The sequence below is a fragment of the Triticum dicoccoides genome, chromosome 3B (assembly GCF_002162155.2).
Source record: "Triticum dicoccoides isolate Atlit2015 ecotype Zavitan chromosome 3B, WEW_v2.0, whole genome shotgun sequence".
NCBI lineage: Eukaryota > Viridiplantae > Streptophyta > Magnoliopsida > Poales > Poaceae > Triticum > Triticum dicoccoides.
The window spans coordinates 457,372,433-457,516,611 of NC_041385.1; positions in this window are offsets into that span (position 1 = coordinate 457,372,433).

The following is a 144,179-nucleotide window of genomic DNA, read 5'->3' on the forward strand; positions in this document are numbered from 1 at the left end:
TGGCATTCATCACATGATGAGACAAACTTACGGGCATCCTTGAAGAGAGTAGGCCAATAAAAAATAGATTGCAATACCTTATGAGCGGTTCTATCTCCCGCGTGATGTCCTCCATAAGCTTCGGAGTGACATTTCCATAGGATTTGTTCCTGTTCATGCTCAGGTACACAATGTCTAATAATACCATCTACCCCTTCTTTATAAAGATGTGGGTCATCCCAAAAGTAATGTCTTAAATGATAGAAGATTTTTTTTCTTTTTTGGTATGTGAAGCTAGGTGGTATGTATTTAATTAGCATAGTTAGCATACCAAGGTGTACTATGAGAAACATTTATTGCAGCTAGTTGTTCATCAGGGAAGCTATCGTTAATTGGTTGTGGGTCATCAAGAATATTTTCAAGTCTAGACAAGTTATCAGCCACGGGGTTCTCAGCTCCTTTCCTATCAGTAATATGCAAATCAAATTCTTGTAGCAGAAGAACCCACCTAATGAGTCTAGGTTTAGCATATTTCTTTTCCATAAGATATTTTATAGCAGCATGATCGGTGTGAACAATTTGTTTTACTTTAGAATCAACAATGTAAGATCTGAATTTATCACAAGCAAACACCACTGCTACGAATTCTTTTTCAGTAGTAGCATAGTTTTGTTGAGCACTATCTAGAGTTTTACTCGCATAATAAATAACATTTAGTTTCTTATAAACTCTTTGTCCTAGAACAACACCAACAACATAATCACTAGCATCACACATAATCTCAAAAGGCAAGTTCCAATCAGGTGGTTGAACAACAGGTGCAGTGATTAAGGCTTTCTTTAGTGTTTCAAAGGCTTTCGTACAATCATCATCAAACACAAATGGAATATCCTTTTGCAAAAGATTAGTAAGAGGCCTAGAAATTTTAGAGAAGTCTTTGATAAACCTCCTATAGAAACCAACATGACCAAGGAAACTATGAATATCTTTGATATCTTTAGGACATGACATTTTCTCAATTGCATCAACCTTGGCTTGGTCCACCTCAATGCCTCTTTCAAACATTTTATGGCCCAAGACAATACCTTCATTAACCATAAAGTAGCACTTCTCCCAATTCAAGACAGGATTTGTTTGTTCACATCTCTGCAAAACTCGATCAAGATTGCTTACACAATCATCAAAAGACTTCCAATAAATAGAAAAGTCATCCATGAAAACCTCAACAATCTTTTCACAAAAATCAGAGAATATAGCAGTCATACACCTTTGAGAGGTAGCAGGTGCATTAGATAAACCGAAAGGCATACATCTATAAGCAAATGTTCCAAAAGGACAAGTAAAAGTGGTCTTTTCTTGACCAGATTGTAAAACATGTATTTGTGAAAAGCCAGAGTATCCATCAAGGAAGCAAAAATGTGTGTGTGTGGATAGTCTTTCTAACATTTGATCAATAAAAGGCAGAGGTTGATCTTTTCTAGTAGCTTTATTTAATTTTCTATAATCAATTACCATTCTATAGCCCGTGACAATTCTTTGTGGAATACGATCATTCTTATCATTAGGAACAACAGTAATACCTCCATTCTTAGGGACACAATGAACAGGACTTACCCATCTACTATCAGCTATAGGGTAAATTATACCTTCTTCCAGAAGTTTCAATATTTCCGTTCTTACCACTTCTTTCATTTTCGGATTTAACTGACGTTGGTGATCAACAACGAGTTTAGCATCAGGTTCCATAATAATCTTGTGCTGACATAAAGTGGGACTAATGCCCTAAAGATCATCAAGAGTATATCCAATAGCAGCCCTGCGCTTCCTTAGAACTTTCAGTAATCTTTCTGTCATGGGGATGAACCCTGGGCAGGCAACGGAACCCGAATCCTTTTCAAAAACAACGGGGCCAGCATTACCCCTCAAGCCGGCTCACGCTTGGCTGGGTTGCTCAACCCGGCCAAGCCCCTCAACCCGGCCAAATTCTCCAACATGGCCAAGCTCATCGAGTCGGCCCCAACAACCAGCTCAAGGCGGTCGAACCCAGCACACCAAGACTTCCCCAACAAGCCAGCTCCACCCTTGGCGTGTTCCTCAACCCAGCCACGGGTTAGCTCTCGTCCCATCCAGGTCGTACGATAGGACGAGTCTCCATCTACCGATGACCAAGGCAATAGTGCTCCGCCCATGCCGCTGGTCAGCCGGAGCATGGCAACAGTGCCTCTCACCTACCCGCTGACCAGGGCCACCGTGGCAACAGTGCCCCCGTCGTCAATGCTAACGCCAGCAAGGGGCGACCTGATGGAGCGTCAGTATACCCGACTCTACCCAGCCAGTCCCTGACGATCGACAAGATGGCGAACAGTGCCCCTAGGCATGCGGGGCCCATGCCTAGGAGAACCCGGCGGGTCCCAGCTCCGGGTTCCCAGACGCTGACAGCCTGGCCCTACGGTCTTGTATCATTACCATTGTACCCCTGGGGGTTGTCCTATAAAACCCCCTAGGAGCCCTCATGCATACGGGCAAGCAAGCAGAGGAGTAGCAATCCGATCAGTAGAACACACAAACATACACAGGGAGAAGGAGCAGTCTAAGCCCTGGCCAGCCTTCCTTCTTCCTCCGAACAACTCTAGGAGCAACTCTGTACTGTTGCATATCAACCACACTCGGCAGGACTAGGGGTGTTCTCTCTCCGGAGAGCCTCGAACCTGGGTATGTCTTGCGTCCCGTGCTCGCTCTTGCCGACCTCGCCTCTAGATCCCACTAGTGCCCTCGAGCCTCCTCCTCTCTTTAGCCATCCCTTGGCATCTCCCGTGTGCCCACCACGACACTTTCTTCTTCATGTTCTGAAAGGTTAGCACTAATAATAACAAGATATATCTTCTTTTCATCAAGATAAGCATGTTTCAAAGTGTCTGGCAATTGTTTTAGTTCAAACACAGGATCACCTTTAGGTGGAGGAGGACCTCCTAGAGTTTCAATAGGAAAATTGTGTTTAAGCAAAGGTTGTTGTTCAAAAAAGATTCTATCTATTTCATTTCTTCCACGCATATGCAAATCATTTTCATGGTCTAGCAAATATTTCTCCAGAGGATCGGTAGGAGGCACGGCAATAGAAGCAAGACCAATAATTTCATCCTTACTAGGCAAATATTTCTTATGAGGTTGTTTACTAAACTTAGAAAAATTAAACTCATGAGATTCATCACCAAAGCTAACACCGACTTTTTTTCTCACAATCTATTTTAGCATTGACACTGTTCAAGAAAGGTCTACCAAATATAATGGGACAAAAGTCATCTTGTGGGGTGCTAAGACCAAGAAAATCAGTAGGGTATTTTGTCTTCCCACACAAGACTTCAACATCTCTAAGAATCCCAATTGGTGATATAGTATCTCTCTTAGCAAGTTTAATAGTAACATCTATGTCTTCTATCTCAGCAGGTGCTATTTCATCTTTAATTTCTTGATATAGTGAGAAAAGAATAGCACTCACACTAGCACCTAGGTCACATAACCCATGATAACAGTGATCTCCTATCTTAACTGAGACAACATGCATGCCAACAACTGGTCTATGTTTATCTTTTCCTTCAGGTTTGGCAATTCTAGAAGCTTCACCATAGAAGTAAATAACATGCCCATCAATATTATCCACTAAGATATCTTTAACCATAGCAACACTAGGTTCAACTTTGATTTGTTCAGATGGTTTGAGTGTTCTAACATAAATTTTGTTAACCATAGTTGAAGCTTTAGCATGTTCCTTCATCCTAACAGGAAAATGTGGTTTTTCAATATAAGCAGTGGGGCAACTGGATCAACATTGTAAATGATAGTTTATTCTTTAGCTTTTACCGGTTCTTTAACTTCTACTTTAATTGGTGGGTAATATTTAAACCACTTCTCCTTAGAGGGATCAACATGAGTAGCAAAATATTCCAAAAGGAAGCTACTATCTCAGAGTCAATTCCATATTTAGTGCTAAACTTTTGAAAAGCATCGGTATTCATAAAAGATTTAACACAATCAAACTTAGGTTCAATACCTGACTCTTTACCTTCATCGAGTTCCAAATCTTCAGAGTTGTGTTTAATTCTTTCTAAAAGATCCCACCGGAATTCAATAGTCTTCTTCATAAAAGAACCAGTACAAGAAGTATCGAGCATGGATTGATCGTTACGAGAAAGCCGAGCATAAAAATTTTGAATAATAATTTCTTGCGAGAGCTCATGATTGGGGCATGAATATAACATTGACTTAAGCCTCCCCCAAGCTAGAGCGATACTTTCTCCTTCACGAGGCCAAAAATTATGTATATAATTCCGATCACAATGAACTAAATGCATAGGATAAAATTTCTGATGAAATTCCAATTTCAAACGGTTCCAGTTCCAAGATCCAATATCATCGCATAGCATATACCATGTCAATGCTTTTCCATTCAAAGATAAAGAGAAAACATTATTCTTAGCTTCATCTCCGGGCAAACCTGCAAGCTTAAATAATCCACATATATCAAGTACATATCAGGATGTTCGGTTCCATCTCCTGCATAAGGATTAGCTAGCAGTTGTTCTAACATACCTTAAGGAATTTCATATTCAATATTTTCAGTAGGTGCAGTAGGTTGAGGGGTGACTAATTATGGTTCCGGTTGAGGTGAAGATACCCCAAACAAACCCCACAAAGGATTGTTCTCCATAGTACCAAGTGACAATAAATTTCAGCATGTAGTAATAATGTTTCCTTACCAATTTCCACTTACCAAGAGCACTTGACTCCCCGGAAACGGCGCCATAAAATTTCCTTGATGACCCACAAGTGTATCGGGTCAATTGTAGTCCTTTTCGATAAGTAAGAATGTCGAACCCAATGAGGAGTAGAAGGAAATGACAAGTGATTTTCAACAAGGTAATGTCTGCAAGTGCTAAAATTGTAAGTAGCGGAGTAGTTTGGTAGCAAGATAATTTGTAACGAGCAAGTAACAATTGTAGTAACAAAATTGCAGCAAGGTAGCCAATTCTTTTGAGGCAAAGGACAGGCCAAAACAGTTTCTTATGATAAGCAAAGTGTTCTTGAGGGTACACGGGAATTCATCTAGTCACTTTCTTCATGTTGGCTTAATTCGTGTTTGGTACTTTGATAATTTGATATGTGGGTGGACTGGTGCTTAGGTGTTGCTCTTACTTGAACAAACCTTCTACTTATGATTAAACCTCTCGCAAGCATCTACAACTACGAGAAAAGTATTAAGAGTAAATTCTAACCATAGCATTAAACTTTTGGATCCAATCGATCCCTTACGGAATAGCGTATAAACTGGGGTGTAAGCTTCTATCACTCTCGCAACCCACCATCTAATAACTACTCCACAATGCATTCCCTTAGGCCCAAATATGCTGAAGTTTCATGTAGTCGATGTTCACATGACACCACTAAGAGAATGGCAACATACATACCATTAAAAATATCAAACACATATCAAGTTCACATGATTACTTGCAACATGATTTCTGCCATGACCTCAAGAACGAAAGTAACTACTCACAAATGATAAACATGCTCAAGATCAGAGGGGTATTGAATAGCATAATGGATCTGTACATATAATCTTCCACAAAATAAACCATATAGTAATCAACTACAAGATGTAATCAACACTAATAGTCACCCATGGGCACCAATCTATAGTTTTGATACAAAGACTGAATGCAAGAGATGAACTAGGGTTTGAGAGGAGTTGGTGATGTGAAGATGCTGATGAAGATAGCCCTCCCCAAGATGGGAGAGTTTTTGGTGATGATGATGATGATGATGATTTCCCCCTCCGGGATGGAATTTCCCTCGGCGGAATCGCTCCGCCGAAGGGCAAAAGTGCTCCTGCCCAAGTTCCGCCTCGAGGCGACGGCGCTTCGTCCTGAATGTCCTCTCCTATTTTTTCTAGGTCAAAATGACTTATATACCAGAAGATGGGCACCGGAGGTGGGCCCAGGAGGGCAGCACCCACCAGGGCGCGCCCATGTGGGTTGTGCCCACCTTGTGGCCCTCCTCTGGTACTTATTTGCTCCAATATTTATATTCCATAAAAAACCCTCGGGGAGTTTCAGCTCATTTGAAGTTGTGCAGAATAGGTAGCTTGACGTAGCCTTTTCAGGTCCAGATTTCCAGCTGCCAGAATTCTCCCCCTTGGTGCATACCTTGCATATTATGAGAGAAAAGGCATTAGAATTACTCCAAAAAGCATTATTATACAATAAAACAACATAATAACAGTAGGAAAACATGATGCAAAATGGATGTATCAACGACGCACGGGCATCCACTGTGCTCTAGTGAACATGACGTAGGGGCGACTTAGTTAGCGGTCTAGGCCGACCACGGCATGCCTAAGTGCACAGTGCACTTAGGACTTTTTTACTTTTCTTTCTTTTTCTTTTTTTCATTTCCTTTTCTATTTTATTTTTAGTTTCAAATTATTTTATTTTTATAAAATATAAAACTAGCACCTAATTTAGAGTTATAAATTAGGCCACTGCCACAAAAGGTTTGGCACACAATTAAAATAGTTTGCAAATTTTTCTAATTAAATTTTTTTATTGTTTTGGCCCTGTTTTTAATTAGTTTAGAGGATCTAAACACTTTTAAAAATGTTGGTTTCTCCACTATAATTATCTATGGATTATTTTCCACATTATGAACATTTTAGTTTTCATGTTTGAGAACTTCTTTAATTCACCTATAATTTGAGCTTGAATTCAAATAGAATTTGAAATAAGATAGAATCAAAGATGATTAGGAATTGTTTAGCAAAATGACTTAGATTAACAGAGAGTTTACTGTATTTCACAATGGTGTTACACCCCATGCCACAAGTAGATGTCCATGGTAGTATTCCAAATCCAAAAAAACTGGCCCGACAATCTCGTGCTCTTCGGCTCCATCCACTAGCCACCAACAGGATCCCTCCCGCATAACACCCTCCCCCATTGACCCTCACATTGCCTTATTAGGTCATCACATGACTGCCAATAATGGGGGTGGCGGGGAGGTTCACTGGGAGCAGGGGCCATGGTCATGGAGGGGAGATTGAAGAGTCATCATACGACCACAACTTGTGTGTGTGACCCCCCAGTGATTAGAGTGCGATGGTTCTACGTGGAGAGATGGACTACCTCGACTCGTCGGCTGGCCCCAAATGATGCTTTGGCATTGATTGCAACATCGACTTTCTGCGTAATCAAGCTGGAACATAGGGTTGTGCTCATCGGGGAGGGGGGCTCTATGCTCCCATAGGTGGCATCTCTCCCTTGCGACTGTGGCTTGGTGATGTCTGCTAGAACCATGTCGGTATTTCCCCAAAGAGGAAGGGATGATGCAGTATAACAATGTTAGGTATTTCCCTCAGTGATGAGACCAAGGTTATCGAACCAGTAGGAGAACCTCCTCCCACCACGTAAGTAACACCTGCACACAAATAACAAATACTCGCAACCCGACGTGTTAAAGGGGTTGTCAATCCCTTTCGGATACGGCGCCTCAAGATAGGCAAATAACGTGAGGTAAAAGTGGTAGATAGGATAAATAGATCGCAAAACAAATAAATTGCAGCAAGGTGTTTTTGTATTTTTGGTTTAATAGATCTAAAAATAAATGCAAAGGAAAATAGATCACAAAGGCAAATATGATGAAAAGGGACCCGGGGCCGTAGGTTTCACCAGTGGCTTCTCTCGAGAAAAATAGCAAACGGTGGGAAAACAATTACTGTTGGGCAATTGATAGAACTTCAAATAATCATGACGATATCCAGGCAATGATCATTATATAGGCATCACGTCCAAGATTAGTAGACCGACTCCTGCCTGCATCTACCACTATTACTCCACACATCGACCGCTATCCAGCATCCATCTAGTGTATTAAGTTCATGAAAAAATGGAGTAATGCAATAAGAACGATGACATGATGTAGACGGGATACATTTATCTATTTGATTAGATATAGACCCCATCTTGTTATCCTTAGTAGCAACGATACATACATGTCGGTTCCCCTTCTGTCACTGGGATCAAGCACCGTAAGATCGAAGCCACTACAAAGCACCTCTTCCCATTGCAAGATAAATAGATCAAGTTGGCCAAACAAAACCCAAATACCGAAGAAGAAATACGAGGCTATAAGAATTCATGCATATAAGAGATCAAAGAAGACTCAAGTAACTTTCATGGATAAAAAGGTAGATCTGATCATAAACTCAAAGTTCATCGGATCCCAACAAACACACCACAAAAAGGCTTACATCATATGGATCTCTAAGAGACCATTGTATTGATAATCAAGAGAGAGAGGAAGCCATCTAGCTACTAACTACAGACCTGTAGGTCTACAAAGAACTACTCACGCATAATCCGAAAGGCACCAATGGGAGAGGTGTACCTCTCCGAGATGGTGTCTAGATTGTATCTGGTGGTTCTGGACTCTGCGGCGGCTGGAATTGATTTACATCAACTCCCCTTGGGTTTATGGAATATTGGGGTATTTATAGAGCAAAGAGGCGGTTCAGGGGGCACCCGAGGTGGGCACAACCCACCAGGGCGTGCCTGGGCCTCCTGGCGCGCCCTTGTGGGTGCTGCTCCCCTCGAGCGACACCCAGGTGCTTTCTTGGCCCACTAGATGTCTTCTGGCCCAAAAACATCCTCCAGGCGTTTCGCTGCGTTTGGACTCCGTTTGATATTGATTTCTTATGATGTAGAAAACATGCAGAAAACAACAACTGGCACTGGGCACTATGTCAATAGGTTAGTACCAAAAAATGATATAAAATGACTATAAAATGGTTGTAAAACATCCAAGAATGATAATATAACAACACGGAACAATCAAAAATTATAGATACGTTGGAGACGTATCAGCATCCCCAAGCTTAATTCCTGCTCGTCCTCGAGTAGGTAAATGATAAAAATGGAACTTTTGATGTGGAATGCTGCCTAACATGTTCATCACATTTCTTTTCTTTATAGCGGACATACGGACTTTTATATGATTTAAAGGAATAGTCTAGTTTTTACATGAAGACTTTAATAATCAAGCATACCAACAATCAACCATGTCTTTCAAAATATCAACACTAAAGCAAGTTATCCCTAGCCCATTATGCTCAATCATTGATCCATTCATGAAATACCCGAATATTAGCTACACCCAATGCTCAAATACGATCATACTGCCCCTTTAGTTGGGGCTTTATAAGAGAAGATGGAGACTCAAATTCAAAATAAAAATTGCATACGTAAAAGAAAGACCCTTCATGGAGGGAAGTAGGGATTTGTAGAGGTGCCAGAGCTCAAAGCTTAAATTGAGAGATAAACAATATTTTTGAGAGGCGTACTTTTCCCACCAACGAAAACGACTTAGATCATCCCAACACTTTCCATGCTAGATACATCATAGGCAGTTCCCAAACAGAAAATAAAGTTTGTTCCTTTTTCCACCATTACTTTCACTTTCCATGGCTAGTCGAATCCACGGTTGCCCTCCATACCAACACTTTCCAAGGAACTTATTATTTGACAACATAAAGTAAATTCATTTTTCATTTCGGGATTGGGCATCCCTAATACCTTTGTCGTACTCTCGTGCAATGACAAGTGAATTCGTGAGAATAACGCATCTAGCATGGAAAATATTGGCCATCCTTCACCCCCTCGCGAGCGGAAGAGCACAGAAAAGAGAAATTTATTTTCAAAATTAGAGATGGCACATGCAAATTTGCTTAGAACGACATGGAAATACCGCATATAGGTAGGTATAGTGGACTCATATGGCAAAACTGGTTTAAAGGGTTTTGGATGCACAAGTAGTGATCATACTTAGTGCAAAATGAAGGCTAGCAGAAAGATTGAGAAGCGACGAACCAAAAAGCAAAAAATCTCGTACCCAAGCATTAAGCATAAGTAACACCGAATAATGCACCATAAGTAGGATATAAATTTCATTGCATAAATATTGACTTTTGTGCTTGCATAGGGAATCACAAACCTTAACATCAATATTCTTACTAAAGCACAATTACTCATCAACATGACTCACATATCATATCGTCATATCTCAAAACCATTACTATGAATCAAGTTTATTTTGTCCAATGATTTTCATGAAAGTTTTTATTATATCCTCCTTGGTTATCTATCACTTTGTGACTATTTTCATATGTTGCTTTTGATAAGCTCAAACAAATATAAGTGAAGCAAGAGAGAATTTCTTAAAAAATTTACTAACTCCCAAATAAATCTAAGTGAAGCATGAGAGAATTTCTTCAAAAATAAAAAAGCACACCGTGCTAAAAAAGATATGAGTGAAGCACTAGAGCAAATCCATGGCTCTAAAAATTTAAGTGAAGCATAGGAGCATGCATAGCATAACTTTTGGCTCTCTCAATGTCGGTGTCAAAACTGGTGGATCTTGGGTAGGGGGTCCCGATCTGTGCGTCTTAGGCTGATGGTAACAGGAAGCAAGGGACACAATGTTTTACTCAGGTTCAGGCCCTCTCGATGGAGGTAAAACCCTACTTCCTGCTTGATTAATATTGACGATATGAGTAGTACAAGAGTAGATCTACCACAAGATCATAGAGGCTAAACCCTAGAAGCTAGCCTATGATGATTATGATTGTAGTTGTGATCGGCCTTCTAAGGACCAACCTCTTCGGTTTATATAGACACCAGAGAGGGCTAGGGTTTACACGGAGTCGGTTACAAGGAAGGAAATACAATATCCGGATCGCCAAGCTTGTCTTCCACGCAAAGGAGAGTCCCATCCGGACACGAGACGGAGTCTTGAGTCTTGTATCTTCACGCTCCAATAGTCCGGACGATGTATATAGTCCGGCTGCCCGGATACCCCCTAATCCAGGACTCCCTCAGTAGCCCCTAAACCAGGCTTCAATGATGACGAGTCCGGCGCACAGTCTTGTCTTCGGCATTGCAAGGCGGGTTCCATCTCTGAATACTCCAAAGTACTTGTTACTACGAATAGTGTCCGGCTTCCCATCAATGTTGTACTCCTCGGCTTTAGTGCCGCAATAATGACCATCCCCACATGTCGAGCGAATGCAAGGAGCCGAGGCATTTTTGCATTTGCCACCCCCGATCCTTTGGGCTGACCGTCTATTTGAAGAGACGGGGATTCTCAGATCCAAACCTCACTCTCCCCCCTCGAGCAAGCATCCAACAGAGCGCCCTGGAAAAACCATTCCAATATGGCCGGTCGTCGCAGCTCTTCTGCTCGCTCTCCTCGCTCCAAGCCGGGGAAATGGGAAGAGTGTTCAGTTCCTCATAGCCGTTTAATAGAGTTACAAACCAAAGGGTTTCTCCCACCGGCGTTCATGGTCCCCGTCCGAGCCGGAATAGCCACCTATAACGGTGGGGAATAGGCGGAGCGATCTCCTAATCCATCTCCAGAGGAGCGAATATGCCCCATCCCGCATCTGCTAAGGGGCGTCGGGTTTCCCATCCACCCGTTTCTTCGCGGGCTCCTGGAGTTCTACGGCCTCCAGTTGCACAACTTTACCCCTGCCTCCGTACTACATATAGCAGGGTACGTTGCCCTTTGTGAGCTATTTCTAGGCTGCGAGGCTCACTTCGGGTTATGGAAGAAGCTGTTCTACCTTGTCCCCCACAACCAGGGAGAATCCCTATGTCAAGTGGGCGGGGCCGAAGTATGGTGCATTGCCGAGACCGGATACCTATCCGGCACTCCCAAGAAGGCACGAGAGAACTGGCCTTCAGAGTGGTTTTACATTGATGACGTTCCCCTTTCGGATCCAGTCCGGACAGGTCTCCCCAAGTTCAGTGTCACCCCGCCGAGGGCACGTCTAAGCTGGCGTCCTCGGGGCCCCCAAGAGGAGGATACCAGGGAAATACATTTCCTGATGAGCAGGATAAAGTTACTGGCCAAATCCGGACTGACGATAGTCCAGGTTATGGCAATATGCATAATGCGGGGAGTGCAACCGCTTCAATATCGGGGGAAGCCCATGTGGCACTTCAACGGGGAAGACGATGTCACCCGCTGTGGCCATAAGGGTCCGGACTCCGCCACTGCTCCGGCAAGGATATTGTCCGATTTATACAAAGGGGAAGAGGAAGAATTCCTTCACATTAAACCGCGGGATGGATTCTCCATGTACAACCCCACAAACTGGGCAAGTCGTCATTCCTTTCCCCGCTTCACTTACTGTGGCGTTCTTCGCTAAGATTATCTGCCTCGATATTTCCGAGCAGGAACCGAGGAGGGCCGTAGAAGGAATCTCCAACCCCTCCCCGCAGCCAGAGGACCCTAGAAGGGCCCTAGATCCAGGACTCGAAGAAGATCCAGATATTACCGTGGAGCTTGTCAATGGGATATTTTATCAAGCGAGCTGCGATGGCGCCTCAATGGCCATTATTGCCGACTATCCCGGACTACTTCCTACATCAAGTGTAAGCCAAGCCGAAAACCCTATCCTCCGAAGAGGACTCCTTTCAGATGTCATGCCTTACCCTTGAATGTCGTGCTTTTGCAGAGACGACGGTCGGAGCGCGGGGCCGAGCCCCTAGGGACTCGTCGGCCATGGGCGTCCGGATCGGGCAGGTTCAAGAGGAAGGCGGTTAGGGTCGACACCCCGCTACAGAGGTAAGGCAAAAACCTGTCCTGTGATTATGGTATTTGAAGTATAACAACGCCCTTTGTGTCCCGGCAGGAAGAGGAGTAGCCGGACTATATCCAGGGATCCCGCCAATCACGCCTCCAACAGCCGGATTCCAGAACCGGCTTCGAGAGCGGAGGCGGGAGTGGGGCCGATGCCGAATAGTTCTCCGACAAAGGACGCGGATATGCTCTCGGCCACGAACTCCGAAGTAGAGAGCGCCATGAATCACCGGCGCCGACGGGCCGTACTTCGGAACAACATCTTTTCCGAAGAGGCATTTAACGCCTTCAATTCGGGAGACACATACATCTGAGCTGCTTAAGGCGGGCTTGCCCGAGCGACGGACCTGTATACCAAAGATATACGGGTAAGAAAATTTGATAGGCATGTATAGCAGTAGCCCCTAAGACTTGAAATGGTTGGAACAACTGTTATAAGGATCAATTTATGCACATGTCCTTGTAGATAAGAATGAGCAATTGTCTCGGGAGCTGGAGGAGTGCAAGGCCCAGCTGAGGGCCACAGTTGCCAAGTTAGAGGAATCCCAGAAGCCCTCATCTGGTAACATTTGTCTCAATTGTACGAAGATGCACCAGTTAGTAAATGACTGATATGACAAGTCTAACAGAAAATTCTGCAGACAATCCCGGGGTGAATTCGGAGGGCGTAAGAGATGACGAGTCACATCTCAAAAGGCAGCTAAAGGCTGGTGAGCCCATTCTTACGCAAGTTAGGCAGGAGAAGAACAATCTTCAAGATGCCAAAGTCCAGTTGGACGTGGAATTAAAAGACGTCCACGCTCAGCTGGCGGACTCTGTGAAGGAGAACAAAAGGCTTTGACGCGGCATTTATGGTAAGTGCCTAGACAAACTGTAGTATAGTTCGGCGAGGAAGTATATTAAAAGAATTTTGCTTGTAGGAATGTTAACGGGTCGCCCTAAGGAGGAGATGCCATCATCTACAGGCGATTTACTGCAAGACCTCTCAGAACTGCACGAGCGAGCTCGACAGGTGATGCAGGGCGTTGCTCAGGCCTTGTGGCCATCAAGCTTCCTGTCAAATGGCATGGGGAAGCTTGTGGATATGCTTCAAGGAGCACGGTGGCGCTTCCGATTGTGGAAGATGTCAGCCTGCCGGCAAGGTGCAAGAGAAGCCTGGGCTATGGTGAAGACGCGCTACACCAAGCTGGACCCGAACCATATGGCCGAAGTCGGACCGGCGGGGCCAGATGGGCAAGAAATTCCCGTGAGTCTGGTATATGACCAGGTAGCGTTATCCGCAAAGTATTCTCAACAGGATTGTAAGCTAGATAGCCTATTGGATGGTATAGAGGAGGAATATAGTCAGTCCAAGTGACTGTGTAATTCAATGGACATAAGTAGTCCCTAGCCGGATTAAAATCATTTGTCATGGCGGACCTTTTTGCTTCAGCCCCCGGATCCTACAGTCTGGGGTGTGTTCGAATACCCGATCAGTTATATAGAACCGAGGTATGCGTGGAAACCAGGCGTAGGGGTCATAAGTTCTTGAATAGACAAGTACCCAACTAGTTATGTTATATTACATGGATAGTAAGAAACATCCTCCAAGGAGAATAGTTCCGTTAGGGGTTCGTTTCCCTGGGTAGGCATGCGACGATGCGCATGTCCGGACTGCAAACAAGGGCCCAAGATACAAAACTTCTGGGGATTTACGTTGTAATAAACGAATACATCTTTTGTTCACCGACCGAATATTCTCTTAAGGACGCTAGCTTTCGGCTTCACCCGGTCTGAGGTACACATCGGGCTGAACCGGCAGTAACAATCGCAGAGGTGCTCCCCTTATGCCCTAGCCGAATTAATGGGAACATAGGGCATAAACACAAGAGCCATGCAACCCAGCTTGGCCACATCTTAAGTCATATCGATGCATATAATGGTGAAGAAAAGGCACATATGGAAAAAGAAACGCATATGTGATGGGCAAAAAGCCATTAGAGTAATTATTTTTAGCTTCCGTGTAGGAAGCCCGCAGGCATTACTTACACACATAGTGTGGCCAGAATGATCTGGGAGTCCGTACTGTATTAAATACTTTGTGTGGAGAGCAAAAAAGGTTGAGAAAGGAAAAGGGAGGGGGCATAATTAAAAAGGAGGGGGTAAGGAGACGAACATTGAGTTCGACACTAGGCGTAGAATCTCCGGAGTCTGGCCGCGTTCCATGGGTTCGGCTCGAGTCTGTTATCGGATGCATTACGTAAGCGGTACGCTCCTCCGGTGAGAACTTTGTCAATGACGAAGGGACCTTCCCACTTGGGTTTGAGCTTGTCCTTCTTCTTCTCTGATAGGTGTAGAACGAGCTCACCAATATTATAAGTTTTGGCCCGCACTTCTCTGCTTTGGTATCATCGAGCCTGCTGCTGATAGAATGCGGAGCGGGCTTTTGCGACGTCGCGCTCCTCTTCCAGGGCATCCAAGTTGTCCTGCCGATTTAACTCGGCTTCCTTCTGTTCGTACATGCGTACGCATGGCGAATCATGTATTATGTCGCAGGGTAGTACTGCTTCCGCACCGTACACCATAAAAAATGGTGTATATCTGGTGGTGCGATTCGGCGTGGTCCACAGCCCCCAGAGTACGGAGTCGAGCTCTTCGACCCAGTGCGTATCTGACTCTGTCAAGGACTGCACTAGTCTGGGTTTGATGCCGCTCAGGATGAGACCGTTTGCCCGTTTGACCTGGCCGTTTGTTTGGGGATGGTAGACGGAAGCATAATCAAGCTTAATGCCCATTTTGCCGCACCAAGTTTTCACTTCATCGGCTGTGAAATTTGAGCCATTATTAGTGATGATGCTGTGGGGGACACCATATCGGTGTACGACCCCGGATATGAAGTCTATTACTGGTCCAAATTCGGCCGTTTTGACTGGTTTGGCTTCTATCCATTTGGTGAACTTGTCCACCATGACCAATAAGTATTTTTTCTTATGGCTTCCCCCTTTAAGAGGTCCGACCATATCCAGCCCCCAGACCGCGAAGGGCCAAGTTATGGAGATTGTTTGGAGAGCGGTAGGGGCCATATGACTCTGATTGGCAAAGAGCTGGAAACCGATCTAGTGTTGGACAAGGTCCTGTGCGTCTGCTCGGGCCGTCGGCCAATAGAAGCCTGTACGGAAGGCCTTGCTGACTAGTGCTCGAGCCGCGGCGTGGTGCCCGCCCAGTCCGGCATGGATTTCAACCAAGAGCTACCGCCCTTCCTCTTCAGAAATGCACCTTTGGAGCACTCCGGTCACACTTTTCTTATAGAGTTCCCCTTCATGGACTTTGTAAGCTTTAGAGCGCCGGACGATGCAGCGTGCTTCATTTTGGTCTTTGGGGAGCTCCTGCGTATTTAGGTAGGCCAAGAAAGGCTCAGTCCACGGGGCGATTACAGCCATGATTTCATGGGCTGAAGATGTTATTTTGGTGGTAGAGCCTCCGATTATGTCTGATAGTTCAGAATCTGGGGGTGTATTCGGATCAGTGCTAGTATTGCCGGGCTCCCCTTCCCATACCACGGATGGCTTGAACAGTCTTTCCAGGAATATGTTAGGTGGGACAGGGTCGCGTTTAGCGCCGATGCGGGCGAGGATATCTGCCGCTTGATTGTTTTCTCAAGCCACATGGTGGAATTCGAGCCCCTCAAACCGAGCTGACATTTTGAGGACGACATTACGATAAGCCGCCATTTTCAGATCCTTGGCATCGAAGTCTCCGTTTATTTGTGATATTGCAAGGTTTGAATCCCCGCGCACTTCTAGGCCTTGAATGCCCATAGAGACTGCCATCCAAAGACCGTGCAACAGAGCCTCGTATTCGGCTGCATTGTTGGAGTTTGTGTATAATATTTGGAGGACGTATTGGACCGTGTCTCTGGTGGGAGACGTCAGGACTACACCTGCTCCTAATCCGACCAGCATTTTAGAGCCGTCGAAGTGCATGATCCAGTTAGAGTACGCGCCGTACTCTTTAGGGAGTTCGGCTTCTGTCCATTCGGCGACAAAGTCAGCTAGTACTTGCGACTTGATGGCCCGCCGTGGCTTGTATGTTATGTTGAATGGAAGGAGCTCGATGGCCCATTTAGCGATCCGGCCTGTAGCATCGCGGTTATTAATCATGTCGTTGAGTCGTACTTCAGAGGCCACCGTAATCGAACACTCTTGAAAATAGTGTCGTAGCTTCCAGGATGCCATGAAGACCGCGTATGCTATTTTTTGATAGTGTGAGTATCGGGATTTACATGGGGTGAGGACCGTGGATACATAATAAACCGGCTTTTGGAGCGGGAATTTGTATCCGTCAACCTCTCGTTCGATGATGAGTACTGCGCTTACAACTTGATGTGTTGCAGCTATGTACAGCAGCATAGGTTCGCCGATATTTGGCGCTGTTAGGACTGGATTACTGGCCGATAAGGTCTTTATTTCATCGAGTCCGGCCGCGGTTGCATCCGTCCACACGAAGTGTTTGGTGTGCCGAAGAAGGCGGTAAAGAGGTAATTCCTTTTCTCCTAACCTGGAGATAAAGCGGCTCAAAGCAGCTACGCATCCAGCTAGTTTCTGGATGTGCTTGAGGTGTGTTGGTATAGCCAACTGCGACAGAGCTCGGATTTTTGCTGGATTCGCTTCAATTCCTCTATTGTAAACAATGAAGCCCAGCAGTTTCCCCGAGGGGATGCCGAAAACGCATTTTTTCGGGTTCATCTTGATGCCGTATGTCCGGAGGTTATCGAATGTAAGCCTCAAGTCATCTATTAGGGTTTCGACGTGTCTTGTTTTTATGACCATGTTATCCACATATGCCTCCACTATTTTTCCAATTTGCTTTTCCAGGCATGTTTGAATCATGCGTTGATAGGTTGCGCCGGCATTTTTAAGCCCGAAAGGCATAGTGTTGAAGCAAAAAGGGCCATATAGCGTTAGGAAAGCTGTTGCAGCTTGGTCGGACTCTGCCATTTTTATTTGATGGTATCCAGAGTATGCGTCGAGGAAACACAGCGAGTCGTGTCCTGCTGTGGTGTCGATGATTTGATCGATGCAAGGGAGGGGAAAGGGATCCTTGGGGCAAGCCTTGGTGAGGTCTTTGAAGTCGACGCATAAGCGCCAGGATTTGTCCTTCTTTGGTACCATTACCAGATTTGCCAGCCAATCTGGATGCTTGATATCTCTGATGAATCCGGCCTCAAGTAGCTTGGCTAGCTCTTCCCCCATGGCTTGCCGTTTGGGCTTTGAAAACCGCCTTAGAGTCTGCTTGACAGGTTTGTATCCTTTTAATATATTAAGGCTATGTTCGGCCAATCTGCGTGGGATGCCCGGCATGTCCGATGGGTGCCAGGCGAAAATGTCCCAATTCTCGCATAAGAAGTCTCGCAGTGCGGCGTCCATTGCGGGCTCAACTGTGTCCCGATGGAAGCTGTCTTCGTGGGGTCCGTTGGATGGACTTGGAATTTGACTATCTCATCTGCGGGTTTAAATGAGGTGGACTTGGGTCGCTTGTCGAGTATCACGTCATCCCTGTCCCCGGTGGCCCGCAGTGTTGTTAATTCTTCGGCTGCCAGGGCTTCGGATAATGCTTCTAGGGCTAGTGCTGCGGTTTTGTTTTCGGTGCGAAGTGCGACATCCGGATCACTGGCTAGAGTGATGATTCCATTGGGTCCGGGCATTTTAAGCTTCATGTACCCGTAATGGGGTATAGCTTGAAAGCTTGTAAATGCGTCCCGCCCTAGAAGGGCGTGGTATCCGCTGCTGAAAGGAGCCACTTGGAATGTGATTTCTTTGGACCTATAATTCTCCGGGGTGCCGAATACCACATCGAGTGTGATTTTTCCCGCACACCGCGCTTCCCGACTAGGGATAATCCCCCTGAAGGTTGTGCCGCTTTGTTAAATGCGGCTTTTATTAATTTCCATCTTGTTAGGTGTTTCTTCGTAGATCAAGTTTAATCCGCTTCCGCCATCCATGAGTACTTGAGTGAGCCAAAAGCCGTCCACGATTGTGCTGAGGACCAGAGTGGCTGGTGCCCGGATGGTCTGGAATCGAGGTTCGTCATTGGCATTGAAGGTTATAGCAGTGTTGCTCCACGGATTTATTTTTGCCACATGGCAGATTTTAGCGGAGCTTCGATTAGCTCGCTTGCGCCTATTGTTTGAGGCGAAAGTCTCGAAGACTGTTAGTACCATGGGGCTCTTGTCTGATGTGGGAGAGACGGTCTAAGTATGGGTGGGTGTTCATGGCGGGATCCGAATCCTGATCCGATCTAGCGCCTAGGGGCAGGGGAGCCTCCGAGTTTGACAGCTCGGGATCCGGAGCGCTGCCCAATTTTTCCAGTTGAATACCTGATCCTAAGTCCGGGATCTGGGTCAGGTCTTCCTTTGAGCTGGAGTCCGGCTCAGGGAGCTCGGTGATCCGGACATAATTCTTCCTCAAAGTAGAGGGGTAATCCGTATGTGGTTCCTCCACTACCGCTATCTCATGGGTGGCCGGCAGGGATTTAATGTCCCTTTGGTCGGGTTTAAGCCTGATCCGGTCATAGTCCATAGCGACTCCCAAAGTGGCGATGTGATCCAAGAGCTCATTAAGGGAGGAGAGCTCTATTGGATCCAACTATTCGGCGAGTTCCGAATTGATGCGAAGGTTATGCGTGACGATCCGACAGGCCATCGTCGGTGCGACAGCCGACGGGGCGGCCATGACGAAGCCGCCAAGTCGGAGAATTTGGCCTACAGCCAGAGCTCCCCCAGAGATAATGTTGTCCTTGACAACGAGACGAGCCATCGAGCCTTGTAGCAACGACACAGAGGAACTCTCAATGAAAGCACCAATGTCGGTGTCAAAACCGGCGGATCTCGGGTAGGGGGTCCCGATCTGTGGGTCTCAGGCTGATGGTAACAAGAAGCAAGGGACACAATGTTTTACCCAAGTTTGGGCCCTCTCGATGGAGGTAAAACCCTACTTCCTGCTTGATTAATATTGACGATATGAGTAGTACAAGAGTAGATCTACCACGAGATCGTAGAGGCTAAACCCTAGAAGCTAGCCTATGATGATTATGATTGTAGTTGTGATCGGCCTTCTAAGGACCAACCTCTTCGGTTTATATAGACATCGGAGAGGGATAGGGTTTACACGGAGTCGGTTACAAGGAAGGAAATACAATATCCGGATCGCCAAGCTTGTCTTCCACGCAAAGGAGAGTCCCATCCGGACACGAGACGGAGTCTGGAGTCTTATATCTTCACGCTCCAATAGTCCGGACGATGTATATAGTCCGGCTGCCCGGATACCCCCTAATCTAGGACTCCCTCACTCAAAAAGGTGTGTCCAGCAAGGATTCAACACATAAAACACAAAGCAAAACAAGCAAAGACTCTTATCATACAAGATGCTCCAAGCAAAACTCATATTATGTGACCAATAAAAATATAGTTTCAAGTAAAATACCGATAGTTGTTAGAAGAAAGCGGGGATGCCACTCGGGGGCATACCAAAGCTTACTTGCTTGCTACTTATTTGAATATTATCTTTGGGTGCCTCGGGCATCCCCAAGCTTCCCAAAACTTGAAAACTTCAATCACGCAAAACTCAAACAAAACTTTCGTGAGATCCGTTAGTATAAGAAAGCAAACCACTACTATAAGTACAGTAGTAAACCTATTCTTATTTTGTTTTTTCATTATATCTACTGTATTCCAACTTTTCTATGGCAAAAACTCATCAAAGAAAACCATAGAATCATCAAAACAAGAACACAACGCAAAGAAAACAGAATCTATCAAAAACAGAACAGTCTGTAGAAATATGAATATTTCGAATACTTACATAACACCAAAAATTCTGAAATAAATTGGTGGCCGTGAGTAATTTGTCTATTAATCTTCTGCAAAAAGAATGAACTCAAAATCGCTCTTCTATTAAAAATTACAAATAATCTCGTGAGCGCAAAAGTTTCTGTTTTTCATCAAGATCAAAGCAACTTTCACCCAAATCTTCCCAAAGGCCTTGCTTGGCACAAACACTTATTAAAACACAAAATACACAATCATAACAGTAGCATAATTGTTCTAACACACAAGAACAGAAAGCAAAAAGCAAAAATAAAATTTATTCATTGGGTTGCCTCCCAACAAGCGCTATCGTTTTACGCCCCTAGCTAGGCATAACACGTAGGATCTAAGTTTTGTCATCTTTGGTTCTAAATCCATAAGATGCCCTCATGATTGATCCGGCCTAATTCTTGTTCTAGGGAAGTGTTCCATTCCCTTCCTTAGTGGAAATTGAAATTTAACATTGCCTTCTTGCATATCAATCACGACACCAATAGTACGCAAAAACGGTCTACCAAGAATAATTGGACAAGACGGATTGCAATCAATATCAAGAACAATAAAGTCTATGTGCACATAATTCCTATTTGCAAGAATAATAACATCATTAATTCTTCCCAAAGGTTTTTTAATAGTAGAATCCCAAGTGCAAATTTAAAGAACATTCTTCAATATTGGTGAGACCAAGCACATCACATAAAGATTTCGGAATTGTAGAAACACTAGCACCCAAGTCACACAAAGCAAAACACTCATAATTTTTAATCTTGACTTTAATAGTAGGTTCCTACTAATCATGCAATTTTCTAGGAATTTAAACTTCCAATTCCAACTTTTCGTCAAAAGCTTTCATCATGGCATCATCAATATGTTTAGTAAAAGCTTTATTTTGTTCATAAGCATGGGGTGAATTTATCATGTGTTGCAACAAAGAAATACAATAAATCAAAGAGCAACTATCATAATTAAAGTCTTTGTAATCCAAAATAGTGGGCACATCACTAGCTAAAGTCTTGACCTCTTCAAACCCACTTTTATCAATTTTCTCAACTAGATTTTCACCCTCCAAATCATAGGGATGCCTTCTAAATAAAGTTGACTCTTCTCCAGTCCCTTTTTTATCAATCTTAAATTTACTAAACAAGGAATCAATAGAAGAAACACCAATCATTTTAAGATCTTCATCACTTTTATGATAGTAATCACTAGAAAACACTCCTTCTAAAGATTCTCTTTTAGCTCTAAGCATAACGGTCATTTTCTTACTTTCATCCATAGAAACGTAAAGAGCTTTAATTGATTCTTCAACTTTAGGCACACATTTTTTCATCTTGAGAGTTTCTACATCATGAGAAATTCTATCAACACTTATAGACAAATCATCAATTTTATTCAACTTTTCTTCTATCAAAGTGTTGAAAGCCTTTTGTGTATTGACAAAATTGTTTAATATTGCTCTCAAGATCAGAGGTGTTTCTATTATTATTATAGGTGAGATTACCATAGGAATTACCATAATTATTAGAGGAATTACTAGGAAAAGGCCTAGGATTAAAATTACCTCTATAAGCATTGTTATTGAAATTCTTTCGCGAGACAAAATTCACATCTATGGCATCACTATTTTGCTCAATCAAAGTAGACAAAGGCACATCATTAAAATCAATAGGAGCACTTTTATTAGCAACCAACTTCATAAGAGCATCAACTTTTTCACTCAAAGAATTTAGTTCTTCTACCGAATTGACTTTTTTACTAGTAGGAGCTCTTTCGGTATGCCATTGCGAGTAATTTGCCATAATATTGTCTAGAAATTTAGTAGCTTCACCCAAAGTAATTTCCATAAAAGTAACCCCCGCAGCGAAATCTAAAAGATTACGAGAAACAAAATTCAATCCCGCATAAAAAAATTGTATGATCATCCAAAGATTTAACCCATGAGTTGGGCAATTCCTTAGCATCAATTTCATCCTTTCCCAAGACTGTGCAACATGCTCATGTTCAAGTTGCTTGAAATTCATGATCTGGGTTCTAAGGCAAATAATTTTTGCAGGCAGAAAATACTTAGTGATAAAAGCATCCTTGCACTTGTTCCAAGAAATGATACTATTGTGAAGCAAAGAAGAAAACCAAATTTTTGCACGACCTCGCAAAGAAAACGGAAATAATTTCAACTTCACAAGATCATTGTCCAAATCTTTTTTCTTTACATATCGCATAATTCCACGAATGTGTTAAGATGGGACACGACATCCTCATTAGGAGTACTAGCAAATTGATCTTTCATGACAAGATTCAGCAAAGCAGTATTAATATCACAAGACTCCGCACTAGTGGCGGGAGGAGCAATCGGAGTGCTAATAAAATCATTGTTGTTGGTATTTTAGAAATCACACAACTTGGTGTTCTCTTGAGTCGTGATGACTACGCAACAAAATTGCACTCAAAAACAGATCTGACGAGAAAAAGGCGAACGAGAAAAGAGGGCGAATAAAATGACACATTTTTGTGAAGTGGGGGAGAGGAAAACGAGAGGCAAATGGCAAATAATGTAAATTGCAAGGAGATGAGATTTGTGATTAGGAACCCGGTTGATGTTGAAGATCCTCCCCGACAACGGCGCCAGAAATTCCTTTTGATGTCTGCTAGAACTACCGTCGGTATTTCCCCAAAGAGGAAGGGATGATGCAGTATAGGGATGGTAGGTATTTCCCTCAGTGATGAGACCAAGGTTATCGAACCAGTAGGAGAACCTCCTCACACCACGTAAACATCACCTGCACACAAATAACAAATACTCGCAACCCGGTGTGTTAAAGGGGTTATCAATCCCTTTCGGGTACGGCGCCTCAAGATAGGCAAATAACGTGAGGTAAAAGTGTTAGATAGGATAAATAGATTGCGGAACAAATAAATTGCAGCAAGGTATTTTTTGTATTTTTGGTTTAATAGATCCGAGAATAAATGCATAGGAAAATAGATTGCAAAGGCAAATATGATGAAAAAAGACCCGGGGGCCGTAGGTTTCACTAGTGGCTTCTCTTGAGAAAAATAGCAAACGGTGGGAAAACAATTATTGTTGGGAAATTGATAGAACTTCAAATAATCATGACGATATCCAGGCAATGATCATTATATATGCATCACGTCCAAGATTAGTAGACTGACTCCTGCCTGCATCTACTACTATTACTCCACACATCGACCGCTATCTAGCATGCATATAGTGTATTAAGTTCATCAAAAAATAGAGTAATGCAATAAGAACGATGACATGATGTAGATGGGATCCATCTATATATTTGCTTAGATATAGACCCCGTCTTGTTATCCTTAGTAGCAATGATACATACGTGTTGGTTCCCCTTCTGTCACTGGGATCAAACACCATAAGATCGAACCCACTACAAAGCACCTCTTCCCATTGCAAGATAAATAGATCAAGTCGGCCAAACAAAATCCAAATATCAGAGAAGAAATACGAGGCTATAAGCAATCATGCATATAAGAGATCAAAGAATACTCAAGTAACTTTCATGGATAAAAACATAGATCTGATCATAAACTCAAAGTCATCGGATCCCAACAAACACACCGCAAAAAATCTTACATCATATGGATCTCCAAGAGAGCATTGTATTGATAATCAAGAGAGAGAGAGAGAGAGGAAGCCATCTAGCTACTAACTACGGACCCGTAGGTCTACAAAGAACTACTCACGCATCATCAGAGAGGCACCAATGGAAGTGGTGAACCCCTCCGAGATGGTGTCTAGATTGGATCTGGAGGTTCTGGACTCTGCGGTGGCTAGAATTGATTTTTGTCGATGCCCCTAGGGTTTCTTGAATATTGGGGTATTTATAGAGCAAAGAGGCGGTTTAGGGGGCACCCGAGGTGAGCACAACACACCAAGGCGCGCCTGGGCCTCCTGGCGCGCCCTGGTGAGTGCTGCTCCCCTCGAGCCACCCCCAGGTGCTTTCTTGGCCCACTGGATGTCTTCTATCCCAAAAAAATCCTCTAGGAGTTTCGCTGCGTTTGGACTCCGTTTGATATTCATTTCCTGCGATGCAAAAACATGCAAAAAAACAACAACTGACACTGGGCACTATGTCAATAGGTTAGTACCAAAAAATGATATAAAATGATTGTAAAACATCCAAGAATGATAATATAACAGCATGGAACAATCAAAAATTATAGATACATTGGAGACATATCACTTGGATCCTACTTCGTTCCTGCTATAGATCGGCACATGTAGTGGTTTCAGGTCATTGTGGCTTCGGGCTCGAGCCAAGGTAGGCATAGATGTGGCCAAGGGGGCCTGAATTCTTGGTGAGGAGGGTCCGAGCGGCTTCTATGATGGCTGCTGATGGATTTATTTTATGTGTGTTTTAGAGCCCATTTGTTGCATATTATCTTCATATATCTTGCCCCATTGAGCCATCTACATGTCCATTATGCATATTTTCCCGTACTTACTCTTTTCACTGCGAGCATTGGACAGTCTTTAGTCTTTGTTAGTTTTTATTAGTTTGTTTGTTTTTGTGTATTTTGTAGGTGATGTGAAACTCCATGGACTTAGCACAATGAAAGGGATCAAAATGAAGGACTTTCAGGCACCATACTAAGGCATTTTGGAGTGTCAAAAATGAAAATAATATATTCAAAGTGCTCAAAATGAAGATCTAATACCACAGGTGCAACGACACCGTTCATACGAATCCCACGAGACAAAAAACATGAAAATTTGAGTTGCAAAAAGAAATGGCGGCCATTCTACTAAATGGGTCCACAACATTGACAGCGCATGGTACAACTGCACTAGGTCATACCACACCCAGAAAAGCCCGAAATCGCCCAGATCAAACTCAATTCTTTGTGGATTTCATGCCCGTCTGTTCGTACTATTTCTTTTGTCCACCAAGGAATGTTTTGGGAAAGGTTCTATCTCATCTAGTGCCCTTGGGGTCAAGGAACAGAACATACATCCATGAAGGAGACCCATGGAGGCATGCTATATGGCAATAATCATCCACTATCCATCGCTCCCACGTCCAGCCACCGTCCAAATCAAGAGGCACTTGGGGGTTGTGCCAAACCCTCATCTCCATCATTGCAACCTTGGAGGAAGGCCAGAAGTAAGCCGCTGCTAGAGGAGCCGCCACTGCGGGGCCCGTCCATCATCGCCGCCACCGCATCGTCTTCTTCACCAATGTGCCTTCTCCTATTCCCCATCACGGGAGACCTTGATTGGTTGTAACTACTTTTGAACCCCTTTTTGAATGTGATGCTACTTGAGTAATTATTGGCTATGAGTGTGCTTGCTTAGTAAACAATTTCTTGATATGCGTCGTCTATTTATGTATATCCCCTTTGTGTTAATACTTAACTCTGTGGTAATTGAGTGATTGGAACCATCCAATCCATCAGTGTAGTTGGAGACATTCAACTCCCTAGGCCACACATGGAGTTAATATGTTGTTATGCAAACCGATAGACCTCCGAGTGACATGCGAAGTATCTTGAGAGGAACACAATTTATCTACGGTTAACAGTTTGTCCATATAACTTGCCTTTGGTCCAGTCCTTGTGAACTTAATGTCTTCCCTTTGTTGTTGCATGCATGTGACAAGAAGTAGGACGATTGAGTTATCTCAATATGGCGCTGCTTAAGAGACAATGTTATGTGAGGGACCGCCCACCATCGGTAGATTGCATGTATCCTATAATGTGTGTCACTAACCCAACTAGTGTTGGTAGTCAACAGATCAATGCCAATCAACGCCTTTGTGGAACAAGACCATGCCTAGACACCAACGTTACTCATTTAAGTCAACACATTAATTATCCCTACATTATTACTGCACTTTAGTTTAATATTTACTTACGTATTTTTAGTACTTAGTTTAATTCCACCCTTTTATTGTTTCCCCTAGCAACTGACTAGAATAAGCTATTTCCAAACTTTAGTTTGGATATGAGCGCAGTTGCGTCCGTGACAACACAGCTATGGGGTTGGTAGTGTTGGGAAACATTGCATGGAAAACAAAAAGATTCTACGCACACGCAAGATCTATCAAGGATATGCATAAAGACGAGAGGGGGAGAGTGTGTCTACGCACCCTCGTAGACCGTAAGCGGAAATGTTTTACAACATAGTTGATGTAGTCGAACTTTCTTCGCGCTCCAACCGATCTATTACCGAACGCACGACACCTCCGCATTCTGCACATGTTCATCTTGGTGCCATCCTCGGGCTTCTTGATCCAGCAAGACAGCGAGGTAGTAGATGAGTTCCGGCAGCACGATGGCGTGATGATGGTGATGGTGATGTGATCTCCGCAGGGCTTCGCCTAAGCACTACGAAAATATGACGGGGGTGTAAACTGTGGACGGGGGCACCACACACGGCTGAGACAATGTTGTGTCCTTGTGTGGCGCCCCCTCCCCACATATATATAAGTGGGAGGGGAGGATGGCAGCTAGGCGCGACCTAGGCTGGTCGCCAGCCCCCTAGGAGCGTTGCCTTACCCTGCGCCACCCTGACATGTTTTCCCAAGGGGGAAGGAAAGAGGGGGGGAGAGGGAAGGAAGGGGGAGTCCTACTCCACACTTTCCTTCTCCTCCTAGGCTGGCCTACTATGGGGGTGCACCAGCCCCTTGTGGCTGGTGCATTCCCTCTCTTGGCCCATAAGGCCCATATCTTTCCCCGGGGTGCCCGAAACTCCTTTCTAGTGTCCTGATAAGTATTTGGTACCCTCCAAAACACTTTCGGTGTCAAAATACCATCGTCCTATATATCAATATTTACCTCTCGACCATTTCGAGACTCCTCGCCACGTCTGTGATCTCATCCGGGACTCCGAACAACATTCGGTCACCAAATCACATAACTCATATAATACTATATTGTCAACGAACGTTAAGCGTGCGGACCCTATGGGCTCGAGAACTATGTAGACATGACCGAGACACCTCTCCAGTAAATAACCAATAGCGGAACCTAGATGCCCATATTGTCTCCTACATATTCTACAAAGATCTTTATCATCAAACCATTATGACAACATACGTAATTCCCTTTGTCCATTGCTGTGTTACTTGCCCGAGATTCGATCATCGGTATCTCTATGCCTATTTAAATCTCGTTACCGACAAGTCTCTTTACTCGTTTTGTAATACATCATCTTGCAACTAACTCATTAATCACTTTTCTTGCAAGGCTTCTTATGATGTGTATTACTGAGAGGGCCCAGATATACCTCTCCAATACTAAGAGTGACAAATCGTAATTGATCTATGCCAACTCAAAAACACCTTCGAAGACACCTGTAGAGCATCTTTATAATCCCCCAGTTACATTGTGACATTTCATAGCACACAAGGTATTCCTCCAGTATCCGGGAGTTGCATAATATCATAGTCGGAGGAACATGTATTTGACACGAAGAAAGTAATAGCAATAAACCGAACGATCATTATGCTAAGCTAACAGATGGGTCTTGTCCGTCACATCATTCTCCTAATGATGTGAACCCATTACAAATGACAACACATGTCCATGGTTAGGAAACCTTAACCATCTTTGATCAACGAGCTAGTCTAGTAGAGGCTCACTAGGGACACAATATTTGTTTATGTATTCACACGAGTATTTAAGTTTCCAATCAATACAATTCTAGCATGAATAATAAACCTTTATCATGAATAAGTAAATATAAAATAACAACTTTATTATTTCCTCTAGGGCATATTTCCTTCAGCCTCCCACTTGCACTAGAGTCAATAATCTAGTTCACATCATCATGTGATTAACACCCATAGTTCACGTCACCATGTGACCAATACCCAAAGAGTTTACTAGAGTCAATAATCTAGTTCACATCGCTATGTGATTAACACCCAAAGAGTACTAACGTGTGATCATTTTTTTCTTGTGAGAGAGGTTTAGTCAACGAGTCTGCCACATTCAGATCCATATGTATTTCGCAAATTTCTATGTCTACAATGCTCTGCATGGAGCTACTCTAGCTAATTGCTCCCACTTTCAATACGTATCCAGATTGAGACTCGGAGTCATCTGGACCGGTGTAAAAGCTTGCATTAACGTAACTCTTTACGACAAACTCTTTATCACCTCCATAACCGAGAAATATTTCCTTAGTCCTCTAAGGATAATTTTGACCGTCATCTAGTGATCCACTCCTAGATCACTATTGTACCCCCTTGCCAAACTCATGGTAAGGTACACAACAGGTCTTGTACACAACATGGCATATTTATAGAACCTATGGTTGAGGCATATGGAATGACTTTCATTCTCATTCTAGCTTCTGTCGTGGTCGGGCTTTGAGTCTTACTCAATTTCACACCTTGCAACACAGACAAGAACCCTTTCTTTGACTGGCCCATTTTCGAACCTTTTCAATACTTTGTTAAGGTACATGCTTTGTGAAAATCTTATTAAGCGTTTCGATCTATCCTTATAGATCTTGATGCTCAATATATAAGTAGCTTCACCGAGGTCTTCCATTGAAAAAACTATTTTCAAGTATCCTTTTATGCTATCCAGAAATTCTATATCATTTCCAATTAACAATATGTCATCCACATATAACATCAGAAATGCTAAAGAGCTCCCACTCACTTTCTTAAATACATGCTTCACCGTAAGTTTGTATAAAACCATATGCTTTGATCACCTTATCAAAGCGTATATTCCAACTTTGGGATGCTTGCACCAATCCATAGATGGATCACTGGAGCTTGCACACTTTGTTAGCACCTTTAGGATCGACAAAACCTTCTGGTTGTATCATATACAACTCTTCTTTGAGATATAAATTAAGGAATGCAGTTTTGACATCCATTTGCTAGATTTCATAATCATAAAATGTGGCAATTGCTAACATGATTCGAACGGACTTAAGCATCGCTACGGTTGAGAAAGTCTCATCATAGTCAACTCCTTGAACTTGTCAAAAACCTTTTGCGACAAGTCATGCTTTATAGACAGTAACATTACCATCAGCGTCAGTCTTCTTCTTGAAGATCCATTTATTCTCTATGGGTCGTCGATCATCGGGAAAAGCCACCAAAGTCCACACTTTGTTCTCATACATGGATCCTATCTCAGATTTCATGGCCTCACGCCATTTATCGGAATCTAGGCTCATCATAGCTTCTCCATAGTTCATAGGTTCACGATGGTCTAGTAACATGACTTTCAGAACAGGATCACCGTACCACTGTAGTGTCGATCGTGTTCTAGTTCACGTATGAGGTTCAGTAGTAACTTGATCTAAAGTTTCATGATCATCATCATTAGCTTCCTCTCTAATTGGCGTACACATCACGAGAATGGATTTCTCGGATGAGCTACTTTCCAAATTGAGAGAAGGTACAATTACCTCATCAAGTTCTACTTTCCTCCCCACTCACTTCTTTCGAGAGAAACTCCTTCTCTAGAAATGTTCCATTCTTGGCAACAAAGATCTTGCCTTCGGATCTGTGGTAGAAAGTGTACCCAATTGTTTCCTTAGGTTATCCTATGAAGACACATTTCTCCTATTTGGTTTCTAGCTTATCAGGCTGAAGACTTTTGACATAAGTGTCGCAACCCCAAAGTTTAAGAAACGACAACTTAGGTTTATTGCCAAACCAGAGTTCATACGGTGTCGTCTCAACGGATTTAGACGGTGCTCTATTTAACGTGAATGCAGCTGTCTCTAATGCATAACCCCAAAACAATAGTGGTAAATCGGTAAGAGACATCATAGATCGCACCATATCTAATAAAGTACTATTATGACGTTCGGACACACCATTACGCTGTGGTGTTCCAGGTGGCGTGAGTTATGAAACTATTCCACACTGTTTTAAATGAAAGACAAAATCGTAACTCAAATATTCGCCTCCGTGATCAGATCGTAGAAACTTTATTTTCTTGTTATGATTATTCTCCACTTTACTCTAAAATTCTTTGAACTTTCAAATGTTTCAGACTTGTGTTTCATTAAGTAGATATACCCATATCTGCTCAAATCATCTGTGAAGGTCAGAAAATAGCGATACCCACCGCAAGTCTCAACACTCATCGGACCGCATATATCGGTATGTATTATTTCCAGTAACTCATTGGATCGCTCCATTGTTCCGGAGAAGGGAGTCTTAGTCATCCTGCCCATGAGACATGGTTCGCAAGTATCAAATGATTCATAATCAAGTGATTCCAAAGGTCCATCTGCATGGAGTTTCTTCATGTGTTTTAAACCAATATGACCTAAACGGCGGTGCCACAAATATGTTGCACTAGCATTATCAACTCTGCATCTTTTGGCATCAATATTATGAATATGTATACAATCGAGATTCAAAATAAATAGACCACTCTTCAAGGGTGCATGACCATAAAAGATATTACTCATATAAATAGAGCAATCATTATTTTTTGATTTAAATGAATAACCGTCTCGCACTAAACAAGATCCAAATATAATGTTCATGCTCAATGCTGGCACCAAATAACAATTATTCAAGTCTAAAACTAATCCTGAAGGTAGATGTAGAGGTAGCGTGCCGACAGCGATCAAATCAACCTTGGAACCATTCCCGGCGCGCATCGTCACCTCGTCCTTAGCCAATCTTCGTTTAATCCATAGTCCCTGTTTCGAGCTACAAATATGAGCAACCAAACCGGTATCAAGTACCCAGGCACTACTACGAGCATTAGTAAGGTACACATCAATAACATGTATATTAAATATACCTTTGTTCACTTTGCCATCCTTCTTATCTGCTGATACGTCCATTTTGCATCATGCTTTTATATCGATATTTATTGCATTATGGGCTGTTATTACATGTTATGTTACAATACTTATAGCTATTCTCTCTTATTTTACAAGGTTTACATGCAGAGGGAGAATGCCGGCGGCTGGGATTCTGGGCTGGAAAAGGAGCAAATATTGGAGACCTATTCTGCACAGCTCCAAAAGTCCTGAAACTCCACGAAAGTCATTTTGGGAATTGAAAAAATATCCAGCAGAAGAAATATCTGAGGGGGGCCACCCACCACCCAAGAGGGTGGGGGGCGCGCCCTACCCCCCTAGGCGCCCCCCCCTGCCTCGTGGGCCACCTGGCAGCCCTCCGGTGCCCATCTTCTGCTATATGAAGTTTTTTACCCTGGAAAAAATCATAAGCAAGCTTACGGGACGAAACTCCGCCGCCACGAGGCGGAACCTTGGCGGAACCAATCTAGGGCTCCGGTGGAGCTGTTCTGCTGGGAAAACTTCCCTCTGGGAGGGGGAAATCATCACTATCGTCATCACCAACGATCCTCTCATCGGGAGGGGGTCAATCTCCATCAACATCTTCACCAGCACCATCACCTCTCAAACCCTAGTTCATATCTTGTATCCAATCTTTGTACCAAATCCTCAGATTGGTACCTGTGGGTTGCTAGTAGTGTTGATTACTCCTTGTAGTTGATGCTAGTTGGTTTATTTGGTGGAAGATCATATGTTCAGATCTTTAATGCATATTAATACCCTATGATCATGAACATGAGTATTCTTTGTGAGTAGTTACATCTGTTCCTGAGGACATGGAAGAAGTCTTGCTATTAGTAGTCATGTGAATTTGGTATTCATTCGATATTTGGATGAGATGTATGTTGTCTCTCCTCTAGTGGTGTTATGTGAACGTCGACTACATGACACTTCACCATTATTTGGGCCTAGAGGAAGGCATTGGGAAGTAATAAGTAGATGATGGGTAACTAGAGTGACAGAAGCTTAAACCCTAGTTTATGTGTTGCTTCGTAAGGGGCTGATTTGGGTCCACTAGTTTCATGCTATGGTTAGGTTTACCTTAATACTTCTTTTGTAGTTGCAGATGCTTGCAATAGGGGTTAATCATAAGTGGGATGTTTGTCCAAGAAAGGGCAGTACCCAAGCACCAGCCCACCCACATATCAAATTATCAAAGTAACGAACGCGAATCATATGAGCGTGTTGAAAACTAGCTTGACGATAATTCCCATGTCTCCTCGGGAGCTCTTTTCTCATTATAAGAACTTGTCCAGGCTTGTCCTTTGCTACAAAAAGGATTGGTCCACCTTGATGCACCTTATTTACTTTTATTTTCTTGTTACTGTTACAAATTATCTTATCACAAAACTATCTGTTACCTACAGTTTCAGTGCTTGCAGAGAATACCTTACTGAAAACCGCTTGTCATTTCCTTCTGCTCCTCGTTGGGTTCGACACTCTTACTTATCGAAAGGACTAAGATAGATCCCCTACACTTGTGGGTCATCAAGACTCTTTTTTGGCGCCGTTGCCAGGGAGTGAAGTGCCTTTGGTGAGTGGAACTTGGTAAGGAAACATTTATATAGTGTGCTGAAATTTACTGTCACTTGTTACTATGGAAACTAATCCTTTGAGGGGCTTGTTTGTGGTATCTTCACCCTGACCAGTAGAGCAAAGAGTTGCTCCTCAACCTACTGAACCTACTGAAAATGTTTACTTTGAAATTCCTTCGGGTATGGTAGAGAAACTGTTAGCTAATCCCTTTGCAGGAGATGGAACATTGCATCCCGATCTACACCTTATCTATGTGGATGAAGTTTGTGGATTATATAAGCTTGCAGGTATGCACGATGATGTTATTAAGAAGAAGGTTTTCCCTTTATCTTTTAAGGGAGACGCATTGACATGGTATATGATATGTGATAATATGGGATCCTGGGACTATAAACGATTGAAATTGGAATTTCACCAGAAGTTTTATCCTATGCATCTTGTTCATAATTTTTGGCCTCGCGAAGGAGAAAGCATCGCTCAAGCTTGGGGGAGGCTTAAGTCAATGTTATATTTTTGCCCCAATTATGAGCTCTCAAGAGAAATGATTATTCAAAAAATTTATGGTCGACTTTCTCTCAACAATCGCTCCATGCTCGATACTTCTTGTGCTGGTTCTTATATGATGAAGACTATTGAATTCAAGTGGGATTTATTGGAAAGAATTAAACACAACTCTAAAGATTGGGATTCCAGCGATGGTAAGGAGTCAGGTATGACACCTAAGTTTGATTGTGTTAAATCTTTTATGGATACCGATGCTTTTCGTGGATTTAGCACTAAATATGGACTTGACTCTGAGATAGTAGCTTCCTTCTGTGAATCATTTGCTACTCATCTTGATCTCCCTAAGGAGAAGTGGTTTAAATATAATCCTCCCACTGAAGTAAAAGTAGTTGCACGTGTTACAGTTGAAGAAAAGATTATCACTTATAATGATCCTATTGTTCCTACTACTTATATTGAGAAACCACCTTTCCCTGTTAGGGTAATGGATCATGCTAAAGCTTCAACTGTGGTTCTTAAGAGTAATACTGGAACATATACACCTCCTGAGCAAATTAAATTTGAACCAAGTATTTCCATGGTTAAAGATCTCTTGGCTGATAATATTGATGGGCATGTTATTTATTTCTGTGATGAAGCTGCTAGAATTGCTAGACCCGATGCTAAGAAACATAGACCTGTTGTAGGCATGCCTATTATTTCTGTTAAAATAGGAGATCATTGTTATCATGGCTTATGTGATATGGGTGCTAGTGCCAGTGCAATACCTTTTTCCTTATATGAAGAAATTATGCATGATATTGCACCTGCTGAGGTAGAAGAAATTGATGTTACAATTAAGCTTGCCAATAGAGACACTATTTCACCAATTGGGATTGTTAGAGATGTTGAAGTCTTGTGTGGGAAAGTTAAATATCCTGCTGATTTTCTTGTTCTCGGTTCCCCACAAGATGACTTTTGTCCCATTATATTTGGTAGACCCTTCTTGAATACTGTTAATGCTAAGATTGATTGCGAAAAGGATGTTGTTACAATTGGCTTAGGGGATATGTCTCATGAGTTTAATTTTGCTAAGTTTCGTAGACAACCCCATGATAAAGAATTTCCTAGTAAGGATGAAATTATTGGTCTTGCTTCTATTGTCATGCCTCCTACTGATCCTTTAGAACAATATTTGCTAGACCATGAAAATGATATGTTTATGAATGAAAGAAGGGAAATAGACGAAGTATTCTTTAAACAGGGTCCTATTTTGAAACACAACTTGCCTGTTGAAATCCTAGGGGATCCTCCTCCACCCAAGGGTGATCCCGTGTTTGAGCTTAAACCATTACCTGGTACTCTTAAATATGCTTATCTTGATGAAATGAAGATATATCCTGTTATATTAGTGCTAACCTTTCTGAGCAGGAAGAGGAAAGATTATTGAAAACTCTGAAGAAGCACTGTGCTGCTATTGGATATACTCTTGATGATCTTAAGGGCATTAGTCCCACTTTATGCCAACACAAAATAAAATTGGGGGAAGACGCTAAGCCAGTTATTGGTCATCAATGACGGTTAAATCCTAAGATGAAAGAAGTGGTAAGAAAGGAAATACTAAAGCTCCTTGAGGCAGGTATAATTTATCCCGTTGCCGATAGTCAGTGGGTAAGTCATGCCCATTGTGTCCCTAAGAAGGGAGGTATTACTGTCGTTCCTAATGATAAAGATGAATTGATCCCATAAAGAATTATTATAGGTTATAGGATGGTAATTGATTTCCGTAAATTAAATAAAGCTACTAAAAAGGATCATTACCCTTTACCTTTTATTGATCAAATGCTAGAAAGACTATCCAAACATACATATTTTTTCTTTATAGATGGTTACTCTGGTTTCTCTCAAATACCTGTGTCAACGGAGGATCTAGCAAAGACTACTTTTACTTGCCCTTTCGGTACTTTTGCTTATAGACGTATGCCTTTTGGTTTATGTAATGCACCTGCTACCTTTAAAAGATGCATGATGGCTATATTCTCTGACTTTTGTGAAAAGATTTGTGAGGTATTCATGGATGATTTCTCCGTTTATGGATCCTCTTTTGATGATTGCTTGAGCAACCTTGAACGAGTTTTGCAGAGGTGCGAAGATACTAGTCTTGTTTTGAATTGGGAGAAATGCCACTTTATGGTTAATGAAGACATTGTCTTGGGGCATAACATTTCTGAAAGAGGCATTGAAGTTGATAAAGCTAAGGTTGACGCTATTGAAAAGATGCCGTGTCCCAAGGACATCAAAGGTATAAGAAGTTTCCTTAGTCATGCCGGTTTTTATAGGAGGTTCATTAAGGACTTCTCTAAAATCTCTAGGCCTCTAACTAATTTATTGCAAAAAGATACCCCTTTTGTCTTCGATGATGATTGTGTAGAAGCATTTGAAATACTTAAGAAAGCTTTGATTTCTGCACCTATTGTTCAGCCACCTGATTGGAATTTACCCTTTGAAATTGTATGTGATGCTAGCGATTATGCTGTAGGTGTTGTTCTAGGACAAAGAGTTGATAAGAAACTAAATGTTATTCAATATGCTAGTAAAACTCTAGACACTGCCCAGAGAAATTATGCTACTACTGAAAAAGTATTCTTAGCAGTTGTATTTGCTTGTGATAAGTTCAGACCTTATATTATTGATTCTAAAGTAACTATTCACACTGATCATGATGCTATTAAATATCTCATGGAAAAGAAAGATGCTAAACCTGGACTTATTAGATGGGTTCTCTTGCTACAAGAATTTGATTTGCATATTATTGATAGAAGGGGAGCTGAGAACCCTGTTGCAGACAACTTGTCTAGGTTAGAGAATGTTCTTGATGACCCACTACCTATTGATGATAGCTTTCCTGATGAAAAATTAGCTATCATAAATGCTTATCGTACTGCTCCATGGTATGCTGATTATGCTAATTACATTGTTGCTAAATTTATACCACCTAGTTTCACATACCAGCAAAAGAAAAAGTTTTTCTATGATTTAAGACATTACTTCTGGTATGACCCACACCTTTATAAAGAAGGAGTAGATGGTGTTATTAGACGTTGTGTACTTGAGCATGAACATGAATAGATCCTACACAAGTGTCACTCCAAGGCATATGGAGGACACCACGCTGGAGATAGAACTGCACATAAGGTATTGCAATCCGATTTTCATTGGCCTACTCTCTTCAAAGATGCCCGTAAGTTTGTCTTGTCTTGTGATGAATGTCAAAGAATTGGTAATATTAGTAGACATCAAGAAATGCCTATGAATTATTCTCTTGTTATTGAACCGTTTGATGTTTGGGGCTTTGATTATATGGGACCATTTCCTGCCTTTAATGGGTATACACATATTTTAGTTGTTGTTGATTACGTTACTAAGTGGGTAGAAGCTATTCCAACTAGTAGTGCTGATCATAACACCACTATTAAGGTTCTTAAAGAAGTTATTTTTTCGAGGTTTGGAGTCCCTAGATATTTAATTACTGATGGTGGTTCACATTTTATTCATGGTGCTTTTCGTAAAATGCTTACTAAGTATGATGTTAATCATAGAATTGCATCACCATATAACCCACAGTCTAGTGGTCAAGTAGAATTGAGCAATAGAGAGATCAAATTAATTTTGCAAAAGACTATTAATAGATCTAGAAAGAATTGGTCCAAGAAACTTGATGATGCATTATGGGCCTATAGAACTGCACATAAAAATCCTATGGGTACGTCTCCGTATAAAATGGTTTATGGAAAAGCATGTCACTTACCTCTCGAACTTGAACATAAGGCATATTGGGCTATTAAAGAGCTTAATTATGATTTCAAACTTGCCGGTGAGAAGAGGTTATTTGACATTAGCTCACTTGATGAATGGAGAACCCAAGCCTATGAGAATACCAAGATGTTTAAAGAAAAAGTCAAAAGATGGCATGACAAAAGGATACAAAAGCATGAGTTTAATGTAGGTGATTATGTGTTACTATTCAACTCTCGTTTAAGATTTTTTGTAGGAAAACTTCTCTCTAAATGGGAAGGCCCTTACGTTATCGAGGAGGTCTATCGTTTCAGTGCCATAAAAATCAACAACTTTGAAGGCACAAACCCGACGGTGGTGAACGATCAAAGAATCAAACATTATATCTCAGGTAATCCTATCAATGTTGAAACTAATGTTATTGAAACCGTAACCCTGGAGGAATACATAAGGGACACTTTCCAAAATGTTTCAGACTCCAAAAAGGAATAGGTATGAGGTACGGTAAGTAAACCGACTCCAAAACAATTCTAATGGCAATTTTTCTCCGTTTTGGAATATTTAATAAAATAGGAAAATAAGAAGTAGTTCAGGAAGGACATGAGGCATCCACGAGGGTGGAGGGTGCTCCCTACCCCCCTAGGCGCTCCCCCTGCCTCGTGGGCACCTCGTGTGCTCTCCGGACTCTGTTTTCTTGCACGATACTTCTTTTGGTCGGTAAAAATTCATTATATAATCTCCCGAAGGTTTTGACCACCGTATCACCTTCTGTCTTCGTTTCGAGCTGTTTTTCTAACAGATGTAGAGCACCATGACGTCTTCAAGCGCTCCAAAGGACAAGTTTTTCAAGAAGGTCATCAACCCCTACCTCGTGGAGGTGTGCTACGTCTTGAGCTTGCGTTGATTTTCCTTGAAGAGGAAAGGGTGATGTAGCAATAGTAGCGTAAGTATTTCCCTCAGTTTTTGAGAACCAAGGTACCAATCCTGTAGGAGGCTCCTCAAAAGTCCCACGCACCTACACAAACAAACAAAGAACTCGCAACCAACGCAATAAAGGGGTTGTCAATCCCTTCACAGCCACTTGCGTAAGTGAGATCTGATAGAGATAGTATGATAAGATAAATATATTTTTGGTATTTTATAATATAGATGCAGAAAGTAAAGATGCAAATAAAAGTAGATTGAAAGCTTATATGATAAAAGATAGACCCGGGGCCATAGGTTTCACTAGTGGCTTCTCTCAAGATACCATAAGTATTACGGTGGGTGAACAAATTACTGTCGAGCAATTGATAGAAAAGCGAATAATTATGAGATTATCTAGGCATGATCATGTATATAGGCATCACGTCCGCAACAAATAGACTGACTCCTGCCTGCATCTACTACTATTACTCCAGACATCGACCGACTCCTGCCTGCATCTAGAGTATTAAGTTCATAAACAACAGAGTAACGCATTAAGAAAGATGACATGATGTAGAGGGATAAACTCAAGCAATATGATATAAACCCCATCATTTTATCCTCGATGGCAACAATACAATACGTGCCTTGCAACCCTTTCTGTCACTGGGTAAGGACACCGCAAGATTGAACCCAAAGCTAAGCACTTCTCCCATGGCAAGAAAGATCAATCTAGTAGGCCAAACCAAACTGATAATTCGAAGAGACTTGCAAAGATAACTCAATCATACATAAAGAATTCAGAGGAGATTCAAATATTTCTCATAGATAAACTTGATCATTAAACCCACAATTCATCGGATCTCGACAAACACACCGCAAAAAGAGTTTACATCGAATAGATCTCCACAAGAGAGGGGGAGAACATTGTATTGAGATCCAAAAAGAGAGAAGAATCCATCTAGCTAATAACTAAAAACCCGAAGGTCTATGGTAAACTACTCACAACTCATCAGAGGGCTATGGTTTTGATGTAGAAGCCCTCCGTGGTCGATTCCCCCTCCGGTGGAGCACCGGCGAAGGCTCCAAGATGGGATCTCGCGGATACAGAAGGTTACGGTGGTGGAAATTGTGTTTTGTTGGCTCCCTGGTTGTTTTCAGGGTACGTAGGTATAAAGGAGGAAGGAGTACGTCGGTGGCCGTCTGTGGGACCCAGGAGATAGGGGGCGCCCAGAGGGGGTGGGCGCGCCCTACTGTCTCCTGGCCGCCTCGCAAGCTTCTTGACTTGCACTCCAAGTTCTCCGGATCATGTTCGTTCCAAAAATCACGCTCCCGAAGGTTTCATTCCGTTTGGACTCCGTTTGATATTCCTTTTCTTCGAAATACTGAAATAGGAAAAAAAACAGCAATACGGGTTGGGCCTCCGGTTAGTAGGTTAGTCCCAAAAATGATATAAATGTGTAAAATAAAGCCCATAAACATCCAAAAGGGGTAATATAATAGCATGGAACAATCAAAATTATAGATACGTTGGAGACGTAGCAAGGTGTTGCATCACCCTCAAACCATTGAGATGCGTGAGAGGGTGTTGCACATCCGCGATGTGGAGGGACCAAGGAGTACCGGAAGCGTGGAGGCAAAGCTCGAAACAATGGAACAACAAGTTTTCAAGTGCCAAGGGATGGTGGAACGCAAACTCAACGCCAACCAGATGATGATCGCGGAGTTCACCAACAACCACAAGCTGGACGCCAAGAACATTGGGGAGACCATCTTCAAGTTTCATGAGAAAATCGAGCATCTCCAAGCCCAGATCTATGACCTGCAAAACCAAAACTGTGAGTATGAATATAGATTCAAGAGGATGAGTTTGGCTGCAGATTTGAGGATCCCAGAGACTCGATCATCCTTCTATGATGGTGATCCTATGCCTTGGAAGACGAACGACAAGCCTACATCATCAACAACTCCATCATCACCACCTCCGAGGACATAATCACATGGGTATGGGCACTCCCCTTGGCAACTGCCAAGCTTGGGGGAGGTGCCCCAGTATCGTATCACCATCACACCCCTATCTTTACCGTTTTACTTAGTTCGATCCTTTTGGTAATATGTTGATCTAGTAGAATAAAGTTTTGGTATGAATTAGTTTTGAGTTTTGCTTTGTGATCCCTCTATGTAATCGAGTCCGTGAACTATATATAATAAAGATTAGTGTTGAGTCAAGGGCTTTGCTATCTTGCTATGATCTTGAGTAAATAAAAGAGTAAAAGGAAATAAAAAGATATCATATTTAGTTTATGGATAGTAATGACTTCACATATAAAAAGTATGATACATAAAATTTGTTGAGAGTTGGCAAACATAGTTTTGGTCATCGTTGCAATTAATAGGAAGTAATAAAGAAAGAGAGGTTTCACATATAAATATACTATCTTGGACATCTTTTATGATTGTGAGCACTCATTAAAGTATGACATGCTAAAGAGTTGATGTTGGACAAGGAAGACAATGTAATGGGTTATGTTTTATGGCATCTCAGTTAAAGTATATTGTCATGGATCATTCAAACATGTTGAGCTTGCCTTTCCCCCTCATGCTAGCCAAATTCCTAGCACCAAGTAGAGATACTACTTGTGCTTCCAAACATCCTTAAACCCAGTTTTGCCATGAGAGTCCACCATATCTACCTAAGGATTGAGTAAGATCCTTCAAGTAAGTTGTCATGTTGCAAGCAATAAAAATTGCTCTCTAAATATGTATGACTTATTAGTGTGGAGAAAATAAGCTTTATACAATCTTGTGATATGGAAGTAATAAAAGCGACGGACTGCATAATAAAGGTTCATATCACAAGTGGCAATATAAAGTGATGTTCTTTTGCATTAAGATTTCGTGCATCCAACCATAAAAGCACATGACAACCTCTGCTTCCCTCTGCGAAGGGCCTATCTTTTACTTTATGTCTTATACTTTATGCAAGATTCAAGGTTATATTCACCTTACCTTTTTATATTTTATCCTTTGGCAAGCACCTCGTGTTGGAAAGATCCTGATATATATATCCAATTGGATGTAAGTTATCATGAACTATTATTGTTGACATTGCCCTTGAGGTAAAAGGTTGGGAGGCAACACTATAAGCCCCTATCTTCCTCTGTGTACAATTAAAACTCCATAACCATAAGTATTGCGTGAGTGTTAGCAATTGTGAAATACTAAATGATAGTTGAGTATGTGGACTTGCTGAAAAGCTCATATGTTGACTCTTTCCTATGTTATGATAAATTGCAATTGCTTCAATGACCGAGATTATAGTTTGTTAGTTCTCAATGAAGTTTCTGATTCATACTTGACATTCTGAATAGATTGTTACTTGAGCATAAGAAATCATATGAGAATATATATATATATATATATATATATATATATATATATTGCTGTTATAAGAATGATCATGATGCCCTCATGTCCGTATTTTATTTTTATCGACACCTCTATCTCTAAACATGTGGACATGTTTTTCGATATCGGCTTCCGCTTGAGGACAAGCGAGGTCTAAGCTTGGGGAGTCGATACGTCCATTTTGCATCATGCTTTTATATCGATATTTATTGCATTATGGGCTGTTATTACACGTTATGTTACAATACTTATGGCTATTCTCTCTTATTTTACAAGGTTTACATGAAGAGGGAGAATGCCGGCAGCTGGGATTTTGGGCTGGAAAAGGAGCAAATATTGGAGACCTATTCTGCACAGCTCCAAAAGTCCTGAAACTCCACGAAAGTCATTTTGGGAATTAATAAAAAATATCCAGCGGAAGAAATAACCGAGGGGGGCCACCCACCACCCATAAGGGTGGGGGGCGTGCCCTATCCCCTTGGGAGCGCCCCCCGCCTCTTGGGCCACCTGGCAGCCCTCCGGTTCCCATCTTCTACTATATGAAGTCTTTTACCCTAGAAAAAATCATAAGCAAGCTTACGGGACGAAACTCCGCCGCCATGAGGCGGAACCTTGGCGGAACCAATCTAAGGCTCCGGCGGAGCTGTTCTGCCGGGGAAACTTCCCTCCGGGAGGGGGAAATCATCACTATCGTCATCACCAACGATCCTCTCATGGGGAGGGGGTCAATCTCCATCAACATATTCACCATCACCATCTCCTCTCAAACCCTAATTCACCTCTTGTATCCAATCTTTGTACCAAAACCTCAGATTGGTACCTGTGGGTTGCTAGTAGTGTTGATTACTCCTTGTAGTTGATGCTAGTTGGTTTATTTTGTGGAAGATCATATGTTCAGATCTTTAATGCATATTAATACCCTCTGATCATGAACATGAGTATGCTTTTTGAGTAGTTACGTTTGTTCCTGAGGACATGAGAGAAGTCTTGCTATTAGTAGTCATGTGAATTTGGTATTCGTTCGATATTTTGATGAGATGTATGTTGTCTCTCCTCTAGTGGTGTTATGTCAACGTCGACTACATGACACTTCACCATTATTTGGGCCTAGAGGAAGGCATTAGGAAGTAACAAGTAGATGATGGGTTGCTAGAGTGACAGAAGCTTAAACCCTAGTTTATGCATTGCTTCATAAGGGGCTGATTTGGATCCTCTAGTTTCATGCTATGGTTAGGTTTACCTTAATACTTCTTTTGCAGTTGCGGATGCTTGCAATGGGGGTTAATCATAAGTGGGATGCTTGTCCAAGAAAGGGTAGTACCCAAGCACCGGTCCACCCACATATCACATTATCAAAGTAACGAACGCGAATCATATGAGCATGGTGAAAACTAGCTTGACGATAATTCCCATGTGTCCTCTGGAGCGCTTTTCTCATTATATGAACTTGTCCAGGCTTGTCCTTTGCTACAAAAAGGATTGGGCCACCTTGCTGCACCTTATTTACTTTTATTCTTATCACAAAACTATCTGTTACCTGCAGTTTCAGTGCTTGCAGAGAATACCTTACTGAAAACCGCTTGTCATTTCCTTCTGCTCCTCGTCGGGTTCGACACTCTTACTTATCGAAAGGACTACGATAGATCCCCTACACTTGTGGGTCATCATCCGCCAAATATTTGGGGCAGTTCCGCTTCCAGTGACTAGTCCCTTTGCAGTAGAAGCACTTAGTTTCAGGCTTGGGTCCAGCTTTGGGCTTCTTCCCGAGAGTGGCAACTTGCTTGTCGAAAACCTTTTGCAACAAGTAGAGCTTTGTAGACAGTAACATTACCATAAGCGTCAGTGTTCTTTTTGAAGATCCATTTATTCTCAATGGCTTGCCGGTCGTCGGGCAAGTCCACCAAAGTCCACGCTTTTTTCTCATACATGGATCCTATCTCAGATTTCATGGTCTCAAGCCATCTGTCGGAACCTGGGCTCATCATAGCTTCTTCATAGTTCGTAGGTTCGCCATGGTCTAATAACATGACTTCTAGGACAGAATTACCGTACCACTCTGGTGTGGAACATGCTTTTTTCGACCTACAAAGTCCAGTAGTAACTTGATCTGAAGTTTCATGATCATCAATATTAGCTTCCTATCTAGTTGGTGTAGCCATCACTAGAACAGATTTCTCTAATGTGCTACTCTCCAATTTGAGATAAGGTACAATTACCTCATCAAGTTCTACTTTCCTCCCACTCACTTCTTTGGAGAGAAACTCCTTCTCTATAAAGGACCCATTCTTAGCAACAATGATCTTACCTTCGGATCTGTGGTTGAAGGTGTACCCAATAGTTCCTTTAGGATATCCTATGAAGATGCACTTCTCTGATTTAGGTTCGAGATTATCAGGCTAAAGCCTTTTAACATAAGCATCGCATCCCCAAACTTTAAGAAATGATATCTTAGGTTTCTTGCCAAACCACAGTTCATACGGTGTCATCTCAACAGATTTAGACGGTGCCCTATTTAACGTGAATGCGGTTGTCTCTAATGCATAACCCTAAAACAATAGTGGTAAATCGGTAAGAGACATCATAGGTCGTACCATATCTAATAAAGTACGGTCACGACATTCGGAAACGCCATTATGTTATGGTGTTCCAGGTGACATGAGTTGTGAAACAATTCCACATTGTTTTAAATGAAGGCCAAACTCGTAACTCAAATATTCGCCTCTGCGGTCAGTTCGTAGAAACTTTATTTTCTTGTTACAATGATTCTCCACTTCACTCTGAAATTCTTTGAACTTCTCAAATGTTTCAGACTTGTGTTTCTTTAAGTAGATATACCCATACCTACTCAAATCATGTGTGAAGGTCAGAAAATAATGATACCCGCAGCATGCTTCAACACTCATCGGATCGCATACATCGGTATGTATTATTTCCAATAAGTCATTAGCTTGCTCCATTGTTCCGGAGAACTGGGTTTTAGTCATCTTGCCCATGAGGCATGGTTCGCAAGTATCAAATGATTCATAATCAAGTGATTCCAAAAGTCCAACTGCATGTAGTTTCTTTATGCGCTTTACACCAATATGACCTAAACGGTAGTGCCACAAGTATGTCGCACTATCATTATCAACTTTCCATATTTTGGCATCAATATTATGAAGGGTTAATTATCCTTTTGCCCTCAGTGCTGTCCATGTGCTCAGTTTTGCCTTCAGATGCGAATTGTGCTTAGTTTTGCCCCTAGTCCGTGCGCACCGACTTTTTCCATGAACTCTGTCGTCTCTGTCAGGTCAACGTTTTGACTCGGCCCTTACAGGTGGGACTAGGCGGCAGAGATGGCCAATTCTATTCAGACCGTTGCACGCGTGGCTTCTAGGACCCAACAAAGAGCCATTGAGCAGAGAGCCGTTGCGGGTGTGCTATATAAGCGGGCGACACACAGCGACAGTGACCATGGCGACAGAGAGCATGGCGGTGACCACAACGAGAGAGAGAGAGAGAGAGAGAGAGAGAGAGAGAGAGAGAGCGGCGGTGGTAAGCTAGCTCTGGAGGGCGCGTCGGCGTTGAGATCCCCTTCGGCTCCGAGCTCCATGTCTTCCTCAATCTCCCACGCCACCTCGCGGATGCAGAGCCGGGCGCGTGTGGACATGCCTATCTTCGTCTGTCCGTGGTGCCGGGCGGGCGTTGTTTGGAGGGTTTCTCACACACCGAGGAACCAGAATCGTCTGTTCTACGTGTGCAGCGAGAATGGGGTAAGAATCGGGGCAATTGCACCATTTTCGTGGTCGGGATCTTTGAGCAATGGGTTGATCTGTTTGGTGTTCATGTAGGTGACATGCTTCTTTCTTCAGGTCATTGCTCTGGCCAAGACTCTGATGAATGAACTGCAAGAAGAGCATCAAGAATGGTTGTCCATGCTGCCACGAACGACAGTGGTTGCAGAATGAGCTCCGGAAGAAGAGATGGAGGGCGAAGCACGCACTGACAGAGAGCTACCTGTTGAGCTTAGGATGTTGAAGAAGAAGGTTAGGAATCTTGAAGATCAAGCACTACCAATACCCATTTGCAAATACTTTTGGGCATTTGTAGGTATGGTAATTGCATTGGTTGTAATGTTGAAAATGTATGGAAAGGCATGAATTATGGAGGAATTTGTAATCTTGAAATTGTATGAGAAATTCACCTAGTTTAAATGTTGGTCAAAGTTGTTTAAATTTTGAAAAAAAAAGAGAAGAAGTGACCAATATTTAAATATGTTGAAAAAAAGGAGAAGAAATGAGGAATTCAGAAATTTTTGATCAATGAAATGCAGCTCTCTGCTCTGCCTTTCTGTCAAAAAAAGGTTGCTCTTGGGCCAAATTCAAAGCGTAGAGCCAAGTGCAGGCTATACTAATGGGCCAACTGCATCCAATTAGGCCCATTCGGGGGTTCTCTTGCGTGTTTTTCTGTTTTCTATTCTGATTTAATTTAGGCAGTAAATCATAATGCTGAAACTTTTTGTGGAAGCTAATTGAGTTATTCCAGAGCCAAACAATTAAGGTTAGAATTTTTTTGGAGCTGTTAAATATTTAATAGCAATTTAATTACTCCAATTAAAATACACAGTGATTTAAAACAAATACCAAAATGTCATGGAAAATGTGCCTCAGCTCTGGTAGAGGTTTACACCTGGTGCCAAAATAAATGAACATTTTTAAGGGCATTACATTGAGAAAAATTGAAGGGTGGAAAATGCACAAAAAATTGGTGCGGCTGGCGACTCGAACCCAGGACCGCGTGGGTTTGTGGCGTTTAGGGCTTCACTGGTAACCGCTAGGACAGATGGAAATACTTTGACATGGGTAGGGAAGGAAGGTATACATAGTGAGACCATGAATGTTTCCACATGCGTGAGAGTGATTTTCCTTTGTTTTGCACTGAAATTTTGGAGGGTTGGAAGGTTGAAAACGTATGTTTGCACTACCACATGATTTTGGTTAGAGTGGCACTTGGTTTAGGGTTAGAATGGCAGTTGGTTTAGGATTTAAAAGGAATAAATTTGCATGTTAGTCCATGACTTGTTTTTTTTGAATGAAAGATAGGGCTTCTCACCCCCTCTGATTTTCATTAATGAAAACCACAAGTTCTCCAACTTCATGACTTGGTTTAGGGAAGAAATGATATGTTTGGGCACAGACATTTTTTAACACACATAATAAACCCTAATAACTTAAATAAGATGCAACACACCGTACCCTTACATTAAGCAATAATAATAAGTTCACGGACACATGACGAAACATGACACGACACGACACGACATAGAAAAGCAACAAAATAAAAATGAAACATGACGAGCTTGACTCCAGGCTTGAACATCTTCATCTTCACCTTCTTCTTCGACCTTGGCCGCGCGCCCCTTCAACACCATCTTCAACTTCACACCTCCTCCTCCTCATCGTAGGGAAGGGAGTGCATCTGGCCTGGAGTCGGGAAGATGCTCTCGTAGTTGGTGTAGATGTTGTACACGGTAAAGAAGATGGCCTCGCAGCCGCACCAAAAGACTTGGCCGAGGAGCTCGCGCGTGTCAAATGGGTTGGTGAAGGTGACCATGAGCAGTAGGAGGATGCCGCCGCGGTCACGAACCTCGTTGAGGTTGAAAATCCTAGGCGAGCCCAGTGGGAGGTGGGCATAGCCGGCTCTGAGGAAGCCGCGGGTGAGTTCGACGGAACCCCTCCACCTTGAAATACCCACACATGGAGCTCCCTCTCCACGAGCACGCCCGGTGGGTAGCGCAGCTATGACATGACATGCGGATGGTTGAAGGTCGGCCCGTTGAACCGCATCTTCACTTGGTCTCGCTTGGGGAGGGCTCGGTCGCTTGGGTGTTTGAAGTTGGAGATAATGGATCGGATCTGACTTGTGGGTGGGAGAGGAAGAGAGGCACCCCATTTATAGGCCTGTGGGTGGGAGAGGAAGAGAGAAAGGATGAGAATGGTGTGTGTGTGAATTCGGACGTGTGTGTGTATCCGTTACGTTTTCCACTCTTTAATTTTTGCACGAAAATGATGCATGGGGCACGTGCGTGCATCTGAATCACTGCATAGCTCTTTAACGGTGCCCGTGCATCTGACTCGCTGCCCTGAACCACTACCGTAATGGCCACCTAGCTCGCCTCGCAGCCTAGTTCGCCTAGCGCGCCTCGCTCGTATGCATGCACGCCCGCCTCCCGCGCATGCAAACTCACGTCGCCACCTCCCATGCATGCAAGGGCTGGAAAGGCTGAGACGGGCTATTTACTACAGTCTCAGGCCCAGACAACGAGACGGCCCAACGGTCCATCCGGCGCGCCTGTTATTTGTTTAAAAAAACAATCTCCCAGCCAATCAGACGGCATCTCGTGGATCGCCCCCCTCCTCCCCGCAGATTCCTTCTAGAAGGGTTAGATCGACGGCCCTCGATCACCGCTAGGGTTAGATGGACTGTCCTTGTTCAGAGCTAGGGTTAGCGGGGTTTGGGAGGGGTTTGGAGCGGTCAAAGCTATGTTTGACCAGATTTCAAATGAGCATAATAAATTAAATAAAAATCAGAAAAATAAAAAACCTACGCACATAGTCTTCTTATGTCATATACTAATGATTTAAGTTGATAAACAAGGTTTACATACATTTAAACGACAAGTTCATGTGTATTATGTGATATCTCGAGTATCTCAAACTCTCTTGTACGAAGTGAAGAGAAGTGTTTTGGGGAAATGAACATGAAAATTTCAAAAAACTCACCACAGCTTCATTTTGGAGTGACTAAGAAGGATCCAGGGTTGGTTTTTCATTTTGATGTTTTAGACTTGTTTAAATCTTGGTCAAAGTTAAGTTTGACCAGAATTCAAATGAGCAAAACAAATTTAAAAAATTTCAAAAAATGGAAAAACCAGCGCACATAGTCTGTATATATAGAATATATGTGTAGGAAAGTTATTTGGCTGATTTAGACAAGGTCGGAAAAAACCTTGCTTAGAAATGAGGCCGTTTATCCTACCTTTGGACCCCTCTTTTTAGCACATTTTTCATGAAAATTTCAAAAACCTAACCATAGCTTCATTTTGGATTGACTAAGAAGGATCCAGGCTTAGTTTTTCATTTTGATGTTTTAGACTTGTTTAAATCCTGGTCAAAGTTAGGTTTGACCAGAATTCAAATGAGCAAAACAAAATTCAAAAAATCAAAAAAAAAGGAAAAACCATGTGCTCATTCAAACATCATCCAACAAATTTAAACATCATATCAGACATAGTTCTAACATAGATCCAACATCATCTAACAGAAGTACAACATTATTCGTAATGTTTCATAATTATTCATAGCGTTGGGGCTTCTGTCTGTTCCTTGAGCTTCTTGCCATCACTTTGCTCCTCGTGCACCTTGTGCTCATTGCTTCTTCTCTTCTCCTCTTGGTTGTTGGTACCTTGCGCGTCTTCTTCAAACCTATAATAGAGATGTGCAAAACATAAAGGGTAATGAGATCATGTCAAGTGATAAATGTAGAGTAGTATTTGACCCTTGCAAGATTTACATACCTAGCAGAACTCACAAGAACAGAAGGTTGGTCGCCATTTGGAGCCTCACTTGGATCATCATTTGGAGCCTCACTTGGATCACCATGATCACCATTTGGAGCCTCACTTGGATCACCATGATCACCATTTGGAGCCTCACTTGAATCATTATTTGGAGGATATTTTGGATCATCATCAAAATCATGCGGCTGTTGACCATCATCATTTGGAACCTCGTCAAAATCCTCATCTGATGCAACCGGCTGTTAACAATCATTTTCATCATCTGTTGAGGCAACCGGCTGCTGACCAACATTTTCATCGAAGCCTTCATCAAAACTCTCTCCGAACGCTGGATCTACTGTGTTATCACAATACTTACCGAAATGACCAGACCACCACACCTTGTGCACTTATGCTTCCTCGCTCCAAGTCCAGCTCCTTGCTGCTAGGTCTGATTCGACTCTTCCTTGGTCTACCTGCTGCTCTCTTCAAAACTGGAGCACAAAGCTTGAATCCAGGGTCCACCATGTCCCATTTTTGTTTTCCCTCCATAGCAGGCAAGGCATAAGCATATGTGGCTTTGAACCTTGCAACAGAGTAGTAATCATGCACATACTGATGTATGTTCCCTGCTGGACCTGGGAGAGAAGTGATGAAAAACAAGGCATGAATGCATGGCAACCCAGTTATCTGCCATTGCCTACAACTGCAAGTTCTAGCTTCTAAATCCATTGGATATCTCCATTCCCTCTTCTCTTTATCCAAATATGATATCTCTGCTGTGGTACCCGAGCAAAGAGTCATGTTCATTTCCAAGCCTGTTGTTTTCTGCTTCAGTTCATTCATCACGACAGGGATGATAATGTGGCCCATGAATTTTGCCTCAGCTATCCCTGCACGATAATGAATTTTTTGCATTTATTCTATCCTTATCCTGTCAAGCAAATCCACCACATAATGACCCTTTAGTTTCTGGATCGTTGAGTTGAAAGACCCTGCTAGATTATTGTGCACATAGTCAACTTTGCTCAGTTCACTGAATTGGCTTCTGGCCCATAACTTGGAGTGGTGTGTTTCCAAGTATTCTTTCACTTTGGGATTCATGTATAACTGCCTCAAGTGGTAGTTGTGCTTCTTCACACTGCAAGTCAAAGATGTTGGCCATAAATTGTCAGTATACACTTTTCCTTTGAATTTCTTCATGAAATTTGCAGCAAGGTGACGCATGCATTCCCTATGCTCTACTCCAGGGAACACATTGTCCATGGCCACTTCTAAACCTTTGCAGGCATCTGTATGAATGACCAACCCATTGGGATGTGCAATAGCCCGGCGCAGATTATTCAAAAACCAAGTCCAGCCCTCCTCAGACTCTGTCTCCAGCACACCGTAGGGAACTGGAAATACAAAACTGTGTGCATCAACTGCACAAGCTGCTACTAACTGTCCTTTAAACCTCCATGTGAGAAAAGTGGCATCAATAGCCAAATAAGGCCTGTAGCCTGCCAAAACACCCCGGCGACAAGCCTCAAAGCAGACAAAAACCCTCCTAAAGCATTCCTTGGTCTTTGTCACTCCCCTGAATGTGTACTCCACGGTGTGGTGATCAATATCTACAATACTACCTGGGCTTGTCCTCTCCACTTCACCTATGAATGAATACAACAATTGAAAATTTTCCTGCCAGCTACCATAAATAGAATTCATAGCATGTTGTTTACCATTGAACAACCTCATGTATGGTAAATCTATCTTGAACTTATCTTTGATGTTCTTCTGCAATTCCTTTGGACCCACTTGCTAGTTTTCTTTCACCCACTTCTTTACTTCTTCTTCCACCCATCTTGACTTGGCTTTACTGATTGTATCCTTCCTAAGGGTTGATTCCTGGCATGTGTGCTTAAAAGGGTTCACTTTGACCTGAATATTAGTGCTATTTCGCATTTTAGATGCGAGCAGCCTCCATGGACAACCCTCAGTCGGACAGTGCACTATGTAACATACTTGATCGCTCTTGTCAACTTTGAAAGTACGTTCTACCTTGATGCAGTATGTCACAAGTGCATTTCTACACTCATTCATGGATCCAAAAACTGTACCTTCTTCCATATGAGGGTTCAAAGGGTCCCATTCAACAGCTGCAAGGTCTTCGTCCTCACCTACCGCGTCATCATCCACACGAACTGCATTGTGAGCCTCATCTAGGTTTTCAGCCCAAGGTGGCCGTCGTAAATTCCGAATAACATCAGAATATGACTTCTCTTCATCAACCCCAGAATTGTAGTCATTAGGCTCCACTTCAAGGGGGACCCTACTGCCATTGCCCACACTTGACGAGCCACCACGTCGCTGTGCACCAACTGAGCAGTTCTGGCTAGAGATGCCATTACAACGACTTGGTTCTCCCCGAGATGTTGCACCCGCCATCCTAGGTCCAAATGCCTGCTCAAGCACATCAATTTGCAGCCTCACATGAAAATTATCTTTCTCTTTATGCCTAGCAAACATGGTAGCCAGCTCTTCATCATTACTAACTGTCACCCATTTATTTTCCCCATCATAGTATTTGTATACCACTTCATCAAGCAAACCCCAAGGATATTGGCTACAAAGTACCTCCCCAAATTGTCTGAAACTCCAATTACTAGCCATTGGCAACCGATAATCAAAATCTCCTTGGTATTTCTTCTTATCCTTTGCACCGAATATGTACCTGTCTCTTCTAATTTGCACCAGGAAAGCAAACCGCAACTCCATCCTAACCAACGAAAAACAGAGACGCAATTAGCACACTAATTGGGCAAACCTACTCGAATCAACTTTCCAAATGCACAAATAAGCTCAATCTAAACAGGATACGTGACTTACCCCTCGGGAACCCAGTCGTGGACACGGCGGATCTTCGGCCCGACGCCTGCCTCGCCAAATACTCCGGGGTCGCCGCTGCTTGCCATTTCGCCCTGGGGTTCTTCCTCCTAGTTCAAATAGCTCCAGCAGCCCCCCACCTTTGAGTGCTTCGGCCGGGCGCACGGAAGGAGGCCGCACCGCGGGTCCAGCAGGTGGCGGGCGCCCCATTCATGGCGTCGCAGGAAGGTGGTGGGCGTCGCGGGTAGCGGTGGAGCGTCGGCACAAGACGGCAGCAGCGGAGCAGGCCGTGCAGCTGGTGGCGGGGCAGCTGCTGGCTGTGGCGCAGGTGGCGGCGGCGGTGCAGGATGGCCGACCGGCGGGTTAGAGTGGGCTAGAATCCTATGAATGATTTGGGGATTTAGTTGCACGGGCCTACATGTCAGCTGTGGACCCACGTCTACACGGTCCCACGTGTAAGCTCCGGACCCGCAACCACTAACGCCGGCGGACGGAATGGACTCAAATATGGCCGTTTGGCCTCGTCACAGTAGTTGTGCATGGACTAGGGGCAAAACTAAGCACAATTCGTATCTGAGGGCAAAACTGAGCACATCGACACCACTGAGGGCAAAAGGATAATTAACCCTATTATGAATATGTGTATCACTACAATTGAGATTCAATAGATCATTCACATTGGGTGTATGACCATAGAAGGTTTTATTCATGTAAAAAGAACAACAATTATTCTCCGACTTCAATGAATAACCGTGTTACAATAAACATGATCTAATCATATTCATGCTCAATGCAAACATCTAATAACATTTATTTAGGTTCAACACTAATCCCGAAGGTAGAGGTAGTGTGCGATGGAGATCGTATCAACCTTGGAATCACTTCCAACACACACTGTCACCTTGCCCTTAACTAGTCTATGTTTATTCTACAACTCCTGTTTCGAGTTACTAATCTTAGCAACTGAACCAGTATAAAATACCCATGGGCTACTATGAACACTAGTAAGGTACACATCAATAACATGTATATAAAATATGCCTTTGTTCACTTTGCCATCCTTCTTACCCGCCAAGTATTTGGGGTAGTTCCGCTTCCAGTGACCATTTTCTTTGCACTAGAGGCACTCAGTTTCAAGCTTGGGTCCAGCTTTGGGCTTCTTTGTGGGAGCGACAACTTGCTTGCCATTCTTATTGAACTTCCCTTTCTCTCTCTTGCCCTTTTTTGAAACTAGTGGTCTTGTTAATCTCAACACTTGATGCTCTTTCTTGATTTCTACATTCGCTGATTTCAGCATCGCGAAGAGCTCAGGAATCATTTTCGTCATTCCTTGCATATTGTACTTCATCATAAAGTTCTAGTAGCTTGTGATACGTCTACAACATATCTATAATTTTTTATTGTTCCATGCTGCTATGTTATCATTCTTGGATGTTTTACAATGGTTTTATAGTCATTTTATATCATTTTTTGGTACTAACCTATTGACATAGTGCCCAGTGCCAGTTTCTGTTTTCTGCATGTTTTTTACATCACAGGAAATCAATATTAAACGGAGTCCAAACGCAACGAAACTCCTGGAGGATTTTTTGGGCCATAAGAAAGCCAGTGGGCCAAGGAAGCACCTGGGGGCTGCTCGAGGGGAGCAGCACCCACCAGGGCGTGCTAGGAGTCCCAGGCACCCAGATGGGTGTTTCCCACCTCGGGTGCCCCCCGAGCCGCCTCTTTTTCTCAATAAATACCACAATATTACAGAAACCATAGGAAGACGAAGAAATATTGATCTAGCCACCGCAGAGTCCAGAACCACCAGATCCAATCTAGACACCGTCATGGCGGGGTTGACCACTTCCATTGGTGCCTCTCCTATGATGCGTGAGTAGTTCTTTGTAGACCTACGGGTCCGTAGTTAGTAGCTAGATGGCTTCCTCTCTCTCTCTCTCTCTCTCTCTCTCTCTTGATTATCAATACAATGGTCTCTTGGAGATCCATATGATGTAAGTCTTTTGGCGGTGTGTTTGTTAGGATTTGATGAACTTTGAGTTTATGATCAGATCTATGTTTTTATCGAAGAAAGTTATTTGAGTCTTCTTTGATCTCTTCTATGCATGATTGCTTATAGCCTCGCATTTTCTTCTCCAATATTTGGGTTTTGTTTGGCCAACTTGATCTATTTATCTTGCAATGGGAACATGTGCTTTGTAGTGGGTTCGATCTTACGGTGCTTGATCCCAGTGAAAGAAGGGGAACTGACACGTTGATACGTCTCCATTGTATCTACTTTTCCAAACACTTTTGCCCTTGTTTTGGACTCTAACTTGCATGATTTGAATGGAACTAACCCGGACTGACGTTGATTTCAGCAGAACTGCCATGGTGTTATTTTTGTGCAGAAATAAAAGTTCCCGGAATGACCTAAAAATCCACGGAGCAACTTCTCAGAATTAATAAAAAAATGCTGGCAAAAGAATTAGCGTCAGGGGGCCCACACCCTGTCCACGAGGGTGGGGGCGCGCCCCCTCCCCTAGGGCGTGCCCCCTGCCTCGTGGGCCCCCTAGACGTCCACCGACTTCAACTCCATATATTTGCTTTCGCGAAGAAAAAAATCAGAGAGAAAGTTTCATTGCGTTTTACGATACGGAGCTGCCACCAAGCCCTAATCTCTCTCGGGAGGGCTGATCTGGAGTCCGTTCGGGGCTCCGGAGAGGGGGATTCGTCGCTGTCGTCTTCATTAACCATCCTCCATCACCAATTTCATGATGCTCACCGCCGTGCATGAGTAATTCCATCATAGGCTTGCTGGACGGTGATGGATTGGATGAGATTTACCATGTAATCAAGTTAGTTTTGTTAGGGTTTGATCCCTAGTATCCATTATGTTCTGAGATTGATGTTGCTATGACTTTGCTATGCTTAATGCTTATCACTAGGGCCCGAGTGCCATGATTTCATATATGACCCTATTATGTTTTCATGAATTTATGTGGTTTCTTGATCCTATCTTGCAAGTCTATAGTCACCTATTATGTGTTAAGATCCGACAACCCCAAAGTGACAATAACCGGGATACTTCTCGGTGATGACCGTAGTTTGAGAAGTTCATGTATTCACTATGTGTTAATGCTTTGGTCCGGTACTCTATTAAAAGGAGGCCTTAATATCCCTTAGTTTCCATTAGGACCCCGCTGTCACGGGAGGGTAGGACAAAAGATGGCATGCAAGTTATTTTCCATAAGCACGTATGACTATATTCGGAATACATGCCTACATTACATTGATGAACTGGAGCTAGTTCCGGGTCACCCTATGTTATAACTGTTACATGAGGAATCGCATCCGACATAATTATCTATCACTGATCCAATGTCTAAGAGATTTTCACATATTGTGCTTTGCTTATTTACTTTACCGCTACTACTGTTAAAATTACTACAAAACTGCTACTGTTACTTTTGCCACTGTTACCGTTAGTTCCATACTACTTTGCTACTAAATACATTGCTGCAGATACTAAGTTATCCAGGTGTGGTTGAATTGACAACTCAACTGCTAATACTTGAGAATATTCTTTGGCTCCCCTAGTGTCGAATCAATAAATTTGGGTTGAATACTCTACCCTCAAAAACTATTGCGATCCCCTATACTTGTGGGTTATCAAGACTACTTTCTAGCGCCGTTGCCGGGGAGCATAGCTCTATTCTTTGAGTCACTTGGGATTTATATCTGCTGGTCACTATGAGGAACTTGAAAGACGAAAGAACTAAGATTTATCCCTCAACTACGAGGGGAGGTAAGGAACTGCCATCTAGCTCTCCACTAGATTCTCCTTCTGTTATGAGTAAACTTGCGACACCTAAACCCGTTTCTGCTATTAATTCTGATATGTCGTATGTTATTGATGATGCCACTTCTACTATGCATGATACTTATGATGAAACTACTTCTGTGCTTGATACTACTATGCCATTAGGTGAATATGTTGATGAACAACTTGCTAGGGTTAGAGAGAATGAAATTCTTGAAACTGATATTACTGAAGATAGTGATGATGAAGGTTCCCCCCCTAAATATGAATTGCCTGTTGTTCCAGAGGATTATGTTATGGATGAAGAAACTGCTAGAGATTTTCTTGCTTGCAATGATAGATCTGATCTTAAGAAGTTATTAGCTAAACTTAAACAGAAAACTCTGAATGCTAGAATGAAATATGACCCTGCTTTTGCTACATCACCTATCTTTGTTACTGATGAGGATTATGAATTCTCTGTTGATCCTGAGATAATTACTTTGGTTGAATCTGATCCTTTTTATGGCTATGAATCTGAAACTGTTGTGGCACATCTTACAAAATTGAATGATATAGCCACCCTGTTCACTAATGATGACAAATATCGCTACTATTATATCCTTAAGATATTTCCGTTCTCATTAAAGGGTGATGCTAAAACTTGGTTTAATTCTCTTGATCCTGGTTGTGTGCGTAGTCCCCAGGATATGATTTATTACTTCTCTGTTAAATATTTCCCTGCTCATAAGAAACAAGCTGCCTTGAGGGAAATATATAATTTTGTGCAAATTAAAGAAGAGAGTCTCCCACAAGCTTGGGGGAGCTTCTCCGATTACTTAATGATTTGCCTGATCATCCTCTTAAGAAAAATTTAAATACTTGATATCTTTTGTAATGGACTAACCGATGCTTCCAAGGACCACTTGGATAGTTGTGCTGGTTGTGTTTTCGGGGAAAGAACAGTCGATCAAGCTGAACTACTATTGAATAATATGTTGACTAATGAAAATAATAGGACACTTCCTAAGCCAACTCCTAAACCAACTCCTGAGCCAACTCCTAAACCAACTCCGAAGAAAAGGGGAGTTCTATTTCTCAGTCATGAAGATATGCAAGAGGCAAAGAAATCTATGAAATAAAAAGGTATTAAAGCTGAAGATGTTAAGAATTTACCTCCTGTTGAAGAAATACATGGTCTTAATATACCACCTGTTGAAGAAACACATGGTCTTGATAACCCGACACAGGTAGTAAAGGTAAATTCTCTCTATAGATATGATAAGGTTGAAATCCCGTCTACTAAGTTTCCTAGCCAATGTTTAGATGAATTTGATGACTTTATGGCTAGACAAGAAAACTTTAACGCTTATGTTGGTAGAGAATTAAAGAGTAACTCTTACATGATTGGACGCTTGAGTGATTATATGGCTAGAGTTAAAGGTGAACTTAAGCTCATTAGTAAATATGCTTCTATGGTTACCACTCAAGCAGAACAAGTAGTTGAAGCTCAAAGTGATTTTCTGGATGAATTAAATAATAAACATGATTTTGCTGTTAGATGGCTACCAAAACTGGTAAAATGACTCAGGAACCTTTGTATCCTGAAGGCCATCCTAAGAGAATTGAGCAAGATTCTCAGAGAAATAATGTAGATGCACCTAGTCCTTCTAAAAAGAAGAAAAAGAAAATGATAGTACTTTGCATGCTTCTAGTGAACCTGTTGTAGACACACCTGAGAATCCCAATGATATTTCTATTTCTGATGCTGAAACACAATCTGGTGATGAACATGAACCTAGTGATAATGTTAATGATAATGTTCATGTTGATGCTCAACCTAGCAATAATAATGATGTAGAGATTGAACCTGCTGTTGATCTTGATAACCCACAATCAAAGAATCAACGTTATGACAAGAGAGACTTTGTTGCTAGGAAGCACGGTAAAGACAGAGAACCATGGGTTCAGAAACCCATGCCTTTTCCTCCTAAGCCGTCCAAGAAAAAGGATGATGAGGATTTTGAGCACTTTGCTGAAATGATTAGACCTATCTTCTTACGTATGCGCTTAACTGATATGCTTAAAGTGAATCCTTATGCTAAATACATGAAGGATATTATTAGAAATAAAAGAAAGATACCGGAAGCTGAAATTTCCACCATGCTTGCTAATTATACTTTTAAGGATGGAATACCTAAGAAACTTGGAGATCTAGGAGTACCAACTATACCTTGCTCCATTAAAAGAAACTATGTTAAAACTGCTTTATGTGATCTTGGAGCGGGTGTTAGTGTTATGCCTCTCTCTTTATATCGTAGACTTGAATTCAATAGTTGGCACCTACTAAAATATCTTTGCAAATGGCTGACAAATCAACTTCTATACCTGTCGGTATTTGTGAGGATGTGCCTGTTGTGGTTGCAAATGTCACTATCTTAACGGACTTTGTTATTCTTGATATTCCCGAGGACGATAGTATGTCGATTATCCTTGGTAGACCCTTTTTGAATACTGCAGGGGCTGTTATTGATTGCAACAAAGGCAATGTCACTTTTCATGTTAATGGTAATGAGCATACGGTACACTTCCCGAGGAAACAACCTCAAGTTCATAGCATCAATTCTATTGGAAGGATTCCAACTATCATTATTGGAGGTTTTGAATTTCCTCTTCCTACTGTCAAGAAAAAATATGATATTCTTATTATTTGGGATGTGCATATCCCCGTTGAGGTAACCTAGTGTCATCCGAAATTTCTCCGGTTCCATGTTATTCGGAATGAGTTTGTTAACAAGACTTGATCAACCTTGTTAGTGGATTCCTTTTGATGAGCATGAGATGGATGAAATTAGAAGGCGCAACCTTCTCTACCCTCTTTTTACTTTCTATTATTTAGAATAAATAAAGCAAAAATAGTATTTTCTATCTGTTCTGAATTATCCATGCAATAAAAAATACCCCGAAAATAAAAGTTCTCTAAATGCCCTGCCAATTTAGTATGATTTTTTCTGGAATATTTGAGAATATCTGGCACTGAGACCACAGCAGGGGGAGCAAGCACCTGGCCATGAGGGTCTAGGGCGCACCCCCTGCCTCATGGGCCCACGGTGGCCCCCCTCCACTTATTCCTGCACCAACACACTTCTTCTTCCTCCCAAAAAAATCACTATCCAGCTCAAGCACGAGTTCTAGCTCATTTTGCAGCCATTTTCGACCTCCTTGCTCAAAGCTCCATTCACAAAACTGCTTTGGGGGATTGTTCTTTGGTATGTGACTCCTCCAATGGTCCAATTAGTTTTTGTTCTAGTGCTTCATTCATTACAATTTTTTGCTGCCTAGGGGACCCTGTTCTTGAGCTTGCATGTCAAATTTATATGGTCCCAGGTAATTCTAATGCATGATTTAGGCTCTAGGAACTTGTGGGAGTAGTTGCTATCAATATTATTGAGTTTGATTCACTTTTATTTTGAGTTACTAAATATTTCAGAAATTTTCAGAAAAATATGAAGAGATTTTTCTTGAGGGGCTCTTCTAGCCAAGGCTCTAAGGATAAACAAGCTAAGGAGAATGAAAAGCCAAAGTATAATCTCACTCGTGTGGCGGAAGTACGGCCGTGTGAATGGCCTTGTGATGATTTCTTGAGAGCAGCCAGGATTTATGATGATTTTTATTCGTTGGCTGATAATGCGGGCCTCACCGACTTCCTCCCGACCAGACAAAACAGTATCTCTTACTCACCAATACTTTCGTGCAAAATTTCTACTATTATCCTAAGAAATCGCCTCCTTAAGTAGAGCTTCATTTATATGATGTGGCTAGGGAGATGTCGCTATATGAATTTTGGACGGTTTCCAAGATACCTTCGGGGGTAGCTTAGAGGAACCACATCGTAAAGATGTGGATGGATTTATTGATACTATTACCATAGGGTAATCGAGGAAGGTTTCCGATGCAAGAATTACTAGCATACATTTTCCTGTTTTACGCTACTTTGCAATATATGCTAGTCGATGCTTAATTGGTCGCGGAAACTGTGGAAACCTTAGTGTTCCTGATATTATTATTTTGTTCCATGCTTTATTTCGTGATAACTCTGTTAGTATGGGTGCTATTATTGCTAAATGATTAAGCCTGAACCGTACAGAGGGCCCCATCTTTGGAGGTATCTATGTTGCACGCCTTGCTAAACATTTCAGGATACCTATTAGGCATTTTGAGAAAGAGGAAAAATTGCTACCCCTACCTTTCTAGATTATAAGAGCATGGTAGCACATGAGTTTATTGTTAAAATGATGATAAGATGCTTCTGTATAATTTGAGATTTCATAAGAAACATAGTGAGACTATTATCTTGCCTGCGCCATCTTTGTTTGATTTAACTGCAGGCCATTACCTCGTCTTACCGACAGTCGTTTACACATACCGGGGACAGACATCAGCCCCAGATCCTGAGCCGGAACCACCACTTGACCCTTATCGACCATCCTGTTATCAGTGGGATCCGGAGGAGATCGCCAGTCAGTGGCAGTACGATGACACTCCTCGGTACACCGAGGAGAGTAGCCGTGATCCGTGGGCATAGACCAACTTAGGCCAAAAGCCTAAGCTTGGGGGAGTACGTATTTCTCACCGACATTACATTCATGTTCACACACTCATTCTAGTTGTCGGTGCTCATACTTTTTTATTGTACTATACATGCTAGTTTAATTTCTTTCTCTACCTTTTTTCTTGTGTGTTTAATAAACATTAAGAAAAACCAAAAAAAATAGTTAGTTTAATTTCCATGTCTGTAGTAGTAGTAACTAAAAAAAACCCAAAAATATTTCTCGTTCTTCTTTTGCTTGTTGGGAGCTTTCCATGTAAATAGTTTTATTCTTTTCTTTCCTTTGGGGGTCGAGAGGAGAAGACCATAATGAAAATGTTTAGTGGCTATTATATGCATTATTGTTGATTTAACCAAGAGCCCATATTACCTTGTCTTCTCCCTTGAATTGAATGCTTGCAGATTCCAACTTAGTCCAATGCGCGTGCACTATTATTATTATACACACCGTTCGGTCGTGCAAGTGAAAGGCAATAATGACGATATATGATGGACTGATTGAGATGAGAGAAGCTGGTATGAACTCGACCTTTCTTATTTTTGTAAATATGATTAGTTCATCGTTCCTGATTCAGCCTATTATGAATATAACATGTTTGCAATGACAATTAGAGATTATAGTTGCTTATGCCATGCTTAATTAGCTAGGAGCTTATAATGGTTTACCTTGCGTGCCAACATACTATTAAAATGGTTGTGATGTGGTATGATAGGGTGGTATCCTCCTTTGAATGAATTGAGTGACTTGACTTGGCACATGTTCACGCATGTAGTTGAAACAAAATCAACATAGCATTCACGATATTTATGTTCATGGTGGATTATATCCTACTCATGCTTGCACTCGGTGTTGATTAACTTTAATGCATGTTCATGACTATTGTCGGTCTCTTAGTTGGTCGCTTCCCAGTCTCTTGCTAGCCTTCACCTGTACTAAGCGGGAATACTGCTTGTGCATCCAAACTCCATAAACCCCAAATTTATTCCATATGAGTCCACCATACCTTCCTATATGCGGTATCTACCTGCCGTTCCAAGTAAATTTGTATGTTCCAAACTCCAAACCTTCAAATGAAATTCTATTTTGTATGCTCGAGCAGGTCATGTATCAACTAGGGTTGTCTGTATCTTCCATGTTAGGCGGGTTATTCTCAAGAGGAGTGGACTCCGCTCCTCATTCATGAGAAAATGGCTGGTCACCGGGATGCCCAGTCCCATGCTCAAATCAAATCAAAATAATTAAACAAAACTCCCCCAGGATTGTTGTTAGTTGGAGGCACCCGTTGTTCCGGGCAAGCCATGGATTGATGCTTGTTGGTGGTGGGAGCATAAACTTTACCATTCTGTTTCGGAACCGCCTATAATGTGTGTAGCATGGAAGATATTGAGATCTCATAGTTGTTATGTTGATAGTTAAAGTATACCAGTCAAAATGTTATTTATCTCTATTTCAAAATCGAGCTCTGGCACCTCTACAAACCCCTGCTTCCCTCTGCGAAGGGCCTATCTATTTACTTTTATGTTGAGTCATCACCCTCTTATTAAAAAGCACCCGCTGGAGAGCACCGTTGTCATTTGCATGCATTACTATTAGTTTATATTAGGTATGACTATGACTGGATCTCTTTTACCATGAATTACAACGTTTAGTCAGTCCTTGATCTTTAAAGGTGCTCTGCATTTATGTTTTGCGGTCTCAGAAAGGGCTAGCGAGATACCATCTTGTTATATCATATTATGATTGTTTTAAGAAAGTGTTGTCATCCGAGTTTTATTATTATTGCTCGCTAGTTGATTATGCCATTGATATGAGTAAACATGAGACCTAAGTGTTATTGTGAATATGGTTTGTTCATAATCTTTGCTGAAAACTTGAATGCTGGCTTTACATATTTACAACAACAAGAGCAAATAGAGTTTGTAAAAGTTTTTCTTTATCACTTTCAGTTTATCAACTGAATTGCTTGAGGACAAGCAATGGTTTAAGCTTCGGGGAGTTGACACGTCTCCGTCGTATCTACTTTTCCAAACACCTTCGCCCTTCTTTTGGACTCTAACTTGCATGATTTGAATGGAACTAACCCGGACTGGCGCTGTTTTCAGCAAAACTGCCATGGTGTTATTTTTGTGCAGAAATAAAAGTTCTCGGAATGACCTGAAAATCCACGGAGCAACTTTTTAGAATTAATAAAAAATAATGGCGAAAGAATTAGTGTCAGGGGGCCCACACCCTGTCCACGAGGGTGGGGGCGCGCCCCCTCTGTCGTGGTTCTAAGTCTGACAGTAGAATGGGGGGTAGGTATGGAGAGGCAAGATCCTAGCTATGGAGTAGTTGTACACACGAGTGTTTAGCGAGTTCATGCCCTTCTCGGAGGAAGTAACAGCCCTACGTCTCGGAGCCCGGAGGCGGTCGACTGATTTCTGTGTATATGAGTTACAGGGGTGCGAACCCTTCTACCAGTGGAGGGGGGTGGCTTATATAGAGGACGCCAGGACCCCAGCCATCCCACGTAGCAAAGGATTAAAGTACATTAAGGCCGGGCATTACTGGTAACGCCCTACTTAAAGTGTCATCATGACCATTAAGACTACTTAATTACAGACCGTTTGGATGCAGAGTAGATCCTGAACTCCTGATGGTCGAGTGGGTCTTGATGGTCGAGTGTCTTCAGGTTTGTCGAGTGTCTTCTAGCCGGTCGAGTGGAGTCTCTCTTGGTCAACTGGAAGGTAGCTTCGTCTAAGGATGTCCTTGGGCATGGTATCCTAGATAGGTCTATGACCCTACCGTAGGTACATATCCTCATCATTAGCCCCTGCATGGATCGAGGTTCGAGTGAGGAAGGAGTTGATGATTTTCTCCGACTCATTTCTTGCGCTTTGATTGTGTCGTATCTTGGATTGGCGATTTTTCTTTCGGTGTTGGCGTCAACTTTTACTTCAGTCGCCTTGATCCATTCTTATCTTCTGTCGAGTGAACTTTTGAACTTTGGAGAACTCCCGAGCGACGGATCGCGGGAAAGATATTGTCTGACAGATTGATCTGCTGCTAGCAGATTTTGCGGGATCCAAAATTTGGGAAGCGCGTGAAGCGAGGCGGTCCGCGGCAATCGGACGGGATAAGGCGTGGACGCCTCGATTTCCGCGCCGCCTTTTTCACCACGTATCGTGCGTGTGCGACTATTTCGGGATGTGACAGGATCGCTCGGACCCACTCGTCAGCCACTCGGAAACGCCCTTATATAAAGCGTCGGGGAAGGGTTTTTTGAACAGTGCCTTCCCATTCTTCTCTCTTCCCTCTCTGCTTCCGCCCACTGCGCCTGCTCCCGGCTCCGCCTATCCACTTCTCGCGCGCTTCGGCGGCGACAATGGTGAAGGAGAAGACGGCGGCCCTAGAGTGCGTGAAGAAGGCAACGGCGACGGGGCAAGCGAAGGGGAGACCGTCCAGTCGGGGCGGATCTTCGTCGAGGTCCCGCCTGCCGAAGGGTTGGGTCCAAGGGTATTGGATCCGCTCGACCATCACTGAGAAAGATCTCAACGACCTGGCCAATGAGGGACTGATCCCCCACGGGTCAGCGAGGCTCCCGGGGTCCGAGTGTCAACCGCAGCCGCAGGAGGGTGAGTGCGTTCTCTTAGCCACTCATGTAGATCGTGGTTTTTCTCTGCCGCCGAGTGTGTTCTTCCATGGGTTTCTGAATTTCTTTGGGGCGCAACTCCACCATTTCAATCCCAATTCCATCGCCTATCTTGTTGCCTTTGTGTCCATGTGCGAGAACTTCCTGGGTTGTCAACCGCACTCGGGTCTCTTCAAGCACATATTCACCTGTCGCTCACAGACAGTAAAAAAGGCGAGTACAGATGATGAGAGGACCAAGGTTATTCAGATGTGCGGGGGTCTTGGGATTCAGTTGAGGAATAAGAGCACTTTCCCGGCCATGAACCTTCCTGAGTCGGTCAGAGGGTGGCAGTCAACTTGGTTCTACTGCCAAGACGAGTCGACGCCGAGGCAGTCGACTGGTCTCCCTCCGTTCTCCATGGACCGAGTGGACAAACCGTCTTCTCTGAAGGTGCTTCCTGAGGAGAAAGCCGAGGTAAAAATGTTGATGGAGCGCGTGGTCCAACTCATTCGGGACGGAGTGACGGGCATGGATCTTCTGGAAGTCTTCCTTAGGCGGCGCATCCAACCGCTCCAGTACCGAGGCCACCCGATGTGGCTGTACTGCGGTACCAAAGACACCACTTGGGTCCAACCAGAAGCAGTCGACGACGCCACGCTGGAGAGGTGGGTGGCCGCCATCACAGGGAACAAGGACAACCCTCGAGGGGCTAGGAGGATCCCGCCACTCGACTGTACTTATACGCCGGACGCGGTATGGCCACTTATTCCCAATTGTGATCTTGCTTTATCCATTCTGCTTTGCCGCGAATTGGTCGATTGATCTTTGTTTTGCTTTGTTGTCTGACAGGCCACCACTGAATTGTACTCGATGCCCAATGGGGCGCAGACACCGACTGAGGAGGAGGAAGGAAGCGGGGGAGAAAGCCCGGAGGAGTGGGATTCGGATGCTAACAACGACGACGAGGGTGATGACTCTGGTGAGGAGGAAGAAGAGGAGGAGGAGGAGGAAGTTGCACCTCCCCGCTCGGAAAAACGCTCGAAGCTTGCCCATGATCCCGCGACTCAGCGGGGTAAGGGGGTCGCAACTGCTTCCCAGTCGACCAAGCGCCCTCGGACTACTTCTCCGGCACCGACTGAGAAGGCTCCGAAGCAATCTCGAGTGGCACCGTCGAAGCTTGCAAAGGTCTTGCCGAAGATGAAGATGGTGATCCCCAATATCTCAGGGTAATGGTAGTTTTGAGCTTTCCCTGTTTCATGAACTTGTTCTTGGTCGACTCATGGGGCAATCGACTGACTTTTGGAACTGCAGTGCTGCTATTTCCGACACTTCGGCGAGGGCCGAAGACCACGAGATGGAGGATGCTGCAACCTCGAAACCTGGTATGACTCCTGTGCTGCCGCTTTCAGTCGACTGACTTATTTTCTCTAATTTTGATTCTTTCTGCAGTTTCATCTAACATTGTTATTGACCTTCCTGACGACGACGGCGAAGAACCACCACGGCCGAGGAGAAGCAAGAAAACTTCTGCTGGCAAGGTGACTCAGGATGTGCCGGCACCCAAGACGTTGGTCGTGGAGGAAGACAATGTCACTCGACCCACCGTAACCTTCACGGTGCCATTGACGAGTGCTCGCCCTTCGTCATCGAGTGCTGCTCAACCCTCACTTTTCTCCACCTACCCCATTCCAGAAGACCAAGCCAGTGCTGCTAGAGAAGCGATACGCCAAGCAGGAGTCATGATGGAGCAAGTGAAGGCGATACGAGAAGCTAGCCAGGCAGCCTATGACGCCAGTTCAGCTCTTCAGAGTAATGTTCAGGTCAGTCGTTCACTGCCTGTTCTGTTAGGATACAATATCTATAAACTCTTCTTTCAGCAATTCTTAGAGTTTGTCCTGCACCCACTGGGTGTGTCGATTGAAATTCCGGACTAGTGGGGGCACGCTGAGTGCACCCACTGGGTGTAGTCCCCAAGGCTATGGTCGACTGCTGGCAGTCGACTATAGTCTTTATGTCTTAAGTTTTTTCCTTACTCGACTAGGTCGAATAGATTCATAGACCGGTGGGGGCATGCTGAGTGCACCCACTGGGTGTAGTCCCCGAGACTATGGTCGACTGCTTGCAGTCGATCATAGTCTGAAGAACACCTCCGGTTTCTTTTGTGTGTGTTGTTGGTCGACTGGTCGACTCTAACTGATGAAACTAGTGGGGGCACGCTGAGTGCACCCACTGGGTGTAGTCCCTGAGACTATGGTCGAATGTTTGCATTTGGTCGTAGTCTTAGAAACGCTATGATTTTTCCTTACTCACTCGGAAGTGAATTGTCTTTGACATCTGTCGATTGGTTCTTCGTAGAAATCCTGTGACCTTGCGGCTTGTTATACTGAGTTGGAGAACAAACACATTCAGCTCGAGCTCGATCTGAAACTGGCCCAAGAGAACTTGACGAAGGCGAAGGAGGAAGCTAAAGGTATGCTTGGTGAGGCCTTTGACGACTGCCTTTGCCTCTCACTTGTTTCCGAATCTAATCTCACTGTAACTTTGCAGGCAAAGTGAGGGATGCCCTGAAGAAACAAGAGCTTGACTTGGCTGAGATGCAAAAACTGCTTTAGAGAAGACCAGGCTTGCGGATGAGAAGCTGGCTTCAGTGACTAAGCTTGAAGAAGAAAACACCAATCTGAAAGCTGCTCTTGATGCTGCCAACCAGGAGGTCAGTCGACTGAAAAGAGACAAGACCACCCTGAATGACAAGGCCAGTGAGTTGAAGAGAAAGAAGAATGATCTAGAGGCTTATCTGGGTGGACTCGCCAAGAAGTTGTTCCTCATGCTTGAAGGTAATCCTTTGTATCAAACAAATATTTTAATTGTAACCTCCGACTGTTTGTCTTGACTCGGTGGTTGTGCTTGCAGAATTTTGTCAGAACTTTGAACAGGAGACTGGTCGACTGGAAGTAAACCTGGACCCCATCAACTCTCCTGTGAAAGATGAAGTCGCCATGAACGTGCTCCGACTTGAATCTCGTGTTGCTGTCGTCATCGATTATCTCGCAAGGCTGAAGGTCGCAACTTCCCGCATCGACACAACACTCTGGCCAAGAGAGACACTCCAGAACGACCTTGAGTCTCTGATGACTCGACTGAACGAGGTCCCAAGTCGAGTGCAGGAGTGGAAGAAGTCTTCGGCCAGGTGCGGCGCGGATGTTGCTCTGTCTCTGGTCCGCGTTCACTGCAAGGATGCACGAGAGGACAAGTTGGTGGCTCTTAGGGTGGCCAACACCAAGAAGCACGATTTCAGATCTTTCATGGAGACCTTCATTGCCGCTGCCACTCGGATTGCAGATGGAATTGATCTGGACGAGTTTGTGGCACCTTCCAGCCCTCCACAGGAGGGGTAAAAAACTTCTGAGCTTGATACTTTAAATTTGCCTCGGTATGCCGAGTGAGTTTTGTAACCAACAAACTTTAACGGGCCTAGCGCCTGAGCACTTTCGGTTCCGTTAGGTGTTATCCGAACTTGGGTTCGTCGCTGAATATGTTTGCATTTGGTTTGAGGCGTCTTTTGCAGGTTAAAGCGAAGCGCTTATTGCCATCGACTTGTCCCCCAATTCACTTAGGCGAGCACTGGGCTGCAGCTAAGTCCCCGAGTGAGAGGTTTGCCCTCCACTCGGTAGGATTTTTAGATACTTAGGCGAGCACTGGGCTGCAGCTAAGCCCCCGAGTGGGAGGTCTGCTCTCCACTCGGTAGGATTTCAGACACTTAGGCGAGCACTGGGCTGCAGCTAAGCCCCCGAGTGGGAGGTCTGCTCTCCACTCGGTAGGATTTCAGATACTTAGGCGAGCACTGGGCTGCAGCTAAGCCCCCGAGTGGGAGGTCTGCTCTCCACTCGGTAGGATTTCAGATACTTAGGCGAGCACTGGGCTGCAGCTAAGCCCCCGAGTGGGAGGTCCGCTCTCCACTTGGTAGGATTTCAGACACTTAGGCGAGCACTGGGCTGCAGCTAAGCCCCCGAGTGGGAGGTCTGCTCTCCACTCGGTAGGATTTCAGACACTTAGGCGAGCACTGGGCTGCAGCTAAGCCCCCGAGTGGGAGGTCTGCTCTCTACTCGGTAGGATTTTTGAATTGGTGGCGCAGCTCGGAAGGAGAGGGTAGAAGTCGACCTACACCTCGTCCTCCTTGCAGAACGCATGTTGTACTTGTACTTAGGCGAGTTCTTGGACTGCAGCTAAGCCTCCGAGTGGAAGGCTGGCTTACCACTCGGTAGGATTTTATTTATCTTAGGTGAGTACTTGGACTGCAGCTAAGCCTCCGAGTGGAAGGCTGGCTTACCACTCGGTAGGATTTTATTTATCTTAGGCGAGTACTTGGACTGCAGCTAAGCCTCCGAGTTGAAGGCTGGCTTACCACTCGGTAGGATTTTATTTATCTTAGGCGAAACGGATTTCGCAGTTAAGCCTTCGTGTGGGAGACTGACTCACCACTCGGTTAGGATTTTTTTTACAGACTTGGGCGAATCGGATTCGCAGTCAAGCCACCCACTGGGGGATTGTTTTGAGAGGACAAAAGAAATAACGATTACAGGGAAGATTATAAAGCTTTCGTCTTTAATAAACAAACTACAGAAGTACTTTTATTACAACTCGGCCGAGTGAATACTTAGGTGTAAAAGGGGTGGAGAAGTTCCGCGTTCCAAGCTCGGGGCTCGTCGATCTGATGCTCGACATTGTAAAGACGGTATGCTCCATTGTGGAGAACCTTGGTGACTATGAAGGGACCTTCCCAAGAAGGAGCAAGCTTGTGTGGTTTCTGCTGATCCACTCGGAGAACTAAATCTCCTTCCTGGAAGACTCGACTCTTCATGTTTTTGGCATGGAAGCGACACAAGTCCTGTTGGTAAATGGTCGATCTGATCAGAGCCATCTCCCTCTCTTCCTCTAAAAGGTCGACTGCATCCTGCCACGCTTGTTCTGCTTCTGCTTCAGTGTAGAGCTCGACTCGGGGAGCATTATGGAGAAGGTCACTCGGCAAGACTGCTTCAGCCCCGTAGATCAAGAAGAATGGAGTTCTCCCAGTCGACCGGTTGGGCGTGGTCCTTAACCCCCAAAGCACTAAGGGAAGTTCTTCGACCCATGCACCAGCCGCATGCTTAAGATCACACATCAAACGGGGTTTCAACCCTTTGAGGATCAAACCGTTGGCTCGTTCTGCTTGTCCATTCGACTGTGGGTGAGCGACTGAAGCGTAGTCGACTCGCGTGCCTTGAGATGTGCAGAAAGCTCTGAACTCTTTGGAGTCAAAGTTTGACCTGTTGTCAGTGATGATGCTGTGCGGGACCCCGCATCTGAATATCAATTCTCTGATGAGGCTGACAGCAGTACCGGCATCGAGGTTCTTGATGGGTTTAGCTTCGATCCACTTAGTGAACTTGTCGACTGCTACCAGCACATGGGTAAAACCGCTTCTGCCTGTTCTCAAAGGACCAACCATATCCAAACCCCACACTGCAAAGGGCCAGACGAGTGGTATAGTCTTCAAAGCTGACGCGGGCTTGTGTGACATATTGGAGTAAAATTGGCATCCCTCGCACTTGTCGACTATCTCCTTCGCCATTTCATTCGCTCTTGGCCAATAAAATCCGGCTCGGTATGCTTTGGCAACGATGGTCCGAGAGGACGCATGATGGCCACAGGTTCCCGAGTGAATGTCATCAAGGATTATTCGACCTTCCTCTGGCGTTATGCATTTCTGACCAACTCCAGTCGCGCTTTCTCTGTACAACTATCCCTTTATCACGGTAAAGGCTTTAGATCGGCGGACGATCTGTCGAGCCTCTTCTTCGTCCTCCGGGAGCTCTTTCCTCAAGATATACGCGATATATGGTACTGTACAATCTGGAGTGATCACTAGAACTTCCATGATCAGGTCGACCACCGCTGGGACTCCAACCTCAGTCGGGTCCATGACACTCTTAGGTTGCAGGGCTTCATCGGTAAAAGGATCTTCTACGACTGACGGAGTGTGGATGTGTTCCAAAAACACATCACTGGGGATAGCTTCTCTCTTGGATCCTATCTTCGCCAGATCGTCAGCTGCTTGATTTTTCAGTCGGGGTATGTGGTGGAGCTCTAACCCCTCGAACTTCTTTTCGAGCTTCCTCACCGCATTGCAGTATCCAGTCATGGCTGGGCTTCTAACGTCCCACTCTTTCATCACTTGATTGACCACCAAATCTGAATCGCCATATACCATAAGGCGACGGACGCCGAGTGAAATGGCCATGCGTAATCCATACAAGAGTGCTTCATATTCTGCTTCATTGTTGGAGGAATCAAAGTGGATCTGGAGCACATATCTGAGCTTGTCTCCTCGGGGGGAAACCAAAACGACCCCAGCACCAGAACCATTTAACATCTTAGAGCCATCAAAGAACATGGTCCAATGCTCCGAGTGGACTTGAATCGGCTGTTGTTGCTCAATCCACTCGGCAAGGAAATCTGCTATAGCCTGGGACTTAATGGCTTTCTTTGCCTCGAATTTGATATCAAGGGGAAGGAGTTCAATCGCCCATTTAGCCACTCGACCAGTTGCATCTCTGTTGTGCAGAATTTCTGACAATGGTGCGTCGCTGACGACTGTAATGTCATGATCAGAGAAATAATGAGCAACCTTCTTCATGCTCATGTAGATCCCATATACGAGCTTCTGATAATGAGGATATCTTTGCTTCGATGGGGTCAAAACTTCAGAGAGATAATACACTGGGCGTTGAACTTTGAAGGCTTTCCCTTCTTCTTCCCGCTCGACCGTAAGTACTGTACTGACGACTTGTCCTGTGGCTGCAATATAAAGCAACAGAGGCTCTTTGCTGATTGGAGCAGCAAGCACCGGCTGGGTGGAGAGCAGAGTTTTTAACTCGGCAAACGCTGCATCAGCTTCTGGAGTCCACTCGAACTTGTCTGCCTTCTTGATCAGTCGGTAAAGAGGCAACGCCTTTTCACCGAGGCGAGAGATGAATCGACTTAACGCGGCCAAGCATCCAGTAAGCTTCTGGACATCGTGCACACGCACAGAGCGCTTCATTCGGAGTATGGTACCAACTTTTTCTGGGTTAGCATCGATTCCTCATTCGGAAACGAGAAAACTGAGTAACTTTCCGCCAGGTACTCCGAATGTGCACTTTGATGGATTGAGCTTGATATCATACCTCCTGAATTGGCAAATGTTTCAGCTAAGTCAGTCAACAGGTCGGAACCCTTTCGCGACTTGACCATGATATCATCCATGTATGCTTCCACATTCCGACTGATTTGAGTGAGTAAACACTTTTGAATCATTCTCATGAACATGGCTCCGGCATTCTTGAGGCCGAATGGCATGGTGATATAGCAGAAGCACCCGAATGAAGTGATGAAAGCTGTTTTGATTTCATCGGGCCCATATAGACGGATCTGATGATACGCGGAATAAGCGTCTAGAAAAGACAATCTCTCGCACCCTGCGGTCGAGTCGACAATTTGGTCGATGCGAGGGAGAGGAAAATGATCTTTCGGGCAGGCCCGATTGATATGTTTGAAATCAATGCACATACGAAGGGAATTGTCCTTTTTGGGAACCATGACGACATTGGCGAGCCACTCGGAGTGGTATATCTCTCAGATGAACTCTGCTGCAAGGAGTCGAGCCACCTCCTCGCCAATGGCTTTTTTCTTCTGAACGGCGGACCGTCGAAGATGTTCCTTAATAGGTTTTGCTTTTGAATCGACTCTAAGGTGATGCTCAGCCAGTCCCCTAGGAACACCCGGCATGTCAGCTGGCTTCCATGCGAAGATGTCCCAGTTCTCACGGAGGAACTGGATGAGCGCTTCTTCCTATTTAGAGTCGAGTGTTGTGGAAATATGGGTCGGAGCTGCATTGGGGTCAGTCGGGTGGATATGAACTGGCTTCGTCTCACCGGACGACTGAAATGCTGACTCTGTGGCGGGCTTCTTGGCCCGCAGTAAATCACTCGGATTTGCATTCTTCTTGTATCCCTCTAGCTCTACCACTATTATCTAGTCATCCGCAATCTTTGAGCCTTTCTGAAAACACTCTCCCACTTTCTTCCGGTTGCCAGTGATGGTGATCACGCCTTTGGGGCCAGGCATCTATAACTTGAGGTACACATAGCATGGTCGAGCCATGAAGCGGGCGTAGGCTGGTCTTCCCAAAATGGCGTGGTAGGCGCTCTGGAAATCCACGACTTCAAATGTCAGCTTCTCTTTGCGGAAATGTTTCGAGTCGCTGAACACCACATCCAGAGCTATTTGGCCGAGTGACTCGGCCTTCTTTCCTTGGATGACTCCATGAAAACTCATGTTGCTGGAACTGAGTCTGGACATCGGAATGCCCATTCCTTTGAGCGTCTCCGCATACAGTATATTCAACCCGCTGCCACCATCCATCAATACCTTCGTCAGTCGAGTGCCTTCGACGACCGGGTCGACCACCAGCGGTTGCCTCCCAGGGGTGGCAATGTGAGTAGGATGGTCAGACTTGTCGAAAGTAATGGGAGTTTGCGACCATCTCAGATAGTTTGGTGTCGCCGTGGCGACCATATTGACCTCACGGTTGATCACTTTCAGTCGACTTTTGCTCTCTACATCAGCAAAAATCATCAGAGAGGAGTTGACATGAGGGTACTCTCCATCACTGTCCTCCTTGTCCTCAGCCTTGTCCGACTCCTTCTCTTTATCTTTCGGCTGTTTCCCTTGAAACTGCTGGATTAAGAGCCGGCACTGGCGAGTGGTATGCTTTGGGTAGATGAAGTTACCCTCTTCGTCTTTCTTCGTGTGGATATGACACGGTAGATCCATCACATCACTACCTTCCTTATCTTTTACCTTCTTGGGGTTCCAAGATCCTTTGGGCTTCCCTTTGAATTTGCCCTGAGTCACGGCCAGAGCCTCTCCAGGAGCTGCTGGCTCGGCCTTCCGCTTTTGCTTCCGAATGGAGTTTCCTTTATCCGACTGACTCGGCTTGTACTTGCCGCTCCGGAGTCGGTCCTCTTCTTCGCCGTTGGCATACTTGGTGGCTATTTCCATCATCCGACTCAGGGTCATATCTCTAGTTCGACCAAACTTCAGGCTCAACTCTCTGTTCTTGACGCCATCCTTGAAGGCGCAAACCGCTTGATGGTCTGACACATTCTCTACAGTATGATGCAAAGTGATCCACCTCTGGATGTAATCCCTCAGTGTTTCACTCGACTTTTGTACACAAACTTGCAGCTCAGTCAATCCGGCAGGTCGCTTGCAAGTTCCCTCAAACGTCCTGACGAACACTCGAGAAAGATCTTCCCAGGTGTAAATGTTGCTAGGAGCTAACTGATTCAACCACGCCCTGGCCGAACCCTCTAGCATAAGTGGCAAATGTTTCATGGCCACCTCATCATTACCGCCACCAATCTGAACAACCACTCGGTAGTCTTCGAGCCAAGTTTCAGGCTTAGACTCTCCGGTGAACTTACTCACCCCAGTCGCCAACCTGAAGTTGGGGGGTATCACTGCAGCTCTGATCGCTCTGCTAAAACATTCTGGACCTGCAACATGGACTCGGCTGCTTGTGGGCACATCTCTGTCATGACCACCTCTATGAGCTCTGTTTCGGTCGACCAAACCTTGCACGATGATGGATCTCGCATCAAATCCTGGCTCTCTGGGGTCGACTGGAGCTCTCCGCCCAACACTGAGCTGGCGTCTGTCATCTTGCTGCCGATGAGCGTTAGACCCACTTCTCAGAGGAGGAGTGGGCACTCGACGCCTGTCATCACGATCAAATCGATCATCATAGTGGTCCCGCCGGCCTTCACGTCCCATGCGCCTCAGAGGCGACCTTGGACTGTGAGCCGACTGAACAGTATTCACAGCGACGGATCGACTGTGAATCCTGTTGCGCGACTGTGACACAGCTGAATTCTGATCTCCTGCCGCCCGGAGCAAATCTCTGATCTGCATCAAGCCTCTTCCAGCCTCTGACTGAGAGGGCTGAATTGACTCCGCTATGCGGGCTGCAGCTGCCAAATTCTGAATTGGGGTTCGATATACCTGAGTTGGTTGCGGAAAGAGCCGACGTCGGTTGGAGTTGGTCACTCGTTAACGCGCACGCTTGTCGAGTGCTCGCTGGAGGTTCTCCAGTCGAGTGCGTTCAGCTAGGTTGGCTAAACGCGCCTCTTCCAAGGCATGAGCCTTAGGAGTTTCTCCTGCAATGGGAGTATGCAGGGCATCCATGTTCCGACAGCGAAGTTCTTCCCTCTGCTAGGAAGTGAGCGGCTCGGGTTGGTACTCTTCATGGGCTTGAGCGGGGTCGTCCTCGTCGTCCATCCCATCACCGCGGGGGAAACCTGGAGGACTACGGGGCCTGTTGACCATCAGGACCTCCGCCGCTGGATCACTGCTATCGCACTCGGATGCAGTCTCTACGGAGCCAGTCGACAGGTCGAACAGGCCGTAGAGAGATTCGTCGGGCTCAATCGCCGCAACTTGGGTGGTGGCCGATTGGCGAGCCACTGCGTGTCTCACCCATCGCTGGAGCCTCAACCGACCGGAGCGCTTGCGCTGGCGGGAGACAGGGAGGGAGGACGGCGCAGGAGTCGACCGGTATGGGGTCGACGGCTGCCGCAGCAAGACACCGCGAACACACGCCCGAAAGTGCGTCGCCCCGCGGACGGGGAGCGCGTCGATGTCGAGTGGTGCCTCCTGGAGCCAAGCGGAGTCGTCGGCAATGAAAGTGAGTGCACCGAGACGGATCACGTGGCCCTCGACCAGAGCTTCGCCGGAAACCATGATGAAGGCGATCGGACAAATTGCAACTTCTCCAAAAAAGTCGCTAAGACACATGCCCCACGGTGGGCGCCAACTGTCGTGGTTCTAAGTCTGATAGTAGTATGGGGGGTAGGTATGGAGAGGCAAGATCCTAGCTATGGAGTAGTTGTACACACGAGTGTTTAGCGAGTTCAGGCCCTTCTCGGAGGAAGTAACAGCCCTACGTCTCGGAGCCCGGAGGCGGTCGACTGATTTCTGTGTATATGAGTTACAGGGGTGCGAACCCTTCTACCAGTGGAGGGGGTGGCTTATATAGAGGACGCCAGGACCCCAGCCATCCCACGTAGCAGAGGATTAAAGTACATTAAGGCCGGGCGTTACTGGTAACGCCCTACTTAAAGTGTCATCATGACCATTAAGAGTACTTAATTACAGACCGTTTGGATGCAGAGTAGATCCTGAACTCCTGATGGTCGAGTGGGTCTTGATGGTCGAGTGTCTTCAGGTTTGTCGAGTGTCTTCTAGCCGGTCGAGTGGAGTCTCTCTTGATCGAATGGAAGGTAGCTTCGTCTAAGGATGTCCTTGGGCATGGTATCCTAGATAGGTCTATGACCCTACCCTAGGTACATATCCTCATCACCCTCCACAAGGGCGTGCCCCCTGCCTCATGGGCCCCTGGACGTCCACCGACCTCAACTCCAACTCCATATATTTTCTTTCACAGAGAAAAAAATCAGAGAGAAAGTTTCATCGCGTTTTACGATACGGAGCCACCGCCAAGCCCTAATCTCCCTCGGGAGGGCTGATCTGGAGTTTGTTCGGGGCTCCGGAAAGGGGGATTCATCGCCGTCGTCATCATCAACCATCCTCCATCACCAATTTCATGATGCTCACCACCGTGCGTGAGTAATTCCATCGTAGGCTTGCTGGACGGTGAGGGGTTGAATGAGATTTACTATGTAACCAAGTTAGTTTTGTTAGGGTTTGATCCCTAGTATCCATTATGTTCTGAGATTGATGTTGCTATAACTTTGCTATGCTTAATGCTTGTCACTAGGGCCCGAGTGCCATGATTTCAAATCTGAACCTATTATGTTTTCATTAATATATGTGAGTTCTTGATCCTATCTTGCAAGTCTATAGTCACCTATTATGTGTTATCATCCGACAACCCCGAAGTGACAATAATCGGGATACTTCTCGGTCATGACCGTAGTTTGAGGAGTTCATGTATTCACTATGTGTTAATGCTTTGGTCTAGTACTCTATTAAAAGGAGGCCTTAATATCCCTTATTTTCCATTAGGACCCCGCTGCCACGGGAGGGTAGGACAAAAGATGTCATGCAAGTTCTTTTCCCTAAGCACGTATGACTATATTCAGAATACATGCCTACATTACATTGATGAACTGGAGCTAGTTCTGTGTCACCCTATGTTATAACTGTTACATGAGGAATTTCATCCGACATAATTATCCATCACTGATCCAATGCCTATGAGCTTTTCACATATTGTGCTTTGCTTATTTACTTTACCGCTACTGCTGCTACAATTACTACAAAACTGCTACTATTACTTTTTCCACTGTTACCGTTACTTCCATACTACTTTGCTACTAAATACTTTGCTGCAGATACTAAGTTATCCAGGTGTGGTTGAATTGAAAACTCAACTGCTAATACTTGACAATATTCTTTGGCTCCCCTTGTGTCGAATCAATAAATTTGGGTTGAATACTCTACCCTCGAAAACTGTTGCGATCCCCTATACTTGTGGGTTATCACACGTATGTATCGTTGCTACTAAGGATAACAAGATGAGATCTATGTCTCCGCAATAGATAAATGGATCTTGTCTACATCATGTAATCGTCCTTATTGCATTACTCTGTTTTTTCATGAACTTAATACTCTAGATGCATGCTAGATAGCGGTCGATGTGTAGTAGTAGATGCAGGCAGGAGTCGGTCTACTAATCTTGGATGTGATGCCTCTAAAACGATCATTGCCTGGATATCATCATGATTATTTGAAGTTCTATCAATTGCCCAGCAGTAATTGTTTTCCCACCGTTTGCTATTTTTCTCGAGAGAACCCACTAGTGAAACCTACGGCTCCCGGGTCTCTTTTCATCATATTTGCCTTTGCGATCTATTTTCTCTTGCATTTTTTTCAGATCTATTAAACCAAAAATACAAAAATACCTTGCTGCAATTTATTTGTTATGTGATCTATTTATCCTATCTACCACTTTTTACCTCACGTTATTTTCCTATCTTGAGGCGTCGTACCCGGAAGGGATTGACAACCCCTTTAACACGCCGGGTTGCGAGTATTTGTTATTTGTGTGCAGGTGCTGTTTACCTGGTGTGAGGAGGTTCTTCTATGGGTTCGATAACCTTGGTCTCATCACTGAGGGAAATACCTACCGTCGCTATACTGCATCATCCCTTCCTCTTTGGGGAAATACCGACGTAGTTCTAGCAGACATCATCTTGGTGATAGTGCCTAGAGAATTTTATCAATCACTATCTTATATGTAAGATTAACTCCCACTTGATTCAAGTGATTGTAGTACCCAGACATTCTGAGCACATGCTCACTGGTTGAGCTATTCTCGTCCATCTTGCAGACAAAGTTGTTATTTTATATTTCCTTATTTCATGATAAATTTTTATTATTCATGCTAGAGTTGTATTAACCGCAAACTTGGTGCATGTGTAGATACATAGTCAAAATATTGTGTCCCTAGTAAGACTCTACTACACTAGCTCGTTGATCAAAGATGGTTAAGTTTCCCAACCATAGACATGTGTCGTCAATTGATAAACAGGATCACATCATTAGGAGAATGATGTGATGGACAAGACCCATCTGTTAGCTTAGCATTATGATCGTTCAGTTTTATTGCTATTGCTTTCTTCATGTCAAATACATATTCCTCCAACTATGAGATTATGCAACTCCCGGATATCGGAGAATTGCCTTGTATACTATCTAACGTCACAACGTAATTGGATGATTATAAAGATGCACTACAGGTATCTCCGAAGGTGTTTGTTGGGTTGGCATAGATCAATATTAGGATTTGTCGCTCCGAGTATCAGAGAGGTATCTCTGGGCCCTCTCGATAATGCACATCATAAGAATCTCGGGCAAGTAACATACCTATGACAAAGGGAATACCGTATGTTGTCATAACTGTTCGTACGATAAAGATCTTCGTAGAATATGTGGGAGCCAATACGAGCATTTAGGTTCTGCTATTGGTTATTGACCAGAGAGGTGTCTCGGTCATGTCTACATAGTTCTCGAACCTGTAGGCACTACAAAAAAAAGACACATCCGTGACATTTTGGGCCGAACGAAATTTTTTCCTGTCATACATATGACACTTCTATGATGATAATTGTGACAAAACCCGGTATCGTCGTAGATGTGGTGGGCTCCTACTTCTATGACAAAAAATCATGACAGAAAATAGGCTTTTCATCCTGGATGGGCTGGAGACACAGCTGCATGACATTCTTTGGGCCGTCCATGACGAAAAAAACTGTGGTAGAAGCGAGGGCGAGGAAAATTTCGGGGAGTTCCTGGTTACGGTGGGCGGTTGGGGGCCGAGTGATGCACGTTTCTCTCGTACATGTACGCGTGTGTGTGCGAGGAGTTTGCTCTAACTAAACATGAGCGAGGCATTGGGCTCTAACAGAACCCGAGCGATTGCACTGCAGGCTACGCGTTACTGAACCCGAGCAATCGATCGATGGCTGTTAACTGAACCCGATCGAGCGATTCCTTCGCTACTGCTGTTAACTGAAGCCGATCGATGCTGCCTCTCTGGATGAACAGTGAGTGTTACGGGTGGGTTTGGATGAACAGTGAGCGGTGGCGTTGCCTCTGGATGAACAGGACCCCGTGGTGTGGAGGGCTAGATGAACAGTATATAGCGGAGGGGTGGTTGAACAGTAGCTAGTGGAGTAGCGCGCGGTGTAGGCTGGATGAACAGGAGCCCGTGGAGGCTGGAGGAGGTCGACGGTAGCCCGTGGAGGCTGGAGGAGGTCGACGGTGGAGATGAACAGGACCCCCGTTTCGACCGTAGCACTCCAACACAAGTCCGTTTCGTTCGTTTGGCGGTACGCTACACCCCTCCTGATCAACAGGACCCTTGTTTCGACCGTAGGAGGTCTGTTTCCTCCGTTTTGCGGTACGCCACACCCCTCCCGATCAACAGGACCCCCGTTTCGGCTGTAGGAGGTCCGCTTCCTCCGTTTTGCGGTATGCCAGACCCCTCCCGATGAACAGGATCCCATTTCGAACGTGGCCGGTCGAACACAAGGTCGTTTCCTCCGTTTTGCGGTACGCCAGGCCTCGTTTCCATCGCCTGTTCCGTCCAAGCCCTCCCAATGAACACGACCACGCATTCCGTTCCGACCCAGCCGGTTGGCTCCCACGCGTTCCGTTGCCTCCCGATGAACATGACGCATTCCGTTGCCTCCCCATGAACACGACGCATTCCGTTGCCTCCCCATGAACATGACGACGATGATGTTTCTCCGTTCTGATCCAGCCATGTACACGAGCCCTGGCCATACGTATGCGCGAGTAGGCGTTCGAGACCCTTCCCGTATGTACGTACGTGGCCGTATTTTCTTTCTTGCACCCTGGCCGCTGTACGTACTTGTACATGCTACATGCGCGCCTCTACTACGACACGTGTGCACCTCTACGACGACCAGTATATACGTACACGTTCGCGACCAGAATGACAACGCTACGTACGCTTCGACCAGGTGGGTCCCAGCAGTCAGGGGGGCGAATCGTTTTTTTTTTGCCCGAACGCACTTCCTTGCGTGCGAAGATGTAGCTGGTGGGTCCCAGCAGTTAGGGGGGCGAATAGTTTTTTTTGCCCAGACGCACTTCCTTGCGTGCGAAGGTGTAGCTGGTGGGTCCCAGCAGTTAGGGGGGTGAATCGTTTTTTCTTTGCCCGGACGCACTTCCTTGTGTGCGAAGATGTAGCTGGTGGGTCCCAGCAGTCAGGGGGGCAGATTGTTTTTTTTCGAACGCACTTTCTTGCGTGCGAAGATGTAGCTGGTGGGTCCCAGCACTCAGGGGGCGAATCATTTTTTCACGAAATACGGTGGCCCATCCGATGGGTCCCCGCTATCAGGTGGAGGAATGATTATTTTGCGCGTAATAAGAAGGCACTTCCTTGCGGCTATCGTGGACCCAGCTATCAGCATCTCCATGTATAGTCCACGTCCGATGGAAGTCGTTCCTAGATCACATTGACCACGCCGCACCGAGAGCACCAGGGTGGTGGACGACGGCGACGCCTAGGAAGGGGATGACGCGGAGCCAGGGATGACGCGGCAGTGGATGCCCACGCGGAGAGGAGTATGAGGGTTCACTCGCTTGGCTGCAGTGTGAGTGTGCCGTCGCCGCAGGGCCTGGCCAGCGGTGGGAGGCGGTGAGGCCTCCGCGGCAGCACAGCCGGCCACGGGAGGCAGGAGCAGGCAGCACGACCGGTGCTACTTTGGGTGGCTGGAGCAAGAAGACCAGAGGTTGAAGAAGCACTACGGCCATTGGATCGACATCGTACGGTCACTGGAGCTAGAATCGTTCATATTGACTAAGCTGACAAAGCCCTCCGTGCCCGTCAACTTAGTAGGCCCACAAGTCAGCCTCCCACCAAGGTGGGTCCCAGCTAGCAGGGGGAGTATTCATTTTTTTGTGCGTAATAAGGAGGCACTTCCGGTGGGTCCGAGCTGACAGGGAGGGTAACATTTTTTTTTTGAGAAATATGGTGGCCTGTCCGGTAGGTCCCAGCAGTCAGGGGGGAAACATTTTTTTCACGAAATAACACGGCCCGTCCGATGGGTCCCTGCTATCAAGTGGAGGAATAATTATTTTGCGCGTAATAAGGAGGCACTTCCTTGCGGCCACCATGGACCCAGGTGTCAGCCTCTCCACTTACAGTACTCTTTCGATGGAAGTCGGGCGTTGACCACGTTGACCACGCTGCGCCGGGAGCACCAGGGCGGTGGACGACGGCGAGGCCTAGGAAGGGGACGACGCGGAGTCGGGAAAGATGCAGCAGTGGAAGCCCGCACGGAGAGGAGTACCAAGGTTCACTGGTTCGGCTGCGGTGTGAGGTTGCCGTCGCTGCAAAATAACAGGGGGTGTGCGTGAGTGGAGGGATGGCCTAGCCAGCGGTGGGAGTGGTATAGGGGCGGTGAGGCCTCTGGCAGCACAGCCGGCCACGGGAGGCAGGAGCAGGCGGCACGACCGGCGCTGCTTTGGGTGGCTGGAGCAAGAAGACCAGAGGCTGAAGAAGCACTACGGCCGTTGGATGGACATCATACGGTCACTGAAGCTAGAATCGTTTATATTGACTAAGTTGACAAAGCCCTTGGTACGTTCCAACATAGTAGGCCCACAGGTCAGCCTCCGAAACGGTGCACCCCAGATGTCAGGGGGAGGAATCATTTTTTGGACGGCCGAAGCTAAGAATATCCGAGATTGAAGAAGAAGCATGACATCCGTTGGATAGACATCCAACGGCCACTGCTTCTAGAACCGTGTGTTGACTATAATAAGTTGACAAAGCCTTGCATACGCGTCAACTTATTTTTTTAGGGGACGCGTCACTTAGTAGGCCCACAAGTGTGTGGCAGAGAACTTATAGCCCATTTGTGATTTGTAAGAATGTACAACCCATTTTTGAATTCTAATGGAAATTACAACAGCCCATTTACAGTTTGTTAAAAGTACAACCCATTTCCTAGCTAGGGCAATGATTAATAATTTCAACCAACCGTTGAAGACGGAATTCAATAAAATTTCCCACATTTTGATGGGATCCGAAATATTTTTATCCCAAAATTTCTAGTCAGCTTAAATATAATTTTGTATTACGTAAAAATCCAACGAAACATTGTGCGCGCAACAATGAAAACTTAAGATTTTCAAAATCCATAAATAATATTTTATAAACTAATTTCGTGTTTGGTGCATTTTTATTAGTTACTGCCCAGTTTTTATAATTACATCCCATTTATTATTTTTTAAATCCCATTTTCCTGTTAAGCCTAGTGCATCCCTCCTAGGAAAGATATGCAGCCCAACGCGGTGGAGAATAACAAGTTGACCTTGCCTGGGTATGCCTCAAAAAAACATATAGCTGGGCTAGCCATTTTCATCTTGAAAAAATTAGTATCTTGGATGGATATCTGGCCTGGGCTAGACGGGCCACAGCCCGCCCAGTTAATACCCTACTCTCCTCTGAACAACAACGAAATCATCACCAAGAAAAACTTTGCAGTGCTCACGCCTCAAAAACACAAATATTGCTCGAGCTGCTTGGTCCCAGCTGTCGGCCGCACCTTGTGCAATTCTCTTGTTTATATTGACTACATAGGTTGACAATGGTGTGGTACCGTGATGTCAGGAAACCAGGAGAAAGCAATAAATAAATATAGTTGTACATAATAAGGAGACACTTGCATACGTACGGCTATGGCCCTAGTGGGTCCCTAGTGTCATCCAGTCAAAATAAAGTCATCTCCTGAATCCTCATGTTCATTGACAATGTTAACAATGCTCGGTGCCACTGCGAGTGCAACAACTCGAAGGACAACGGAGAGGGCCTCGCGGGCCCTACGAATGGTCTGATACAGCGCCCGCTGCTCATTCAGGAAGCCAGGATCATCGGGCACCTATGAGCTGTTGGGGAACATAGTAATTTCAAAAAAAATCCTACGTACACGCAAGATCATGGTGATGGCATAGCAACGAGAGGGAGAGTGTTGTCCATGTACCTTCGTAGACCGTAAGCGGAAGCGTTATGACAACGTGGTTGATGTAGCCGTACGTCTTCATGATCCGACCGATCCAAGTACCGAACGTACGGCACCTTCGAGTTCAGCACACGTTCAGCTCGATGACGATCCCCGGACTCCGATCCAGCAAAGTGTCGGGGATGAGTTCCGTCAGCACGACGGCGTGGTGACGATGATGATGCTCTACGGCACAGGGCTTCGCCTAAACTCCGCAACAATATGACCGAGGTGGAATATGGTGGAGGGGGGCACCGCACACGGCTAAGGAATGATCCGTAGATCAACTTGTGTGTCCTAGGGTGCCCCCCTGCCCCCGTATATAAAGGAGTAAGGGGGAGGCCGGCCGGCCCTTGTGGGCGCGCCAAGGAGGAGGAGTCCTCCTCCTAGTAGGAGTAGGACTCCCTCTTTCCTACTCCTACTAGGAGGGGGAAAGGAAGGGGGAGAGGGAGAGGGAAAGAGGGGGGCGCCGCCCCCCCTCTCCTAGTCCAATTCGGACCAGAGGGGGAGGGGGCGTGCGGCCCATGCTGGCTGCCACTCTCTCTCCACTAAGGCCCATAAGGCCCGTTACTTCTCCCGGGGGGGTTCCGGTAACCCTCCGGCACTCCGGTTTTCTCCGAAAACACCCGGAACACTTCCGGTGTCCGAATATAGTCGTCCAATATATCAATCTTTATGTCTTGACCATTTAGAGACTCCTCATCATGTCCATGATCTCATCTGGGACTCCGAATAAACTTCAGTACATCAAAACTTATAAACTCATAATAAAACTGTCATCGTAACGTTAAGTGTGCGGACCCTACGGGTTCGAGAACTATGTAGACATGACCTAGAACTATTCTCGGTCAATAACCAATAGCGGAACCTGGATGCTCATATTGGCTCCTACATATTCTACGAAGATCTTTATCGGTCAAACCACATAACAACATACGTTGTTCCCTTTGTCATCGGTATGTTACTTGCCCGAGATTCGATCATCGGTATCCAATACCTAGTTCAATCTCGTTACCGGCAAGTCTCTTTACTCGTTACGTAATGCATCATTCCGTAACTAACTCATTAGCTACATTGCTTGCAAGGCTTATAGTGATGTGCATTACCGAGAGGGCCCAGAGATACCTCTCCGACAATCGGAGTGACAAAACCTAATCTCGAAATACGCCAACCCAACATGTACCTTCGGAGACACCTGTAGTACTCCTTTATAATCACCCAGTTACGTTGTGACGTTTGGTAGCACCCAAAGTGTTCCTCCGGTAAACGGGAGTTGCATAATCTCATAGTTACAGGAACATGTATAAGTCATGAAGAAAGCAATAGCAATATACTAAACGATCAAGTGCTAGGCTAACAGAATGGGTCATGTCAATCACATCATTCTCCTAATGATGTGATCCCATTAATCAAATGACAACACATGTCTATGGTTAGGAAACATAACCATCTTTGATTAATGAGCTAGTCAAGTAGAGGCATACTAGTGACGTTATGTTGGTCTATGTATTCACACATGTATTATGTTTCCGGTTAATACAATTCTAGCATGAATAATAAACATTTATCATGATATGTGGAAATAAATAATAACTTTATTATTGCCTCTAGGGCATATTTCCTTCATGAGCACCTTCAAGAAACTGAGACGGCATGAAACGGTAAGGCCGCGCTTGGGAGCTCTGGTTTATTTCAAACCTGTATTAACATACAAGTGTAATTTACTCATCATCGGAAACAACGCGTAAAATACAGGCGTAATGAAACCAAGGGCCTGAGGTCTGTAAGTAAAACCGGCGGGTTACGCGTGTAATTTGAGAGACCAGTGTATATTTTACGAGCACTGCTATATGGACGACATTACCAGACAATACATGCATGACGTGCGTATCATGCCATCCATGGGCAAGGCTGAAATAGCACCTAACAGCTGGATTAGCAATCTTCCGAGTGTCGTTCAGCGTTTTTATCGTGTGTGAAGTACTTCCGATATTTTACTAGTCGAAATCGACCACCAAGCGCTTCGCCTGAGACCATCTTCTTTTATTTACAAGCATCAGTTTTACAAGCGGTTTTGGTTGGAAAACGACGATCCAATCACGGCCTAATATCATGAGTTGGTCGGAAGATCATATGGTTTCACGTCTAACCTACCCGACTTGTCGTATAGGCTATGAATGAAACATCAGACGATGAACTTCTTAAGCAATGAAACAACAGAAGAGGATGATCTTCTTAACAAGCAAATCACTGGCATTAGATCGACATGCAAAACAATACGAAGCATTATTCTCAGGAGGCACGGTGAACAGCTCGTGATGCCGCATGCCACAACATTCCAAGCTCAACTTTGCAATTAAACACAAGGCCTGGCATTACATAGACAATATTCAGAACAAACTCTTAACACAGGAATATCTCAGCAGAGTAACTATTTACTTCTAAACTAAACACAGGAATAGGAAAAAACACTCAGCGCTGCTCACAGCAAGGGCGTCCCACTCAAAAATATCAAATGTATGTCTTCTAGCTAACACCAATGAGCAAATTTTGACAAGGTTTTCCAATTCCAATATATTAAACTAACATCTTCTTGCTAACATCAATGATTAAACTTTGACAAGCTTTTCCCATTCAAAATATGTAATGCCTATGATCGTGGAGTCCTATCGTAGCTTCTTGTACTTGTTTGGGCACTTTTTGCCCAGGGCACTCCATGTGTTGTTAAATTGCCAATGCTCTCTGCAGACTAGTCATGTCACCAGCGTCTAATAATACTCTGTAAAGCTTCTCGGTCATTCCTTCTGTAATGTAGCGCAAACAATGACTGCTTCTTTCTGCAAAGTGGAACGACCAACTGGACCCAGTAATGCAGCAGTTTGCCTTGGACACATTGGCTCCTTTTGTGCAGTTCAACTAAAATCGAAGTCGGAATAAAATCGAGCTTTAATTTTGATATCCCTGTATGCAATAATAGGTATAAGGGAAACAATTACTGAGAAAAAACAGTTGATGACTTGTACTCCCAGAAGAAAAACATCTAGTGATCTACTTTATCTCAATGGGAAACAAAGCAGGAGAGTAGCAATTCTCCATCGGTGTGATTCATTCATATTGACTGAGACATTATCTTAACAATGCCTTGTTTCAACATGTATAAAGAACGACAAAGCAGAAAAGTACCATTCCTAAAACAATGCAACTTATTCATTTTAACAGAGACATTATCTTAACAATACCTTGGTTAAACATGTAGAAAGAACTACAAAGCAAGATAGTACCATTCCTAACAAGTGTTGCAGTTCTGAACTAAGATTCAATAGTTAATTAATTCTGAGAGTGGCATTGCTTAATTTTACCAGCAACATTAGATTAAGGAAAAGCATAAATAGTTCCAGGGGAGAGTGGGTGCAACAACAATATGTGCTTCCATCTACTTATAAAGGGGGTGATGCAGAATTTGTTGTAACAAAGCAACAAGCATCATGTCTGGGTTGGTCCCATTTTTGTTCACTACTTAATGGGAAAAGACAGCAATATAATAGCTTCAATTCAACATTTATTTAAAATAGTACCAATATAAGTAGCACAACATCTCAAAGCACACTGCACAATCATGTGGATGAAGGCCTGTACTGACCTTTCATGAGACCACCATGATAAAATACGAATCTGCCAACATGAATAGGAAATCCAATCTCGTTTTGTGCAGTTGCACTGAAATCAAGCAAAGTGTTTCGCATAGCGAAGCAAAATGTCACAATAGCAACAAGTTGAATATATATCCCTGTTTAAACAGAGGCAAAAAAGGAATCAATTACTGGCTAATAAAGGAGGATGAAACATGCGGCCACAAAAATGGTAATCCCGCCAATCCCTAACAAGTGTTGCAGTTTTGAAATAAGATTCAGTAGTTAATTCTGAGAGTGGCATCAATTACTCGCTTATAAAGGGGGTGATGCTGAATTTGTTGTAACAAAGCAATAAGCATCATGTCTGGGTTGGTCCCATTTTTGTTCACTACTTAATGGGAAAAGACAGCAATACAATAGCTTCAATTCAACATTTATTTAAAACAGTACCAAAACAAGTAGCACAACATCTCAAAGCACACTGCACATCATGTGGATGAGATCAAGATTTGAAACAACTCGCCACAAAGACTGGAAACAAATCTCGATCTCCTTTTGTGCAGTTCCACCAAAATTAAGCAAAGTCACCGGTGTGACATTCAAGTTGAACCGCACAAACACTCTTAAAACATAAGTGTTTCGAGTAGCGAAGCAAAATGTCGCAATAGCAACAAGTTGAATCGATACCCATGTTTTAACAGAGGCAAAAAAGGAAACAATTACTTGCCGATAAAGGAGGATGAAACAAACGGTGACAGAAAGAAGCATCTAACTTATCTTGGATGGAAAACAAAGTAGGATAGTAGCATTTCTAAAACGGTTGCCTTGATTCATATTAACAGAGACATTCTCTTGAAACAACATTTGTTAAAAATGTAATTTACTTTTAACATTGGCATTGCTTCAATTTTTCGGTGGCATTCTTAGATTAACAATAGCAAAATAGTTGTATGGGACATGCCAGCACCATGTGCGTCCACACGTATAAATGGGTGATGCAGAGTATGTAGCCAAGCAGCATATATGCGTTGGTCCCATATTTGTTCTCTTGAACCTTTTTCCTATGTGAGGGCAGCAAATCTAGTCCTGCACAAACTACCCGACCCCCCAGTTTCTTTCCCTTTTCAACAAAAGATCGGTTCCTTACAGATGTGTGTACTGGGTTACCCCCTTTTTCCCTTTTCGACCAACAAAGCGGCTGGATAGCCAGTCTATACTACTTTCCGCCCCTCCTTTCCTCATTGACCATGTCCTAGATTCTTGCTCAATCCCACTGCACCCTTCTTTCCTCTTTGAACCAAGACCTAGATTTGACTACAGATCGAAAAAGATCCACATGCAGCTAGAGCAACGACGGTTTCAAAGAAACTTATACCTTAGGGTCATCGGGACGTGGCAAGGTGTGCGGCGGGAGGCCGGATCTGCCCACACTACGTACGGCAGCGAGGAAGAAGGGGTCGGTGGCCCTCCCGCACAGGCGCTGGGTGAAAGAGAACAACGCTGCACCTCCTCCCCTTCCCGGTGCGACGGGATACAGACACCTCCTTCACCAGCTGTGAGGGGGGAGAGAGAGACAAGAGGCCAACGCAGTCTTGTTTAGATCTGGTGAAGATAGGGTGAGAGACTGTGAATATAGCAAACCCTAGCAAATGAACGCTGAGCCTCCAGCGTGTATACATATATGTAGTGCGGCGAGAGTGTGAAGAGTGCAAACCCTAGCGAACAAGCACTGAGGCTCCAGCTTATATATATACTACTGTAGTACGGACTGAGCTCCGGTGCCTTCACTGCACCTGCTTTTGGCTGTAGGATAGGTGAGCCAGCCACATTTGGGGCCCACCTGTCATAAACCCAAAGGCAGGTGCACTAAGTCAATGAAGATGCGTCCATATAGTACTCTCGTGTATACGACTAATATATAGTGGAGTGGTTTTCTTATTCTCTCCACAACAATCGTTTTAAATTGTGTAAGTACGAAACCAAACTCTTTATTTAATGTACAGTGAAGAAAAGTAGAAAACTACTCCTACTTCCGATGAACTAACGATCCACGCCCACGCGTCTTGGTCGCACTTCCTGTCCTTCACGTGCGGTACACTACCCTCCCTTAAGTGAACAACCACACATGCGCCAAATTATTGAAAACGTGTGAGAGTGTGTACAAATAAAGAATTTTAATTTCAATTATTGGAAAGGTTTGAGAGTATTACAATGTTTGACTTCAGTCAAATCTAATATGCAGAGTAAATAAAAATGGAGGGCTACTGCGTCCATCCGGGTTTTTAGTCCACACCATTTTGTTAAATCAAAGTTAATAGCTGGACAAATAAAATTACAGGGGAGCTGCAGACAAAGTTGTGAGAAGGCTTAGAAATCAATACAAAACTTATGCTCTTAGTACCAACGTCGATCCTTCTTCGAGGAAACATTTGGTTCATAGCAAATTGTGTGATAAAATTGCACCAACGTGAAAGACGACTGCGTCTCCAACGCAACCAAGGTGAACTGACGATGGATATCATCTTTGTGCGTAACAAGCCAAGAACACTGATGGAAGACAACTTGTTTTTCATTGAAAATCGATCAGCTTGACCAGCCGATGCAACCATGAGGCGCAACCATGAGCATCGATAGGTCATCATGGTGATGCATCATCCATTTGGCATCAAGTTTGGGTGAGGCACCTATGAAGTTCGACAAATCCTCACTGTGGTCTGTTTCTTCTCAGTAATCAAGCTCGAGGAAGGAAGAACCACGTGGAAGAGGACAATGAGGCGGGACAACAATGGCCATCCAATTTTGTGCAGTTCCACTAAAATTGAGGAAGACATGCCCGGGTATGGAGACACGCATCGCTGTTTCCAAAAATATAAAAAAGGGTTAGCAACGACATCTCAATTGTCAATAAGAATTAATGAAAAGTACACCAACAAACAGAAGCATCATAATTATCTTGATGGGAACTAAACCAGGATACCCAAGAAAAAAGCATTTCTTCATTTAACCAGTGATAGTACTACCACCATATGGACAATGACCGCACAACCACCATGTACTTTTTGTCGAAACAACATGTATACCTCCACCGAGGCACAAATCAGGACAACTTTTCGAGTGGCATTTTGTCTGTGTACAAAATTAGGGGCTCTCCTTTTGACCCCTTTACTTGTGCACGGGCAGCCAGAGCCACCCCCCACGGCCACGCATAACAGGGCAGGAAAGGGAAGCCAGAGAGAAGCTGAAGGCACAAGACAAAAAAAGCAACGACAAGGACCAAGGCCACAAAGATCGGATGGACGAAGCAGGTTTCCCCGGCAAGGACCCTTGCCGGGGCAGCCTCAGCGGCCCCGGCAAGACCCTTGCTGGGGGAGCTCGCCCCCACCAGCCAAGCGAGCCACCTTTGAGCCCACCAACGCTAGACAAACGCATTGAGACAGGGCTCGGGAGGCACCTTCGTGGTGGCATGCAGATCTTTGTGAAGACAAAGAATAGTCAAGATCAAATGAGGATAGGAAGGCAACAATCCTCACCAAGATCCTCACCAAAGAAACCCATAAGACCCCCGGCAAGATCCTTGCCGGGGACGCCAGCACGCCACGGCAAGACCCTTGCTGGGCCACCCGACAAGACCCTCGCCAAGCGCGCCAACAGGGCCACTGCCAGGCCCACGTCAGCCAAGTCTCCGCCACCGTTCGCATGCAGCTGCCGACCCAACCAGTTGGGCAGGCACCTGCGTGGCAACATGCAGCCCTTCGTGGAGGCTCCACCACCGCGCCACCTCAGCTACCTGCCTGCCTATATGGCACCACATGCATCACTGGCCAGGGCGCGTGTCAAAGCAAGGAGGAGTGGCGACGGACGGGACGGGCCCCGCTCCCATCCCCGATAAAGTGAGGGACACCTAAGCCTCGCATTAAATACACTTTGTCTTGTAATACCAGCGATAAGCTGACAACGCTGTAGCACTTTCCACCTCCTATGTGCCACTGTGGCAGCCCCTTTCGCCTATAAAAGGAGGCCCATGGCGCACTGGAGAAGGATTCGGCTCTTTCGAACCTAGCAGCACCCAGAGCTAGTTCAAGAACTCAAGAACACTAAATACATCCACCAAAGCAGGATCGTAGGGTTTTACGCATCTTTGCGGCCCGAACCTGGGTAAATCCCCTTTGTGCTGTCTACTAGTTCCGCTCTTCTCACGATCCCCGCGCCCCGTAACCGTAGTAGGGATTCCAGTGATCCCATAGGTGTCGTTTCCCACTGACATCTTTGGCGTGCCAGGTAGGTGTGCGGAATTGTGAGAATATGGTCTAGCAGTTGACCTAGTTGTTCTTCATCACCACGACTCCTGCGGAGAAGGCAGCCAAGAAGGCGGCGCTGCCCGTTGGCGCGAAGGACGCCGAGGCAGCGACGAGAGAGCTAAGTCATGCTGAATTTTAATTTTTTCTCCTTAAATATAAGGTTATTATCCTCGACTGTTCGGCCTATGTATGGAGAGCCTGTACGCGGAGGGGCCCTCCTGCGACTGGCAACGCCCTTGTTCTGTTTCGAGTCCGCTCAATAGTTCAAGCGGCTGCGTCGAGAGCGGTAGGGTTGCCTTTCGCCATCGGCAACGCTCTCGGTTCTGACTCGAGTCAAGCTTGACAGATCGAGCGGCCGCGCCAAGGGAGGTAAGGTGCTTTGCTGGCAACAAGCACACCCGGCAGGCTAATGAGGATCCGTCCTCAAAGCGCTGCCCTGGGTTTACGTGCCGGCAAGCCTACCCGGTCGGTGTGGGGTGGACATACAAAGGAAAATCGAACATGAAAATAACATGCATAATTTCAGGGGCACTGCAGAGTTATATTACACAAATTGCCGCCGCAGTTCTAACTAAAGATAGCATTGTCTTGGTCATGAACCTGCAGCGGCGATGGAGAACGGGGTGCCTAGTCCCGGCACTGCGCCTCCAACCTCTTGATTTTGTCGATGCGGCTGAGGATGGGCTGGATACGCTCATTGAGCGCCACGATGTCGGCATCCTCCGGCAAGCTCTTCAGCACAGCTTCGAAGTCGAGGTCTGGGTGCCAGTGCGCAATCTTGGTGAGCACCCTGGTCATGGTCCCCCGGCAGAGTATCCGGGATTCTTCGGCCAGGGAGGCCGCCCTATTGGAATGAAGCCGCCTCAGGGCGCCGTCGACCTTCTCAAAGTATATGGTCAGGTTGGCATTGGGGCTCAGGCTCGCTTCCGGGGCGTACCTCATCTCCGGCATCCCCATAATGGCCAGCTGATCGGCGACCGAGTTTGCAACGACGGCAAGGCGCTCGAGCCAACGTTTCTCGCCCGCCTTGTGGTCCTTGAGGTTGGCGGTCACGTTCATCAGCAGGTGCTTCTCTGTCTCCAGCTCCTTGGTCAGGATCCCCTCCCGGGTTCTGGCCTCCGACAGCATCTCCTCGAGCTCTCCCATCTTCAGCTTGAGGTCTCTGATGGAGATGTTGTCTTCGGAGAGTTCTCTAGCCTTGCTGACGACCTCACCCTGCACCTCCGTCAGGGCACCGTTGAGCGTATCCCTCTCCTAGGCCAGCTTCAGAGCTTGCCCCTCCAGCTCCTTCACCCTGCCGGCGTAGGCCTGAGCCTGGGCGTTGAGTGCTTCTTGATGCCTCTGCTCCAGCTCTTGGGCCTGCTGCAGGATGAGCTTGCCCACCTCTTCATCCTTGCCATGGAGCGTGGCGGCAAGCTTCTCCTCGCGCGCGGCAAGATCCTCTTCCTGGGTTTTCAGTGCGGCCTCGTGCTGGGTCCGGGTGGCTTCGGCTTCATCGGCCAATTTCTTTGCCGTCTCCTAGGCCTTCTCGACGTCGGTCAGCTTCATGGTGAGCTCCACCTCATGGTTGGACAGCTCGCCCTGGGTGGCCTTTGGCTCATCCTGGGCCTGGCGGAATCAGTCTTGCGCCTCGGCGACGCACCCTCCAAAGTCCTCCTCCGCCTTCTTGATACGTCCCCAATGTATCTATAATTTTTGATTGTTCCATGCTATTATATTACCCCTTTTGGATGTTTATGAGATTTATTTTACACATTTATATCATTTTTGGGACTAACCTACTGACCGGAGGCCCAGCCAATATTGCTGTTTTTTTGCCTATTTCAGTATTTCGAAGAAAAGGAATATCAAACGGAGTCCAAATGGAATTAAACCTTCGGGAGCATGATTTTTGGAACGAACGTGATCCAGAGGACTTGGAGTGCAAGTCAAGAAGCAGCCGAGGCCTCCACGAGATAGGAGGGTGCGCCCGCCCCTGTAGGGCGCGCCCCCTATCTCGTGGGCCCCTCGGGCGGCCACTGACGTACTTCTTCCTCCTATATAAGCCTACGTACCCCGGAAACATCCAGGGAGCCAACAAAACACAATTTCCACCACCGTAACCTTCTGTATCCGCGAGATCCCATCTCGGAGCCGTCATCGGCGCTCCGTCGGAGGGGGAATCGACCACGGAGAGCTTCTACATCAACACCATAGCCCCTTCGATGAGTTGTTAGTAGTTTACCATAGACCTACGGGTCCATCTTCTCTCTTTTTGGATCTCAATACAATGTTCTCCCCCTCTCTTGTGGAGATCTATTCGATGTAAACTCTTTTTGCGGTGTGTTTGTCGAGATCCGATGAATTGTGGGTTTATGATGAAGTTTATCCATGAATAATATTTGAATCTTCTCTGAATTCTTTTATGTATGATTGAGTTATCTTTGCAAGTCTCTTCAAATTATCAGTTTGGTTTGGCCTACTAGATTGATCTTTCTTGCCATGGGAGAAGTGCTTAGCTTTGGGTTCAATCTTGCGGTGTCCTTTCCCAGTGACAGCAGGGGCAGCAAGGCACATATTGTATTGTTTCCATTGAGGATAAAAAGATGGGGTTTATATCATATTGCTTGAGTTTATCCCTCTACATCATGTCATCTTGCTTAAAGTGTTACTCTGTTCTTATGAACTAAATACTCTAGATGCAGGCAGGAGTCGGTCGATGTGTGGAGTAATAGTAGTAGATGTAGGCAGGAGTCGGTCTACTTGTTGCAGATGTGATGCCTATATACATGATCATGCCTAGATAATCTCATAATTATTCGCTTTTCTATCAATTGCTCGACAGTAATTTGTTCACCCACCGTAATACTTATGCTATCTTGAGAGAAGCCTCTAGTGAAACCTATGGCCCCCGGGTCTATCTCTTATCATATTTGCTTCCAATCTACTTTTATTTGCATCTTTACTTTTTGCATCTATATTATAAAATACCAAAAATATATTTATCTTATCAAATTATCTCTATCAGATCTCACTTTCGCAAGTGGCCGTGAAGGGATTGACAACCCCTTTATTGCGTTGGTTGCGAGTTCTTTGTTTGTTTGTGTAGGTGCATGGGACTTTTGAGGAGCCTCCTACTAGATTGATACCTTGGTTCTCAAAAATTGAGGGAAATACTTACGCTACTATTGTTGCATCACCCTTTCCTCTTCAAGGAAAACCAACGCAAGCTCAAGACGTAGCAAGAAGGATTTCTGGCGCCGTTGACGGGGAGGCTTCCACCAAGTCAAGTCAAGATTTGACCTCCCGCCAACGTGCGATTTCTGGCGCCGTTGCCAGGGAGGTCTTCGCTCAAGTCAAGACATACCAAGTACCCATCACAAACCCATCTCCCTCGCATTTACATTATTTGCCATTTGCGTCTCGTTTTCCTCTCCCCCACTTCACCCTTGCCGTTTTATTCGCCCTCTCTTTCCCAATCTCCTCCTCTCTCTTTCGCTTGCCTTTTTCCGTTTGCACGTGTGTTAGTTCATTTACCTTGTCGTCATGGCTACTCCTCCTATCCTTATTATAACTCCCGAACATGAAATTCGCAATTTTAAGCAAAGTGAGGGGGGAATTTTAAAGAAGCTTGGCATAGAATTTGCAATGCCCAATATAGATCTACTAGGAAGCTATCTACTTTCGTTCTTCTCCGCAATTTTTATGTAGGCATCACTCCTTGGAATAGATGTGTTCTTGATACTGTTGCCGGAGGTGATTTCATGAGTAGCCATACGTTAGATGCTTATAATGTTATGTTAGATTTGTTTGGCCCACCACCTCTTTTGGTCAATTGAACTGTTTTAACTTTAGAACACGTTATGCAACGGCTTGAGATTATTGAAAATATAATTGCCACTTTTGAGTTGATTGAAAATTTGAATAAAAAGATTCATAATCACATTACCCAATATGGATCTAGGGTTGGAGTTACTTTGAAAAATCTTAAAGAAAAAGAACCTATAGTCAATGAAAAAATAGATCTAGACTCTGCTAGAATCGGCAAACTTGAGGATATCATTACAAACTTAGGTTCCGCGTTTTCCTCCATGAAAAACACTCCAAAACCCCCTATTAAAACTGCCAAGTTTATTTATGTTCCTAAAAATAAGGGTGAATCTTCTAGTAAGGGAGACGCGGATCTCAAATCCATAAGTGTTCATCCCATTTGTCTCTCTATCATTAAGGAACCTTTTGCTACCAATGAATTTTTTGAATCTTTGCCTAAAGGTTTAGCCATTGTTAAAAAGGGAAACAACCCTAGAGATCACAAGTGCTCTATTGAGGAACTTAGTGCCAAAGATGGCACTACTTAGATCTATCTTCGCTTTTATGCCTAGCTAGGGGCGTTAAACGATAGCGCTAGTTGAGAGGCAACCCAATTTTATTTGTGTTTTTCGTTTTTCTTCCAGTTTAGTAATAAATCTTGCATATACCTTCTTTTTAGATGTGTTTTTATCTTTTAATTAGTGTTTGTGCCAAGTAGAACCTATAGCATAACCTATGATGATAGTTAATTTGATTCTGCTGAAAAACAGAAACTTTGCGCGCACAAATTTAGTTTTGTTAAATCACAGAAAAGTGTTTATGCATTGATTCTTTTTGCTTCTGATCAATAGATAAATTGTCCAGGACTTCCTATTTTGGTAGGATTTTTATAGTTACAGAAGTTTGCGTTAGTTACATATTGCTACATACTGTTCTGTTTTTGACAGATTCTGTTTTCCGTGTGTTGTTTGCTTATTTTGATGCATCTATGGCTAGTAAAATAGTTTATAAACCATAGAGAAGTTGGAATACAGTAGGTTTAACACCAAAATAAATAAAGAATGATCTCATTACAGTACCTTATGTGGTGGTTTTGTTTTCTTTCACTAACGGAGCTTATAAGATTTCCTGTTGAGTTTTGTGTTGTGAAGTTTTCAAGTTTTGGGTAAAGCTTTTATGGACTATGGAATAAGGAGTGGCAAGAGCCTAAGCTTGGGGACGCCCATGGAACCCCAATATATTCAAGGATAGCCAAAAGTCTAAGCTTGGGGATGCCCCGGGAAGGCATCCCCTCTTTCGTCTTCGTTCATTGGTAACTTTACTGGGAGCTATATTTTTATTCGCCAGATGATATGTGTTTTGCTTGGAGCATCGTGTATTATATTATTCTTTGCTTTTTAGTTTACCACAATCATCCTTGCTGTACACACCTTTTGGGAGAATCCTACTTGATTAGAATTTGCTAGAATACTCTATGTGCTTCACTTATATCTTTTGAGCTTGATAGTTTTTGCTCCAGTGCTTCACTTATATCTTTTAGAGCACGGTGGTGACTTAATTTTGAAGAAATTGCTAGTCTCTCATGCTTCACTTATATTATTTTGAGAGTCTTTTAGAACAGCATGGTATTTGCTATGGTTATAAAATTGGTCCTAGAATGGTAGGCATCCAAGTTGGGTATAATAAAAACTATCATAGGAAGTGAATTGGATGCTATGATCAATTTGATACTTGATAATTGTTTTGAGATATGGAGGTAGTAATATTAAAGTCATGCTAGTTGGGTGATTATGAATTTAAAGAATGCTTGTGTTGAAGTTAGCAAGTCCCGTAGCATGCACGTATGATTAAAGTTGTGTAACAAATTTGAAACATGAAGTGTACCTGGCTTGTGCATCCTTATGAGTGGCGGTCGGGGACGAGCGATGGTCTTTTCCTACCAATCTATCCCCCTAGGAGAATGCGCGTAGTACTTGATTTTTTATGACTTCTAAATTTTTGCAATAAGTATATGAGTTCTTTTGACTAATGTTGAGTCCATGGATTATACGCACTTTTACCTTTCAGCCATTGCTAGCCTCTTCGGTACTGCGCATTGCCCTTTCTCACCTTGAGAGTTGGTGCAAACTTCGTCGGTGCATCCAAATCCCATGATACGATACGCTCTATTTCACATAAACCTCCTTATATCTTCCTCAAAACAGCCACCATACCTACCTATTATGGCATTTCCATAGTCATTCCGAGATATATTGCCATGCAACTTTCCACCGTTCCGTTCATCATCCTCATGACATACTTTACTTTTGTCATATTGCCATCGCATGATCATGTAGTTGACATCGTATTTGTGGAAAAGCCACCATGCATTAATTTTTATACATGTCACTCTTTATTCATTGCACCATCCCGGTACACCGCCGGAGGCATTCATATAGAGGCATATCTTGTTCTAGTTTCGAGTTGTAATTTATATGTTGTAATCAATAAAAGTGTGATGATCATCATTATTAGAGCATTGCCCAAAAAAGGCTAACAAGAAAAAAAAAGCCCAAAAAAAGAAAAAAGAAAAATAAGAAAAAGGAAAAAGAAAATAAATAAAAAGGGCAATGTTACTATCTCTTTTCCCACACTTGTGCTTCAAAGTAGCACCTTGTTCTTCATGTAGTGAGTCTCATATATTGTGCTTCAAAGTAGCACCATGTTTTTCATATAGTTAGTCTCATAAGTTGTCTTTTTCGTACTAGTGGGAATTTTTCATTATAGAACTTGGCTTGTATATTCCTACAATGGGCTTCCTCAAATGCCCTAGGTCTTCGTGAGCAAGCAAGTTGGATGCGCACCCACTAGTTTTCTTTTGTTGAGCATTCATTTATAGCTCTAGTGCATCTGTTGCATGGCAATCCCTACTCCTCATGTTGACATCAATTGATGGGCATCTCCATAGCCCGTTGATTATCCTCGTCAATGTGAGACTTTCTCCTTTTTTGTCTTCTCCACACAATCCCCATCATCATATTCTATTCCATCCATAGTGTTATATCCATGGCTCACTCTCATGTATTGCGTGAAGGTTGAAAAAGTTTGAGATTATTTAAGTATGAAACAATTGCTTGGCTTGTCATCGAGTCTATAGAAGTTGGGAACATCTTTGTGTGACGAAAATGAAGCATATCCTAACTATATGATTTTGTAGGGATGAACTTTCTTTTGCCATGTTATTTTGAGAAGACATGATTACTTTGATTAGTATGCTTGAAGTATTACTATTTCTTTTATCAATATGAACTTTTATTTTGAATCATTTGGATCTGAACATTCATGCCACAATAAAGAAAATTACATTGAGAATTATGCTAGGTGGCATTCCACATCAAAAATTTCTTTTTTATCATTTACCTACTCGAGGATAAGCAGGAATTAAGCTTGGGGATGCTTGATACGTCTCCAACGTATCTATAATTTTTGATTGTTCCATGCTATTATATTACCCCTTTTGGATGTTTATGGGCTTTATTTTACACATTTATATCATTTTGGGACTAATCTACTAACCGGAGGCCCAACCTGTATTGTTGTTTTTTTTGCCTATTTCAGTATTTCGAAGAAAAGGAATATCAAACGGAGTCCAAGCGGAATGAAACCTTTGGGAGCGTGATTTTTGGAAGGAACGTGATCTAGAGGACTTGGAGTGCAACTCAAGAAGCAGCCGAGCCCTCCACGAGATAGGAGGGCGCCCCCCCCTGTAGGGCGCGCCCCCTATCTCGTGGGCCCCTCGAGCAGCCACCAACGTACTTCTTCCTCCTATATAAGCCTACGTACCCCAAAAACATCCAGGGAGCCAAAAAACACAATTTCCACCACTGTAACCTTTTGTATCCGCGAGATCCCATCTTGGAGCCTTCGCCGGCGCTCCGTCGGAGGGGGAATCGACCATGGAGGGCTTCTACATCAACACCATAGCCCCTCCGATGAGTTGTGAGTAGTTTACCACAGACCTACGGGTCCATAGTTATTAGCTAGATGGCTTCTTCTCTCTTTTTGGATCTCAATACAATGTTCTCCCCCTCTCTTGTGGAGATATATTCGATGTAAACTCTTTTTGCGGTGTGTTTGTCGAGATCCGATGAATTGTGGGTTTATGATCAAGTTTATCTATGAATAATATTTGAATCTTCTCTGAATTCTTTTATGTATGATTGAGTTATCTTTGCAAGTCTCTTCGAATTATCAGTTTGGTTTGGCCTACTAGATTGATCTTTCTTGCCATGGGAGAAGTGCTTAGCTTTGGGTTCAATCTGGCGGTGTCCTTTCCCAGTTATAGCAGGGGCAGCAAGGCACGTATTGTATTGTTGCCATCGAGGATAAAAATATGTGGTTTATATCATATTGCTTGAGTTTATCCCTCTACATCAGGTCATATTGCTTAAAGCGTTACTCTATTCTTATGAACTTAATACTCTAGTTGCAGGCAGGAGTCGGTCGATATGTGGAGTAATAGTAGTAGATGTAGGCAGGAGCCGGTCTACTTGTTGCGGACGTGATGCCTATATACATGATCATGCCTAGATAATCTCATAATTATTCGCTTTTCTATCAATTGCTCGACAGTAATTTGTTCACCCACCGTAATACTTATGCTATCTTGAGAGAAGCCTCTAGTGAAACCTATGGCCCCCGGGTCTATCTCTTATCACATTTCCTTCCAATCTACTTTTATTTGCATCTTTACTTTTTGCATCTATATTATACAATACCAAAAATATATTTATCTTATCATATTATCTCTATCAGATCTCACTTTTGCAAGTGGCCGTGAAGGGATTGACAACCCCTTTATTGCGTTGGTTGCGAGTTCTTTGTTTGTTTGTGTAGGTGTGTGGGACTTTTGAGGAGCCTCCTACTGGATTGATACCTTGGTTCTCAAAAACTGAGGGAAATACTTACGCTACTATTGCTGCATCACCCTTTCCTCTTTAAGGAAAACCAACGCAAGCTCAAGACATAGCACTTCTCCACCATCGCCATCCTGGACTTGGCCTTGTCCAGACGAGCGCAGTGGAGTCCCTGAAGCTTCCGGAAGCTCGCACCCATGGCCCGGAGCAGCTGCTCCTCCTGGGAGCCGATGCCACCGACGGCCGGTTCATGAACGACCTCGAGCCCGGCGGCAGCAAGCACCTCCTTGTCGAACACCTCTCCCTCAAAGGGAGCCCTAGTGCTCGACACGCCATGAAGATGGACGAAGAGGTTGTCGCTTACCCTCAGGTACCTTCCGGAGCCAGAGGCAGCGGAGGAGGAGGGCAGGTCGTCAAATGCCACCTCCTTGGCAGCAGCCTGGCCGGCAGGCCCCTTTCGGGCTCTTCGGCGGGCCCCTTGGCGGCGTCCTCAGCGGCGCCCCCGGCGCTCTCCTCGGCAGCAATCTTCTCCGCCTCCGCCGCGGCATCCGCGGCGACGTCCTTGATGGCGGTGTCGATGTCCTCTAAGGAGGGGTCTGGACGCCAAGAAGGAGATAGGGCAGAGCCAAGATCGAAAGCCAGTAATAAGGAAAAGAGGAAAGAAAGAATGCAAGCAGAAGTGGAGAGCGAGTGGCTTACCCATGCCGGGCCGTGAGGCAGAAGTCCCTTCTCCGCCAAGGTCTGGCATCGAGGCAAAGCCACCGGCGCCCGTGTTCTCCCCCTCCTCCTCCATGTGCATGGCCTCGGCGCTTGGTTCCCTTGCCAGGGACGCCCCTCGGGGCGGCATGGTCGACGGGGGCGGCATGATGGGAGAAGCCTCCTGCGGCTCCCCTTGGTGTTACTCCCCTCCTACATCCACGGCAGGGTCAGTACCAAAGCGTCATGCAGTACGCACGTCGACAAGGGATGGGTGATGGACTTACGCTGGGGGCTAGGCTAGGGGCTGCTGTCCGGGCTGCTCGACACCACCAGTGGCGTACTGGAGGTGCCTGCTGGGGGCTGGCCACTCGCCGAAATCCTGTCCCTCTTTATCCTCTGGGCCAGCGTCTCCACATCCCTGCAAGATGAAGACAAGTGAGCAACGCCATCAGGGGAAGTGTAAGGCATGAGGGAGGAAAGAAAAAGCTTACTCTACATTCTCTTCCTCCTCCTCCTCTATTGCTTTCCTTTTTCTCTCCGGGATGAGAGGCCTGGGGTCTCTCACCGGGCTAAGAGGCCCGAAGTCAAACGCAATCCCCGCACTGATGTTCGTCGGCAAGGGGGGAGGTGATGGTGTCGGGGCGCGCTTGGACGACGAAGAAGCAGATGTCTTCTTCTTTGATGCCATGGCTTTTGCCGTTTTCTTCATCACCACCGCCCTTGTCTGGCGCACGGGCGCTTCCTGGGCTTGCCGCAGCTGCGCGGCCTGATCGAGGCAGACCGGCTCACCGGAGATGGCCCGCCGCAGGACCCGCCCTTTTCCAGTGATTGGGGGATCGACAGTCGCGGTCTTCGCCCCCTCGCGCTCCTCCGACGACGACCCGTCGGCGGCATCTTCAACGAGGGGAGCCCCGGTGTCGGCACCACTGGCCTCCCCAGTGGCTGCTGCCCACCGGGCGAGCTCCCCCTCCTCCGGCTCTGCCGCGGCCTTGTCCACCACGCCGCCGGCGCTGCCAGCCTCCCTGACGAGCTTTTCCTCCTCCTCGGCAAGCCTCGCCTCCTCCACCCTGGCAGCGATATAGTCCAACTCCGCTGGAGAGGTGTCCTGGATAAGCCGCGGCTCGGCGATGACGTACACCTCATGCAAGGTGTCGAAGAACTCCTACACCACGAGCCCGTCCGGCTCAACCCAATTCGGGTCAAGGCCATGCACGTTGAAGAGCGGCATCATGGCAATGATCTCATTCCGGTGAGAGTTGTTGCTCAGCGGGACCACTCCCGCCGGCAGCTTGAAAATGGACTCCTTGTCGACCTTGCCGGCCTTCGCGGTGGCCCTGGCAAGCTTGCCGGACCGCTCGACCTCGCCCTCGTCGTTAACCTCGAGCTGGAAGATCCGTTGGCAGAGATGGGTGTGCCTCAGCACTGTCAGGTTGTTGTCGAGGCCGGGGCGGAGCCTCATGATGTCGGTGGCGTTCACAAAGAGCCAGGCCGGCCTCCCCTTGTTGTGCAGAGGGGCAATCCGGCGGGGAATGAAGTCCGCCCCAATCATTTCGAGGGTGAGACCGGCTTGGGTGAGCTGAAAAATCCTGGTGGTGGCGACCGTAAGCTTCGCGTCGTCGGCGTCGACGTTGTCCCAATCGCCCCCACGGACCGGCGGCTTCTGGCGAACCTCGCAAAATGCTGGAGGGTCCTCCTCCTCAATCCAACACCACCGACCCCGCCATTCTTCCCACCTCTCCTTCGTGGCGCCGTCTGGGTACGCCCCCTTGGCCCTCGAGATCCAGGAGACGCAGCCAGCGATGGCGCCCCCTTTTTGGATCCGAGGGGAGAAGTAATGGCAGAAGAGCGCCGTGCTGGGGTGCACCCCGACGAAGCCCTCGCAGAGATATGCGAAGAGAGCCCATGCACGCCACGGCATTCGGGGTAAAATACAAAAGGAGGAAGCCATAGGTTGGCATGATATCCTTGAAGAAATTGGAAAAGGGGGGGACAGAGCGAGCAGGAGAAATAGTCGACGAAGAAGGGGTACCGATTTGGGGAGGGCCCGGCGCTGGCAGGGACACGTGCGTGGCTGGATGCCCCGTCTTCTCTCAACCCATCTTCACTCCCCACAGATCCTTGAACATATCCCGGAGCTTGGGCACGCCGACCGTCGAGGGGAAGTAGGCGAACTGCGCCCGTCGCGCCACCGGCTCGCTCTCCGGCTGCTCCGACACCCCGGTGTCCTTCACCGCTCCCTTGCTTTTGGTGGACTTAGGCGCCATGGCGGCTGCGGGAAGCGAAAAAGCAGAGGATGGCGGAAGCATGGAGGCGATGGACGAAGGTAGAGAGGCTCGAGAAGAAGGAAGAAAGGGGGTGACGGTTCTAAGATTGGAGAACACTGTCCCACGCAGTTCAAGGGGGGGTTAAAGTAAGCAGCATGGGCCGCCTCCTTTCCCATTAACTGCGATACGACACATTCGTGCGGACGCTGTCCCACGCATGCCTCCCACGTCACGCGCGCGCACACGACCCCTACGTCGTGCGTTCAACACGGGTCGTGGAGAAGCACGGCGGACGGAGCAGTTACCGCAGTGAAATCCGCCCCAACTGCCCGCGCACTGTTCTGGGCCTGGCCCAACAACGTGCTGCGCTTATGTATGGCCCACGCCCGGGGGCTCCTGTCGGTGTACAAAAGTAGGGGCTCTCCTTTTGATCCCTTTACTTATGCACGGGTAGTCAGAGCCACCCGCCACGACCACGCATCACAGGGCAGGAAAGGGAAGCCGGAGAGAAGCCGAAGGCACAAGACAAACAAAGCAATGACAAGGACCAAGGCCACAAAGATCGGATGGACGAAGTAGGTTTCCCCGGCAAGGACCCTTGCCGGGGCAGCCTCAGCGGCCCAGGCAAGACCCTTGTCGGGGGAGCTCTCCCCCACCAGCCGAGCGAGCCACCTTTGAGCCCACCAACGCTAAACAAATGCATTGGGACAGGGCTCGAGAGGCACCTCTGTGGTGGCATGCAGATCTTTGTGAAGACAAAGAATAGTCAAGATCAAATGAGGATAGGAAGGCAACAATCCTCACCAAGATCCTCACTGAAGAAACCCACAAGACCCCCGGCAAGATCCTTGCCAGGGACGCCAGCGCGCCACGGCAAGATCCTTGCCTGGCCACCCGACAAGACCCTCGCCAAGCACGCCAGCAAAGCCACTGCCAAGCCCACGCCAGCCAAGTCTCTGCCGCCGTTCGCATGCAGCTGCCAACCCAACCAGCTGGGCAAGCACCTGTGTGGCAACATGCAGCCCTTCATGGAGGCTCCACCACCGCGCCACCTCAGCTACCTGGCTGCCTACATGGCACCACATGCATCGCTACCCAGGGCGCGTGTCAAAGCAAGGAGGAGCGTCGACGGATGGGACGGGCCTCGCTCCCGTCCCCGATAAAGTGAGGGACACCTAAGCCTCACATTAAATGCACTTTTTCCTGTAATACCAGCGATAAGCTCACAGCGCTGTAGCACTTTCCACCTCCTATGTGCCACTGTGGCAGCCCCTTTTGCCTAGAAAAGGAGGCCCATGGCGCACAGGAGAAGGATTCGGCTCTTTCGAACGTAGCAGCACCCAGAGCTAGTTCAAGAGCTTAAGAACACTAAATACATCCACCAAAGCAGGATCGTAGGGTTTTACGCATCTTTGCAGCCCGAACCTGGGTAAATCCCCTTTGTGTTGTCTACTAGTCCCGCTCTTCTCACGATCCCCGCGCCCCACAACCGTAATAGGGATTCCAATGATCCCATAGGTGTCGTTTCCCACTGACACATTTCCTCTATAATAGTACTAGTAGGTGATGTTGGACCAGCCGATGAACCCTAGCTACTATACATGGGGAGCTGGGGAGTAGTCGCATAGAAGAAAACCCGCACGCAGCGACCTGGGGAGCTGGACCAGTACAAGAAGTTATACCTCAGGTGGGTGAGATGTCGTTTAGGCAGGCGGGCGGGATCTGCCCACACGACGGCAGCAAGCAAGGGCGCGGAGGATCTTCGTCCGCGCCAGCACCGGCTCCAAGAGGACGATGCGCATTGGCTTCCTCCATCTCCAACGGCGACAATGTCAATGCTGCACCTCCTCACCTCCCGCAGCGGACGAGATTCGGCCGGATCTGTGACCACCGATGAGGAGAGAGATAGAGTGGACATTGTCATCTTGTTTTGATATTCAGAGTGTGAGAGAGCGAGACGCAAGAAACTCTATCAAACAAGAGGCTATAATGGAGTAAAAAAAATCTCCATAGCAGTGGTTTTAAATCGAATACGCGCGTTCCCGGAAAAAAGAAACGAAAACTGGCGGACAATTTTTTAAGGGTCTGTCTAGGACACATCTAGATGTGACATAGTTATGTCACATCTAAGTTTATGTCCACTCTGTTTGTGGTCTATTTTTTTGTCCTAGTTTTTTTTGTTTCTTGTTGCTACATTATATACTTGTGGGAGATTAGATGTGATATCCTTAAATAACATCTAGATGTGAATTAGACAAACTGATTTTCTAACGTACGAAGAAAGAAAACTCGATCAAAAACACGCCCCCTCTTCCAGGTCGCGAGAGTCGTCGCGCACACACACATAGACATAGACATGCATATCCATGTTTATGTAAAATTCCATTTCCATCTCCATCTCCAATCATATTTGTCCAACTGGCACATTATTTACGTTGTTAATTATATATGCAGCAATATTAATGTACAACATCTCTTGTTTGCAGACGTCTGAACCGCTGCCACGTCCGGTCCTGACCAACCCGAACCCTCTTCATCACCCGCGTGTGCTTCCCGTCCGAAACCGTCAGTGCCGCATTCATGCCCGGCCAGAGCGGACGCGGCCTATCACTGGTGCCGGCATTAAAGCGGCGCGGTGGCCGAGAGAGCGTCGCTCACGTCGCTTCCGGGTGCACGCGGCTGCTCCGTGTTCAAAGGTCGCAATAGCCAGATACAACATGCATGTAAAAAGTTCTTGGGAGTCCGTGCTACAGCTAGCTATCCTCCCCCAACTCGTCAATCTCTTTCGGTAGTGCTAGTACTCCATGGCGCGATCCATCGACAAGCAAGCGGGAAAGTTATCGTATACTCGGTTTGCGGTGAGTGGCATGCCGAGCGACCGTGTGGGGTCGAGCCGTGGAGGAGGGTGAGACACGAACACGATGGACGTAATTTAAATGTTGGTTTTGCTCGATGGCGTGATCCAACGAAACGAAACGTTGGTTTCTCTCCGTTTCCATTTTTTCTCCGGAAAAACGGAAACTTTCCACTCCATTTTCATTCCTATTCCAAGGTTGCCCCGTTACAACATTCCATCAAATACAAAGGAAAACTAACACGCATGCTGATGCATCTCAATGATTCACAGATCATAGCCAATATTTACTTCACAACTAAAGAAAAAAGTTGTGAGAGCGTGTACGAAAGAAAAACTACTGATGGGGTCACTACGACTTAAACCCTAAACCCTAAACATGATTTAATTTCCTGGCCAGGTAGAACTTGTCGAAGGAAAGATGGCTGGCACCCTCAGATCATGCGATGTTTTTGTGCAGTTCCACTAAAATCGACCTGAGCATCCCTGATAGCAAAGATATTGAAGAAGTGTGATTAGAATAATAGTACTGGCACTAGTTCATGAGACATAAACTCATCACAAGTAGAAGCCGGTAGAAGTAGAGAAAGATCGACATGGAGATGGAGCTACGGCAGTGGAGCAAGCCGGCTCCAAAAGGAAGATGGACTACCTGGGACGTCGGGCTGTAGCTAGAAGGGAGGTTGGGACGCGGCATCGGCCCATACCGCGGTGACCCCTGATTGGGACGCACCGACTGTGGGTTTTCTCCCTCACCGATGTCGACCGCGTCTACGCAGAACATTGTTCCCTTCCCCCATCTACGGGATCAGGCCCGTCGTTCTATGCTTGTGAAGAGAGCAACCTAAGCAAGCAGGCTTGTAGCTTAGGCTCCTGCTAGTGTATATATAGTGGTTATCTTTTTCTCTCCATATCAACCATTTTATATTGCGTACGTGTCATTCAAGGTGAAATGATGGTTGCTTCTTCCGACTAACTTACTGTGTAATTTGACTGCTCCTTAGTGGCCCCTACACATACTCCCCCTACGTGTATGCAATAGTCACACGTACACACGGATGCAAAAATGCGCATAACGCCCTAATGCATGCATGTCCGAGCACACGATGGAACACACACGATCACGCTCAAGTGCTCAACCTACACGTGCATGCACACACATACTCAGTCAGGGTGAGCTAGTGACCGTATAAACACCGAAAAATATATATATTTAGTGCAATGAGCATATTATGAAGTCCACTGACCGTATTTTTACAAATATACAATGACAGACAGTGTATTTATCTCGTTTGAAATTAAGCCATATTAACCGGAGAGGAGGCGGTATGGACTAGCATTACTTTGATGTGTCCCGTCAACTTGCCGAACAAGGAGAAGGTTGCAGGATGGGAGAAGCTTGCACGCGGTGGCTCACAGGACAAAGAGAAACTTTTGACTAATGTAAGCTCTCCCTCGCTCAGGCGGTGGACGTGCAATAGTTAATTCGGTGTCAGATTGCGAGAAGCATACACTATACTACTAGTGCTATTATTGTTCGACTTCCAGAATAGGCGAACAGCCAAGCGCAAAGTCTACTAGTAGTACTAGTACTACTACTATATTCTATAAAGGTATGTAGTACTATACTAGTACTAGGAACCAGATGGAGGAGTGTCTGCACTCTTATTATAATTTTAAAATGTGATAAAGCAATCTTCAACACATTTGGTTCTCTTCGAGGGTTCTCGCATGTGATAATGGAAGTTGATTGCATGGAACACTTGCCACAATTCTCGCTTAAATCTGGCTCATATCCTGTTACAAATAGTAGCACTCGGTAATATTTCCTCTTTTCTTGTTATTTAGCATGTAAACAGGTCAGCAAACCTTGCGGCGCATCTTCGTGCGAACCGTGCTTGCTGCACTTTGAATGTGGCTGAGAGCTGGCTTCATGAAACACCTCGCTTCCTACTTCTTTTTTTGCGGGGTACCTCGCTTCCTAGTGACCAGTGTCTTGGCTAATCAGCCTAAGAATGCTTATATATGAACAAAGCTCTCTCATTTACCCGCAAAAAAGATTAAGCCATATTAACTGGAAAGGAGGGAGTATGGACTAGCACTACTTTTTGGTGTGTCCCGTCAACTCGCAGAACGAGGAGAAGCTTGCAGGACAAGGTGAAGCTCGCTTACGCCTTTTGACTAATGCAACCTACCCTCGGTGGACATGCATCAGTCCATTCAGTGTCAGATTGTCAAAGGCATACACTGCAGTACCCAACATGCAGAGTACCATCATTGTTCGACTTCACGAAGAGGCGAAGAGCCAAGCATGGTAGTATGAGTAGTACTACTACTAGACCGCATGGTGGAGCGTCTGTACTCTTATTTTTTTATCTCTGATAAAGTACACATTTATTCCGGAGAAGGGCGGAAAACGGCAGCCCAACATGTAATGAATGATATCGATCAACCAACCATGCTCGAATATATGTTGGCCTCCATGCGAGCCCGTCTATGTGTTCTCGCTCCTCGTCTCTCTCAAGGAATGGCGGGTTGTCTCTTTGCCGTCAATTGAGATTGGTTTGCTCACACTCCTGTCCCACATGTCAGTGATATGCCAAGAGGAGGTGCGTTGACCGACTGGCCATACGCGTACTTGGTTTTGCACCTTCATACTACTCCTCCCTCCGTCACAGTTTACAGGGTGCGCTTCATTATGATGCATTTCTCTCAATGCATTTCCACCACCAGAGAGACTTTAGACGCGTTTGGTTTAATGCTCAATTAATTAGGGCGTGGTAACCGCAATCAAGTCCACAATTTTCTCTCCATGTACTATACTACTACGGAGTGGAGTAAGTGCATGCATGTGTGTACCTGGGGTGGAAGCAATGCATGCATGTGTGTACGCATTATTCCCTCTAATAATAGACGCCGTGCTATAACTACCAACGCTATTTTTCTGGCCGATCGCTAGTCGCCTTGGTCCCACATATTTTTTTTCTTTTTTCTGAAGCGCGCTCTATAAACAGTGACGGATGGAGTAGTATGAGTGGATTCAAAGAAGAGCGTATTGATGGTTGCTTCTTCCGAGCAACTTACAGTGGGAAAGGTGGGTGAGGGAGTCCTGGATTAGGGGGTGTCTGGATAGCCGAACTATCACCATTCGCCGGACTCCTAGACTATGAAGATACAAGATTGAAGACTTTGTCCCGTGTCCGGATGGGACTTTCCTTGGTGTGGAAGGCAAGCTTGGCGATTCGGATATGTATATCTCCTACCATTGTAACCGACTCTATGTAACCCTAACCCTCTCCGGTATCTATATAAACCAGAGGGTTTTAGTCCATAGGGCGAACAACAATCGTACCATAGGCTAGCTTCTAGGGTTTAGCCTCTCTGATCTCGTGATAGATCTACTCTTGTACTACCCATATCATCAATATTAATCAAGCAGGAGTAGGGTTTTACCTCCATCGAGAGGGCCCGAACCTGGGTAAAAGCATCGTGTCCCTTGTCTCATGTTACCATCCGCCTAGACGCATAGTTCGGGAACCCCTACCCGAGATCCGCCGGTTTTGACACCGACATTGGTGCTTTCACTAAGAGTTCCTCTGTGTCGTCACCTTTAGGCCCGATGGCTCCTTCGATCATCAACAACGACGCGGTCCAGGGTGAGACTTTTCTCCCCGGACAGATCTTTGTATTCGGCGGCTTCGCACTGCGGGACAATTCACTTGGCCATATGGAGCAGATCGAAAGCTACGCCCCTGGCCATCAGGTCAGATTTGGAAGTTTGAACTACACGACTGACATCCGCGGAGACTTGATCTTCGACGGATTCAAGCCACAGCCAAGCGTGCCGCACTGTCACGATGGGCATGATCTAGCTCTGCCGCCGGATAGTGCCCTGGAGGCCGCACAAGTGTCCGCTCCGACCCTTAGCTCGGAGCCGACTGCGCCGATCGAGGATGGGTGGCTGGACACCGCCTCGGGGGATGCCACCTCTACGGCGATAGAGCCGAATACCAACCCTGTCCTTTGTGAAGCTCGTGACTCCAAGGTGCCGGACTCCTCTCCGGACTCCGAACCTCCCGCGCCCCTGCTAGTCAAATCCGATTGGGCGCCGGTTATGGAATTCACTGCCTCGGACATTTTTCAGCACTCGCACTTTGGCGACATCCTGACTTTACTAAAGTCCCTATCTTTATCAGGAAAGCCCTGGCCGGACTGCGTCCAGGAAGGTTGGGATGCGGACGACGAAGAAATTCAATGCCCACCCACCACCCACTTTGTAGCCACTGTTGATGATTTAACCGACATGCTCGACTTTGACTCTGAAGACATCGACGGTATGGACGACAATGCAGGAGACATCCAAGAACCAGCACCTACAGGGCACTGGAAGGCCACCTCGTCATATGACATATACATGGTGGACACCCCAAAAGATGGGAATGGCAATGGAACAGCGGAGGATGACCCCTCCAAGAAACAGCCCAAGCGCCGGCGTCAGCGACGCTGCTCTAAAACCCACCATAGCAAAAACGGTGATTCCGGCACGGGAAATAGTAACACCCCAGACAGTGCCGAAGACAACCCCCTCCAGCAGGATTCAGCACAGGAGGAGGGAGAAGCCAGCCCTCATGATAGAGCGGCAGACAGAGAGGTGGAGGACAATAATTATATGCCTCCCTCCGAAGACGAAGCAAGCCTCGACGACGACGAATTTATCGTGCCCGAGGATCCCGTCGAACAAGAGTGTTTCAAATGCAGGCTTATGGCCACGGCAAGCAGCCTCAAGAAAAACCAGCAGCAGCTTAGAGCTGACCAAGACTTGCTAGCTGACAGATGGACCAAACTCCTTGCAGCCGAAGAGTATAAACTCGATCGCCCCTCCAAGAGCTACCCAAAACGCAGGCTGCTACCCCAGTTAGAGGAAGAAGCACCCAAACCCACATCACCAGCGCATGACACGGCCGACCGGCCACCTCATGGCCGCGACAGAGAGGCCTCTAGGCCCTCCACTAAAGCCGCACCCCAGCATCGCTCGAAAAGTACAAAGCCGCGGGGAAATGCACCGGACTTGCGAGACATATTGGAGGACAAGGCAAGGCAAATAAGATCGATCTACGGATCGCGTGGGTGCCCCACGACACGTGCTAACAACCGTCACGTTGGATACAGCAATTCCAGCCGGGCCGAACACAGTAGACAAAGCTCACTTGAGCTGCGTCGTGATATAGCCCAATATAGAGGCGCCGCACACCCACTATGCTTCATAGACGAAGTAATGGATCATCAAATCCCCGAGGGTTTCAAACCCGTAAACATTGAATCATACGATGGCACAACAGATCCCGCGGTTTGGATCGAGGACTATCTCCTTCACATCCACATGGCCCGCGGTGATGATCTACACGCCATCAAATACCTCCCACTCAAGCTCAAAGGACCAGCTCAGCATTGGCTCAACAGCTTGCCAGCGGAGTCAATTGGTTGTTGGGAAGACCTGGAAGCCGCATTCCTTGATAACTTACAGGGCACATATGCGCGATCACCAGACGTAGATGACCTAAGCCACATAATTCAGCAGCCAGATGAATCGGCCAGACAATTCTGGACACGGTTCTTAACCAAGAAAAATCAAATCGTTGACTGTCCGGATGCAGAGGCCCTTGCAGCCTTCAAACATAACATCCGCGACGAGTGGCTTGCCCGGCACCTAGGACAGGAAAAGCCGAAATCCATGGCAGCCCTCACATCACTCATGACCCGCTTCTGCGCGGGAGAGGATAGCTGGCTAGCTCGCAGTAATAACCTGACCAAAAACCCTAGTAGTTCGGATACCAAGGAAAGCAATGGCAGGTCATGTCGCAACAAGCACAAGCGCCGCATTAACGGTGATAATACTGAAGATACAGCAGTCAATGCCGGATTCAGAGGCTCCAAACCCGGTCAGTGGAAAAAGCCGTTCAAAAGAAATACTCAGGGCCCGTCCAATTTGGACCGCATACTCGATCGCTTGTGCCAGATACATGGCACCCTCGAAAAACCAGCCAACCACACCTACAGGGATTGTTGGGTATTCAAGCAGGCAAGCAAGTTAAGTGCCAAACACAACGACAAGGGGCTGCATAGCGATGACGAGGAGGAGCCCCGGCCGCCGAACAATAGAGGACAGAAGGGCTTTCCCCCACAAGTGCGGATAGTGAACATGATATACGCAACCCACATACCCAAAAGGGAGCGGAAGCATGCACTAAGGGACGTATACACGATGGAGCCAGTCGCCCCAAAGTTAAACCCCTGGTCCTCCTGCCCGATCACTTTTGATCGAAGGGACCACCCCACTAGCATCCGCCACGGCGGATTCGCCGCATTGGTTCTTGACCCAATCATTGACGGATTTCACCTCACTAGAGTCCTGATGGACGGCGGAAGCAGCCTGAACCTGCTTTACCAGGATACAGTGCGCAAAATGGGCATAGACCCCTCAAGGATTAAACCCACAAAAATGACCTTTAAAGGCGTCATACCGGGTGTAGAAGCCAATTGTACAGGTTCAATTACACTTGAAGTGGTCTTCGGATCCCCGAATAACTTCTGAAGCGAGGAGTTAATCTTCGACATAGTCCCGTTCCGCAGTGGCTATCACGCACTGCTCGGACGAACTGCATTTGCAAAGTTCAATGCAGTGCCGCACTATGCATACCTCAAGCTCAAGATGCCAGGCCCTCGAGGAGTAATCACGGTCAATGGAAACACCGAACGCTCTCTCCGAACGGAGGAGCACACGGCGGCCCTCGCGGCGGAAGTACAAAGCATCCTATCAAGGCAATTCTTGAGTCCGATTACTAAACGTCCGGACACCGTCAAGCGCGCCCGGAGTAACCTACAACATGACCGCCTGGCATGTTCCGAGCACGCATAGCAATGCGGCCCCAACCCCAGCCCTCGCGAAATCGCGAGACCAGTACCACGCGTACATAACTACGCTCTAGAGATACCATGGGCATAGGGGAAGGGGCACGAGCAAGGCATGCCTAGAATGCAGCTCAACCGCACCAGGGGCTCCCTATTCTTTCACTCTTTTTTTTTTCTTTTTTTTTCTTCTTATCCTCAGGACTCCGTTTTCCAGAAGCCCTGTCCGGCAGTAGAAATGCCGAACTCACGATGCAACAGCCAGGGAAGCAAAAAAGCTACGTCGAGTGTCAAGGTGGTCTCTATTACGAGCAGTATACCTGTTTTACATACCACCCCGCAGCCTACCCCTGGAGGGGGACATGTTAAATAGTCCCATCCCTTGCTTATCGCACTATTTGTATCGTTCTGCTTTCATTGCAGTATCTTTTTTAATAAACAGTGCATCACTTTTCGCCTATTATTGCATTCCTTTTTCTATCTATACATGTTCACTTATGACATCTTGCATCCGTACGCTTTGGTACGACTAAATACACCAGGGGCTTAAGCTCCCCAAAATATGGTGTGATAAGTCCGAACACTTTCACAAGTGTGGCACCCCGAACTTATAGCATTATATGCATCGGCTCCGAATCATGTCTTGGGTCAATAGTTGGGTTTGCCCGGCTCCCATGTTTTGGTACCTTACGTTTCGTTATATCGGCTAAGGTAGCGCTGGGAGAACCACTGCAATTGTGCCCCAGTTGAGCTGGGTTGAGCACCTCAGTGGAGAAAGCTAAAACTGACCGTCATGATAGGGCGAGAGCTGGTCGCTGTTCGGGAGGTTTTTTCGAGTCCCTAAAGACTTATGCCGCTTAGAGCGAGGAGTCGGCTTTGTCCGGCCCAGGCGTGGATAGCGCCCCGAATTCGGTCTTCCGAACACTAGGGGCTTCGCCGAAATTTAAAATTATAGAATTCTATGGCTAAGTGGGAGTGTTCAAGCATTATAAGTCCGGTTGCCTCGTTCATTGTGTTGAGCGCCTCCCTCGAAGGACCCAAAAATGGGAACAAGAGCGCTCAAGTTTATCCCGAACACCCCAGCACTCGTGGCAAGGGGGCTGAAGCCAACGACTTGCCATCTCTCAAGTTTGATAAACGGCCGCACAGAAGGTAATATTTTAAATTAACAAGTGTTGCTTAGCGCATATGAACAAAGTTTTCAGCATACAGGATAACAAATGCGAGTTTACTCAAAAATTACATCTTTGGAGCATTCACCCGCTATAATGCGGGCACCCTTTAGGACGCCCTTATAATACATCTCCGGCGTGCCATACTCCTTGCCTGGCGGTGGCGGGCCCGTCACAAGCTTCTCAGCGTCCATCTTGCCCCACTGCACTTTAGCATGGGCAAGGGCCCGGCGGGCACCTTCAATGCAGGCGGAGTGCTTGATGACTTCAATCCATGGACAGGCGTCCACCAGCCGCTGCACCAGACCGAAGTAGCTCCCATGCATGGCTTCCTTAGGCCACAGCCAAACTATGAGGCCCTTCATGGCCTGTTCGGCCACCTTGTGGAGCTCGACCAGCTGCTTCAGCTGGTCGCTCAGGGGCACCGGATGTCCGGCCTCAGCATATTGAGACCAGAACACCTTTTCTGTCGAGCTCCCCTCCTCGGCTCGATAGAACGCGGCAGCATCAGACACAGTACGGGGCAGATCAGCGAAAGCTCCTGGAGAGCTCCGAATTCGGGTAAGTAACACATAATTCACTTTTATATGCTTGCTTTGCATAAAGAATGCCTTACCCGCCGCTATCTTCTTTATCGCCTCTATCTCCTGGAGGGCCTTCTGGGCTTCGGCCTTAGCGGCTTTGGCACTCTCAAGAGCCAAGGCAAGCTCGGACTCTCGAGTCTTCGAGTCACGCTCCAAACCCTCGTGTTTCTCCACGAGAGCCTGGAGCTCTTGCCGCACCTCCGCCACCCGCGCCTCCTGCTTCTCTCGCTCGGTGCGCTCCAAGGCCGCACTGCTTTCGGCCTTGGACACCGCCTCCTTCAGGGTCGCCACCTCGTTCGTGGCCCCTGCAATACCCACTTATTCCTGTCATTTTTTGCAACCAAATCCTTTTCTATAATGTACAACTTTAATAAGGTATTACTTACCTTCCTTGTCCTCGAGCTGCTTCTCGGCAAGGCCGAGCTCGTTCTCGGACCGCTCGAGGCTCTGCTTCAATGCATTGACCTCCGCAGTCAGTGCGGCAGAAGTCAGCAGTGCAGCCTGATGGGGTTATGTACCTAGGGTAGGGTCATGGACCTGTTCCAAGTAACTTACCCTAGGACATCCCTAGAAGAGGTCGCCTTCCAGTCGACCAACGAAGATTCACTCGACTGGCCTGAAGGACTCGACCACGAAGACTCACTCGACCACCAGGAGGTCAAGAGGCACTCTGCACCGCAACGGCCTGTAATTAAGTAGACTTTATGATAGTAAAGGCACTTTATGTGGGACGTTACCAGTAACGCCCCAGACTTAACTCACCTTAAACCCTCTCCTACGTGGGCTGGCTGGGGTCCTGGCGCACTCTATATAAGCCACCCCCCTCCACAGGCAGAAGGGTTCGGCACCTTGTAATCCATACATTCATAATCCACTCGACCGCCTCCGGGCTCCGAGACGTAGGGCTGTTACTTCTTCCGAGAAGGGCCTGAACTCGTACATCCTTTGTGCTTACAACCTCTCCATAACTAGGACCTTGCCTCTCCATACCTACCCCCCACTCTACTGTCAGGCTTAGAACCACGACAGTTGGCGCCCACCTTGGGGCAGGTGTTTTAGCGATTTTGTGGAGAAGTTGCAATTCTTCCGAGTATTTTCATCATGGTGTCTGCTGGAGTTTTGATCGAGGGTCAAGAGATCCGTCTCGGCACTCTCACCTTCATCGCCGACGACTCCGCATGGCTCCAGGAGGCTCCACTCGACGTAGATGCGCTCCCCGTCCGCGGTGAGACGCATTTTCGTGCATGTATCCGCGGCGTTCTGCTGCGGCAACCATCGACCCAGTATCGGTCGGCTCCTCCGTCTTCCACCCTCCCGGTCTCCCGCCAGCGCAAGCGCTCAGGCCGGTCGAGGCTTCAGCGATGGGTGAGTCACGCGGTGGCTCGCCAGTCGACCACTACACAAGTTGCGGCAATCGAGCCCAACGAATCTCTCTACGGCTTGTTCGATCAGTCGACTGGCTCCGGAGAGACTGCATCCGAGTGCGGAAGCAGTGATCCAGCGGCGGAAATCTTGATGGTCGACGGGCCCCACAGCCCTCCTGGCTTCGCCCGCGGTGGTGGAGCAGGCGACGGCGGCGACCCTGCTCGAGGCTACGAAGAGTACCAGCCCGAGCCACTCGACTCTCTGCAAAGAGAAGAGCTTCGCCGCAGGAACGAGGATCCCCTGCGTATTCCCATCGCAGGAGAAACCCCCGAGGCTCGTGCCTTGGAGGAGGCGCGTCTGGCCAATTTGGCCGAGCGCACTCGACTGGAGAACCTTCAGCGAGCACTCGACGAGCGCGCGCGGCAACGAGTTCCCGACACCAGTCGACGTCAACTCTTCCCGCCGACTCAGGTATATCGAACCCCAATTCAGAATTTAGCAGCTGCGACCCGTATAGCAGAGTCCATTCAGCCTTCGCAGTCAGAGGCTGGCAGAGGTTTGCTGCAGATCAGGGATCTACTCCGGGCAGCAGGAGATCAGAATTCAGCCGTGTCTCAGTCGAGCAACAGAATTCACAGTCGATCCGTCACTGTGAATACGGTTCAGTCGGCTCACAGCCCCAGATCGCCTCCGCGGCGCGAAGGGCGTGAGAATCGGTGAGATCAATATGGCGACAGACTCGACCGAGATGATAGGCGTCGAGTGCCCTATTCCCCTCCGAGGGGTGGGTCTTACGCTCCTCGGCAGCCAGATGATAGGCGTCAGTACAGTACAGGGCGTAGGGTTCCAGTTGACCCCAGAGAGCCAGGCTTCGACGCGCGATCCATTATCGTGCAAGGGTTGGTCGACCGGAACAGAGCCCATCGAGGTGCACTCGACAGAGATGTACCCACGAGCAGTCGAGTACATGTTTCTGGTCCTGAATGTTTCAGCAGAGCTATCAGAGCCGCAGTTATCCCCCCCAATTTCAGGTTGGCAACAGGAGTCAGCAAGTTCACTGGTGAGTCTAAGCCTGAAACTTGGCTTGAAGACTACCGAGTGGCAGTTCAGATCGGTGGTGGGAACGACGAGGTGGCCATGAAGCATTTGCCCCTCATGTTGGAAGGTTCTGCCAGGGCATGGTTGACTCAATTGCCTCCTAGCAGCATTTACACTTGGGAAGATCTGTCCCGAGTGTTCGTCAGAACGTTCGAAGGGACTTGCAAGCGACCAGCGGGATTGACAGAGTTGCAAGTCTACGTGCAGAAAACCAATGAGACTCTCATAGAGTATATTCAGAGGTGGATCACTTTGCACCACACTGTGGAAAATGTCTCTGACCATCAGGCAGTATGCGCCTTCAAAGATGGTGTCAAGAACAGAGAACTGAGTTTGAAATTTGGTCGAACCGGTGACATGACCTTGAGTCGGATGATGGAGATTGCTACCAAGTACGCCAACGGCGAAGAAGAAGACCGACTCCGAAGCGGCAAGCACAAGCCGAGTCAGTCGGAAAAAGGAAACACCAGTCGGAAACAGAAGCGGAAGGCTGAACCGGCAGCTCCTGGAGAGGCTCTGGCCGTGACTCAAGGAAAGTTTAAGGGGAAACCAAAAGGATCCTGGAACCCCAAGAAGATAAAGGATAAAGAAGGGAACGACGTGATGGATATGCCGTGTCATATTCACACGAAGAAAGATGAAGAGGGGAATATCATTTACCCAAAGCACACCACTCGCCAATGTCGACTCCTGATCCAGCAGTTTCAGGGAAAACAGTCTAAGGACAAGGAGAAGGAGCCGGACAAGGCCGAAGACAAAGAGGACAGTGAGGGAGGATATCCGCATATCAACTCCACTCTGATGATCTTCGCAGATGTGGAAAGCAGAAGTCGACTGAAAGTGATTAACCGAGAGGTTAACATGGTTGCCCCAGCAAAGGCAAATTATCTGAAGTGGTCTCAAACACCCATCACATTCGACCAATCTGATCACCCGACTCATATTGCCACCCCTGGGAGGCAAGCTTTGGTGGTCGATCCAGTTGTCGAAGGCACTCGACTGACAAAGGTGCTGATGGACGGTGGAAGTGGGCTGAATCTGTTATATGCAGACACGTTGAAAGGTATGGGCATTCCGATGTCCCGACTGAGCACTAGTAACATGAGCTTCCATGGAGTTATACCAGGGAAGAAGGCCGAGTCACTCGGCCAGATAGCTTAGGACGTAGTGTTTGGCGATTCAAAGCATTTTCGCAAAGAAAAGTTGACGTTTGAGGTCGTGGATTTTCAAAGTGCATATCATGCCATTTTGGGGAGACCAGCCTATGCACGGTTCATGGCTCGACCATGTTACGTGTACCTCAAATTGAAGATGCCCGGTCCCAAAGGTGTGATCACTGTCACCGGTGATAGGAAAAAGGCAGAGGAGTGCTTTCAGAAGGGCTCCAAAATTGCCGATTCCCAAGTGACAGCGGTCGAGTTCGAAGAATACAAGCAAAACGCAGATCCGAGTGACTTGCTGCGATCCAAGAAGCCCGCCACAGAATCTGCATTCCAGTCGTCCGGTGGGACGAAGCCTGTTCACATTCACCCGACCGACCCCGGAGCAGCTCCGACCCGCATCTCCACAACACTTGACCCAAAATAGGAAGAAGCGCTCATCCAGTTCCTCCGTGAGAACTGGGACATTTTTGCATGGAAGCCCGCTGACATGCCAGGTGTTCCCAGGGGACTGGCTGAGCATCGCCTAAGAGTCGACTCGTCTGCAAAGCCAGTCAAAGAACATCTTCGGCGGTCCGCCGTCCAGAAGAGAAAGGCCATCGGTGAAGAAGTGGCTCGACTGTTGGCGGCAGGATTTATCCGAGAGATATTCCACTCCGAGTGGCTCGCTAATGTCGTCATGGTTCCTAAGAAGGACAAGTCGCTCCGAATGTGCATTGATTTCAAGCACATCAACCGGGCCTGCCCGAAAGATCACTTTCCTCTCCCTCGCATAGATCAAATTGTTGACTCGACCGCGGGATGCGAGAGGTTGTCTTTTTTAGATGCTTACTCCGGGTACCACCAGATCCGTCTGTATGGGCCCGATGAAGTAAAAAAAGCTTTCATCACTCCATTCGGGTGCTTCTGCTATATCACCATGCCATTCGGCCTCAAGAATGCCGGAGCCACATTTATGCGAATGATCCAGAAGTGTCTACTCACTCAAATCAGTCGGAATGTGGAAGCTTATATGGATGATATTGTTGTCAAGTCACGAAAAGGTTCCGACCTGCTCGCTGACCTCGCCGAAACATTTGCCAACCTCAGAAGGTATGATATCAAGCTCAATCCATCAAAGTGCACATTTGGAGTTCCTGGTGGCAAGTTACTCGGTTTTCTCGTTTCCGAACGGGGAATCGACGCCAACCCAGAAAAGATTGGCACTATTCTCCGAATGAAACGCCCTGTGCGAGTGCACGATGTCCAGAAGCTTACTGGATGCTTGGCCGCATTAAGTCGATTCATCTCACGACTCGGTGAAAAGGCATTGCCTCTTTTCCGACTGATGAAGAAGGCTGACAAGTTCGAGTGGACTCCAGAAGCTGATGCAGCGTTTGCCGAGCTAAAAGCTCTGCTCTCCACCCAGCCGGTGCTTGCTGCTCCAATCAGCAAAGAGCCTCTGTTGCTCTACATCGCAGCCACAGGACAAGTCGTCAGTACTGTGCTAACGGTCGAGCGGGAAGAAGAAGGAAAAGCTCTCAAAGTTCAACGCCCAGTGTATTATTTGTCTGAAGTCTTGACTCCATCCAAGCAGAGATATCCTCATTATCAGAAGCTTGTGTATGGAATATACATGACCACAAAGAAGGTTGCTCATTATTTCTCTGACCATTCAATCACAGTCGTCAGCGACGCTCCACTATCAGAGATTTTGCACAACAGAGATGCAACTGGTCGAGTGGCCAAATGGGCGATTGAACTTCTTCCCCTTGATATCAAGTTTGAGGCAAAGAAAGCCATCAAGTCCCAGGCAATAGCAGATTTCCTCGCCGAGTGGATCGAACAGCAGCAGCCGACTGAAGTTCACTCGGAGCATTGGACCATGTTTTTCGATGGCTCTAAGATGTTGAATGGTTCCGGTGCTGGGGTCGTCCTGGTTTCCCCCAGAGGAGATAAGCTTAGATATGTGCTCCAGATTCACTTTGACTCCTCCAACAATGAGGCAGAATATGAGGCCCTCCTATATGGGTTGCGCATGGCCATTTCACTCGGCGTCCGTCGCCTAATGGTCTATGGCGACTCGGATCTAGTGGTCAATCAGGTGATGAAAGAGTGGGACGTGAGAAGCCCAGCCATGACTGGATACTGCAGTGCAGTGAGGAAGCTGGAGAAGAAGTTCGAGGGGTTGGAGCTCCACCATATACCCCGACTGAAAAATCAAGCAGCTGATGATCTAGCAAAGATAGGTTCCAAGAGAGAAGCCATTCCGAGTGGTGTGTTCTTGGAGCATATACACACTCCGTCAGTCAAAGAAGATCCTTTCACCGAAGAAACTCCGCAGCCCAAGAGCGCCACAGATCCGACTGAAGTTGAAGTCCCAGCGGTGGTCGACTTGATCATGGAGGTTTTGGTAGTCATTCCCGACTGGACGATTCCGTATGTCGCATATATCTTGAGGAAAGAGCTTCCGGAGGATGAGGAAGAGGCTCGACAGATCGTCCGTCGATCTAAAGCCTTTACCGTAATCAAAGGACAATTATACAGAGAAAGCGCGACTGGAGTTGGTCAGAAGTGCATAACACCAGAAGAAGGTCGACTCATCCTCAATGATATTCACTCGGGGACCTGCGGTCATCATGCGTCCTCTCGGACCATCGTGGCCAAAGCATACCGAGCCGGATTTTACTGGCCCAAGGCGAATGAGATGGCAAAGGAGATAGTGGATAAGTGCGAGGGATGTCAGTTCTACTCGAATATGTCGCACAAGCCTGCGTCAGCTTTGAAGACCATCCCACTCATCTGGCCTTTTGCAGTTTGGGGGCTGGACATGATCGGTCCTTTGAGAACAGGACGAAGTGGCTTCACGCATGTACTGGTGGCAGTCGACAAGTTCACCAAGTGGATCGAGGCTAAACCAATCAAGAGCCTTGACACCGGTACTGCTATTAGCTTCATCAGGGAACTAATATTCAGATATGGAGTCCCGCACAGCATCATAACGGATAATGGGTCGAACTTTGACTCAGAGGAATTCAGAGCTTTCTGCAACTCCCAGGGCACACGGGTCGACTACGCATCAGTCGCCCATCCGCAGTCGAATGGACAAGCAGAGCGAGCTAATGGACTGATTCTCAAGGGACTGAAGCCGCGACTGATGCGTGATCTCAAACACGCGGCTGGAGCTTGGGTCGACGAACTTCCATCTGTACTCTGGGGACTGCGGACCACGCCTAATCGGTCGACCGGAAGAACTCCATTCTTCTTGGTCTATGGAGCTGAGGCAGTCTTGCCGAGTGATCTTCTCCACAATGCTCCTCGAGTTGAAATCTACAGCGAAGCAGAAGCTGAACAAGCGCGGCAGGACGCAGTCGACCTTTTAGAGGAAGAAAGGGAGATGGCTCTGATCCGGTCGACCATCTACCAACAAGATCTGCGGCGTTTCCACACCCAAAATGTGAGAGGTCGAGCCTTCCAGGAAGGGGATTTGGTTCTCCGAGTAGATCAGCACAAACCACACAAGCTTGCTCCTTCTTGGGAAGGCCCCTTCATCGTCACCAAGGTTCTCCACAACGGGGCGTATCGTCTTTACAACGTCGAGCATAATATCGACGAGCCCCGAGCTTGGAACGCGGAGCTACTCCGCCCGTTTTACACTTAAGCTTTATCACTCGGATGAGTTGCAATAAAGTACTTCTGTAGTTCATGGACCCCAAAATAATAAGTGTCATAGTTCCTCCATAATATCTGTCACTTTTTATTTTTTGTCCAATGAAATTCCCCTCAGTGGGTGACTTAGCTGCGAATCCGTTTCGCCTAAGTTTGTAAAAATCCTACCGAGTGAAGAGCAACCCTCTCACTCGGGGGCTTAGCTGCGAATCCGTTTCGCCTAAGGTATCAAATTCCTACCGAGTGGTGAACCAGACTCCCACTCGGAGGCTTAGCTGCGAATCCGTTTCGCCTAAGTTATCAAAATCCTACCGAGTGGTAAGCCAGCCTTCCACTCGGAGGCTTAGCTGCAGCCTCGTGCTCGCCTAAGTTATAAAAATCCTACCGAGTGGTAAGCCAGCCTTCCACTCGGAGGCTTAGCTGCAGTCCAAGCACTCGCCTAAGTTGTAAAAATCCTACCGAGTGGTAAGCCAGCCTTCCACTCGGAGGCTTAGCTGCAGCCTCGTGCTCGCCTAAGTTATAAAAATCCTACCGAGTGGTAAGCCAGCCTTCCACTCGGAGGCTTAGCTGCAGTCCAAGCACTCGCCTAAGTTGTAAAAATCCTACCGAGTGGTAAGCCAGCCTTCCACTCGGAGGCTTAGCTGCAGCCTCGTGCTCGCCTAAGTTATAAAAATCCTACCGAGTGGTAAGCCAGCCTTCCACTCGGAGGCTTAGCTGCAGTCCAAGCACTCGCCTAAGTTGTGAAAATCCTACCAAGTGAAGAGCAATCCTCTCACTCGGGGGCTTAGCTGCGGCCCTGTGCTCGCCTAAGTTACAAAATCCTACCGAGTGAAGAGCAACCCTCTCACTCGGGGGCTTAGCTGCAGCCCAGTGCTCGTCTAAGTGGACTAAAGAATAAGTCGATTGCAGCACAGGCACCTTGCTTTGAACCTGCAAAAGACATTCCGAGCCGAAGGCAATCATATTCAAGCGCCAAATTCAAGTTTGAATTGATATCTAAAGGAACCGAAAGTGCTCAGGCGTCAAGCCTGTTAAGGTTTGTCGGTTACAATTCCACTCGGCATACCGAGGCAAATTTAAAGCGTCGAGCCAGAAGAAGTTTTTTACCCCTCCTGTGGAGGGCTGGAAGGTGCAACAAATTCATCAAGGTCAATCCCGTCGGCGATCCGAGTGGCAGCTGCAAGGAAAGTTTCCATAAAGGATCTGAAGTCGTGCTTCTTGGTATTGGCCACCCGAAGGGCCGCCAGCTTCTCTTCTCGCGCATCTTTGCAGTGGACTCGGGCCGGACACAGAGCGACATCTGCACCACACCGAGCCGAGGACTTCTTCCACTCCTGCACTCGACCAGGGATCGTGTTCAAGCGGGCCATCAGCGACTCAAGGTCATTCTGAAGTGTCTCCTCAGGCCAGAGCGTCGAGTCGATGCGAGATGTGGCGGCCTTCAGGCTTGCGAGAGTCCACGACAGCTGCGACACGAGACTCCAGTCGGAAAACATCCATGGCAACTTCGTCGTTCACCAGAGAATTGACGGGGTCAAGGTTTGGCTCCAGTCGGCTGGTTTCCTCTTCGAAGTTTTGACAAAATTCTGCAAGGGTGATCACTAAGTCAAGGGGATAGTCGAATGGAAGAAGCCACAGTTGGAAATATTTGCCAAACATGGAGGTTTACCTTCAAGCATAAGAAACAGCTTCTTGGCAAGGCCACTCAGGAAGGCCTCCAGTTCAGTTTTCTTCTCAGTCAATTTGCTGACTTGGTCGGTCAAGGCAGCTTTGTCAGTTCTCAGTCGACTGACTTCCTTGTTGGCAATCCCAAGAGCAGTTTTCAGATTGGTATTGTCTTGTTCGAGCTTGGTGACTGAAGCTAACTTCTCGTCAACAAGCTTGATCTTCTCAGCTAGCTCAAGGTCTTTCTTCTGCTGGGCCTCCCTTACCTTGCCTGCAAGTTACAGCAAGATCAGGTGCTGAAACAAGCAAGGGGAAAAGCAGTCGTCAGGGTCTCACCAAACATACCTTCGGTCTCCTCCTTTGCCTTTGTCAGCTTCTCCTGAACCAGCTTCAAGCTCAGCTCGACTTGAGTATGTTTTTGTTCCAGCTCTGAGTAGCGAGCCACAAGATCACAGGAGTTCTGCGAAGAACCAATCGACTAAACGTCAAATGTAACTCACTTCCGAGTGAAAAAGGGAAAAACACACGTTTCTAAGACTATAGCCGAATACAAGCATTCGACCGTAGTCTCGGGGACTACACCCAGTGGGTGCACTCAGCGTGCCCCCACTAATCCTGTTGAAGACAAAGTCGACCAGTCGACCTCAAAAAAAAAAAACAGTGTGCGAGACGCATTCTCTAAGACTGTGATCAACTGCAAGCAGTCGACCACAGTCTCGGGGACTACACCCAGCGGGTGCACTCAGCGTGCCCCCACCGCTTTGCGAAATCCAGTCGACCAGTCGACTGACAGAAAGATTGACATCATAAAGCCTAAGGCCGACTGCCAGCAGTCGACCTTAGCCTTGGGGACTACACCCAGTGGGTGCACTCAGCGTGCCCCCACCGGTTTGCGAAATCCAGTCGACCAGTCGACTGACAGAAAGATTGACATCATAAAGCCTAAGGCCGACTGCCAGCAGTCGACCTTAGCCTTGGGGACTACACCCAGCGGGTGCACTCAGCGTGCCCCCGCTAACACGGAGTTTATTCGACACACCCAGTGGGTGACTAATATAAATTCCGGAAAAGAAAAGTTTTTGATAGCATATCCAACAGAACAAACAGCGGTCGACTGACCTGGACATTGCTTTGGAGGGCAGAACTGGCGTCATAAGCTGCCTGGCTCGCGTCCCGGATGGTCTTCAGCTGCTCCATCATGAGTCCCGCCTGGCGTATCGCCTCCTTCGCTGCGCCAGCTTGGTCCTCCGGGACGTGGTGCGTCATGAAGAGGGAAGGCTGCTGAGCACTCGTCAGTGGATTCGCGAAGGTCACCGTGTGTCGAGTGGTGTTCTCTTCCTCCACAGTCAGAATTTTAGGCGCCGGCACATCCTGATGCACCTTACTGGCGGACGCTTTCCGACTCCTCCTGTGCTTCAGCGGCTCTTCATCCTCATCATCATCAGGAAGATCGATAACAGTGTTGGGTGGAGCTGCGGAGAAGGATCAGGATCAGAGATCGCGAGTCAGTCGACTAAGAATGGTATTAAGAACACAGTACCTGGATTCGAAGTTGCTGCATCCTCCATCTCGTGGTCATCGGCCCGGGCCGAGGTCTCAGACGCACTGCAACTCCAAAGGATCAGTCGACTAACCTCAGCGTCGACCAGAGATAAAGTTCGCACAGAATAAGAAAATATGAGCAACACAATTACCCTGATATGGTGGGGATGGACACCTTCATCTTCGGCAGGAGCTTGGTCGACTTCGATGAGGCCGCCCTGGGCTGCTTCGGCGCCTTTTCAGTCGGCGCCGGAGAGGTGGTCCGAGGGCGCTTGGTCGACTGAGTGGCGGTCGCAACCCCCTTACCACGTTCGGTCGAAGGGTCGTGGACAAGCTTCGACCGCCTTTCTGAGCGCGGTGGAACGACCTCCTCCTCCTCTTCTTCCTCGTCCTCGATGTCATCTTCATCACCTTCATCATCATCATCGTCGTCATCATACCCTGCAGCATCCGAGTCCCATTCCTCCTCTTCCTGGCTCTCGCCCCCACTCGCCTCGCCCCCGCTCGCCTCGCCTTCCTCAGTCGAAGCTTGTGCCCCATTGGGCATCGATTACAACTCGGTGAAGGGCTAGCAGATGCCCAAACAAGGATCAGTCGACCAGTCGGCAGGGTTAGCAGAAATGAATACGACAAGGACACAATGGAAAGCAGAGCAAGTGTACCTTGTTTGGGTCGCTGTTGTGGTCGAGTGGAGGAATCCTTCTGGCTCCGCGCGGGTTGTCCCTGTTTCCGGTAACGGCTACCATCCATCTTTCCAGAGTGGCATCGTCGACTTCTTCTGGATGGACCCTAGTCTCGTCTTCGGGCCCACAGTACAACCACATGCAGTGGCTCCGGAATTGAAGGGGTTGGATGCGACGCCTGAGGAAGACCTCCAGAAGATCCATGCCCGTCACCCCCTCCCGAACCAACTGCACCACGCGCTCCATCAACATCTTCACGTCGGCTTTCTCCTCCGGAATCAGCTTCAGAGGGGAGGGCTTGTTCACTCGGTCCATGGTAAACGGAGGGAGTCCACTCGACTGCCCTGGCGTCGACTGGACCTGACAGTAGAACCAAGTCGACTGCCAGCCTCTGACGAACTCGGGAAAGGACATGGGCGGGAAGGTGCTATTATTCCTCACCTGAATCCCCAGGCCCCCACACATTTGGACGACTCGGGTCTTCTCATCACCTGGGCTCGCCTTCTTCACGGTCTGAGAGCGACACGTGAAGATACGTTTGAACAAACCCCAGTGCGGTCGACAGCCCAAGAAACCCTCACACATGGACACGAACGCAGCAAGATAGGCAATGGAGTTTGGGGTAAAGTGGTGGAGCTGCGCTCCAAAGAAATTCAAGAAGCCACGGAAGAAAATGCTTGGCGGCAAGGAAAACCCACGATCAACATGAGTGGCCAGAAGCACACACTCACCCTCTTCTGGCTGTGGCTGCCACTCCTTCCCCGGCAACCTCGCAGCTCCGTGAGGGATCAAGCCCTCGTTGGCCATGTCGAGGAGGTCCTTCTCCGTGATGGTCGACTGGATCCAGTCTCCTTGGACCCAGCCTTTCGGCAGGCGGGATCTGGACGAGGACCCTCTGCGGCTGGTGGATCTCCCCTTCGCCTTCTCCGATGCCGACGCCTTCTTGGCACGCTCCAGCGCCGCCGCCTTCTCCTTGGCCATGGTCGCCGGTGAGATGCAAGAAGGGAAGTGGTGCGGGGGCGAGAGCGAGCACGCTGAGCAGGGAGGAAGGAAGCAGAGGGAGACAGGGGGAATGCTGAGGCGCAGCACAGAAATCCTCGCCGGGCACATTTATAAGGTCCCTTCCGAGTGGCTGACATGTGGGCCCGGTCGATCTAATCATATCTGGGAGCAGTTATGAGGACTGGATACGTGGCGAAAAAGGCGGCGCGGAGATCGAGGCGTCTATGCCCCGTCCCATCCGAACGCCGCGGTCTGCCCCGCTTCGCGCGCGCCCCCAAATTTCGCACCCCGCGGAATCCGCGAGCAACAAATCAGTCTGTCAGACGCGGTGTTTCCGGCGATCCGTCGCTCGGAGATCGTCGAAGCTCGAAAGATCACTCGACGCAAAAATAGAATGGATCGAGTCGACCGAAGACAAATTGCTCCTTGTCAACGAAGAGATTCTTTGATCCAGAACAGCGCACAACTAGAGCGCAAAGGTTAATCGGAAACGACATCAACTCCTTCTTCACTCGAAGCCTCAATCCATTCGGGGGCTAATGATGGGGTTATGTACCTAGGGTAGGGTCATGGACCTGTTCCAAGTAACTTACCCTAGGACATCCCTAGAAGAGGTCGCCTTCCAGTCGACCAACGAAGATTCACTCGACTGGCCTGAAGGACTCGACCACGAAGACTCACTCGACCACCAGGAGGTCAAGAGGCACTCTGCACCGCAACGGCCTGTAATTAAGTAGACTTTATGATAGTAAAGGCACTTTATGTGGGACGTTACCAGTAACGCCCCAGACTTAACTCACCTTAAACCCTCTCCTACGTGGGCTGGCTGGGGTCCTGGCGCACTCTATATAAGCCACCCCCCTCCACAGGCAGAAGGGTTCGGCACCTTGTAATCCATACATTCATAATCCACTCGACCGCCTCCGGGCTCCGAGACGTAGGGCTGTTACTTCTTCCGAGAAGGGCCTGAACTCGTACATCCTTTGTGCTTACAACCTCTCCATAACTAGGACCTTGCCTCTCCATACCTACCCCCCACTCTACTGTCAGGCTTAGAACCACGACACAGCCTGCATTCCCATATTGACATATTTCTGTTAGACTCCTGCGTCTATCTTTTTAGATCCTCAGCTTGGCTTTTCTTTCCGAACACCAAACTGAGCATCAGGGGCTACTGTCTATGCGGTAATATTCTTACATATCTTAAAAATTTACCTCAAAGCCTGTTAGAAGGCTGGTACAAGCTTCAGTCAGCCCGCTCTTGGCGGACTAAACTTTTGGATCACCGCACTCATAATAGTGCGGTGCTCCTCGTTGATGGAGGCGCCGTTAAGCGCCTCCAGCAGATTATCCGGCACCTTCGGTTGGAAGGAGGCCGCCGGCGTTGCAGTCTTGCCCTTCTTACGAAGGGGCTACCCGCAGGACTCCGGAACCACTGAAGGTTCCGGTACGGAGTCCAGCACAGGGCCGGACTTATAGCACTCTGGGGTTTTAGCCCCCTTGCGCCCGGAGTCTGGGAGGTCGCCTTGTGGCGCCTCCAGGACCACCTCCTCCTGGTTGGGCCCCTTTTGGGACTCCACCGCGGTGTCTTCTGCGCCGCGAGGGGAGGAGGCCGTCGGAAGTGAAGTGTTATTCACATCCGACGAACCCAGGGAACCGCTCGACGAAGCGGGAAGCTCATCCTTGGGTGGGCTACATGCTTGTATTCGGCGTTAGAAGACATTATGCGACAAATAAAAAATCATGAGTTATTTTGGAATCCGGACACTTACGATCTCGCCAGGGGCTTGGACCACGAGGGCCACTCCTCTTCACCGTCGTCGGCGTTGGTGGAGTAGTCCGGAGGAAGGGTCCTTCCCTTCTTGGACCCTCCGGCCTCCCCAGTTGGGGAGGCCTTCCTTTTCTTCTCTCCCCCCGTTGGGGGAGAAGCCTCTTTCTTCTCCTCCTCGTCTTCGCGGGAGGAGTCCACCTCGGAGTCATCAGACGATGAGTTTGATAACACCTGATGACGGGAACTCTTTCGAGTTCCCGTGGCCTTCTTCTTGGCCTTCTTCTCCGGCACCACGTGAGGTGCCAGAACCAGCAGCCCTGTCAAACGGGCATCCGCTGGGTCTTCTGGCAAAGGAGCCGGACAGTTAGCCTGCTCGGCCTTCTTCAGCCAGTCCTGTCAAAGGTGAGGGAGTTTAGATCCCGCATAGTGTCAAACTATGAAAGAGTGTCATGTAAAGGGTAAAATAGCTTACCTCGTCGGCTTTACGCCGCGAGCTGAATCCGCGATCTTCGGTAGCGGATACGGGAGCCTCGGTGCCCTTGAACAGCACCTTCCAGGCATCTTCATACATAGTGTCGAAGAGCCTGCTCAAGGTTTGGTGTTGTTCCGGATCAAACTCCCACAAATTGAAGGCCCGTTGTTGGCACGGGAGGATCCGGCGTATGAGCATGACCTGGACTATGTTGACAAGCTTGAGATTCTTGTTTACCAGCTTTTGGACGCAGGCTTGGAGTCCGGTCAGCTCTTCCGAATCTCCCCACATTAGGCCCATCTCTTTCCAGGAGGTAAGCCGTGTGGTGAAACCATATCAGAATTCGGGGGCCGCCGCCCATTTGGGGTCGCGTGGCTCGGTGATGTAGAACCACCCCGATTGCCCCTTTATTATCTCCACAAAGGAGCCCTCGAGCCAAAGGACGTTGGCCATCCGGCCCGCCATGGCACCTCCGCACTCCGCTTGGCGGCCGCCCACTACCTTCGGCTTGACATTAAAAATCTTCAGCCATAAGCCGAAGTGGGGCTGGATGCAGAGGAAGGCCTCGCACACGACGATGAACACCGAGATGTTGAGGATGAAGTTCGAGGCCAGATCGTGGAAATCTAGGCCATAGTGGAACATGAGCCCCCAAACAAATGGGTGAAGTGGAAAACCTAGTCCGCGGAGGAAGTGGGTGACGAACACCACCCTCTCATGGGGCGTGGGGGTAGGAAGGAGCTGCCCCTTGTCGGGGAGCCAGTGCGCGATGTCGCTGGATAAGTATCCGGCCTTCCACAGCTTTTTGACTTGTTCCTCTATTACGGAGGAGACCATCCACTTGCCTCCCGCGCCGGACATGGCTGGGGAAGGTTGAGGCGAGATGTGCGGACTTGGGCGCTGGAGCTCTAGTGCGCGGAAATGGATAAGCAAAGGAGGAAGAAGGCGTAGGTCAAAAGGTGGATCCTTATCCCCTTATATGGACAGACGAAACTATGCGTCCCCACCAGCCTGATAAAACTCGCTTATCTCCCAAGTGCTGTAATCAATGGCGTGGTTGGGTTACCCACGTCCTTATTGATGAGAATCCCGGAATAAGGGGGCACGGTCTCCGTTTTGACAAGACGTGCCAAGGAAACCGCCTTGCTAAACACGCTGAGGTGGGACAGTAAAAATTCCAGTAAAGGCTTGGCCGTGATGTGACGTCACGCTGCAAAATACGTCAGCAGATTAAATTTGTGTGAAGATTATTCTCTTTACGGTGGTATGTGGAACTTATTTTGCAGAGCCGGACACTATCCTTGTGTTCAAAATCTTCTATGAAGTATTCGGAGGAGGAACCCGCCTTGCAATGCCGAAGACAATATGCGCGCCGGACTCGTCATTGAAGCCTGGTTCAGGGGCTACTGAGGGAGTCCTGGATTAGGGGGTGTCCGGCTAGCCGAACTATCACTGTTGGCCGGACTCCTAGACTATGAAGATACAAGATTGAAGACTTCGTCCCGTGTCCGGATGGGACTTTCCTTGGCGTGGAAGGCAAGCTTGGCGATTCGGATATGTAGATCTCCTACCAACCAACTCTGTGTAACCCTAACCCTCTCCGATGTCTATATAAACCGGAGGGTTTTAGTCCGTAGGACAAACAACAATCATACCATAGGCTAGCTTCTAGGGTTTAGCCTCTCTGATCTCGTGGTAGATCTACTCTTGTACTACCCATATCATCAATATTAATCAAGCAGGAGTAGGGTTTTACCTCCATCGAGAAGGCTCGAACCTGGGTAAAAGCATCGTGTCCCTTGTCTCCTGTTACCATCCGCCTAGACGCACAGTTCGGGAACCCCTACCCGAGATCCGCCGGTTTTGACACCGATAGTGGGGCTTATGATTTGACTGCTCATTACTCACTATTAATGCGGCGCAACGACCGGGCTGAGTCTCCCATGCGGTTCTGCACTACCCCCTCGGTTCTTAAATATACTCCGGAGTATTTGTCTTTCTAGAGATTTCAACGAGTGACTACTCAAATATTTGTCTTTTTAGAGATTCAAATGGACTACTACATACGGATGTATATAGACATATTTTAGAGTGTAGATTCACTCATTTTGCTCCGTATGTAGTCACGTGTTGAAATCTCTAGAAAGACGAATAGAATATTTAGGAATGGAGGGAGTACACATACGAAGCAAAATGAGTGAATCTACACTCTAAAATATGCCCATTTGAAATTTGTAAAAAGACAAATATTTAGGAACGAAGGAGTATAATTTTGTGCATGGCACATGGACCTGGATGATGAAGAGGCTTCTGGCAATGCTATCAAGCTTCCATCATTTGTTTACATAATTGATGTACTATACAAATAATTTTCCAGCGACATGAAATTGTACAATGGTGTGAGCTTTCAGCTTTTGTTTCGTGTGTTTTGCCATTGATGCTCTTTCAAAAACAATAGAAACCAACTTCCTTTCTAATGCATGTCAATTATTAGCATATCAGAGCTAATAATTACATCACAACTGAAGACAGAGTTGTGAGAAGGTCTTAAATTAAAATTGATCCATGCTTTCATTGGCAGCAACGTCCCCCTAGCTCTGTCTAAATCAACAAGGCATGTTGGGAAAAAAAGTAGCTGTCTGGAGCATGCAACATTCCGATCATTTTGTGCAGTTCCACTAAATAGAGTTGAGCGTCCCTGTTCCAAAGATATTAAGTGTGATTACGATAATAGAGGACTGCTAATGAAACAATAAACACACAAATAGAAGCTGGTCACCTTTGCAGTCTCTCTTAAGACTAATTAGTTGGAGAAGATTAGGCTCAGAGTTGGATGAGGAGGATAGCGCAAAACCAATCTCCCTTTGTGCAGTCGCATTGAAATGTAGAGATGTTGCCCGTGTGACATTTTAGTACAACTGCACAAAACACTCTTAAGAAAAACGTGATTTGTGCAGTTCACCAAAAGGTCGCAATAGCAACGAGGTGAAATGGATAGCCCTGTTTGCAAAAAAGAGGTAGAAAGGAAACAATTACTGGCCAATAACAGTTGATGACACATGCGATGACAAAAAAGAAGCATATTCATTGTCCTAAGGGAAGATAACAACACGGTTGTGTTTGTCTAAAACGGTGTGAGGACGAGAATGCAATATGGAAAGTACGCCGGATGAGCTATGTTTTGGGCAAAGAACTATGGAAGATCCACATGCAGCGACGTGGGAAGACGGGCAGTGGAGCAAGGCCGGAGGGGATACCTGGAGGTCGTTGGGATGTAACTAGGTGAGCAGCGGCGGGCGGAATCTGCGAGCAGGTGGCGTAGGCCCTGCTACGCCGGAGCTTGGTTAGAGAGAACGGCCTGTACCGCAGATCAGGACGTGCTGCCTCGGCGCCGTCGAACAGAGAAACGATGCACTTCCTCCCTTTCCCCCGACGGACGGGATGCGGCCGGATCAGTGACCAACGATGAGAGAGAGAGAGAGGCCACCGCACTCCCTTTCCCCCGGCGGACGGGATGCGGCCGGATCAGTGACCAACGGTGAGAGAGAGAGAGGCCACCGCAGCCTTGTGTGAGATACTCTGAAGAGCGACAAACCAGGCAGGCAAGCTCCATTGTATATAGTTAGCAGACTACCTTTTTCTCCATAAAAATCGTTTTATATTCTGTGTACGTGCCATTCAGCGTTATAACTTTATTTAAAAATAATGCAGCAACGCATCAAGTTGAACTTTGTTTCGTGCACGCGTGGTACACGACCTCCCTAGGTAAACAACCGCTACATGTGTTCAAATTAGCAAGTGGGCTGCCATTTCGTAAAGAAATGAGCTCCACCGTGTACCCGCGCGGGTGTGGCTGGGCACGAAGCATGAGTACGTGCACGGTGCACCTATTCTCTTCTTGTATACGTACACCACCTACGTGGGGTTGTGTGAGAGAGATACAAACCTAGAGAGATATAGTGTGTGGGTTCTTGAGAGTTCTTTTGGGGGGGGTCAATCAAAAAATGTAACATATGCAATGTGTGTGAAATAGTGTCCTGGATATAACATATATATAGAGGGGGCGATCCACGAGAAGAGAGTGGAGGTATCATCGGCTTGAGGTGTCCATAGAATCGAAGAGAGGGATGATATATGTGTGTGTGTGTGCGCGCGCGCGATCGATAAAGAGTGCCATCGAATTTGTGTGTGCCCACGTCAAAGATATAGAGTGACTGGCCTACTGGAACGTGAGAGGGACATGTGCAGTTTGTCTCTGTGGCATGGATACCTACCTGCGGTGCTCGACTATCAGTGTGTGGTGGGGGAAGAGGGAGGCCCAATTAACTATAAGGTACAATGGCTGGTATATGTGTGGAGGAGGAGAGAGGCCTACCTCATGTATTAAGGAGATCGATCTGCCTCATGTATTAAGGGAGATCGATCGGCATCCATGCATATGTGCAGGAGAGGAATAAGGTTGGGAGAGCGACAAAGCTAGAGTGTTGGAGGGGGTGGTAGTGGAGTTGCTTATAACAAATGGTGGGATAGGCTTGCTAGACAAACGGAGGGCACGCCCGCACTATCAATAAGAGAGGAGATGACTGCTTGTTGTCTATGCACGTGCGTGTGAGAGACGGGTCAGGAGGCATGCATGAATGATGAGGGGGGATGATGTGGCTGTGGTAAGCAGACGTAACTACATAGGAAGATCAATCGCCCTTTGTTAGAGAAAGGAGAGACATAACTTGTGAGGTACGTCGATCGATGGGGGGGTAGTTAAAGTTAATCTAGGTATATGTTGGGAGATCGATCGGTATACATGCATGTGTGTGTTAGAAGCAAATGAGGCACGAGGAGAAGGATAGAGAGAGAGGGATGCATCTAGGAGGTGGTACGAGAGGCATACTATATCGAGGGGGAAGGAGTGTGCGAGTACGAGAATGATGAAAAGTTTGGTGGGAGTGAGGCATGGACGGTGACAAGAGAAGAGGGGAAGCTTGTGTTTGTGCTAGGCACACCTGGCTAGAGAGGCATATTGATTGATGTGTGCCGTAAAGAAGGAGCTAGGGGGCCTACACACACCGTGGGTGAACGACCTAAAGTGAAAAGACGAATTTGCACGATGGAGCTAGAGAATGCTGAGGGAGGGTGAGAGGGATGCGGGCGTGTGCATGACAAGAGAAAGTTAGCGCTAGCTACAAAGATAAGAGGGTTGTGTGGGTGTAAAAGACGAATAGAGATCATATATACTTCATTATAAAAAGAAAATTCGGATATTTGAAGAATTTATCATAGTGTTTTAAACCGGCGCATGTGTGAATATATATAACGGTGATACACATGGTGTGGTTATGAACATGTTATACTACATTTAATATATTTTATCTCTACTCTTATAAAAAATGGAGTTGTTGATGATGGTGTGCCTGCCATCCTGCATTCCAGGCCGTCCGATTTATATCTGGCGGATAGCAAGGAAACTATGATGGTTGAAGTTGGCAACAATCATGATTGTAGATTCTTATTGAAATAGAGAAACAAATTCAAATTTAGTTCAAATTGCAGCGTTAGTATAGACATTTGGAATGCACTAAAATGTTGGTATGAGTAGGTTACATGCATTATACAGCAAGAGAAAAAATTTAATCGGACATAACATGGATTCATACTCCCTCCTTCCATCTATATAGGGCATAATGAGATTTTTAAGACCGCCTTTGACTATTGACAAGATTAATAGTACATGACATGCACAATGTGAAAATTATATCATTGAAAGAACCTTTCACAGACGAATTTAGCGGTGTGCTTTGTGTAAGTTGCATGACATATATTATTGCTCTAATATTTGGCAAAGTTAGCATCAAAAAATGCATTAGGCCCTATATAGATGGAAGGAGGGAGTAGCTTTGAATAGCATTTGTATAGTAAAACGGTGCAAGACTCTCTCTTTGTGTGGTGTGAATAGTTTTATTTTTTCTTTTTCTTTTTGGTTGAGGGAAGTGCGAATTGATTTGGTACGTACAAGTAAAATATTACTACATGTTAGGCTTGTCCCTAAAATTCAACCCGTGTCTTGTTATATCCCGAAAATTCAGATATCGTGCTCCCAAAACTGGCGCCTTCACAACCCGCGCCTTGCTATCCCTACAACGCGTGCGAAAACTCCCTCTAGCTGCCAAATCCTGACACGCGAAATCCCCCTTCTAACCCTGGGCCGAAAGGGCCGCTAGTTCAAATCAGTGGGGGGTACTTTTGTAACACACCCTACATTTTGGACAAGCGCGTCCCTAAGTCATCGCCCCCTTTTCGCCATTCAAAATCCTAGGCCGCCATAACCTCTCCGCTCCAGCCGCGAAACCCCACCCTCCTTCGTCCGCCATGTCACCGCTGCAAAGCCGGAGCCTCTTCCCCGACGACGTCGTCCACCGCAATAGCTCGACGTCCCTTGTCCACCTCCTCGGATGAGGATCCGTCGTCCATCTCGCCGTCCCATCGGTTCAGCCGCCCCGTCCTCCACCTCCAAGGAGATGCTCCGATGATCGCCTCATCTATCGCGACTGCTCCATCCCCACAGCGCCGCCTTAACCTGCTCCACCAAAACTGCCGCATCCTCACCAACTCCTCGGACGAAGCCGAGGCCTACTCGGCGCCACCAAAGAGGTTGTACACTCATTGCATCGCACCTTCTCCTTAACTCGACCTCCCGGTGCCGACGGTGCTCCATCCTGCACCCCCATGGAGCGGCTACCTTGAAGCCGGCGCCGCGGGCGACATCTCCATGGAGGCTCTCCCCCAGTGCATGGCCCCTTCAGCGGCGGCGTCCATACCAGCCGGATCTGCTGCTGCTGCTCCGGATCTCGTTCGCTCGCTCGCGCTGCTGCTGCTCCAGCTCTCGCTCGATCGCTCGCTCTCCCAGCTGCTGCTGCTGCTCTCCCCCTCGCTCGTGCTGCTGCTCTACTCCGATTAAGCCACACTTCAGTCGACTGAATCGACTTTTGGGTCAGTCGATTTTCAGGGGTTGGGGGGGGCTCACCGGAGTTAAGGAAGAACCACCCGCAGCGGGGACAGGGGCTCGCCAGAGAGGTACTCCACTATCTATCTTAGGGTTTAGGGTGGGGGCGGGGGGCCTAGAGGGCTGGCCGTGGCGGTGGTGGCGAGTTGTTTCGGGGCAGCGAGGCGGCGCTGGGGCCGGCGGTTCGGCCGGTGGTGGCTGGCGGCTCAGGGGGGTGCAGGTTGAAGATGAACTGCAGGCCCTCCCTAAACTACATGTCAAGTGCCTCTCTACTACCATTGCGTTCAGTTTTGACAGTAGCATTCAGATTCCATAGTAAATTTCAGTTTCGACAGCTAAGTTCAGAGTCAACAGTTTTTACCTCATCTATTGTAGTCAGGTGGTTTTTGGTGATGTAAATTTTACATCCATTTTACATCATCTATTGGAGATGCTATTAGAATCCCACTTGAGATTGACGATGTCTATCTTGTGCTGCTTCAGCCTTGACGTCTTACGGCTCACCGGAGCTGCTCCAATGACAGAACGATCCATCACAATAGAGCAGTGCCCTAGACGCCGTCTACAGATTCCTCAAATCTTCCTCCACACCTCCAACAGCCACCTCTGTCTCAACTGCTTTAGCGACCAACCCAATGATGCTGAGGTCGACATGGCTACGGCAAAGAGGTTGTACACTTGTTGCATCACTTATTACTATACATTCACGTCGATCCATTAGGGCTATTTTGGTTCAACAGAAAAACGTCGATCCACTGGTTGTTACCATCACTCTAAATTTCTGCATGCTCTCCTTACATAATCTCAACATATTTTTTTCGTATGCATGTCAGATATTGTACACAGTCATGCTGAACATGTACAGAAAAAGAGAAGAGTTTTGTGCGGCAATACAATGTCATGCAGACATCACTCCATGGTGGGTTCAATGGCAAACCCTCCCCACCCCTCTCCAGATTGTAATCCAGAGGAAGATATCTGTTCTGAGGCGGATTCAGACGCTGCTGACCACTCCTATTTACCCCCCAAGGTGTTTGCTCTACCTTGGCATGATGATGTTAGTCATATCATGCATGTGTTGCCTTGCAGTGCCTACTTTTGACATCATATATGTCATCTTCTTAGTTTAGACATGTTCTGTAATGCCACCTGTTTAGTTTCTATATAATATATGGGAATTATGCAGTCTCATGTCTTTTAGCCAGCCATAATATATGTGAAATGTGCAATGCCATCCTGTTTAACAAGGCATCATATATTTGAATGATATCTTGCCCATCCTTTTCTTCATTACATTTCCATTTGTCGACAATGTTTGTACATTAAACTACTCTTCCTGTGAATTAGCCATTTGGGTGGAGATGGAAAAATCTGGAGTGAAAACAAGGCCTTCATAGCAGACAGTGCTACCTGTCAAAGCAGATCTCTTGTTGGGTCCCGATAGCTCCTCGGAGATGGATTCAGAGACAGATGACCAGTCCTATTCCCCCACTGAGGTGTATGCTCTAACTTGGCACGGTTATACTGCTCATATCATGCATATGGTGTCTTGCATTGCATAGTTTAGACATCATATACACAATATTCAACACCATGTTCTTAGTTCAGGCATCATATCAAATGCCCTCTGTTTAGCATATAAATCACATATGTGAATTAAATGATGCAATCCTGATTACTTAGATAACATGTAGGTGAATTATGTCATGCGATCCTATTTAGTTATTCATCATATCTTTGAATTATGTTATGCTATGCTATCCAGTTTAGATAGACATCATATATGTGAAATTATGTCATGCTATCCGTTTTAGTTAAACAATATACATGTCAACTATTTCATGCCCTCTTTTTTCCACACTATCTATTGCATCTATCTCTCATACAATGTGTGTACATTCAACTATGTTTTATCAGCCATTTGAATTAGAGCGGGTGATGCCAGTATCTAGCGGACTAAAAACACGGTCTTCAAATAAAACAGTGCTACCTCTTGGTGGAGATAGCACCCCGGTTGTACATGCACAAGAACCAGCCCTACCACACATAACCCAAACTCTCGCAGATTGTACCCCTACTGTGATGGATAGAGAACCAGCTTCACCCAATCTAACCCCAACCCCAGCCGATAGTAACCCAGTTCCTGTTGACACAGCACCATCTCCACCACAGAGCTCCCAAACAAGAGCAGTTAGTAAGGCAGCTCCAGTGCCCAAAGGGCCGGTACTATCACGGCGAACCCCAACTCCACCAGTTAGTACGCCTATTCCTGTGGAGGAAGCACAACCAGCTAATCGTAGTTTAGCATCTATCACATTTGGTGTTGTTAAATCGTATGTGCGTATCTTCCCATATTGGAAATATTATACTGAAGATGAAGGAAAATGCCAGTTGCAGGTGTTTGTCCAGGAGTTATGTGTAAGTAATGTTATTCATGGTAATTACTTTGCTTCGTCCCATACATCCTACCTCCATGATGGTTATAATACAGCAAATTTTCCCATTTTTCTCTATAGAGAAGGACCGATTTGGAAACTCAGGATGAGGTAACCTGTGCTAATACCTCTGCTATCTTCAAGAATGCTTGGTGGCAGTATCGGAATTACTTGAAGAAAACGTACTTCACCGGCAAAGAAACTCATCAAATTCCCTTACGTTCTCCTGAGACACATTCACTGGACGTTGACTGGGAATGCCTTGTTCTGTACTGGTCCCAAACCAAGAATGTGGTAAGGTCTATGAGCTCATTTTCTATTTTTAAGTATTATATTCTTGCGTCTTACTGTACTCTGTTCATGTAGAACAAGTGCCTAAACCTGAAGAACAACTGTTCTAATTTAAGATTCCATTGCTATCATAGTTTAAAAATCGCTAGGCGTTAACTGTGCGTTTTGCCACCACCTTGCGCTTTACTGACCAAAGCGCATGCTTATGCGCAGTTATGCACAGATTAAGCGTAGTTATGCACAATGCATTTTGCCAACGCCTAGAGCCTAGGCGCGCTTAAGCGCTCGCTTAGGCGCACCTTTTTTAACTATGATTGTTTTGCTCTTGTATCACTGTATTTACTCATACAAACTTATTTTTAAATTAAAGGATCCAATCGAAACTCCAATGGCACAGTAGGTATGTTCATGCATGTTTCTTTAACAGGTTTTCTCTTATTAATAGCTCTGTTGATTTCAATTTCAATTGTGTATACAGTTGACTTTCGTATCATGCACATTACTAGCATCACAACGGAGCCAATAGTGTTGTTGTACATGTAGACCCGTGGTACCCATCTGAAATCTTGTTGTGCCGTGTAGTTTCCCACGCTTTGTATTCTTTCACTGCTGCTTTGTCTTGAACTGATATGATTTGAACTGTGTCTCTATTTTGATTTGGCAAGACAATGCAGTGACCATAGGACATAGATATATGTTTGTTTGATGCTTTTATTATGTACTAGTACTTGGCAATAGAAGGCTTGGTAGTTTAATCCTGTCCACCTTACTAATGAACTGGTTCACTAAAATGAGTTTCATATACTAGTACATGCTAAACTTGTTATGTGTCTGCTTGTTTCTTCTTATAGAATGCTGACAGAATATTGGGGAAGAGTGCCTTATTAAGCAATGGTAAAGGAAGTAATGCAGATAAGGTTCAGGATAGTGACATCCTTGTTGGTCTCCAACAAAGCTGATAAAACAGCTAAGGAAGACTATCTTGAAGACAGCGAGACAACCCCAAAGTCCTGTCTTGGTTTAGTGTTCGAGTCACTGGCCACTACCGCTTGCACAAGCTATTCAAACTCACTGTCTGAATCAGTTCGGTTTCTTGAGCCTCAACTACAAGCTGAAAGACATCGATCAGCTGTGCTGCGACAAGAAGCGGAAGGACTGCGGAAGTCCCTGGAGCATTCAGATGCATACTTTCTGGTGCAACAGCAAGCGTTGGAGGATTTTAGCGCCAAACAGGACAAAGTAAATAAGCTTGCTAAGCTTATTGCCAGCATGGTGGATACCCAGGATAATGTTTCTTGAGCTCTTCTGAAGTTGTTTCAGTTATGCTCTTGTTTTGCTACCGCATTTATTTGCACTGGTAGCCAATTTTGACGGCCAGTGTATGTAATATGTTGCTTTGTTCCCTATATTTGCACTGGTGTGGCGAACTTTGATGCCCAGTGGATGTAGTAATAGGCTAGCGTTAATTGCTTGCTTATTTATTTCCTTATTGTCTTGTTTAGTTGTTTGCTTGTAGTCACTATAGTTCTTTTTCTGTGTTTTTCTAGTGGCCACAATAGCCTATTTTTGGTAACTAGGCCAAAATAATCATGGCAACACACAGACTGTTGTAACCATGGGCCTCCTGCAGGCCATATGATCCATGGGCCTTCTTCCGGACGTAGGATCCATTGGCCTTCTATACGGGCCGTAGGATCCATTGGCCTTCTATATGGACCTTAGGATTCATGGGCCTTCTATGGGCCGTAGGGTCCATGGGCCTTCTACGGGTCGTACGATCCATAGGCCTTCTACGGGCCGTATTATGCATGGGCCTCATATGGGCCGTAGGATCCATGGGCCTTCTACAGGGTGTATCATCATTTCGCCAATCATGGGTCGTACTATTCGTGGACCATAACGGGTCGTTAATAGGTCGTATTTGATAACTCTATGAAAACAGCCCAATGGTTTTTTTGACATGAAAACAGCCCAATGTATTAACGGTCCGCAAACGGGCCGACTGTAACGACGGGCTGAATTTGGCCTACAACCAAAAAATGACAGTAACAGGCCATATGTAACCGAATGCTGCAAATGAGCCCAAGAATCAATGGGCCCTGAGAAGGCCGAAAGATAACTTGGGCTAGAACGGCCCAATGGAATAACGGGCCGTTAATGGGTATAAAGTGATACACTGTTCACTACGGGCCAGTTTCACCATGGGCCGTTAATGGGCCAAGAGTTACAAAGGGCCTCATATGGGCCGAAAGAAGTCATGGGCCACACATGGGCTAGAAGTTAAAACGGGCTCGAATCATATTGGACGGCCCAGATGACGCTACTGGCCTAATTCGGAGAGGTCGTAACGGGCCCTGGGTTAGCGGGCTGTAAATGGGCTATATGTGAATAGGTCGTTAACAGGCTTTCCGTGGGCCGGCCCGCCACCTTTTGACCAAGTTAAATGGGCCGGCCTTTTCACAGGAATGGGCCTCTGTTGGGCCATGCCACGTGTCATCGTATCATAGGCGCCTTCGGTCCAATGAGTGGATGACATCTGTCCCAACGGTGAGCCGACACTTGTTTCCTCCAGCCAATGATGATTTTACACATGAAAAATCCCCATTGGTCGGGGCTGTTAATGGGTTATCAGATCCAAAACCGGACCCAATAGCTTAACGGTGTTCCATTACGGTGGATGCCACGTGTTGGTCACACTTGACGAAAGCACTTCTGTGACGCACGATTTATCGTCATGGAAGTGGACACTTCCATGATGATAATTTTGGTAATGTCATGGAACACTTCTACGACAGCACAGGTATGACTATCTTGATTCTGTCATAAATTTGTCATGGATGTACATGCATGACAAAAAATGCGACCTACTGTGACAAACACGTATCATCGCGGAAGTGTATTTTTTTGTAGTAAGGGTCCGCACGCTTAACATCCATTGACAATATATTATTATATGAGTTATGTATGTTGGTGACCAAATGTTGTTCGGAGTCCTGGATGAGATCACGGACATGACGAGGAGCTCCGGAATGGTCTGGAGGTAAAGATTGATATATGGGATAATAGTGTTTTGGTCTCTGGAAGGGTTCGGGAATTCACCGGAAAGGGTTCCAGATGTTTCCCGAAATGTTTGGGTGCGAGAACACTTTATTTGGGCCAAAGGGGAAAGCCCACAAGGTTTTTGGAAAGCACAAAAGGAAGTTTTGCGGAGTCCATGGGCCAGGCGCCAGGGTCCCTGGCGTCTGGTCCTGGAGTCCGAGAAGGACTCTTGCCTTTCGGGTAAAACCAACTTTGAGGAGGCTTTTACTCCAAGTTTCGACCCTAAGGCTCAACATATAAACAGAGGGGCAGGGCTAGCACCCAAGACACATCAAGATTCACCAAGTCATGTGCCGGCAACCCCATCCCCTCTAGTTTATCCTCTGTCATAGTTTCCGTAGTGCTTAGGCGAAGCCCTGCCGAGATTGTTCTTCATCAACACCGTCACCACGTCGTCGTGCTGCCGGAACTCATCTACTACTTCACCCGTCTTGCTGGTTCAAGAAGGCGAGGACGTCATCGAGATGAACGTGTGCTAAACGCGGAGGTGCCGTACGTTCGGTACTTGATCGGGGCGGATAATGAAGGTGTATGACTACATCAACTGCGTTGATAAACGCTTCCTCTTACGGTCTACGAGGGTACGTAGACACACTCTTCCCCCTCGTTGCTATGCATCTCCTAGATAGATCTTGCGTGAGCGTAGGAATTTTTTTGAAATTGCATGCTACGTTCCCCAATAGTGGCATCCGAGCCAGGTCTATGCGTAGATGATATGCATGAGTAGAACACAAAGAGTTGTGGGCGGTGATCGTCATACTGCTTACCAGCAATGTCTTATTTTGATTCGGCGGTATTCTTGGATGAAGCGGCCCGGACCAACCCTACGTGACCACGTTCATGAGACCGGTTCCACCCATAGACATGCAACTAGTTTTGCATAAAGGTGACTGGCGGGTGTCTGTTTCTCCTACTTTAGTTGAATCAAATTTGACTATGGCCGGTCCTTGTTGAAGGTTAAAACAGCAAACTTGATAAATCACCGTTGTGGTTTTTATGCCGTAGGTAAGAACGGTTCTTGCTAGAAGCCCATGGTAGCCACGTAAAACTTGCAACAAAAAAGTAGAGGACGTCTAACTTGTTTTTGCAGGGCATGCTTGTGATGTGATATGGTCAAGTCATGATGTGATATACGTTATTGTATGAGATGATCATGTTTTGTAGAAGTTATCGGCAACCGGAAGGAGCCTTATGGTTGTCTCTTTATTGTATGAAATGCAAACGTCATGTAATTGCTTTACTTTATCACTATGCGATAGCGATAGTTGTAGAAGCAATAGTTGGCGAGACGACCACGACGCAATGATCGAGATGAAGGTGTCTAGCCGGTGACAATGGAGATCATGATGATGCTTTGGAGATGGAGATCAAAAGCACAAGATAATGATGGCCATATCATGTCACATATTTTGATTGCATGTGATGTTTATCTTTATGCATCTTATTTTGCTTAGTACGACGGTAGCACTATAAGATGACCCCTTACCTAAAATTTCAAGGTATAAGTGTTCTCCTTGAGTATGCACCGTTGCGACAGTTCTTCGTGCTGAGACACCACATGATGATCGGATGTGATAGGCTCTATGTTCTAATACAAAGGGTGCAAAATAGTTTTGCACATGCGGAATACTCGGGTTAAACTTGATAAGCCTAGCATGTACAGACATGGCCTCGGAACACTGGAGACCAAAAGGTCGAACGTGAATCATATAGTAGATATGATCAACATAGAGATGTTCACCATTGATGACTACTCCATCTCACGTGATGATCGGACATGGTTTAGTTGATTTGGATCACGTATCATTTAGATGACTTAAGGGATGTCAATCTAAGTGGGAGTTCTTAAGTAATTTGATTAATTGAACTTAATTTATGATGAACTTAGTCCTGCTAGTATTTGCATATCTATGTTGTAGATCAATGGCCCGTGCTACCATTCCCTTGAATTTTAATGCGTTCCTAGAGAAAGCTAAGTTGAAAGATGATGGTAGCAACTACACGGATTGGGTCCCTAACTTGAGGATCATCCTCATTGCTGCATAGAAGAATTATGTCCTTTATGCACCGCTAGGTGAAAGGCCTGCTGCAGGAGCAGATGCTGATGTTTTGAACGTCTGGCAAGCTCGTTCTGATGACTACTCGATAGTTCAGTGTGCCATGCTTTATGGCTTAGAATCGGGACTTCAAAGACATTTTGAACATCATGGAGCATATGAGATGTTCCAAGAGTTGAAGTTAATATTTCAAGCAAATACCCGAGTTGAGAGATATGAAGTCTCTAACAAGTTCTATAGCTGCAAGATGGAGGAGAACAGTTTTGTCAGTGAACACATACTCAGAATGTCTAGGTATCATAATCACTTGACTCGGCTGGGAGTTAATCTTCCAGATGATAGTGTTATTGACAGAGATCTCCAATCACTGCCACCAAGCTACAAAGGCTTCGTGATGAACTATAATATGCAAGGGATGGAGAAGACTATTCCCGAGCTCTTCGTAATGCTCAAAGTTGCGAAGGTAGAAATCAAGAAGGAGCATCAAGTGTTGATGGTTAACAAGACCACTAGTTTCAAGAAAAAAACTAAGGGAAAGAAGGGGAACTTAAAGAAGAATGGCAAGCAAGTTTCCACTCCCGGGAAGAAGCCCAAAGCTGGACCCAAGCCTGAAACTGAGTGCTTCTACTACAAAGGGACTAGTCACTGGAAGCGGAACTGCCCCAAATATTTGGCGGATAAGAAGGATGGCAAAGTGAACAAAGGTATATTTGATATACATGTTATTGATGTGTACCTTACTAATGCTCATAGTAGTGCCTGGGTATTTGGTACTGGTTCAGTTGCTCATATTTGTAACTCGAAACAGGGACTATAGATTAAACGAAGATTGGCTAAGGATGAGGTGACGATGCGCGTCGGGAATGGTTCCAAGGTCGATGTGATCGCCGTCGACACACTACCTCTACATTTACCTTCGGGATTAGTTTCAAACCTGAATAATTGTTATTTGGTGCCAGCATTGACATGAACATTATATCTGGATCTTGTTTAGTGTGAGACGGTTATTCATTTAAATCAAAGAATAATGGTTGTTCTATTTATATGAGTAATATCTTTTATGGTCATGCACCCTTGAAGAGTGGTCTATTTATTTTGAATCTCGATTGTATACATATTCATAATATTGATGCCAAAAGATGCATAGTTGATAATGATAGTGCAACATATTTGTGGCACTGCCATTTAGGTCATATTGGTTTCAAACACATGAAGAAACTCCATGCAGATGGACTTTTGGAATCACTTGATTATGAATCATTTGATACTTGCGAACCATGCCTCATGGGCAA